General features: G+C 36.1%; 2 protein-coding genes across 3 annotated transcripts; one reads left to right on the forward strand and one right to left on the reverse strand.

Moving 5' to 3' along the window:
• Positions 1 to 18451: 18451 nt before the first annotated feature.
• Vim (vimentin) lies at positions 18452 to 25974 on the reverse strand. The gene is made up of 9 exons (XM_027928438.2): positions 25283 to 25974; positions 24555 to 24615; positions 22030 to 22125; positions 21782 to 21943; positions 21241 to 21366; positions 20668 to 20888; positions 20186 to 20229; positions 19702 to 19787; positions 18452 to 18816 (listed from the first exon to the last, which is right to left on the reverse strand). Exons 1-9 carry the CDS (start codon positions 25843 to 25845, stop codon positions 18775 to 18777), a joined length of 1401 nt encoding a protein of 466 aa, XP_027784239.1. The 5' UTR covers positions 25846 to 25974; the 3' UTR covers positions 18452 to 18774.
• Positions 25975 to 47064: 21090 nt separating this feature from the next.
• Trdmt1 (tRNA aspartic acid methyltransferase 1) lies at positions 47065 to 89249 on the forward strand. Of its 2 annotated transcripts, none has more exons than XM_027928656.2 (11): positions 47065 to 47166; positions 68630 to 68739; positions 72593 to 72669; positions 75391 to 75462; positions 76076 to 76141; positions 76949 to 77018; positions 78097 to 78180; positions 79458 to 79801; positions 81962 to 82019; positions 83646 to 83775; positions 88976 to 89249. In XM_027928656.2, the coding sequence occupies exons 1-11, from the start codon at positions 47103 to 47105 to the stop codon at positions 89074 to 89076; spliced, it is 1176 nt and encodes a 391-aa protein (XP_027784457.2). In that variant the 5' UTR covers positions 47065 to 47102; the 3' UTR covers positions 89077 to 89249. The 2 variants fall into 2 exon arrangements, with proteins under 2 accessions (XP_027784457.2, XP_071455964.1); XM_071599863.1 differs by lacking the exon at positions 88976 to 89249 and adding an exon at positions 85345 to 85716 and having other exon boundaries at positions 83646 to 83776.
• The last annotated feature ends 12574 nt before the right edge of the window (positions 89250 to 101823 follow it).

The raw sequence follows: 101823 nt of genomic DNA on the forward strand, positions 1-101823 counted from the left end.
CAGAACACTAAAGAAGGAAATTGAAGACAACCTTAGAAGATGGAAAGATCTTCCATGCTCCTGGATAGGCAAAATTAATATTGTCAAAATGACCATACTACCCAAAGCACTATAGAGATTCAGTATAATTCCAATTAAAATCCCAATGTCATTCCTTATATATAGAAAAAGCAATCATGAAATTCCTTTGGAAAAATAAGAGACCCAGTACAGCCAAAGCAATCCTTAGCAAGAAGATTGAAGCAGGAAGCATCACGATACCAGACCTTAAACTATACTACAGAGCTAGAGTAACAAAAACAGCATAGTATTGGCACCAAAATAGACATGTAGACCAATGGTACAGAATAGAAGACACAGTGACAAATCCACATAAATACAGTTATCTCATACTAGACAAAGGTGCCAAAAACACACGTTGGAAAAAAGATAGCCTCTTCAACAAATGGTGCTGGGAGAACTGGAAATCCATATGCAGCAAATGAAACTAAATTCCTATCTCTCACATGCACAAAAAATCAACCCAAAGTAGATCAAAGATCTAGGAATTAAACCAGAGACCTTACACTTAATAGAAGAAAAAGTAGGCCCAAATCTTCATCATGTTGGATTAGGCCCCGACTTCTTTAACAAGACTCCTAAAGCACAAGAAATAAAATCAAGAATCAATAAGTGGGATGGATTCAAACTAAAAAGCTTCTCAGCGAAAGAAAAAATGAGGTGAACAGAGAGCCTACATTTTGGGAGCAAATTTTCTCCACACACATGTTAGATAGAGCACTAATCTCCAGGATATATAAAGAACTAAAAAAAACTTAACACCAAAAAAACAAACAACCCAATCAATAAATGGACTAAGGATCTGAACAGACACTTCTCAGAAGAAGATATACAATTGATCAACAAATACATGAAAAAAATGTTCAACATCTCTATTCGAGAAATGCAAATCAAAACTACTCTAAGATTTAATCTCACTCCAGTCAGAATGGCAGTTATCAAGAATATAAACAACGCTAAGTGTTGGTGAGGATGTGGGAGGAAAGCCACACTCATACATTGCTGGTGGGACTACAAATTGGTGCAAACAATCTGGAAAGAAGTATGGGGATTCCTTAGAAAACTTGGAATGGATCCACCATTTGACCCAAAGGACTTAGAAACAGCATACTACAGTAACATAGCCACATCAATGTTCATAGCAGCACAATTCACTATAGCCAAACTGTGGAACCAACCTAGATGCCCTTCAATAGATGAATAGATAAAGAAACTGTGGTACATATTAACAATGGAATATTACCCAGCAATAAAAGAGAATAAAATTATGACATTTGCAGGTAAATGGATAGAGTTAGAGAATATCATGCTAAGCAAAGTAAGCCAATCCCCCCAAAAACAAAGGCTGAATGTTTTTTTTTTTCTGATAAGTGGATACTAATCCATAATGGGGATCGGGGGGATGGAATGAGTTGAGGAAATTTGGATGGGGCAAAAGGGAGGAGGGAGGGGGCATGGTGGTAGGAAAGATGGTGAAATGAGGCAGACATCATTACCCTAGGTACATGTATGATTGCATGAATGGTGTGACCCTACTTTGGGTACAACCAGAGAAATAAAAATCTGTGCTCCATTTGTGTGTAATGAATCAAAGAGCATTATGCGGTCATGTATAACTGATTAGAACAAATAGATAAATTAAAACATTAAAAAAAAAGAAGATTGGCAGTAGCTTTAGCAAGGAAGGAAATGTAAAAGGGCTGCTCATCTCTAGCTTGGTTGGCTAGGGTCTTAATGGCAAACTGCAGAATCCAACTCTGGCTGTCTTGCACATGCAGGGACTCTAGTGGAATGCTATGGGAATCAGGGGACCAGGCTGAAAATAGTCAAGGAGCACGGGAAAGCAGGCCAGTAGGAGTCCTACACTGTGGTATAGTCCACATATCATCAGAGATGAGGCCATGAACACGATCCTACAGCCATCCCCTTCCTTTCCTAACACTCCCTAAAGATTTCAAGTCCAGGAAGAGCCCCCATCCTTGACTGCATCATGGTAGAGAGGCAAGATCTAGTTACTTGGGCTTCTGTGGAAAGACTTCCACACCACAGGAGATTCTCCTAAAGGGAAGGTTAGTTTGTATGTTAGGCAGTGCCTTCGAGAGCATATGTCCCCAACTTTCAAGGAAAAGCTTATCTAAAATAGGTAAAATTAAAAATAAATAAATAAATAAAACAGGGGATAGAACATGTTCTCTCCTCTTTTTTTTTTTTTTGGCACTGGGGATTGAACCCAAGGGTACTCAACCATTGAGCCATATCCCCATCCTTTTTTATACTTTATTTAGAGACAGAGTCTCACTAAGTTGCTTAGGGCCTCACTAAGTTGCTGAGGCTGGCTTTGAACTCACAATCCTCCTGCCTCAGCCTCCAGAGCCGCTGGGATTACAGGCATGCACCACTGCATCCAGTTAGAACATGTTCTTATATATTTTTTTTATTAGTTGCTCAAAACATTACAATGACCTTGACATATCATACATTTGACTCTCATATTTTATCTTATCTGTCTTCCTCTGGCAATAACCACCATCCAATTAAAGGGGAAGAAAACAGAATCTTGACTATGATCTAGTTCAAACAAAGTCTTTCTTTTACAGATACAGCAAGGTTCTGGATAATCATGGGTTGCCCAACACTCCAACAGAAATAGCACCATGACTTGAACCCATGTCTTCTAAGCCCATAAGCAACGTGTTCTCCAGTGGGTTGCACTGCTCCTGCCTGTTATTCACTGCCTGGTAGCCATGTTAGTGGTAAAAACAGGGAGCATTGGTGCTCGCTCATTTAAATAGAGCTTTCTGTCCACATGGTTCTGTCCTAAGTTCTGGAGGAGTAAGGAGACCCCAACTTATTATTTGCCAACTCCACAGTCTTAAATTGCTTAATCTCTCTGAACTTTTGTTTCTTTACCTATTTTTTTCTTTCCCTGTTACAAGCTTGAAATAGACTTATCTTTCCTACCTCATGTCGTTGTTTTACAAAATAATTATAATAATACCTAAGGCACACCTTTTGCAAAACAGAAAAAAAAATCCATGTATAAAAATACTTTTAAAATACCCTTTAACCACTCACAATAATTAAAACCTGACTCACACACTTAACCCATATCCAATAGATAGTGCTGCAATTCTTCTGTCTTCATTTTGTAGGTTGCTACACTGAGGATATTAATTGATTCACTGGAAAAGTGGGTATTTAGGAAGAGAGTCAGAAGAATGAAGATCTCCAGGCCCCAAGTTCCCTGAGTCAGAAAATACTATTGATATTAACATCCCTATTTGATATTAACAGCAGCTTATATTGTGGGCTGATTTTGTATCAGGAGCCAGAGTCTTCTAATTCTTACACTACCCAAAGAAGTTTAATTTCCCTGTTGTGCAGATGGACCCTGAAGCCCAGATATATTGTATATCTTTGCCCCCAGCCATCCCGCTGGTGAGAGAACTGGGATTTAAACTACAGCTTACTTCCTCCAACCTCATTTTCTGATGTTCCCTTGAACATTCTAACCACCCCCTTCTCCAAAGCTGTAGTGCTATATTTAAAAATAAAGGAAATTACAGCTGGGTTATGGTTGTTTAAAAACCGAGATAATACTATCATTTATTGAGCAGTGTGTGTGCTAACACCTTACTGGTATTATCTCTTTTAACTTGCACAATATACTCAGCAATCTAAAGCCTAGAAAAATTAAGGAAGTTGCATGTGATCATGCAGATAGTGACTTGCAAAACCAGGATGCAAACCCACTTGTGACTCTGAAGCTCATAACCTGCATTGCTAGCCAGCCAGATTCTGCAAAGTCTGAAGTTGGAACAAATTAATTGCTGAGTTTTAATTGACCAAACTCCTCTTACAGAAGCATTTCTGATTCTAAACGTCTGAACCTAGACGTCTCAACCCTCTCATGATAAGTGGAATCCATCCATTGGAAAGGGAGGGGAATTGAGTTTTCAGATTTGCTACATCTAGCAGATTCATCTCTCCTACCACTTTCTTATGCATTCTTTATCCATGCTTTGATGTGACTGAAGTTTTCAGAGTCATTTAACCTCATTAAAAAAATTCCTCACTGGAGATCATATTAAACAAAATAAGGGAGACTCAAAAGGATAAGAATCCTGTGTTTTTCCTCATATGTAGAATCTAGGAAAGAAAAAGAAAAAAGATGTAACAGGTACACTATTAAGGAAACATAAGGAGACCAGGAAGAGGGGAGGAAAGGGTGAGGGAAGGTAAATGGAGTGGGATAGATATGATCAAAGTATTATTTGCGTGTGTAAATATGACACAATAAAACCCATTATTCTATATAATTAAAATGCACTAATGAAATTTTTATTTTTTAGATATTTCATTTTTAAATTTTTTTATGATTGAAATTTTTCCTCCATCCCAGAGAAAAACAATTGATAGTGGTCATCTCAATGCTCCTGGCCACAGTGGGGAATTGGGCCCCTCAGATTTTTGCCACTTGGATTGTCCAAGACCAGCCACAGCAGTATGAATTTAGCCTAAAATTGTGGGATCTCAGGCTCTGCCCCTGACTGGCTGAATCAGAACCTCCACTGTAGCAAGATTCCCTGGTGAGTCGAGTGCAAATTGAAGTTGGACAAGCATTCTCCAAATCCCAGTTGGGTCAGGCAAGAAGCAAATGGTCCCAGAATATTTCTACTCTTTAGATGTAAAAACCCCATTACTGAGTATTCAATGTGAACAAGCATTTCATGTTAATTTTGTCTTCTGGATAACTATCTTTAATCCTCTTTTTCAGTTGAGAGGACTGAGCCTCAGAGAGATTAAGCAGTGTTGTAATGACAATACAAAATACAATAAATGGAGGTTCCTGAATTTGGACACAGGTCCATCTTCTGACTAAGCTCTCATGATAAATGGAATCCATCCCAATGTTCTTGCTGATTTTTAAAGCATTATTTTTGACAAGGTATGTTTTATGATTTAGATATGAGGTGTCCCCCAAAACTCATGTGTGAGAAAATATAAGAAGGTTTAGAGGTGAAATGATTGAGTTATGAGAGATTTAACCTAATCAGTGCATTAATCCTCTGGTAGGGATTAATTGGGTGGTAACTGTATGTAGGTAGGGTGTGACTGAAGTAGATGGGTCATTGGGATGTGCCTGTCAGGTACATATTTGTCCTTGGTGAAAGAAGTCTCTCTCTGCTTCCTGGTGCCATGTTGTCAGCTGCTTTCTTCTGCCACACCCTCATAACATGATGTCTTGCCTCACCTTGGATTTAGAGCAAAGGAGTTGGCCACCTGTGGCCTGAGACCTCTAAAACTGTGGGCCTCAAATAAACTTACTCTCCTCTAAAATTGTTCTTGTCAGGTCTTTTGGTCACAGTGGCAAAAATATGACTAAGCCAGTGTGTTCTGGGGTCATAAAAAGAACAGAATTTTGCTGATTTTCTGGACTGAATTTCTCTGACTATACATTTCAGGTAAAGGATTTAATCAATAATCCTCCATCTACCTGGTGAATTTAAGAACTGTAATAAATAATGCAGAAATCAGTAGATAATCTTAAGGGTTATATAAATAATCATAATTGTGATTATTATTAATAATATATTAACTTATTATATTAATTATATTACATTAATATAATTAAGTATATCAATAATATGGCCACTAATAATATCATAATTATTAATAATATTATTATTATGTAATAATCACAATTATTATTATTATTTTACTTAGAATAGGTCTTCAGGAACACTGATGAATATCCATTGGGTTTTAATCCTTCCAATTCCTTGAAGCTAAATATGCCTTTGGAAAAGCCCTGTGACTTCTGGACCCACCAGTAGATGGCAGTGTTTCTTTGGACACCACAGCAGTTGCACAGTTTTTTCCTACCCCATCTTCATCACAAGAGCTCTTGGGTCTGAAGAGGAAGTGGCCTGGGCTTTCTTCTACATTCTCTCTTAGTTGAAACAATCTTCTCAGGTGAATAGCTTCAAAGGTGTTAGTGACCTCCCAAAGCAATTTTTTTTTTTGGAGGTGGGATGGAGATAGAACCCAAACCTGTGTATGGTAAGCATATGCTCTATCACTGAGTTATATCCCCAGCCCCCAAAGCAGTTTTTCCTCTTCTTTTTTTTTTCCTCTCCCTACTCTTTCTCCCCACCCCCACACTCACTTTTTTTATTAATGCATATTCATGACACAGAATAATGGATTTCACCGTGGCATATTCATTCATGCGCATAACATGCTTTGATCATATCCACCCTCCCCCATCATTCTTCTTCCACCCACTTTTTCTTCTCTAATAGTCTCCCTTCTACTTTCATGTTATCTTCCCCCCCCCCATAGTCTATGTATGAAAGAAAATACAATATGTGTCTTTCTGAGGAACGCTTTACACTGTTGGTGGGAAGGTAAATTAGTATAGCTGCTATGGAAACTAATGTGGAGGGTCCTCAGGAACTACCATGTGATTCAGCTGTACTACTCCTCGGTACATATGAGAAGGAATTAAAATCAGCCCACTATAGCCATAACTGTTTATTCATGTTTATTGAGAAACAATTAACATTGGTTTAATTATGGAATCAGCCTCAGTGCCTGTCAGTGGAGGAATGGATAAAGCAAGTGTGGTATACATACACAATGGAGTATTATTCAGTCATAAAGAAGAACAAAATTATGCCATTTGCAGGAAGATGGATGGAAACTAGAGATTATCACATCAAATGAAATAAACCACTCTCACATCTTTATTGAAAAGATGATTTTCTTTTATGAATATATTTCTGTGCAGATGTTGGAGAAAAAAGATATGTGAGAACAATAAAGCCAGCTTTTGTCAGGACCCCTGGCTGATAAATAGATAGACCCCACCTTTCAGTGATTTAGCAATCCTATGATGCTAAATGCCAAGCTACAAGAATTATCCTTTGAAAAGAGAAGGTCAGCAATCAGCAGGACAAACAGCATGCTTTGAGGAACATCAGAGGTAGCTGAGTATGATTGTAACTTTCTACCAAGGCTTTATTTATTTTTCAAATAATATTTTGTATGCAAATATTTTCTGGGCCCTGTTTCAGAGCTTCATTAAATAAATAAGAAAACTGAATAAGCAATCAGGTTAACTGAAGACTAGAATTTAAGTTGGAATGCATTTGATGTTAGATTCTGGTGTTTGATTTGTGGCTTTGACACACTCCTGCTAGCACTGGATGTGCTAATAATAATTAGACTCTTCCCAGCTGAGTGCCTTCTTGTATTCTTTTCAGAATGATTCTGCTACTTGAAAAAAAAAAAAGAAAAGAAAAGAAACTTTGCTTTAGATTAACCACAAGAAATCATTTGACAAGTATTTGAAGAGACTTACTTACAGGTATCTGAAGAAACTTGCTTTCCTGACAAGGGAGGTTATTAGTAGCTTCTAGTGAGGGAAAAAATCCTGAGAGGGATTAAATAAAAGAAACACTTTCTGAATCATTAGATGCTAGACAGGTTAAAATACCAGAAAAATACACTGTAGCACTCAATTTGGCACTAGGTAATGACTTAATGGTTCTCTAGATTTCTAATATTCTATGTGGAACATTTAAACCCTATGGAGGCCTGGTTAGCAAACAGTTTTACTTCACTTTGCAAAAAGAGGAAGCAATCAGTTTTGGGTTGGAAAATTCAGAAGTGCTTTAGGATTATTCACAATGCCTGTTTTATAATTTGGCAATTATGTAGATTGATGCTAAGAGTCATTATGTTCAAGAAGTTTGAAAATTGAGTAGTTTTAGTGTTTCTGAGAACCTAATGTATTTATAAGCTAGATTTTTTTTAGTTTAGTATTTTATATTGGTTAAGAGCACATATTTTGGAACTGGATTTACAGCTTTACAATTTACTAGCTGGGCGACCTTTTCAATATTCCTTAACTTCTATCAACCTCAGCTTTCTCAGCTGTAAAATAAGGTTTTTTGTGGTGGTTTTTTGTTTTTGTTTTTGTTTTTTTTTTTTCTGGTGGTGGTGGTGGTAAAATGGGGATTTTAATGCTTGGTTTACAGGATGATTGTGAGATATCCATCGTGTAACTGGGAAAACATCTTTTTTCTCTCCCCACATTTCCCACCCCAAGGGCTGGTTTTAGATATGTAGAGGGAAGTTGGCCTTCCTAGATGTGATTTATTTATTCAGCCATCATCTATAATGTACATACTGTATACCAGGCAGTATTTGATGAATGCTGAAGATACACCAATGAACAGACAAAGAAGGCTCCTGAGCTCATGTGACTTCCATTCTAAAAGGGGCCCCAGAAAGTCATCAAGTAAGCAAACAAGTAAGTATATAATGATGGAGAGAAATGCGTGTGTTGGAGGAAAACAAATAAGTGTTTAGGAGAAAAATAAGGTAGATGAAGGGGGGAAAAAAGTGAAAAAGATCAAGGGAAGTCAATTTGAAGAAGTGATATTAAAAGAAAATGATAATTTCAGAACTTTAGCGAGGCCTTTGGTAATTAGAGAAGGCCCTGAGAAGATGAACGGATACACAGGATTCCTGTTCTCAAATGCAGACAGAGCCGAAGAACAGTCTGAAAAATGAGAGGATGAAAAAGGAACAATGTCCTATCTGACAATGTCATATTTTTTCCCTCAATGGCAGATTGGAGGAATATTAACAGATCATGCTTCATTTAAGTAAATATTCTTCTTCAATAAGCATCATTGTTTCTAGTGACAAACAGGTGACTGTGGATGTTCTTTAGAGAGGGCACTGTAGAACACAGCCAACTGACTGTCACTTCAGTATGTCCCTCTGCATTTGCTCAGAACCACTGTTACCTCTGGGCTGTTTGCACCAGTGATGGATCATGGTGGGTTTACTAGACTAGGACCATTTGCCTCAGGCACAATTCCTCTAAAGAACAACTTTAGCTCAAACCACCTCCCTGCACTGCATTGTTCTGGTCAATGATTTTCTTAGAGAAGCACTGTAAGAAGAGCCTCTAATCCATTCTTCCCCCTACCCTTCACAGATGGCAAACTTGCACTGGGTTCTAAAGGCTCTCCCTGGCTATAGTTTCCCTAGCCCCCTTTATCTGCCCTAAACATTGCATCTAATAAGCGTTTTGTCCATCTAACTTTTGTCCATCTACTTCTTAGAAGATCCAAACAGACACAGTTGGGACCAGGAGTGGTCAGAGAAAACAGCTAGTAAGATGAGTTCCATAGGCCAAGGCTGATGGTAGGCAAGGCAGACACAGAGCTGTGCCGCAGTCTGGCTGGGCACAAAATCACGAGCCACTCAAGCAGGAACAAAGTTTATTTTTTGAAACTGCCGCCAATGTCCGGTACCGCCCGGAAGATTTTTTCCACCCACGTGGTGGAACCGCCGAGAGCTCCTCCCCCGGAACTCCCTCCTACTGTACTTCCCCAACCAATGGGAACTCTCCAGGAGTCCCGTAGCCGGCCTAGGTGAACAGCAGGAGTCCAATATCCATATGAATGCAAATCTTAACATAATCATATCATCTCAATGGCTAGCTGGCTTCACCTTTCGACCAAAAATGCCATGCATCATATACTTGGCTCTTAGCAGAGCTGGGCTTGCTTATAAGTGTGAAGATGAGGCCATGTGGCATCCCTTAGCTATCAGATGCCAGAGAGCCACCATGACGATAAAGACTGGCAAGGATGAAAGGGCCTTCTAGGGGCTTGACTCACAGGACATTGTGGAGATGGGTCATAGAACCTGGCTTCTTTCAGGGAAAAATACAGAATTAATCAACAACGGGCCTTCCTAACTTCAACAACCAGTGGAAAGAAAGAATGGAGGAGCAGGAGGCAGGAGGCAGTCATCCAGTAAAAAAGTTTTGATCCCTTGCTCGGTTTTCTTAAGTCAACTTTCAGATCTAGACACATTGACTGAAGAGATATCTGGTCGCTTAAGAGAAAGAACCCTGCAAATGATGCAATAGTAACTTCTGTAACATGTCCCAAGTCCTTCAAAGGGACAGGGGCCTGCAGCCATTTATTGGAGTAACTGCACACTGGGGAATGAGGGCATGCTTAGACCGTTTGAGGACTTTTAGACACATGGTCACAACTGACAATGGTATCAGAGATCCAAAGGAGCACCAAACTCTGTGTTAAATTGGAGGATTATGGGGACCAGGAAATAGTCTGGAAAAAAGTCTAGTTCACAGTGGGCCCACTCATCCTTTTAATAGTCCCCGAGTGTACTGTTGAAAGTTTAGGTGCCTCCACATTGAGACAGACATTGGCCTATGAGGTAAGAGTTACCATAGTAGGAAAGACCAAACAGAAGTCTGTGAATCTTTCTCCCTTCATCCTTCATCCAGGACAATAAATCACGATATCACATCCCAGGGAGATAGCAAAAATAAACGCCACCTCTAAAAAAAAAAAAACAAAAAACAAAAGAATGTGGGTATGGGGGGTTCTATCATATCTATTTAATCCATGAGTCTCTGAGCCTTGCAGAAACTGGCTAGATCTAGCAAACATGAGTAGAGATTACTGCACATTCAGCCAAGTAGTAGCCCCAATTTCAGCTGCTGTGCCGGACATGGCAGTATTGTTAGAGCAGACTCATAGTGCCTCAGGTAAAGGATACGCTCCATTACTTTAGCAAATGTGGTTTGTATTTTTATTTGACTCTATTTGTCTCAGAGCAATCTGTATTCCCATAAAATAGACAGAAACATTAGTTTACAGTTTTGCTTCAGCCTTCTGTTCACTCTCCATTCTCAGTTATGATGTAATCCAAAGAGATCTAGACATCCCACTGAGCATCCCATTGATCCACTCCATCAAGGCCACTATGCTGATTGAGCAGGACAGGGAAGTGAAGTTTAGTGTCCACTGGTAACAAACATGTGCTCCAGAGGGTCAGATAAAGGTCCTGGGAAGAGTCAGGGACCTGCCCCTTCAATAAAGGATTAGAGACCCAGTAGTCAGGGGTATGCCTGAATACTCCCTCTAAAGTGAAAAAGAATGCTGTAGCTGCATTTCTTTTCTTCAGAGAACAGGACACCACTGGCTACATCCCTTTGGGCTATGGGAGCAACATATTCCACACATAAGTCTCCCTCCCCAGTTCACATCTGTGGTCCTCTGGTCAGAGGTGCCATACAACCAACTGAAAGAGAAATAACTTTAGCTTGGTTTACAGATAGGTTGGCTCAATTTGTGGGTCTAAGTTGAAAATTCCTGTGGCCCCATTGCTAATGATCTTAAAAGATGGTGGAGATGGTTGGGAAGATATCCCAGTGACAGGAAGCATGAATAAACCTGGCATTGAGGGAGAAGTAGCCCCAAAGAAACTATATAGAGATGCCAGGGATGAGAGCAACAGAATGTCTGGCTAGTCAAGGACCTAGAAATAAATGCACTGGGCTATTGGACATAAAGAGGGCTGGGAAGGAGGCATGTGGATAGACACATGAGAGATGCATAAAATAGGAAGACTTTTCACATGTTAATGCCCACCAGAAAGCATCCCACCACAGAAGAGGCGCTGAACAACCAAGTGCTCAAAATGATGCAGCTATTGGACATTAGCCAGCCATCATTATGGACCACCCTGGAACTACAATAGGCATGTAAAAGGAGCGGTCATAGGAGCGGTCATAGTAGCAGACTAGAGACTATTCATGGGCCCAACAACATAGCTCATTTCCCAAAGGAAATTAGTCTAGTACCACTGACTGATTAGGAAATTCCAGAGTCATGTTATAGTTTGGGTGGGGGTGGGGTGGGGTCCTCTTCACTTTATACATGACCGGAGACCCAAAATGCTCTATATCTTCTGACTGAATGTGGTTCATCACCTTCTCCAGCTGTAGTCCAAAGACAGTAGTCAGAACACAAGTTACAACACATTTTTAGTCCACCCAGAAAAAAACAAATTTTGAAATGTGATTGTGTGGCTGATAGGCTCGAATTTCATGAACTCAAGCTTTGTTTGCAAAGGTCTATTAAAAAGCAGGTCCATAACCAGATTATATGTATGCAGAACTGCTTTGGAATAAGTCATGTTGTAGTTTGCCTAATCATTTTTGTTGCTGACTTTAGCCAAATCTATAAAATCTCATCCACGTGAGATTGTAAAGAGAATTTTATGGTCAAGCCAAGAAATGCCATTACCCCTGGTTCTGAAAGCCAAGCATAGGCCTGAGCATGTCGAATTCTTGAATAGAACAGACGGGAACTGCGTGAATGACATATTCTGCTTCCACTTTGCTCTGTCAGTTTGAAGAAGAAGAAAAAAGAAAACCAAACTCAAACAGTAACTCATGGGCTTGAAAGGTGACAACACACAACCGGCAGAAAGATTTGCTGATGCTCCTGGCAATTGGAACAAAAACTGCCTGTTTCTGTCAGATCCCACAGGGAGAAACATTTTGAAATGAAATTTGCCTGGAGCAGATTGTATTGTTTCATAGGCAGTTCATCCTATCTACCACCTGGGGACAGCTTCAACCCATCCGTTTCTTTTCTCTCACAGTAAACCAACTTATGATCGATGAATCACAGAGGGAAAGAGAATTTATTTGGAGGTGGTGGGGAGAATGTTCAATTATCTGACTATATGCCCAACCCTGCACGTGTTCCATGACATAACTGCAGCTTATAGTACCTGTATTTAATTGGAATTGTGTTGTGCACAGGTTAAAGAGTCAATGAACAGGAAAAGAAAGACTTTAAAAATTGTCAAACATAAGGCTGGCTTCCTAAAGTTAACTTTAGACTATATATACTTATATAATGTTATATTGTTTGTTCATAGTGAACAACTATATATAAAATTTGTGTATTTAAAAATTTTTAGAAAGTGAGAAAGGGACATTAAAACTACCCAGTCATTATTGCTTTTCTCCAAGGAGGCACATACTGCTTCAAGTTTAAGATGGAAGTGGCCAGAAAGAGAACATTGGGTCCATAGTACAGAAAGCCATTGGAAAAAACCTAGTATATAATGATGCCACTTCCAAGTTAAAAAGCCCATAGTAAAATAATTTTTTTCAATTAATACTTATTAGAACAATCCTTACTCATAAATAAAAATTTCATGCATGTGCTGATTTTGGCATACTCTGTTATCTTTCTGTTTATTCTGTACCAATCTACATCACTATATTTTACAGTAAGATACCACTGTATATCAGGACATTTTCCTACCTCGATGTTCTACTTCTTGTCTTATCAAGGAGTGTCTCATCTTCTCTTGGCCCTTTGCTTTTTCTTCATACATAGCTTCTCTGTAAATAGTTTTGAATTTTTGAAATAATCAGTGTTATCATTTACAATTTATGGCCTGTTAATCTTCCCTATTTATTTTCTAGTCTTTTAATTCTTTACTTTTTCCTGTAGTATAACATTGAGTAGGAGTGGGGATAGCAAGTTTCCTCGTTCCAGTTGTTTCTATGATTACACTTGATTTCTTAAAGTTACCTGTCATCAAGTTTAAAAAGGTCTTTGTATTTTTATATACAACTAGATGTTGAATTTTATAGAATTTTTTCTGTACCTATCAGATTGATCATAGGGTCTTCTCTTTAATCTATTAAAATGTTAAATTCTGTTCATCGCTTTGAATATTTAAAAATGTTGCATTTCTGAGCTATGTCAAATTTATCTATGATTTTGGTATATTTATAATACACACAGACATTTAAAAACCGTATTGCTAGCTTTGTGTAGAGGCAAGGAAAATACATCAGTAACATCCTGTGCTTCAGGGGGCATAATTAACTGACAGCGCCCCCCTGCTGTCTCTCTGGATTTGCTACAGCTTTGGGTCAAGACATATTTCCTCTGGACTGTACATGGTGAAAATGGTAGTGACCCATTCCTTCTGGGCCTTGCGACTCCTCTAATGTGAGACTGACTTGAGGATCCCTCATTGGCTTGGTTGAAACATTTTCTGCACTGCAGTCTGAAGCTACTCCAGTTGCTCCATCTTTCCCTGTATCCTTTCTCGGTGTCAGGCCTGCATCACAGCCTGAAGGCTTGCCTATCTACTGATATTCCTTCCAATTTATCCTTCTAAACAAATCACTTCTGCATCTGGTCCCAACTTATGTTTTTTCAAAGAACCTGGGTCAACACAATTTGGTTGGCTGATGTGTCTTGAGGATAATTGTATCTGTCTCCATGAATAAAGTTGACATATGGTGTTTATCAGCTTTGATGTCTTTGTCTAGTTTTGGAATTAAGGTTATGCTAATGTTTGTGTCCCTTCAAAAGTTCACATTGAAACATGAAGTATTGGGACAGATGGTGTGGCTGTTAGGAGGCGACTGAGTCATGAGAGCTCTATTCTTATGAAAGAGATTAAGTGCCCTTATGAAAGGGCTTGCCAGGAATTCATCCCTTTCCACCCCTTCTACCCTTCCATCATTTGAGGACACAGTATTCATCTCCTCCATAGGATGCTATGAAAATGCAGCACCTTGGAAGCCGAGACCAGGCCCTCACCAGATACCAAACCTGTTGCATCCTTGATCTTGGACTCTCAGACTCCAAGAACTGTAAGAAAAAAATGTATATTCTTGGTAAATTAACCATTCTCAGGTATTTTCTTGTAGTATCACCAATGACTAAGTCAACTATCTTCATATAATGAATTAGAAGATGTTCCCTCATTTTTATGATCTGAAAGTGTTTATGATTTGAATTTTGCAAATTAAATGTTTGGCAGAACTCAACTGTTAGACCATCTGTTGTTGTTTTTGTTTTTTTCAAAAAAGACTATCAGGTTTTCTATATCTCCCTGCAAGCCCCTGGATCTCAGACTTCCTGATCTCTAGAACTATAAGAAACTAAACTCCTGTTGTTTAAACCACCCTATGAGCTCTATTTTGTTATGGAAGCATGAGCAGAACAATTCAGACCCTTCATTTAGTCGAGGTTGTGGTCGGGCAGGTTGGAGAGATAGCATTCTCTTGGACATACTGTTTGCTTTTCTTGCTTCCTTTAGGAAGCCCATGAGGGCTTAGTCTGTTTGAGCTGCTCTAACAAAATGCCTATATTTGGTGTATTAGGAGTAACAGAAACCTACTTCTCATGATTCAGGAGGTTGCGAAGTCTATGACCATGGTACCAACAAATTCCACCTCTGGTGAGGGCCCAAGTCCTAGTCCATACATGGTGCTTCCATGTCGTGTCCTGCTGGTGGAAGGACCAGATAAACTTTGCCAGGCCTCTTTGATAAGGCATTGATTTCACTGGTGAGAGCTCTGCCCTCTTGACCTCGTCACCTCAAAGGCCCCACCTCTGAATACCATCCATTGGGACTTTGGTTCCACCATATGCATTTTGGGAGGACACAAGCATTCAGACCATAGCTGGAATAGAAGCTGGTGTCCCTCCCCTTCTTCCTCTGCTCTTTACTCCCTTAATCTCATAGTCTTAGAAAAGAGATTTTGTTTTCTGAGTGGCTTTGTTAAAAGTCTGGTTGTGGAAAGGTAGATTACTAATGTATATTTCAGGGTAAAATCAGACATTTGTTTCATTCACCAGCAGTCTCTTCCATTTGTCATGGCTGTGAGAAAACTGAGCTGGACCTCATAGTCACATCATTTCCAGGATTTAACAGTCCCCTGGGTAACTTTCTATAGAAATATCCTTTATGTCTTAATTTCCTTTTCTCCACCCTCTACATTTTTCTGTTATCTCCTTTAATCTTGGAATAATGTTATATACAAAAGAACCCAGCACTAATCTCTGCTTCACCCTAGGTGGTGAGAACATGGTTTCTTTTTATGAGTTTTTCAAAGTGGAAGATAAGGAAAATGCTAACAGTATAATTAAAGACAAAAATAAAAGAAGACTTAATGAGATTTTAATTCCTATGACATGGGCTCCTGTGAGGCTTTTCATTAAGGTCTAATTTCTGACAGTCACAGATAAGAGAGGCCAGCTCATGTTTTCCATTTCTGGGATGTAATTTTTGAAAGAGCTATAAGGGATTTTGAAGGATGGGGACCCTAGTAGTCTCGAAGGGTATGGGCCAAACTCCTTGTCATGAATTCTCTCTTCCCTTAAAACAAAACAAAAATTGTGACTGACTTCTTAATTCCTTTTAAATACTAAAGGGTCATTTATGTGAAGAAAACCAACATGAATCTGAGGCTTCCTGGGATGATATTCATATAAACCAAACAAAGTGAGAAAGGAAATAGGGTCAGGATGCTGAGGGGAGAATGTGGTGAGCATGGCTAAAGGACTGAGAACAAAACCAAAAATCAAATATAAAAGGTTTCTTGATCCATTTTGTTCCATTATCTCAGATGTAGTACACTTATAAAAATTCACATATAGTATATGATATAATTATATAAAATGAGAATTTAATTATTAAATATAATGATATTAATATAATAAGCATATTAATTATATAATTAATCATATATATAAGCTCTTGATTATGACTTCCAACTTATTTTAATGCACCTGTGTCAACTGCACTAAAATATTTGCAGAATTGAGAACTTGGGACTTAACAGGTTAAGGGCCTAAATATCTGCCAGTTTACTCTGGTGAAGCAGATTATACCATGGCAGTTGTTGGAATAGGGGTCAAGCACAGTCAAGAAATCCCAAGATGAATAGAATAGCCTTCCTACTAGATTATTCTAAGGATAGGATGACAGGGGTAACCTATTGTCTGAACTGGTACATTTGTGAGTCTGAAAGGGCAGTTCTAATAATTGTGCTGACACAACAGGTGTGAACTATGACTACCCCAGGCAAGTCGGGATGTAAAGTCACCCTAGCTAGGAGTTACTTCAGTGGCCAATCAATTCTTTACTTCTGCTGTGCCTGTTGTCACAAAATGGTAAAAATCACAGCTAACATAGCTGCCTATAGGCAAGACTTCCCGTGAACTATTACTATTCCCCCTCAGCAACTTCAGACAGGGATACAGCAAGCACAGAAAAAATTACGACATATGTCTACTGTATTATTTCTGGAGGAGAGGGGATAATAATAATAAAGATACAGGAAATGGTGGTTTAGAGAAGTCCAGGAATGTACCCAAAGGAGTTTCACTCCAAAACACACACTGTCAACCATTTTAACAACTCTCTTGCCTCTGGGTAATACCTTCCTTCTTCTACTTATCTAAATTCTATGCACTTTCCTAAGGTCTGCCCCATGGAAGGTCTATAGGAAGTTTTATATGACTATACTACTTATTCTCATTGCTCCCGGTTTTAAAACCTCATTACACTTACAGTTAGCACAGTTTGGCCATGTGATGCACATGTAATAATCTCATCTCCCCAGTTAAAAGGCAGGGATTTTCATTTTGTGTCTGATACCATTCTCCAAACACAAAGGTCATTAAAAATATCTATTCTATTAACTCTGCAGGTGCCAACCTGAATGACAGATCAGCTGGTTAAAAGGGCAGGCCTGAGGGAAGGATTCTATTTTAAAACTTTAAATCTGTAGATGTAAATACAAGTTTACATGTTATTTATAGTCGTACAACCACATACACCAAAGCACACCACTTTTCATAATTTGAAACTTGGTAAATTTGCCCCATTTCTCTACATCCTGCAAGTGGAAAATGCATTTCTTGTAACTTTGGTCATTGCTTAATGATTCCAATCCCATAGTGGAATTTGTACTAATCTTGTGCTGCACATACAGAAAAAGAAGTTTGCATTTTTTAACTTTATGAAGTCTCTGGACTTGAAATTACACATGAACATGGATCCAGCTGAACTCACTTTATAAAGAGGTCTATTATTTTGCACATATCATTTTCTTACACAGATTCCCAACTACTTATAGCTGGGTATTACTCTGATAAACTCATCAGAAATTGAAAACATCATTAAGTTGAAAATACATTTAATAAACTTAACCTACAAACAAGCTCAGCAACACAGTGTAGTGAAATGTCTCTTGTTTTGTATGGTGGACTAGGAGCTGTGGCTCACTGCATATAAGAGTACTCTACCATGTATCACTAGCCTAGTAAAAGACCAGCAAGTACAAGTTCTACTGAATGCATAGGGATATTAGATCATTATGAAGTAATGGTTCTACATTGAACCATTCTAAATGGGGGTTTATCTGTATAGTATCTAATTGTAAATTTTTTCTTTGGTGTACAGGATTGAACCCAGGGCCTCATGCATGTTAAGTATGTATCCTACCAATGAACACTGCCAGCCTAAATTTAAAAGATAATAGTAACAACTGAAAAGAAGAGAACTCTATCTAAAATAATCAAATTAAAAATTATACTTCAAACATAAAGAAGTAGAATTTACTAACTTAATACCTAAATATTATTTTAGTGGCAAATTAATAAATAGAATCAAAGAGAGAATTGTTCTAATATTATACAGTAAATAACACAGTAGAAAAGTTTTTCTAAAGATTTATTGAAGCAGAAACAAGTTGGTCAGATATTTGCTGGAAAAAAGCAGTTTTAATGGTATTCAAAAATACTTTTTAAAAAGTATTCTAGCACAAGACTTCTTTGTAAACTAGATTATGTTGTAAACTTTTTTTCTAAATCTTTTAGGAGTGTCGGTTGTTAAGATCTAGAGCTTATTCCTATTCCAAATCTATCTTGCGCTCCTGAAAAAACTGCAGAAAGGCACTTGAAAGCTGTTTCTTTAAGATATGGATTTCTTTTTTTATTCTTGCTGGTAATATACTGCTGCACTGAGTGTGTACAGCTTTTATTCAAGGTCATCATGATGCTGAGAAGTTTCGTTGATAACCTGTTAAAAATAAATAAAACTCAAATCAAATATAATACTACATGCAAAAGTTTAAATTATCCCATAAATCACAGCAAAGAAAAATCTTACTAAACATATATAATTTATTGTGCCATTTGGAAGGTCACACTGATTCTACATGGTAAGAATTGCAGCCTAGGGGACCGATACATGTACAAAATGCCTGTCATCTATAGGCAAAGTAACTATCCATGGAATTTATGACATACAAAAAGAAAACTTTTCAAAAACCTGTGTTTTTGAAGGATGCCATAAAAACTCTATGCAGCAAAGCTTAAAAGCAATAAGGGCATATTAAAATGAATGGCAAGTACATTTTAAATTTATGTGTAAGGGAAGATTTCATGATTACACTAAAGCACAACCATTTATTTCCTGGTACAGAGAGGTCACAAGAAACCAACTGATCTGTAGGCATATTCTTATATTAAATGAAGAGGTTTAGAAGTGTTTAGGCAACAGTCAGTAAGACAGGGCCATATGTCCAAGATCAAAACAATCCTGATATTGAGGTAATCTGGTGAAGTAGTGTAGGAAGTAACTTAAGGAAGTTTTACTTCCATTTCAAATTAAGTACCACAACAGTTTTCTAATTCTGGAATGAAGGAAGAGAATTACTATACAATCTCATCCTGGAGCCAAATAATTACTAGGCCATGTGTATTGCTGGAATAAGCAGTTTATTCTTGTAGCAGGCATGAAAGGAAGAAATGGGAACTTCTCAAATCAGCTAGCTATTTCTGATATATAGGTTTATTGACTTGAAAGGGGATTGATACCCATCTGAAATTACTCCATTTTATTTATTTTCTTTTAATTTGTTATTGTTTGTTTTAATTATTTTTCTATTTTAAAGATACCAACCTGTCCATCTCTAGTTTCAACCGTCTTAATCAGAAGTGTCCTTTTTGAGTGGGTGTCAACCAGAGGGAGCGAATCCAGATTAGTTTCTAAATAAATAATATAAAAAATGAACAAAAATAAAACTTTTAAAAAATGTAATCCATTTTACCCAAAGAATTGATTTTTTTTGCAATTATTTGAAAAAAAGTGCTATTCCAAAATAATTCTAAGACATATTATCTGTTTGAAAACCAAGTACCTAATACCTCCTTGCCCTCATGAATGAGTTGACACATTAGAGTGTACTCCATTAGGAAGGAGCAAAATTAAGTTTACATTTAACTTGAAGCATAACATTCAAGAGAGTACTTGGATTCGAAAATTATGCATGTTTTCTGTCTGACATTTTGGTATTTTTCAGGTATCATAAAAAATGAGGGCTTTACCATAAACAGAATGGTTATAACCTGTTGAAAGTTTTCACAAAAGGAAATAAAATGCTTACCCCTCAGGTTCAGGGAGGAAAAGTTGGGAAGAGGCAGAGAAATCCTTTAAAAAGATAAAAGAAAAACAGTAAAACTGTTGTAAAATAACTCGGATAACAAGGAATAAATTTTCATAATCCTCATTTTCATCCAATAAAAATTACTCTTGTAATTCACATTAGAAATGTATCTCTTAACTATTTAACTGTGGTTGGTCTCATTAGTACATTTAAATTTTTATTCCAAGCATGTCCTCAAAGAGACATAAGCTAGAGACATTACAGAGGGGAAATAGTGTGGACTTTGACAAATTATGGGTTCTAATTCCAGTTCTGCTATTATTAGCTCTGTCTGTGGCAGGTTACTCTCTCTGAACTTGAAGTTCCTCATCTATAAGGAGTGGAAAGGATTACCTTGAAGAAATGTTCAAAAGATAAAAAGAGGGGCAGAGTGCCTTGGAACTCCAGCTACTAATTCACACATAAGAGTCTGTGTTCTCTACCTGCTCTCCTCGCCTTCCAGCAGCTTCCTGTAGGTGGCAATCTCAATGTCAAGAGCCATCTTAACATTGAGCAGGTCTTGGTATTCACGAAGGTGACGAGCCATTTCTTCCTTCATGTTCTGAATCTCATCCTGCAGGCGGCCAATAGTGTCTTGGTAGTTAGCAGCTTCCACGGCAAAGTTCTCTTCCATTTCACGCATCTGGCGTTCCAGGGACTCATTCTGCAGGAGGTGAGAAGGGCTTCCGATGTTACTTCCTGGAAACACCTAGCTATTCCCAGAACCAATTATAGACAGTATACAATGGTCCATTAGTGGCAAAGGGTGCCCACTCTAATTTTGGATGGAGAATGTGAGCAGCAAGTTCCTCTTACTACAAACAACCACAGATATAAGCTAAAACCTCCAAAAACTCCATCTAGTGCTTTGTGCGTCTATCTAGAGAACTCATTTTCTTTGGACAAATATATAAATTTTCTTCACTTGAAATTTTGTTCAGGTGTCACTATTAGCTTGGTCAACAAAATGTATCCAAGCTCATGATTTCCTCCTTTTACCATGGTGTGGTACTCACAGTTCCTTTAAGTGCATCCACTTCACAGGTGAGAGACTGCACCTGTCTCCGGTACTCATTTGACTCCTGCTTTGCCTGGCGCAGAGCATCATTGTTCCGGTTAGCAGCCTCAGAGAGGTCAGCAAACTGTTGGGAAGAAATCAGAAAATGGATATTGTCCACATTCTAGTCTTTTCACTCTTAGGGAAATAAATAATAATTCTGACCCAGTGTTTTCTGAACTATGTCTAGCTTATGTTTTGAAGTTAGAGAAAGAACATTAGAATGCTGACTTTAGTTTTCAAACAGAATTCATTCTATTGAACTCATTTAAATATGGTGGTGTTGGGGATTTCTCTGAAGTACTGTGAAAGATTAGTGAAAACAGAGTCTGCTATTCTAAAGGAGGCACAGTGCATGGTGGGGAGGCTGTAGCAAAAGATTTAAGTTAAAGCCAGCTTTTGAGCCAAGCTAAAAAAATTAGTTAGAAATTACAGACAGGTGTAGGGTTTTCAAAATTAAACGCTTTTCTTTTGTTCTTCCACACTGACTCACTGCATACCTTGGACTTGTACCATTCTTCTGCTTCCTGAAGGTTCTTGGCCGCCACACTCTCATACTGCTGACGTACATCACGCAGGGCAGCCGTGAGGTCAGGCTTGGAGACATCCACATCGATCTGGACATGCTGTTCCTGAATCTGAGCCTGCAGCTCCTGGATTTCCTGAGGGAAAGGACCGACAGAAGGTCAGTCAGGTTGACAGGGAGCAGCTTTCCCCTCATTCATTCACTGACAGCTATTTCACTGACCTCATCATGTAGTTTCTTCAAAAAGGCAATCTCTTCTTGCAAGGATTCCACTTTTCGTTCAAGGTCAAGACGTGCCAGAGATGCATTGTCCACATCCTATTTTGAAGAGAGAAAAGACAGGATATAGAGGATGCAAATGTCTATGCTTTATCTCATTTATTCATTTTTAAGTTAACCACATGAACCTAGTCTCCTTATTATAGAAAAGACGTTGACAGATTTTACGACCCTTGAGTAAGTTTATAAATCACATTGTGCTACACTACGCTATGTTCTCTTTTCCTATTTATAAATTTGAACTGGGACTCAATTGTTTGTACTCAAAGTAACTAACAGACAGCCTAAAAATAAATAAATGTATACTAACATGGTAAGGCATGCTCAATTATTCTTGAATCCACATTTTTATCAGTAGTGTTTTATTATTTTTTAAATCTAGAAAATCAATGCTGCAGAGTTTTTACGATTTAATTCCATGGAATAACATGATGATCAGGGTGAGCAAATTACATTTCATAATTTCATGTAACATGAGTACATGTAAAACAGAAATTTGTGCTTCAAAAGTTTAAGCATATATCTAAGTTCATTTTTTCTCTCTCTCCCTTTCTCTCTTTCTTTTTGTGCAAATCTTCTGATATTTATCCTTGGGATCCAGAGCAACTATTTCATTATCTGGCATCCAGGTTACAAGGCTAGATTTATATCAAGTAGCAATTCAATCCTCCAATTCAGGATATGCACAGGCAAAGGTGCAGCCAGGCAAATAAGGAAAAGAACTATATTTGTTTTGTATTTTCTAATGAATTTTTCTCCTGAAACTTCCCTGACTCATCCTATATGGGTGTATCTATCTTCTTCACTTGTCACCATGTCAATTCGGTTACTTAGCCAGTTTCATAATGACTTGCCAAAATTTTGCACAGAACAAAACTACAGAGAGACTTCATGCTGATCTTGTTCTTCTTTGTTTTCACTATTTATGAAGTCTACATTCCAAAGCAGAATGTGTGATCTTGCAAATAAGATTTTATTTCCCCTTCAGGGAATGTTTAATATCCCTAATCTTGTAATAACTGTATTTGGATTATAGTTTATAGCCTTATAGTATTAAAATATTGAGACACTTATCATCTTCATGGAAAATTTTTTAAAAATGGAGTAGGAAAAATTCATTTGGACTTCCTAAAAGAGATATAAAAGATACTTTCCTAACCTCTTTTTAGGTCTTCAAAGTGACATTCTATTTCATGGAAGAGAATGAAGCATTATTTAATCCCAAAACAGGGAATCTTTCATATTGTATTGTTTTATATTAACTCATAACTCTACAGAAAACATTATAGGGACAATGGTCATAAATGCTCCAGGACTAAAATAAGCCACATATAGCTGTGTTTCACTTGGTTTGGCAAATGTGTTTCAGATTAAAAATGTTATCCTAGACTATTTATCTGAAAGAGTTTTGCAGCAAATCCCATTAAGTGTTCCCAAGAACAAAACTATGCTGGGAATCTCCCTGGTTTCGGATTCCAATTTTAACTCCATCTAATTTTGGAGCAAAAATAAAAAGCTTTTCATAAAATTCCATTATTCATCCTTGGGCTTATTTTTGTTCATGGAGAGAATACAAAAGAATATAAGGACCCAATAAATAAAAGCTTCTCAAAATGTGAGAAGTGACTGTAGCTTTAAGAACTTCACATATCACATAGTTTACCAGTCTGGGCCAGATATTAGATAACGGATGTTAGCAAATACTTGTGTCCAATTAAAACTATGCTTGCATCATTACATATTCAATAAGAATGTAGCCTGTTGCAAAGCTGCTCTGGGAACACAAAGACTCCTATTATTTCTGTCCAGAGCCACCACATTTGCTAGAATGTGTATCTACATTCCATAGTGAAGCCCATAGAAACCATTAATACCCTTCAGCCACAGGGACAGATGGCTTCTTTTCACCCTTATTAGATCACAAAATAGTTGTGCATAGTGATACTTCCATCTAACTTTAATGCCACAATAGGACTTGGAGAGAAGAAAAGAAACTTATTGGCTTAATTCCAGTTAAACTAAGTTTCTTATCCTCCAATAATTTTTACATTTTAAACTGCAGGGCTTTAAAGTGTGTGTGTGTGTGTGTGTGTGTGTGTGTGTGTGTGTGTGTGTGTTTGGTGATCTTGTAAAAGTGAGCCAACTTAGCTTAAGTAAACCACAAACTAAATCAAACTGTATGTGTTTGAAACCAGAATGCCACTGTGTTACAAAAATGAAAGGGAAAAAATATTTCTTTGCCAATAAAAATCTTGAAACAAAGCAAAAAGATAAAAATCCTTTCTTTATGTCCTAAGGAACGGCTTTTGTTCACAAAAGTTGCCATCTTTGGTCTTTCCACCACTAGGAGACTTTACATAAAGAAGTGAAGTTTTGCACTTTTTGGATTTTAGTGAAGTAACTTAGAATTGCCTGTGGTTTTGTTGGGTGGGGCCCGGTGGCTGCAAGTGGGACGAGAGTCTACAAACCTGTCTGAAAGATTGCAGGGTGCTCTCGGCTTCCTCTCTCTGAAGCATCTCCTCCTGCAATCTGAAACAGTTGCACATTAACCAAACGGGAACTGGGAAACCGCCAGGGGCGGGGCGGCCACACCCAAACACCACGTCGCAGTGCCTTGAGACAAGAGCTGCTGCGCCATCTCCACCCTCACCAGAGACAGAAGCTTTTAGAACTCCTGCCCTCTGCAGGTTTTAGCCGGACCTGGGGGTACCACGCTAAGACAAAACGCTCTCTGCAAAAACTTCCAAGACAAACCCCCGCTCCCAAGGCCCCTGAAAAGCCTCTTCCATCCCTTTGTCTCTCTTCCTTCAGAACTATCCTCTCCTCCCTCCTTCCTTCTGGCAACTGGCAACCCGCCAGGAGAACCAGGAAACTTTCTGAAAGTTTGGGGGAATCTCTCTCATCTGTCCAATGGCCTTCAACAACTGATAAAGTGGTAGTTTGGTAGTTTGAAGAAATCTGTAACAAGAACCTGAGCGTTCTTGGGCAATGAGTGGGGGGAGAAGGGAAATGCTAACTGCGGGGTCTAGGTTCAGGGCGGGGCTGCGCCACTGCAACCACAGCCTCACTCCCCCACGTTCGCCTGAGAGCCCAGCCCCGGCCTTTTCCCCAAGGGCGTGGCAGCCACTCTCCGGGGTCCTGTTCCCCTCTCCCTCCTTCCCCGTGCCCCGCGTGGGCGCCGTGGGCGCCGTCTTACTTCTCTCGGAGCCGCATGATGTCCTCAGCCAGATTGTCGCGCTCCACTTCGACGCGGGCCTTGTCGTTGGTGAGCTGGTCCACCTGCCGGCGCAGCTCCCGCATCTCCTCCTCATAGAGGTCCCCAAGACGCGACTTGCCCTGACCCTTGAGCTGTTCGAGCTCGGCCAGCAGGATCTTGTTCTGCTGCTCCAGGAAACGCACCTTGTCGATATAGTTGGCGAAGCGGTCATTTAGCTCCTGCAGCTCTACTTTCTCGTTGGTGCGGGTATTCTTGAACTCGGTGTTGATGGCATCGGCCAGTGAGAAGTCCACCGAGTCCTGCAGCAGCCGCACCCCGGGCACGCTGCTCCGCAGGCGCACGGCCGAGGAGCGCGAGACATAGGCACCGCCTGGGGACGAGGCATAGAGGCTTCGGCTGGTGCTGGGGCGCAACGCGCTACCCAGGCTATAGGAGCGGGTGGACGTGGTCACGTAGCTCCGACTGGAGCTCGGCCGGCTCCCTGTGCCCGGGCCGCCGAACATCCTGCGGTAGGAGGACGAGGACACAGACCTGGAGGACATGGTCACGGAGGGAAGCGGTGGTTTGGGCGGCTGCGGCGGTGCGGACAGTCTCTGGGAAAAGAGGCTAGCGAGAGCGCGGTGGGTGTGGGCGGTGGGAGCGCTGCTGCGTCTCTAGCACGGGGACCCGGAGCAAGAGTGGCAGAGGACGGGACCCCGCCAAGGGCGCCGTTTTTATAACCCTGCTAGGAAAGAGGGTCCCCTCCCACTGCCATCCTAGCCGCGGAGCGCGCCAGCCAATGGGGACCCGGCGAGAAACCGGGAGGGTGGGCGGAAGGTTGGGGCGGGGGCTCCCTCGAGCTTTCTTCCTTGGCCGGCCGCCCTGTTCTGGGCACAGTCCCGTTACTTCTTGAGCTGGCCTGGGACTCTCAGGGGCTTTCCTGATGATGTCCAGAACTCTGCTTACCCACTGGGTGCTGAAAAACGCGGGGTGGCGTGGCGGGTGTGGGGAGCGCCGGAAAGTGGACCCAAGGGGTCCCAGGCTTCCAGCCAAGGGGGCGTGGGAGGAGACGAGTTGGTGGGAGGGGCGCCGCAGCTGGGCTGCGGTCTGCTGGGAGTGGGTGGGTGTGGAGACCCGCGGGCAAAGGAGCAGGAAGAGGGGGAGGAAAGGATCCGACAGATCGGGAGGCGCGGAGAAAGAAACAAAGAGAACCGGAGATTGGGGTGCGGGGTGGAGACGCACACAGCCCAGGACGCGGGGCTCAAGTCCCGCGCAGCTTCGCGCTCCACCAGCTTCGAAAGGGGACTACTCCACCCGTGCTTCTTTTCCTTGTCTTGTCTTGGGGAATCCTGTTAGGGACCTGAAGGGCCAGCTTCAGACGGCCAGACCTTCGAGGCTGCGGCCGAGGAAAGCCTAGGGGAGGGGGTGAGGTCGCTGAGTCACCGGCCGTGACTCACGGCTCCCTGCTGCACCGTGGAGATTGAAGGCTCCTAGCGGTTCAGGGTAAACCGTTAGACGAGATTGACTCAAGTCTCTCCTGGGCCCGCGCGCGATGTTTGTTCTAAGTTTCACCAACTTAGATCTGGGCCGCCGCTTTGATGTGTGCGGTCCAGCGGTAGGGAGACAAGAGCGCCCCTAAGTTCTTAAGAACTCGCTAAACCTGGCTTTGTTCCAGTGCGCGGAATTCTCGTTAGTAAGAAACTTTTGCAGAACCTGGAGAGCGGCCAAACGCGAGTCTCTGAGATCACAAATGCACTCCGGGAGTCTTTTCATGCAAAGTTCCCTCCCCCGTCCCTCTGGTCTCCTCTGTCTCTCTGTCTCTATCTCTCAAAGTCTCTCTCAGTGTTTGTCTCCCTCCCTCCCCCCTCCCTCTTCCTCCTCCCCGCCGTGAAACCACACCCAACTTTGAGCACGATCTGCAAGTTCTGGGCGAAAGAGGAAATGGCATCTGTAGTTTCAAAATCAAATTCAAAGATCACTGGTTTTCTGCTAGTGGAAATCATTAAAGGTATAATCTGAACAATTGCACAATTACTTAGGTATTGTTTAAGAACTTCCCAATTTGATGAGTTCGAATGAAAAGCCGTTGTATAACTCAAAGGATGGAATGTTTGGAGGAAATAAATCAGTTTCAGGACAGCGATGTACAGTGTAGGATTCTGGTGCAAGGTCGCAGTCCTGTCTTCCACAGGAATCCATGCAATTGGTCTTGGAGTGATAGAGTTAAAACTGTCCACGGAGCAAAAAGTATGGGGTCCAGGACATTGGCCTTAACCTTTCTAGGGATGTCATTCAACTTAAGGGCTATTGTTTCAGTATTAGTAACAAGCTAGACTAAGTGGTTAGCAGCTCTGGCCCCAGGGGATCTGAAGGGAGGACAGGGGAATGACCTGCTTGTGATTAAGCAGTAGTTGAAAAATGACAGGTTTTTTTTTTTTTTTTTTTTTTTAAGCGTTTAGATTTACGGGCTACTGCAAAACCATTGTAAAAGTAATTCTGTGGTAGATAAAGAAGTCTTTCCCTATGCTTATGGGGGGGGGGCAGGGAGACACAAAGTATTGGAGATTACCTGACATTAAAAAAAAAAAATAGTTTAGAGCCAAAGGAAGGATTTATGCTTGCTTCCTTTGTACAGACCTCTTTTAGGCAATATTTTGTTTACCTCATTTCAGTTAGTCTTGGCAAATAGTGCTGCCAGGGTTGAGCTGCAGGACCCTCTGGGGCCCAGCTCTCCTGCTGTGGCTTTCTTTATTCTCTCATTCACTGGGGAGGCTGCGGGTCCTTCCCAAAGAGCATTCCTGGGGCTAGCCTATGCTTCACATTACCGTCTTGCTTACTGAGAGCCCTTTATTCAAGCCACTGCTCAGCAAATGTCACCATTGTGAGTTTGCCTACAGCCCTTAGGTTGAGAAAAGCGATTTCCCTATGGGGAAAGGGAGGGTGGACCTTCCTCCTGCATGAAATGTTGATCCCAGAGCAATACAGTGGCACTGTCAGGGGACACTTGTTGACTGACTCTCTATGGAAAATGAGGGCAAGGGCAAAGGTTCTGGTGTGGCATGGCAGTGTGCCCTGTCAGCACCCACACAAAATTCCTCAGAAAATTACTTCTCCCAGGATGGGTTCTGGCCCTTCTCATCATCTGAGGGGCATCTCTTCTTTCTAACGTGTGGCCATGCTGTAATCTTAGAGGTGTGGGATCTGCTTGATGCCTATAAAACATACAAAAGTGTGTGTGTGTGTGTGTGTGTGTGTGTACATTTACACATGTGTAGTATCCATTATGTGCTTCCTGTTGGAAATTGCTGTAGTTTGGGGAAGACTGTATAGATAAATGAAAGCTACAAAAGCACTTCCTCATGCATGAAAAATACATAAGACTTTGAAAATAATTTAGCTCATTCTGAGAAATAACATACAATGTGAGCCCAGTGCTTCACCCAATGGATAACAGTGATGGGGGTGGGGGGAAATCGTTTGTCTGAATGAACACCTTCAAGTGTGAAAACACATCTTGCTGGCTATGCTACCTATGTGCTTAGTTTCCTCTTGGAAGTAAACAGGTACACAAACATAGCTATCTCAGTTTTCATATTTATTTTCTGATTGCTGTGAAAACCTATCTCAGAAGTATTTTTAAAAGCCAGATTCCGTGTGATGCAAGTTGTATATAAATAAGGACATGGTCATGTGATCTGTAGGCCAGTGTAAACACTACCATGTCTAAAGTACTAACAGTAATTTTGGAATTTGCAAGCTGTGGTGATGTCAGTTGAATTGGGAGACTTGAACTGACAAACCAGCCAACCGTGTGGATAGGAGCTTAGTGGCCTCTGGAGGCTTTGGAAACTGGCTAGCAGGAGGCCACATGAAGAGGACAGCCACTAGTAGGTCTTTCTGAATGGAATGTTTAGAAATGAGAAGGTGGACTGAATGAGAGTGTGGAAATATCATGTAATACTCTGTAAATATACATGTATAATTTTATGTATCAGAAATCATATTGAAAAATGAGAGGTTGAAAACTGGCAAATCTCAGAGTAATGGCAATAAAGGTAACAAATAATACGAGTGCTTTAATTTTGTACCTACTGGATGATGGGCATTGTGCATACATTTAACTTAATGCCCTCACAGTATCCTTCAAGACAGACTTGATTTTCCTGTGGTTGTGTAGTTAATTGCACAGGTAAGCAGTGAATTTGAACTGAAGCCCTTTTGATTCCAATTGTACTTGTTATTTTTTTTTTTTTTGCCTTGATGATGAAACTTTGCTTACTATCAACCAATTCAATTCATAAATAGCATTTAGGTACCTACTGTGTTCCAGCAACTAAGAAAAAAGATAGGATAATTAACATCTTGCTGGGAAGGAACAGATTCCTAGAGGAAACTGGCAGATATACAGAATATCATGTTTTATGTTATTGAAATGATGTAAAAGTGATAATAGATAAGAGTGGAGAGTCATTTTCACCTGCACTCTAAACCCATACTTTTCATTTAAAAGTTTGACATTTTCATCCAGATTCTGTTCTGCCTCTTCCCAACCAAAACTGGACTTGGCTCATTTCACACTCTAAAACCTCACAACCATGCAGCTTCTCCCTCCAGCTTCTCTATTTGGGGCCACAGAGCAAAGTAACAAGATTGGAAACTTTGATTATTGCCACTTCCTTATCCTTGGATCACTTAGACCCAGCGTGTATCATGTCCCAGGCGCTACCTGTCCCCACCATGTGCTATGTTGCCGTTGCTCACATCCAACTTATTTCATACCTCATTCTCAAATTGCTGCAATTGGCTTCCTCTTCCTCCAGCTTTTCCTTTCTTCTACAATTCATCTGTCTTCAAGCTATAGCCTCTTTTTCTTAAAGACTTCATTCTTAAGACTCCCTAATGATCCAAAGAGAATTGTTCATCCTTTCACTAGGATGTAAGCTCCGTGAGACAGGGATTTCTCTCTATTGTTCACCATTCTATTTTCAGTGGCTAGAGCACTGAAACATATGAATTAATGAAACATATGAATTAATTCAAGAGTAGTTCATAAAAAAGGAAAGGAGAGTGGGGCTAATATTTACTGGTGCTTATGTTTAAGCATTGGGCTAGTCATTTTAGATACGATTGCATTTAATCTTTATGGAGTATTATGATTCATAACTTTTATTAATCTATTCAGAATAGATTATTGATTATTTATCCAGTTTCAGGCATTCTTCCAGATACTTGGGAAGATAAACAAGACAGGCATGGTTCAGGTCCTCTTGAACATAAATTTGAGTCTGCATGAGGGTATACAAAGTACAGAGAGACAGTACTCAAGTAAAGGAACAAACTTAAAAACGCAAGTTGTAATAAAGACCATGAAAAAACCAGAAATTTCCATGTGAAGAGGTTGAAGTTCTTAACAAACATGTGGCCTTTGAAAAACCATGCAAAGTGTGCCCATGAATCCTCATTCTCCACCCTTCCCCAGGAGGCAAAAACTTCAATGAAGACTTGAGCTCTGTTCCATGAATATGACACATTGACCCTACTTTCATATCTTTCCTCATATTTCATTCAGCAGGTAGGACCTGCTTGTTTGAAGTTTTGTTTCTGCAATTTCAGTTACCCAGGGCCAACTGTGGTCCAAAAATATAACACAGTGTAATAAGAATTTGAGAGGGAAAGAGTCCATATTCATGTAACTTTTGCTACAGTGTATTGTTATAATTATTCCATTTTATTATAGTCATTGTTGTTAATCTCTTACTGGGCCTAATTTATAAATTAAACTTTATTGTATGTGAGTATAGGCACCTGAAATCCAGTGTATACCTTTGGTGACTATTGGAACATATCCCCCACAGATTGAAGGAGACTACTGTATTTATTTTCTGTACTGCTTGCAGTGCTTCTTAGTATATTTAGATAAGTCAGAAACTTTTCATGACTCTAGGTCAGGATTAAGAATCACATAAAGAGCTAGAGAACTAAAGTGGAAATACAAATAAAGTGCTCAGGGTTTTAGAAGAAATTATCATATCCATTTGGGGGGCGATCAGATATGTACTGAGAAAAGATGAGGGATGGGTATGATTTTTATAGGTTATCATGGTCCTGAGAAGGTGTCCTAAACTGCTCAAACAAATCAGTAAAAATTGCATAAAAGGAGAGTGCTGGGAACATTTAGTGAATAGGAAGAATCCTAAGGTTGCTGGATTGTGGAGCAGTTGTAGGGGAGAAAGGGAGCTGAGACATAACATTGGACCATGCGTTGGAGGACTAAATGCCAGGGAGAGGAGTTGATAATTAATGTGGTGGGCAGTGGAAATTCAGTGCAATTTTTGACTAGGAGAAAGACACACTTGTAGCTGTATTTCAGGAGGGTTGCTCTGGCATGTTGTGGAGGAAGAATTGGGGAGGCTGATTGAGAGTTGTTCGTGGTAGATCAAGGGACTGGTAAAAGGAATCTGAAGTGGAGATGATTCTTAGAGATTGAGGTTGGGGGAAGACAAGCAAAGTCAACTGGGTTCTGAGGTTTCTGGACTGAGTAACAAGAGAATAACTACATTCTAGACAGAAATATTTAGGTGAAAAATTAATTTGAGGTGAAAGGTGATTAGTTCAGATCTCCTGACCTGAAGGTGTCTTCCCTTCTCTCATCTATATAAAGTAAAATCTCAAAAGCTGAAGTATAACTGGATCATGTGGTTTTACATTCTATAGCATTTCTAACCTGTTAACTTAAGGGAATAGTTAATGGTCTTTTATTGTTCTTTAGCTGCTTTGGGTGTATTGATTTGTTTTCCACAGCTATAATAAAATAAGGATTTTTTTGTATTCTCTAAAACAGCTAATATTAGACAAAGAAGTGAAGGTACATTTTCAGAATTGGTTCAGTTGATTAAAAACAGAAATAAAGAAAAAAGGTGGGGGAAGGAGGTAAACAATCTCCAGCCTGGTTATAAAAACAAGACATTATTTGAAAGAGCCCTAAAAAATATTGCCACAGTACAGTTATTGAGCGAGACAACTACAAGAAAACTAGCAGGTATTTACCCAGTGGATTTTAATGTTCCTTTCACCACTTTTTTTCTTTTCTTTTTCTTTTTTTTTTTTTTTAGAATCAAGGGAAAGGTCATGTTACTGCTAGAAAATTTGCCTAGTGTATTATTATCCTGGGAATTTACTCTGCCTATTCTGAGGCTATCATGTAGTTCCCAAGTGGTATGCATTTTATTCTGGAAATATTTATGTAAAGATTTAAATTATAATAAGATCCTTATTTAATATCACAGTTTTCTTTTAAAGAACTGAAAAAAAATTTAAATAATTTCTGATTTGTCTTTATGGTAACCTGTGGACTTGCAGAAAGAACATCAATTATCTATGTAGGCATAAGCTGTTTTCTGTATTTTGGGGAAAAAGCAAAGAACTCTATCCCCCTTATGTCAAAACTGACTAATGAATTAACCACTTTTTCAACAAATGGACAACTAGGAGATGCTTTAATTCTGGCATATCTCGTTCATTGAGCCAATGAAGTGATTGTTTTCAGAATATTAAACATGACACTTACTTGTGAATATGTTTGATAAGCTTGATGTTTAAAATATACCCTACCAAGCTTTGGTTTCTGGGTACAGTGACAAAGATCAATCTGATTTGTAGAGGTTAAAAATTCCAATCAAACGACAAATAATAGAAAAAAAAATAAACACTATAAAACAAATATCCCTAAGTGAAATAATGTCGCAAATGTAAAAAAATATAAAATGACATAATGTTAAAACTATGCAAGGCAAGAAAGTTTTAAAAAATTCATTAAAATTACAGCAGGATATTAGTAAAGAAAGACCATTCTGAGTTAACCCTAGCAGAATAAAGGGATCAGAGGCCCTGTCCATAATTCTACTACAATGGTTTCTAAAATACAGAGCAAAGTTTTGTATTTCTAATTAACTAAGTACTAATAAGGCTCTCTCATGTGACTCATGTGGATATGTGGAATAAGGACCAAAAACTTACAGAAATTTGAGCTTAATATAGATTAAGTACATGCTATTCATAAAAGAAATTACAAAAATTTTTCTGATACCATATTATAATTTACTCATGCATTCTTTCTGGAACTTTAGAAAGTTAGACACGTGAGACAGTGCAGAGATGTTTGTATGTCTGGATCAATGTTATTCTTTTACTCACTTTGGGCTGGCTTTCAAAGCCTTTGATTAATGAACTCTAAACAGTGATAACCAGAATGGAACTCTAACAGTAATCATGATGATTGCTTATGGAGATTAGGACCTGCCATGCAACCAATACTTTGCACATGTTAACTTTTTTAATCTTTACAGCTGTCTATGAGATGTCTGAAGAAGCTTACTCAAGCTTACCCAGTCAGAATATGGCAGATCTGGGACCTGAACCCAGGGCTTCTAACTCCAGGCTCCCACTCTAAATTTCACTGCACCTCACCTACCATGGTAAATTTGCACTCCTGTTGGTGATGCTCCAAGTCTCTTTCCCATTTATACCCTGGTGTCTGTCTCTGGATTTTTCTTTGTTCCTGTTCTGATGCAGCAATAGGATTCATTTTGATTCAGAGAATATGGTGCCTGCGATGAATCATCATGAATTTTTGTGGACGTTTTGGGGGGTTTTCTGTGGAGATCTCATTTTTTAATTCTTGACTCAACCTGCCAGAATGAATTAATATTTATGGTATTCAACTCCCACATAACTAAATGAATAAAATGCTTAGCCACATTTGCCAGTGGAAAAGAAAGAAACTGACTACTTTTTTGGAACACATTAATTTCATAAGTAAGAACGACTCCCCATACTCACTCTTCATTAGTGTGAGTTTTAAGGAGATATGTTGATATTTAATTCCAGGATGCTAATACTGTACAATCTAATAGTGGAAGAGTCGTGTGAAAAGAGAGGGTGTTCAGGGAATTACAAGGACAACCAAGATCTTTCAAGGCCACACCAAAGCAGCATTACTGATAATACATATGAGCTTCCTACCCAGTTTTTAAAAATTTTTGTGCAATTCTAATCTCATTGCTTTTGACTAATTTGATTTTTCTAAGTAATGCTTATCAACACCAGTTTTGTTTTTAAATAGAGCATGTTTATAGTACTTTACATGTGAAGGCAACAGCAGCACATATCACAGTTACATCGTGGGTGTAAGGGGAAAAGCACATATATAAATGTTAAAAAGCCTGGTTAAATGGTAACCAGTTACATTGTTACCTTGTAGATGAGATGATTCTGAAAAGAATCAGCAACGCCACTCAGTTGATGTATTTTGAGTTATTTAATTTTCCAGGCTCTCTGCTAGGTGCTAAGAACATAAAAATGAATAAAACCCCTTTCTTGCTCTTAGAGGGTGCCTCATCTACTTCTCTCTTCTCTGCTAAATAATTTTGTCTCTACGTCTTGCATAATGGTGTGGTCACATTAAGATGTAGATGAATAAGCTTCGTAATATCTCCCAAAGTCAAAGGGTTTGGGGGCAATAACACTTTTCTCTGAAATCCACAGAAATAGAGTTTACTGTTTTGTTCTCCTTGATGAAATATAGCATAATACCTGGTTGCTGGGTTACTACATAAAACACAGGCCCCCGGACTGCCGCTGGGAGCAGTTAGCAATTAAATAAGGAAATGACTAGTGGGTTTGAAACCCAACACACTGCCCATGTATTTCTTTGCATGGTAAGGCATCTATGTTACTTAGGCAACTTTTGTCACTAAGGAAGTAGTTTTGGTGACTCATCTTCATACAGAATGACTTATTTCAAAATCTGAGTGTTCAGTAACTTTATCATTATGTTCTGTTTTCTCTTCTTTGGACTAAGCTAGAAAACCTACATTTGGATGGAATAAGTTTACTACTTGAAAGCATATTATTTATTGACCAGCTCATAATTTGAAATGTACTGGACTCCTGGTGATCAGAGTTAAAGGTCAGTAGTTCCTGCAATATATTGATATGTTAACGGTAGAACTAACAGTTTCTTTTTTAGGCAGAAATGTTGTATCTCATAACAACGCTTCTTGTCAATTATTTTGTATTGAATGTAATAGTGCCATTTAAAATACTAGTCACACTTTTGGTAATTAAAGTGGAATATATTTTATACTATTACATAAAAATCCTTATCCCCCCCACCAAATAAATGAGCAATGGAATTAAAATTTCCTCTGAGAGTTATCTAGAAATTATAGCTACAAAAATGAAGAAACCTTAAGGAAATTCCTTTGTCGTCTTCTCCCTTCAGATTTTCAGACTATCAACTTGTGGTTCCAAAAGCATTTGCTGATTGACAGTTGATATTTTTTTCTGCACTAACAAAGAGTAGAAAAAGCAGTCAAGAAGTCATAGAAAAAGTCAGTCACATAAAGAATTACAGGTAAATAATATATTTGGAGAATTGCATGGAAGAACTTACTATTGACAGATTAAGCAAACCAGAAACTGAGAGTATGCGTTGGATTTTGGGATTATTCTCAAAATTTCCTGGCTTGGGCTCCAGGTCTTGCTGGAATCTCAGTGGTGCCAGCTCTCAGTGTGGTCAGGGGGACTCACCTGAATCGCCATTAGATCTTTTGTCCTGATTCCAGAAATCATGCCACAAATCTTGAAATTTAGACAGTGTTACATCAGCTGTTTCCATTGTGTTTTCAATTTACTCCTTTTCTGTTTTTATTTTTGTTTCTGGAAGAGTTTGAAAAAGTCAATGAGTAATGGTAAACCTGAGGCCAAGGCTCTGAGTACCATGTGTACAATGGATGCTTGGAACTTGTCATCCGAACCATTTCTCGAATTATGGTACCCTGATCGGCATCATCTGGGAATTTGTTAGGAATTCCAATACTGGGTCCTCACCCTAAACCAACTGAATCAGAAACTCCAGGATCAGGTGAGGTCTAGCCACCTGTGTTTTAACAAGAGGTGATTAAGAGACCCACTGTGCTAGGGGGAATCCTGAGTATATTGGCCATGCAGAGTATAAACAGTGCTGTGGTTGGAGAATGGGGGAAATTGATGAGATGATAGAAAAGAACACTTAGGCATTTTTTAATTCAAAAAAGAAAAAAAAATGTCTTAAAAGCCTGGAATTTAATTTACAGTACTAAGTGCTTGCACGAATCTTTGCTTTCTTAGAGAGGGGCAATCCAGATGACTAGGATATTATGAAATATATTGGCTTCATTCTGAAATTGTAGAAGAATCTCTTTTGTGAGTAAATGCATACTTTTCCTTTTTAGGACATAAATTCAACTCAGATTTATAAAATCCTATAGGATTCTTGTATTCTGTTGACTTGGCTGACTCATTTGTCTCTTGAGACCCATTTCAGACATCTGAAAACCATATGTGTTGCCACTCTCCATGGATTATCTCATCTGTGTGAAGGAAGTAAGAGAATTTTGAAGCATTTTGATTACTGAGAAATGCAGAGCATAAGGATCAAAAGTGATTAACATAAACACTGATGATAAAGAAGTAGATTTGATACAAAAATTGTGTAGATTTGATACAAAAATTAGTTGTTTATTTTAATTTCTCTTTGATAGATGTGCCTTTTGGTGCTGACTCAGTCATATACGAGCTGTTTGATTTTAGACAAATCACAATTTAAAAAAATTTTTTTTAGTTGTAGCAGTACCTTTGTTTTTTTATATGTGGTACTGAGGATGGAACCTACTGCCTCACACATGCAAGGCAAGCACTCTACCACTGAGCCACAACCCCCACCCCAACAAATCACAATTTTTAAGAGCTTTTTCACTTTCTTCATCTAAAGCATCATGTTGATAATGCCTACTTACAGGATTATTGTGAAAATAACATTAGGTTAGTATGAAAATGCAGCTTTTAAAAATCGAACATACCATTTTTAAGTATTGTTGTTATGATTGTTGTTATTTTGTGTCTAGGTTGGGAAAATTTCATGATTGTTGACATGATGACATCACCTGGGAGTGTAGAATAAGTATGCACATCAGCAGATTTTAAGGTTACAAAAAAATAGTTATGTTTATTTGTCTTCTAATGCTCCACTGAAGGAATGTTTCCATTTTCTCATGAAATGGGGGAAATCCACACGTTTTTATTAAAGAAAGCAAGTCTGATATTTTGTATCCTTTGAATTGAAAGACTATATTTCATTCTTTCAGGGAAAATGGGGGGACTACTGGGTTAAATTTTCAGCAAAAATAGCAGACACATGATAGGAGTACAGATCATAATAAATAAAACTATAATGTGTTTTTAAAAAGTGTCAAAAAACAATATGAATGGAAAGACTGGATATTTGGAGAAAAGTTCAGTCTTAAAACCTCATTTTACATCCTACATGAAAATAAATTTTAAAAATAAGAACATGTAGGCAAATTTGGCTCATTTAAAAAATAAATGACAAAAATTAAATTATGATTATTCATAAGAAACACATTATTACTTCATCACAAAAGGATGTATATCACAAGTAATTGACAAAAGAAAAAAATTCAGGTGACAATAATTAACCGTCAATACTAATCAGTAATGGTAAATAAAAAATAATACACTGTTTTTGGCTCACTGCTCATGACAGTGCAGAGGGTGAGCATTCTCTGGCACTGCTGATGGGATTTTGGGCTCTGGTCTTTCTGGAAACCAGTTTCAAGAACTCAGGTTATAATTATAAGTCTTTACCTAGGAACCCCACTTGTAGACTCTATCTGAAGAACATATTAGCAGCTTTGAATGTTAAATTTGTGTCATTTGTTTTACCCCTCACCATCAGCATGTATTCTCTTTAAAATTCAGAAAAAATAAAAATAAATTTAAAAGTCACAGGTCTCTTTGGTATGTCTAATGAAAAACAGAACTGATAATGTTAAAATACTAGATGAGAGGACTCATATTTATATAGGATGGATCTGCAATAATGTTCTGATTAAAAGATAATTAGTGGTAAATAGGTCTGGTAAAAGACAATTAGTGCAAATATTAAAGGGAAAAACATGAAAATTCAGCCATGGGTATCTAATGTAGTTCTAATTTTCTTTGTTTATGTATTTCTTCATTTTCTAAATTATGTGTTCTTGGTAAACATTTTCTTATTAGAAAAATTGAGAAACAATGGTCAGAAGATTCTTACAATTGGATTGGGCTCCCAATATTCTGAGCTTTACTGATTATTATTACTTTACTGCTTATCAGGACCCTCTCACTTCTGGTAATATTTTAAAAATTGTTTTCCAAATAGTAATGTCTTGCCCTAGAAGGGACAAATGATATGATTCAACTGCGATGTTAAGTTTTGGATTTTAAAACTATAAACTACAAGGATTTATACAATATGGTCTTTGTTGCATCTTTTTCCACCCTACTTTAGAATGTAGTCCTAAAATGAAAGGAATAAAAGAGAATGTGATATGTGGATTCCTGACATTCTTTCCTAACCGGAATCATTTTTAAAACTCCTAATGTGGAATTCTTCCTTCAAGTATTTGCCAACTCTTTTTTCTTTTTTTTTATTTGATAACTTGTAGGTTTTTTAAAAATAAAGCTGGTGCTATCTTTTTATTTTCCTTTTTTATACATGTGATTATGTGATTTGCAAATATATGTTAATTTATAAACATGAAGTTTTTCTTTTTTTCTTCATTAAAAAAACTGAATATCCAAAAAGAAAAGCTGATAGGTCTAAAACTGATTAATAAACATTTTAATTATTTATAATTCTTTGAAACTTAAAAGCCTAGATTGTCTTATTAGTGATACCACCCTACTAGTAAAATGTACTTTTGCCATCAATTGAAATATAGCCTATTTTAGCCACTCAGTATTTTTTTGAGAGACTAAACATAGAACAAGTTCCTTTGGGGAATTTAGATATTTTAGCTTAGCAATAGTTACCCTACATGGAAATGAAACACTCATGGTCTGTCTGCAGGAAAAAGTTTAGCTCTGTAAAATAAGGGTTGATAGATTCTGCATTCCAAGTATGAAGTGAGAGTTTGGGGAATCGGTGTGCTTGTATTAGACTCTAAAACTGACTTTGAAAGCTGATAAGTTACCTTAACAATTTAGAATAAGTATAGGGTTTTTTTCTTATGTAGACAGAATAGATTGATTGTAGTTCCAGGGAACTATTATTACATTTTAGTTATTTTAATCATGATTGGATCATATGCAGATGATTCTAAGTGATACTCTCATGCAACTAATCTAGTCCTAAATAAACAGGGCTAGAAAAAATCTTGTATGTATGTCCTTTATTTTTGTATTGTAGTTTATCATTCTAATGATGTAGCAATTAAAAACAGAATCAGACTATGAAGAAGAATAAGGAGTTCATGGAGTTTGAATATTTATTTCCTTTTCTTAATATTGATAGTTCTGGATTGTATGTTTTGGTTCCCTCCAGCAGTTCTGAGTGGGTGAATTACTAGACAAAAGTAGCAAAGTAACAACAGCTCTCCTATTGTCCCAGCATGGGCTATGTTTGCCCACATGGAAGAATGAAAGCTGTGATAGAAATCGATGAAGAAATAAATCTTGTTGTGTAATATGCAAACTGATCTCATGTTAATATACTCCTTTTGAAAGCATACTAGACTTTCCTCTATTAGAAAAGAATGGGTTGTATCTTATGTTTTGACAAAGTTGTTCAGAAAATTGGAAGAAAAAATTATTTAGTGTTTTAGGCATATTATTGATCATATCTATGTATTTATCATCCATATCTATGAATTACATATGTATAAAATTGAGTACAAGCAGCTACCTTTTTAGCAAATATTATCTATTCGTAGGAGAACTGAGTATTTGAAGCAAGAAGCAAGATTCATATTAACCCATCTGATTCTAAAGGCCATGTTCATTGCTGTATTAGGCTGTCTTTGCTAGAGTGATTGGCAGAAGAGCTATCACACATGCTGCTAATTAGTCTGTGGGATTGTTCCTCTTTTACTATGCAATGTTAACCTTTTTTTGTCTGACCTCTATAACATGCATTGCTTTGTTGGCGTTGGTTTGCTTAATAGATCTCAAAAGTTGCCCTCAGTTCTCAGGTCAGCCTGTTATCAGGAAGCAATGTGATCTCCATCCTAGAGCTACTTTAGATTCCTGGCTTTGCTTCTGTGTCAAGGGGCCCAGCAGGCCTGGGTCCACTGAGCCTACTCAGCATGTTTTGTATTATGTTATGGCAAAGCCAGCAATTGACAGACCTCTAGAGGGAACTGAGCTGACTTCTTCCACCTAGCTGTGACACCAGACAAAATATTAAAACTTTCTGGATCTCCAGGTCTTCATCTTTAAAACAGATTACATGAAATCAGTGATTTATGATATAGGTCTTTTGGGGAGAAAGCCATAGGGATTGATGGGGAATAGGAGGTAATCTAGCATTATTCTGGGCCCACTACCATCCATGCTTAAACAACAAAGCAGTTAGTATTTGTGTGCATGGGACCTTGCACTTGTTCTATGTCTCCATCTTTCTTGGCTCTGATTCTAGATGAGGTTGTGTTTGAACAAAAGTTTTGGGAAAAAAAGAGTTGGGAAAACACTGGACCAAATAGTTCTTAAGGTTCCTTGTGAAAGCAGTTTTAAATAAAGACCCTCACTATATTTTTTAAAAATATTTTTTAGTTGTAGATGGATAAAATTCCTTTAATTAATTAATTAATTAATTTTTACAGGGTGCTGAGGATTGAACCCAGTGTCTCACATGTGCTAGGCAGGCTCTCAACCACTGAGCTGCAACCCCAGCCCCAAAAGACCCCCACTATCTTTAATTTGAGTAAAATATAATCTTTAAGATTGCTGCAAAACAGTTTTGAATGAGAAATTTAAAAAATAATCTCAAAGAGCAAAATCATGGCAAGATATCAGGCAGGCTGCATGGTATTTATGTGTTTCAGTAGAAATTAAAATAAAAGTTCCTCTTGTTTCTGTTAAAAGCATTCTTTTTCTTCTGGGGTAAGTATGAGATAACATTAGTCCCAGTTGGAGGTCACTAGAATATTCTTTTTCAATAGAAAAGTACTACTCCTTGAAGAAACCAGAAAGTTTACTTTCCATCTGTTCTCTTTCTCTTGAAAGTTTATCATGCCGCTGACAGAACACATCTGCTCTTTCCTGTTTCTTTCCTGTTGTGACAGTCGATCAAAAAGGTAACTAGATGCTAGAGAAAGGGAAGGAGTTTTGATGCAAAATTTGCTTTATTTGAGTTCCTTTTACTCCTATTTTGGGGTTCTTATTTTAAATCAGTGTTCAAAATGAATTATTAAGCTGTTTGTAGACATTTTGGCACAGTTTCTTTATGGAAGTCCTAGACATAAAGGTGGTAACTTGAAGACCATCATTCTAGAGTGGTTTTGCCCAGGAGAACATTCTGTGATATGGAAATACTCTCTGTGTTAAGTAACAGGGTAGCCAGTAGCCACTTGTGACTGTTGAGCACTTGAATCTACCCAGTATGACTGCTGAACTAAATTTTTTGTTAATTAAATTAAGTCATCAGATTTGGGTAGTGGCTCTTCTATTGTAAAGGTTAGCTCTAGAGAATCAATGAAAATTTTGATCAACAATCGGTGAAATTAGTAAAAAGTCCTATGCTTAGGAAATAAAAGACATCCCCCACTTTTAAAATACTATTGACAATTTATGGTTTGAAATAGATTTAATTTTTTTAAAAAATTTTGATTGAATATTTCTTCAGTGCCTGGCACATAAAACAGTTAACAAATGACTATGCTTTTAGTAGTATCCTCCACCTCCACGCTAGGTCAGCTTAATTTCAATTAGGAGGTGTCTCTTACTACCTATGGAACAGTCTGTCTTAGACTTCCTGTGTTTTCACACTCAGCATCTTCTCAGCAAGGTCTGTGGATTCCAGTTTCCAGTTTTACTCCACCCTGGCCCAAGCCCAGGCTACTCCTGAACACCCACAACAAGGCCCACCCTTTCCTAGAGCCCTTAGACTGTCGCTAACTGGACCATTTTATAGACTGACGATTTGATCTTGTTCAGGGCCCAATGTTCAGTTTTGGCTCCTAAAATGAGCATCACCGAACTGGAGTATAACTAACATAAAAGATTGGATTCATGTCACATCAGAGTTGAAGGGACATTAGTCCTCCTTTATCCTTGGGAGATATGCTCCAAGACTCCCAGTGGATGCCTAAAATCATGGGTAGTACTGAACTCAAAATATAATGTGGGGGCTGGGGATGTGGCTCAAGTGGTAACGCGCTCGCCTGGCATGCGCGGGGCACTGGGTTCGATCCTCAGCACCACATAAAAATAAAATAAAGACGTTGTGGCCACCAAAAACTAAAAAATAAATATTAAAAAATTCCCTCTCTCTTTCTAAAAAATATAATGTGTTTTTTTATATATACACACCTGTGATAAAGTTAAAAGTTAAGAACAGATAAAGATTAATAACAATAATAACAAAATAGAACAATCATAATGATATGCTATAATAAAATTGTCAGCATCACTATTTTTGTGCTTTGGGGCTGCAGTGAAGTAAAATAAAGGTTACTGAACACAAGCCTGGCAATATTTTAACAGTCTATCTGATAATCAAGATGTCAATGGCAGGTAGCATGTCAAACATGGATATACCAGACAAAGGACTGATTGATGTCCAGGGCAGGATGGAATGGGACTGCACAAGATTTCATGTTGTTACTCAGAATAATACATAATTTAAAACACTGTTTTTGGAGAATTCCATTTAATATTTTTGGACCCCAGCTAACTGGAGGTAACTGAAACTGCAGAAAGTAAAACAGCAGATAAGGAGGGGCTACTGTATATAGAAACTATTCAATAAGCATACAGCTATTTATATTCTGGTATGCACCAGGCAAAGTGCTTTAGATCCTCATTTAATCTTTTCAGCAATCTCATGCCCTATTTATTTGTGTATTTTAGAGTTATGTTTAGGCTCAGAGAGGCTAAGTGACTTAACCCAAGTCACCCAGGTAAGAAGTAGAGACCTGTGATTCATATCTACATTCTGGCTCTTGAGCTTGTGCATTTAGTTATAACATAATGCATTATAAAATAGAGTTTTAAAAGTCAGTACAGAGTGCAAGACTAAAAGGAATTGAGTTTATTGATTATAAAGAACAGTTTTCTAACAACTCAAGGTCTTCACCATAAAATTGCTCACTCTGGGTAGTACCCTCATTAGCTACTTGAATGCCTGTGTTTTTAATGCTCACATATCAGTAACATGGTAGAAAGAGTTCTTAAATACATGGGAGCTCATGAATGGCACATGCGTGCTAGGGACCTTTTCAATTCTAATTTCTTCTGATTATAATTTGTCTCTCAAGGATATTTATTATCAATTTATTCCATATGATGAGCTTTCATTTTCCATGAAATTCATAAAGATGATTCTTTTTTTCTATGTAAAACCAGAATGGAATTTATTACCTTAACTGGCAGAAGGAGGGTACTCTCTCTCACTGTAGGTGAACTTGTAGAGGAATCCAATTCATATTTCACTGAGGAATAAAAAATGACCTGGGATCATGGAAACCCTAAGGTGATTGCCAAAAGTATTTTAAACAGATCTATTTAATTTTGTTAAGATAATAATGACAGGCAGGAGAGGAAGAAGGAAATGACACTGGATTCCAAGTTGCAGGATGTGTCCTTCTATAACTGAGAGTGCTGCTATTATTTCAATATTCATCTTGATATTACGAAGTGCTCTTGGTGAGTTCTGATATGCTTGCTTTATATGTGCCTTCATTTTCTATGGATTCACTAACATTTTTATTTCTTAAAAATGCATTTTATGTTTTAAGAGAAAATACACTGAATATGCTAAAATCTAATTTTGATAGTTGTATTTTCGAAAATGTGTTGACTTTCTCTTATTAGAAATAAGCACTATTGGAAATGCTGTAAGGATAACTTTATGGGAAACAAGGGGGTTAGATAGTTTTTTTTCTCCCCTATGAACATTCTGGATTCAGTTTGGGAAAAAAAATAAGTCAATATATGTTCTCTTCCCCCCCCCCCCCCCCCCCCCCCGCTCTATTTGTTCATCTTATCTTTCTTCTCAGCTGCTCCCCATTGTGCCAACCCTCCTGGTTCTCTTCCTAAATCACACAGTTTGTACCAGTAATTGGAAGAGAGTGCATGTAATCCAAGGAATCCTAACTTGTACAGATACTTTCATGGAGATAGTTATAAATGATGATTATGCAGAAAGCTTTTTCTTGAAAAATTTATCACATATGAAGAACTTTAGAGAGAATATATCACAAAAAGAGATGATGTGGCTCATCGGAGCTGTAAACAGGTTTAGAAGGAATTGAAAGAATTTAGTATAGGAACAGGGAGGAACCTGTGTTTTCAGCAAAGGAGGGAGATTGAGAAAACTGAATGAGTTAAGGTGTCTAGCCTGGGAATCTAAAAGGAAGGCTCCACTTGAAGTGTAGGTGTTAAAGAAGGTTAGGAGATTTCTAGGTAAGGTAACGAATATCAGCAAGGAAAGAGGCAGAGAAGTGACAGGTGTGTCTAGGGAATGCTGATCAACTTAGTTTACAACAGAGTTCAAGAAAGGGAGAAATCAAAGGAAGAAAAGTAAGTTCCAGGCTACATTGCAAAGACCCTCAAGTATCAGATTTAATACTTAAATACTAGCCTGTGCAGGTGAAGCCAGATTTAAAGTTAGGTAGTCAGTGTAGTTAGATAAATCGGGTCTAATATCGAGTGAAATCTAAAATGGAGACCATGCGGAGAATGACTCCGGGAAAACACAGGACAACTCATGGAAGTCCCGAAAAGGCCCTAGGCCAAAGTCCACCTCAAAGAAATGTTAATGAACAGCCCCCAGCAAAAAGGTGCTGACTCAGAAGTCCTTCCTGACCAGATTACTTCTTTGGCCCACCTGTGTCCCACCCCTCGGTCCTTCCCACCTACATTCCATCACTGAAAGAACTATAAAAAGGGAAGACAACATCCCTTCCACGGATTCCACCTCTTGGGTCCCCTTCTTCCTCCAGGAGAAGTCTTTTCTGCTGTCCTTTAATAAACTTCTAATTTCTACTCTGACCTTGCCTTGGCGTGCTTCTTTGGTGTTATTCTTCAACATTGGGGAAGCAAGGACTCGTCACCGGTCAACAGCGGTATCACAGGGATGGTGGTTTAGCCCCCTTTCTTTTAGGAGGTTGGTATTTTTCATCAGCTGTGCCACATATGTATGTACTGTTCCCTCCTACAAGGGAAGGCTCTCCATTGTATGTTTTGATTTATAATGCAATGCTGAACAAATTCTAGGTTTATTTAATATACTGGTTGTTGACTATATATAAATCTCTGGCACTATCAAGCCCCCTTTATACTTTATGTGCTGATAATTGTTTATGGTGTTAATATCATATAATAAATATCATAACAGTTTGTTTCATGCATTATATGTATGTTGTATATATATTTGTGTATATATGTATAGTTTTTTGAATTTTTTAAAAACTATATTTGTTTAAGGCAGATAAAAAATCTTTCTAGATATTTAATTTGAACAGACACTTATCATGGGGCCAAAAAAAGAACTTATTTTTTCAAATACTAAACCTACCATGGAATCTTGGATCTGCAATACGCTCAGCACTCATCTTTTCCTTCCTTCCCCTTTATTTCACAGATGAGACAAAACCACTTATCTCAAACTCACATCAGTTACTGGCAATGCCAAGGCTAAAATTCAGTTTTCTGGTATCTTTCTACCATACAAACTCTTCTTATCTGAAATAAGTGACCAATAAAACCAAAACATTTAAAGGCTAACATACATTTGCAATTTAAAAAGTTAATTTCATAGATCACATCAAAATGGATGAGTCAGTTCTATAATTCATATATAGTAGTAATATTTTTGTTAATATTATATTAGCAGGCATGCAAAGTTTCTAACAAATCATTTTCTCTACAAGTAGTACCTCTAAATTTATCTTAACAAAGGTTAACCTGTGGCAGTTTGGAGAACAAACAGAAGGACATTCTCTTCACCATGAGAATGTTTCCTCTTCCTCTTTCCTGGCTACTTATCTTAGTTTATAATAGAACCTCTACCCCTTGATCACAAGGACCATCCTGGAGAGTCAAGGCCCTAGTTCCTGGAAGCTCATAGTGCAGAGAACTATTAAGAACAATGTATCCTATATGGGCTTATTTCCCAAGCTGAAATAGAATTAACGCTATTAATGACGACAATAAACATCTTTGGAGTTATCGTCACACATTCAGTGTTCTGCTTCTCATTCTGGAAGCTTCTCTAGACAAGAGGCTGGTCTGATTTATCTGCATCATCCCAGCAGGCAGTTGCAGCCACACCACTGAGTAGGTGGTACTGCTCAAAATTAGTAGAAGGAATGTTTGGACACTTCAGACTTCCAAGGGGCAGAAAAATAGCCCGCCTGAAAAACAATTTGTTCTGGATTCACTCTGAAGGCAAGGCAGTTTTTCACTCCTCTACTGAGCTCCGGGTTTCTTTCCCACTCAAGGCCACGGAAAACAATCAGTGAAGACTGAGCGTCAGTCAGGCTCCGGAATGGCTGCTATTCGCTTGGAAGCCTTATAGTTTTCCGTGCTTTGTTTCCCCCTCCTGACCTCTGCCAAGTCCCCAGGCCCCGCTCTGCCCAGTAAAGTTCTGAGCCCAGCGACAGCGTCGGGGGAACCGAAAAACCGCGGAACCAGAGGCAGAAGGAGCGGTGGGGGCGGCGGGAGCAGGAGTGGAAGGACCGGCAGGCCTAGCTCCCACGCGGCGGCGGTGGCTGGGGGAATGGAGCCCTTGCGGGTCCTTGAGCTGTACAGTGGCATTGGTGGCATGCACCACGCACTGAGAGGTGAGAAAGGCCGAATGCTTTCTGGAATGAATCTAGGACGCTTGTTGGTGCCTCGGCGCCGAGGGGGGACAGAGCGGCGAGGCGCTAGGGGCGGAGACGGAGTTGAGGCGGCGCTTGGTTGCCCAGGAAACCGGCGGCTGCGACGCCCCGGCCCGCCCCTCCAGGCGGAGACTCCCTTTTCCAGGGCCCCACGTTGGTAGCTAGGGCAGGCCCTGAGCCCCCAGGGACCCAAGTTTGTGAGGTCGCTTTCGCTAGGCTGTTAAGTCGAATTAAAATGGAGCCGACCAAGGTCGGGGGAGGGGCGAGCCCTTTCCCTGGTGCCTGCCCCACTTCTACACGTGCTGTCGCCTTGCATGGTCTTTTATCTTGGGGGGAAGTCCAAGTGGGAGGGGCGGGGTCGAGCAGGATGCTAGCTAGGATTCAAGGTAAAAGTTGGCGCATACTAACTAGGACTGTGGGGAAACCCAGAGGGGAAACCTGGTGAGTCTGTGGAATCTTCTCCAGCCCTACATTTAGATGCCAGAGATCTGAGTTCAAAGTAGAGTTCAAATTTTGTTGCACTGGGTTCATTTCTTAAATGTTTTGGAACCCGTTTCCTGGTTTTTAAAAGTGTGAAACTGTTCTTTCAGAGAGGAATTGTGAGGATTAAAGATAAAATGTGTCAAGTGCTTATTAGCGTAGGGTACCTTGTAGCCTCTCAAACTATTGTCATTCTACTTACCTCTTTCCTTTTGAGTCGTTTAATTTCTTTGGTGCTAGGTTTACTTTTGATAATATTCACTTAAAATTGATTGAGTGCCTATTTTGTGGTAAGTACTGTAGGGTGGACACTGGGATATGGAGTGACAAACTTCGAACCTGCATGTTTGTTTATTTTTTGCGGTGCTGGGAATTGAACCCAAGGCCTCTTGCAATGCATGTTTATTCTTACCTTACTAAGACAACCACAAAACTGAAGCTTCCCTGTTTCCCTTTGCAGTATCAAGAGTAATGAGACGCTTTAACTGACAGTGTTTAATGGATGGAGTATATAGATTTTCTGAGCAGATATTGAGTTTTAGTACTTTATTTTTATTTATTTATTTTTATGTGATGCTGAAGATGAAACCCAGTGCCTCACACATGTAGGCAAGCGCTCTACTACTGAAACACAACCTCAGCCCAGATATGAGTTTTGAGTCTAGACTCACCTCAGAGTTTCTCACTCCATCTTCTTTTCATCTGCCATATCTGAATTAATCCGGGGCCTTTTCAGAGAGGCCTACTCTGTGACCCTGTGATTCAAAGTAGTCTTCCTGCCCTCCCTACCTCTTTGCTCTCCAGGACTTTGTTTTGAGGTTTACATATGAAGGATATCTACTCAATCCTATTGATGCAAATGTTTTCCTAGCATTTGTTTGTCTTCCAATGTGCACTTATTTAATGTACCAAAGTTTTAAATTTATCTGTAATAAAATACATTGCTCCCTTCCAAGTGATTTATAAATAATAATGAAAACTATAGCAATGGCAGCTAACTTTAACTTTTATTAATGATTTCTAAATGTCACAACCTGGTCTAAGTATGTAATAATGCTAGTTAGTGGTAAAACCAGTATTCTAACCTATGTCTCTCAGACCTTTATAACATGCTGTGTTGACATTGTTCTGGTGTGATCCACTATCTTTGTTCTATACTTTGAATAATAGTAAAAAGCAGCAAAATGGGAATAATATTGAGCAACAGTTTGGGCTGATTTGTAGGTAATGTTTTTAATGGATTTTTTTTTATTGTGGTAAAGTATATATAGTGCAAAATATATTATTATAAATATTTTTAAAATGTACAATTAAGTTGTATTAAGTGACTCAAATGTTGTGCAACCATTACCAATTATCAGTTTCCAAAACTTTTTCATGGTCCCAAACAGAAGCTGAAAGATATTCCATTGTAGGTATATACAATTTTGTTTATCCATTCAATCAGATTGATGGAAAGTTGAGTTGTTTCAACCCGTTAACTGTGTGAATAATGCTGCTTGGAATATTGGTGTATAAGTATCCTTTTGAATCCTTTGACTCTCAGTTCTTTTGGGTTATAACCTAAGAATGGAATTGCTAAATCATATCTTCTTTTTAGTTCTTTGAGGAACCACCAGATTTTTCCACAGCAGCTGCATAATTTTACATTTCCAACAACAATTCATGAGGGTTCCATTTTATCCTGACATCTATTTGTTTTACATTCTTTTAAATACTAGCCATAATAATGCATATGCATTGATATTTCATTATGATTTTGATTTGTATTTTCTTAATAACTAAAAATGTTAGGATTCTTTCATGTGCTTATTGGAAATTTGCATATCCTCCTTTGGGAAATATATACTAAAGTCTTTGGCCCATGTTGTATTTTTTTTTAGTTGTATGTAGAAGTTCTTTATATATTTTAGATATTAATCCCTTGTCAAATATATAATTCACATTTTCTTATATTACTGAATCTTAATAGAGTATGTTTAATTTCTTTAACAACACTGATTTTCTTCTAACCCAGTGAACATTTTAATAACAGTAAAAATTTCATCCTTATTAGTGTATGCAAAATGCTGTTATATTGTTGTAGTCACTATATAGTGCTTTGTATTTTCTAAATTTCATTTTACTTTATTATATATCTGCATGCCCATGTATTTACATGTCCACATGTGCTATTCCTCTCTGTTCTTGTGTAGCCTGTTACACAGTACTGTACTGTGACAGGTTCTCCTTATATGACTATCAAGTTTATTATTGAATAGATAATCATTCTGACATTATTTTGATAAAACTATAGTCATCATCATTATTTTATATCATACACAGTTCTTAGTAGCAAACCATAGAAGTCACTGTCTGTTTAACATAAGCAGAAACATAATTAAAGGACACTGGGAAGCTCACAGAATTTACAGGACACACACGTTACAAACAGGTTAGATCATCAGGAGCACTGCTCAAACCACACTCTGGGGATTGCCCTAGTAAAGCTCTATACTTACATCGCACTTTGCATCAGCAATTCTGGAGACTGGATGCCATAAATGCCAATGAACTTTTGTCCTTAAAAGTGGATATTTCTACCATCTTCTTCACCAAAAAGATGGATTTTCTCATTTACTTCCTCACATTGCTACTTTCAAAGGGAGGTCTTACAGGATTGCAAGTGGTTTGTGGGTACTAGATCCCTCTGCCACACAAAGCTGGGAATGTGAATTCTGTCTTCTGTTTTGAGAAGCAAGGACCCATATGGGGAAAAATTTTCAAAAATAGGCATAGATTCTAGAGTGCAACAAGCATAACTTATCTACTACATTCTTATATACATAATACTCATTTATAGGGATACTTAGTATGCTCTTAGATCTTTCCTTCCTCCCTCCCTCCCTCCTCCCTTCCTTCCTTCTATAGAAGAATGAACCCAGGGGTGCTTAACCACTGAACCACATCCCCAGCCCTTTTAAATATTTTATGTAGAGACAGTGTCTCACTTAAGTTGCTCAGGGCTTCACTAAGTTGCTGAGGCCGACTTTGAACTTGCTATTCTCCTGCCTCAGCCTCCCAAGCTGCTGGGATTACAGGCATTAGCCACCATGCCTGGCCACTCTTAGATATTATACCCGTATAATCTATGAAATTTTGGTTAGTGAGCTGGGTGTGGTGGTGCATTCCTGTAATGCAGAGACTCAGGAGGCTGAGGCAGGATGATCAAAAGTTTAATGCTAGCCTTGACAACTTAGTGAAATCCTGTCTCAAAATATAAAACAAAAGGAGCTGGAGATGTAGCTCAGTGATAAAGCAACCCTGGGTTCAATCCTCAGTATGGGGGAAAAAAAGTGAAAAAATCTTGATTAATGAGAATCATTTGTTTGAAAATATCTCTTTATAGAACAGTGTAAGAAATAGTATCATGGAATATATATCAGTGGAGAATGCAAGGATACCTATAAATATATGCAAATAAGATTCTATAGTTTTCTCATTTTAAAATTAGTGGCAGGAGAAGAGTAAGATACAGTTTAAGGTGGCTAATAAAGGCAAGCACTAGCTGGACAGTTATATAGTCAAACACTGGAAACACTCTTAAAACACAAAGAAGTTCAGCTCCCTCAAATAATTTCTGAAGATTTTCCATGGTATTGGTTTTGAGTTTTAGTCATGTAATATCATCTTTAGCAAGAATTGCTCAGCCTTTATATGGTATGATAAAGTGCTAAGCCTCTCACTTGCCATTCATTAGTTGCTAAACTTCCAAATCTCTTTTTTCTTTGTTTCTTAATGCCTTATATACTGGAGATTCCCATCACCCACTCTGTGATTAGGTATATTTATAAGTGATTCAGGCAAGTGCATTGTCGTGAAGTGTTTTTCTGTGTAGATCTGTGTGTCACCTAATGATATTATTGAAACATAGTTTGTTAAGGAGTTTGAATTGCTTGATTTTAAATTATATTTGCCTTTGGGATTGTAAATTTTTTCTTTTTATGTCTATTTTCCCATTGTTGCTGTTATATTATTTGTCAGATTTAAAGCGAAGCAAAATATAACTGGTCCATTTAAAAATATTTATCATTTGTAGTTCATAAATATAGTTACTCCCTCAGTGCTGACAAATAGATAACAACATTTAATTTATTTTAGGGCCTATCTAGTGTTAAGTTTTTTAGGGGTCTCAATAATTAGTGCCCCTCTTCTTGGTTATGAATAAGTTGAGAAATAAGACTAAGGCAAATAGGAAATTAAACTCATGTCATTTTTATTACTAATAAATGTTGAATTAGAAGATGTAGCTTAGTAACCAAATGGGTCATCTAATATCGAACTAATAGTTAAGCAGCACTAGGCACAACTGAAAGGTCCAATCAGATCCCATGTTTCCTGTGGATATCTTATTCCCAAGAGGGAATGGGTGGAACTGAGTCAAATATGCCAAATTCTCATATTAGCCAATTAGAGAAGTCACTCCCTTCATGGAAGAGAGGTAGTAAACAATAGGATGAGGAAGGAGTTTAAAATGAATGAAAACCTTTTACTTGTGTAGAAGAACTCTACCTCCACATTTTACTTTATCTTTGCCAAATGCTTCTAGGAATCCTTCAGGTGTTAGGGATTTCTATTTAACAAATTCTACCATTCTTTTTAGTATCTGGTACTTAAACGATCTCTGACAATCATTTATAGTGCCAAATAATTGAAAACAATTTTGTACAGTATTTATGTAAGATACTTTGTGACAGAGGTAATTTAGTAAGTCTGCCAGTTTAAGAGCACAGTTCTGTAGTCAGAAGACTTTGATACCTGTAGGTCCGCACTTATTAGCTATTACACATAGTGCAGTTTCTTCTAAAAAATGGGAGCATGATAATATGTATCTCAAGGGGGAGTTATGTGATTATAAATTAATGTTTTAAAAAAGCCCTGGAATAGTGCTTAGAATGTAGTAAGGACTCAATATGTTAAAGTTATAGAAAGTTGATATGTATTATTTAAAATTGCCTCTAGAAGAAACTATTTAATATTTGAAGTTGTTGAAGACTGTTCAGGCTAAATTTTAGTTACATAGGAATAGATTGGTCAGGGAAAGAATTATTTATAACCATAAATGATGATAAAAAATGAATGTGAACAGGTAAAAGAGACAGCAGTGAGGAGAGCAGACTGTTTTGTTTTACCCTCTTGATTCTCTAAAAAGCTTACTTTTCTGCTATGTGAAAGTTCTCACCTATGTCTACTTCCTGTTTATTTCCCTGGCCTCCCTTCCAGAGCTTTCTGAATTACTCCATATGTTTCTCTGAGTGATAAAAAATCTTGCCATTATTTAGGAATCAGAATGATCTGCCACATGGTAATTGTGTGACTCCTGGGACATTCTTTAACCTTTCTCAGCCTAAGTACCTTATCTGTGAGATGGATATGTGCTGTAGGAGTTAAATAAAATGTAACATTTTATTACAAATAAATTACAAGCAAATGTTAGTTCTTTTCTATTTTCTACATTGTTTTGTGACTGGCTTCATTGTTAGGTTTCCTCATTGTTAAAATTAGGATAATAATCCTAACTTTATATGGTGTAGTGAAGCAAGATGTGCTTAAAGTTCTGTACACATTAGTTCCTGATATATAATATGTAGTAATACATAGTGATGTCACTTAGAAAATTGACCATTTTCATATGCTTATGATTTGTATGTAATTGTAACTTGTTCATGTTGCTATTAATTTAATCTTTCTTATTGCTTTTTTAAGAGCTCTTTCTATATCTAGGACATCCATTGAATGTCCCTCTTTTAACTTATTTTACTTATCTGTGCATTATTTCTCCTTCACTCTTGTTATAATTTTCCATGTACGCTTTTTAAGGTTGATTGGGAGTTTTCCAGATACTCAAGAGGGGAAGGGTATGTCACACTGTCCAGACTCATAGAGACATGAATAAGCACACATGGTCTGTGTGGCAATGTGTAAATACTGAGATGCTGTCACACTGTATGTGTGTAACATATGTTCTAAGTAAGAAATGTTAAGAAAGAAGGCAAAGTTTAAAAGGTACCAAATTATGTAATGCAGTTTACAACCTTATAAAGGTGCTTACATTTTTATCCTGTAGTCCAGTTAGTTAGTGAAGGATAGTGAACTTATCATAGTTATTGTCTAATGCTGTGAGGGGTTGGAGGCCTGGCAGTAGTCCCTCAGAATGTTCTGCCTGCCCCTGGTATCTGGACCTAAATGAAGTGAAGGTGTGGGGTCTAGCTGCTCCAGCTGCCTTCTGGAGGGAATACATAACATAACTTGAACAGACAGGAAGTGCGATGGGAGGTTAGGGATGAAGGGTGATGTCATGCAATAGGTGACTTGACAGTGAGAGACTGAATCAGATAGACTCCAGCAAATAGGTCCCTCTCCTTTCTTTCCCCTGCAGTGTTCTTGCTCAAATACATATGGAAATATGGAAACTGCTATTTTAGATTCAACAATGTCTCTGTATAGGACTTTACATTACCTCCTCCCAATAGCTGTGGGATGTGATGGTCCCATACAGCCTGCCCTGTCAGGTCCTTCATGCTATAGTATGGCGATGTCCTTGTGAAACTGTGACCAGTTTAGTATTGGAGTGCCTTCTCTGTCATGTGGCGAAGATGAAAATGGAGAGAAACAATATTATTATAAACATAGTTTGAAGATAGAGCCTATAGAATTTGCTGATTTGAATGAAAAAGGAAAACAAGGATGATTCCAAGGCTTAGATGAGACAACTAGAAGAATGGACATGCCTGTTATTGGGACGAGGACAAATACATTGTGAGGAAGTTTTAAAGGTAGGACAGAGACCAGAATTCAATTTTTGGATGCGTTTAGAGAAAAAAGAGAGTGTGGGAATAACAGTGAATCTTGCCTAATGGAAAAACTACAAAAAGCTTCAAAGTTAGCCCAATTTGTGAGCAGAATCAAAACACTTATTAGTTAATGCGTATGATCCTGGCACCTCCTCTCAACTCCATCAATGCCCTGTTGTTTATCAGATATTTCCTGAGACATGTACTAAGGAACACTATTTTCTAGATGCTAATGAGTCTTCCCCACTCCTTCTACCATGTAAAATAAAAAAGGATTGGGGGGGGGGTCCTTGCTCAATTACACATGGAAAGTGCTGTTTAAAATCAGAAAGTGTTATTACTTTAGGGTTTCTCAATACCTCTGTGACATTTGATGTGTCCGGAAAATGTCTCAAGGAAAAATGTGAAGAGTTTATAAACGTATTTGACCGTTAAGGCACACTGATTACAAGCTCTCAGAAGACTGCTGCATAGGACACCAGCTAGGAAATGGCAACTAATGTAAACTTTTTAATCCTTGCTTCATTTGATTTGCAGTATAGTCCCCTTTGTTTAAAATGCTCCCCTTCCTTTACTTTCATAGTACAATGTTCTTAGGTCCTCTACCTCACTCTCTAACCTTTCCAGCTCAGTGTCCGTCCTCAAGGTCTCTTCTACCTATACGTGAAATGCCACTGTCTTCACTGCTCCATCTTGTAGGTCCTCTTCTCTATAGTCTGTCTCTGACTCTATGTATAAACAAGTATTTATCTCCTGCCTTACTTCTCCTCTGTCCAAAATGCACTAGTCGGAGCCTACTGGATATTTCCACGGGTCTCACGGACAGTTCAAACTCTAACCCCAAAGCAAAACCCATAATTTCTCCTCACCTCTCCCATCATGACCTTTAACTATAGCATCAAATAAATCACACAAGACAGAAATGCATATTTAACATCCAAATAACTCAATGTTTTACAGATTTTTTAGTTCCTGTGTGTCCTCTAAATTGAAGAATTTTGTATAGATGGTTGTAAAATTTTAATACTTATTATAGATTTTTCTATTACATGATAGGACACTTAAAATAGTCTCAATAAGTCTTGATTCATAAAGACAAATTTAAAGTTTATTAATAATTTTCAGAGGGATAACTTACAAATGATAAGTGTTAGATATCATTATATTTAAGTCTTTTGAAAATGACAAAGCAGTATAATAGATGCTTGTGGAGATCACAAATAGCTAATGGTTATTTGTGGTTGGCATAAAATTTCCAGTAACAACATCATACATAAACTCAAAAAGGACTTGATCTCAAGTAACTTTTACTGAAGAGAAATTGATGTACCCTTGAACTATACTATGTCAGATAACTTAAAAAGTGACTGTATTGATGATAAAAGACCCTGATTTCAAAGATGTATATGAGAAAGTAGAATCAAATTCTTTCTTAAATTTTGAGAAGACACTATTTCTAAGTGAACATACTGATTGTTATTTAAAATGTTTGCTTAGCAAAATTTTAATTATGTTACATGAAGCCATTTGACTATTTCTGCTATATCCTTACAATTTTTATGTAATAAAAATGGCCATACATCTAACTTCGGATATTCTCAAGGGGGCAATGGACAATTGATTTCTGTTTGGACACATACTTTGTGTGTGTGTGTGTGTATGTAATATGTATGTGTTTGAACACAGAAAAAGGCCTGAAGGGATGTATATTGTACTGTTATTCATACAAAATCTATATATCTTCTACCCTGCCTTCCTATGTCCTTTCCTGTTTTCTTTTTCTCTTTAGTACTCACTACTGTCTTTATACTGTATATTATACTTCTTTATCTTTCTAACTAACTGCTTTCTCTTCTAAAATGTGAGCTCCATACATGTGGGGTTATATTGTTTGTTTGGTTCTACTTGTTAATTGCATTATCTTTGGTGCCTATAATAGTGCCTGTCACATAGTGGATACTGAGTAAATATTTGTTGAATGAGTAAGTGACAGTGTGGGAACATTGTAAAGGTTCCTGATGATGTTGCCAATATTTTAAAAGGACATACCAGTTTATATTCAGTAGTGTCTGTGCATAACCATAAGATGTCTATATAGAACTTTAAACTATGTAATTTACTAGGTGAAAATGTTACCTTGATTTCTTATTATTCGTGAAGTTGAAATTTTAAAAGTTTCACTATTTGCATTTATTGTTTGACAACTATATCAATAATGCCTTTGTTGAAAAGTCTGAACATACTGAAAACATTTATTTATTTAGTACATAATTATGGAATGGCTTTGTGTTTCAGTTATTGTATTGTGCATCAGGGATGCAGCATCTTTGTTTTTCCTCCAGAAATTATGTTCTATGGGGAAGTAATTATGTTACACAAAAAGGGAATACATGTTTTTTAAAAATCACCCATGACACCAATGCAGTGATAAAAAATGGTGAGGGTTTTGATTGTATTTTTAAAATTTTTATTCTAATGGTTTCATGAACTTTAAAAATAAATTAAAGCTTTTCTTTTTTTTAACTTTATTTAACTTTATTTTTCCTTTTCATTAAATGTTTGTAAACTTATAATTTTTTACTATTGTAAATAAAAAGCATAATTTATTCTATATATTTAATCTTCTCTTCCCATCTCTAATTATTGTACTAAGTAATAATTTCCTATTGCTGCTGTAACTACCTCAAACTTAGTAGCTTTAAAGCAATACAAATTTATTACCTTACAATTCTGGAGATCAGAAGTCTTAAAATCAGGGTGTTGGGCAGAACTATGCTCCTTCTGGAGGTTTGAGGACAGACTTTATTTCCTTAGCTTTTCTAGCTTCTAGAGGCTACCTTCATCGCTTGACTTGTGACCCCTTTTCCTATCGTCAAAGCCAGAAGTGTAGCATCTTCAATTCCTTCTCTCAGACTTCTGCATCCCTCATTGCTTCCCCTTCTCTGATTCTGACCTACCTCTGTCTTGATTGCATTGGACCCATCTGCATAATCAATCCTGGATAGTCTCCTCATCTCAAGATGCTTATCTTAAACACATCTGCAAAGTCCCTATTGCCATATAAGGTAACATGTTTTATAGGCTTCAGTGATTAGTATGTGGACATTTTGGGGGGACCATTACTTTGCTTACCATACTGGAAGATGTGTGCTGATAATTCAAAGTAATTTTAAAGGCCTTAGAGACATACTGCCAAATATTCACTGAAATATTTAACCTTAATTGATGCTCACATCTGCAGTGAGAATTTGTATCACCTGTGGTCATTTCGTGCATCTTTAAAATGTTTTTGCACTTTTGATGATAGCAATAACAAATATTTATCAAGTATTATCATTAGACACTAATTCAAACATTTTATAGGTATTAATTCATTTAACCCTCAGAAAATCCAGAGCCTTATGCTTTATTATTCATCTCTTACAAATGAAGATGCTGAACCCTTGGAGTCTAAACAACTTGACTAAGTCACAGAACTGGAAATGATATAGCTAGAATGGAAATACAGAGAAAAATATATCCATATCCTAAATCTTCCTCAGAGTTTATGAATACTCATGCACAAAATAAATAGCTCCATATAAGGATATGTCAAAGAAAACCTTCATTTAAATAAAATAGGAATACCTAATGATACTATGTGGCTTAGTGGAAACAGACTCATGGAATTATACAGTTAGGAGGAGACTTGGAAGCGGGAAATGAGGAAGGAAGACTTTAAAGTACACTGGTCTTGTAACCTAGCATAGAATTCGAAGACTTAGCTCCTTTCCCCCCCCCCCCCCCCCAAGGGCTACTTGTAGCAGGCATTACACCCATAGTAAATAAGTAAGTCAATAATTGTGAAAATTATAAGCTCTCAAGAGGCAATATCTATAAAGCAAAGAGGGCAAAGTTAAAGAGAATTTTCTTAGGTTAATTTTGTGGCTCTCTATGAGTAATAACTATGTTTTTCAACAAATAATTTTTTAAAATTTGCAGTTAACTAGATACAGAGTAGTTAACAATGCTTATGTCACTTCTCATTTTTTGTTGAGTTTTCTCCGAATATATCAGACATTTGTCATTTTATAAATTATAAGAAAGCATCAGTAGAGAACATTGTAAACATTTTATAGTGATGGAACATTTATGAATGATCATTCACTCAGCAGATTTATGTAAAACACATTCACAATCTTTGTTGTTCAAATCTGTACTTGGCTGGATCACGTGTGTTTGTATTACTTAACTATTTAAATAGCTTCCATCCTTTGAATTCTATAAATATATAAATAGGTAGCTTTCAACATCACATTTTTGGCCAGATGCTAACAACATGCTGATCTTTAAGAGACTACTACAAAGTAGCTTAATCCTTATCTTTTCTTTTGATTGTTGTAGAGTTGGTGAGATAAAATAATGTAGCGAGTTATAATTATTTACTGGTGTGCATGTGTGTGCATGTCTTTATGTGCATTGCCCGATTGTCATGTTTTTAGAATGTATACACACCTTTCTTGTCTGTTTTGATACTTATTTTGATACTTTCGTTATTTCTCAGGGTCATAACCAAGAGGAGTATTGAATTCTTTTGTTCCAAGATAAAAATAGTTCTTTGTATTGTAAAAATAGTATATCTTTGTTATTTTTAAAAAATCAAATAATCTGAAAGAGTTGAAAGGAAAAAATAAAAAATTTACTGCTTCCTCCACATTTTATCACTGACAGCCTCTGTTAGCATTTTGCTGTTTTTTTCACTAACTTAATGTACATACATCATATACACACATACTTTACAAAACCTGGATCATTACCCACAGGATATTCTGTAACTTGCTTTATATTAGTGAATTGTATGGGTCTCATTATTTTGTGTCAGTAAATATTTTTTAACATGTCTATTCCCATATACATACAGATGTAGTCTTGTATTTTTACATACTTGTCCAGATGTTTCATTAGTGTGCATTTTCAGATGTGCAATAGCCAGGTTTAAAAACTATAAGACTGTATACCTGAAAATATTATGTGCTCCTTAAAAGACATTCATGATACTGTTTATGTTGCTGCATTTAGTATCTGTGTATAGTAATAGGTGGTTGAGTAGACCCATAGTGAAGTTTCTGCTGCAGAGATTGAAAATTCCTGCCTCTCTTACCTCAATTTAAGACACTTGGGGAGCATTGATCAAGAGAAGTACTTCTATTTTGCAGATATATGGTTAATTACTTATTCATAAGCTCTTTCATTTATATTGCTCTGGTTGCCAAGCTGGAATTCAAATGTATTTTCACATAGAAGTAAATGATATATCAGTGTGTTTTCACTTGAATGCTATTAGAACTGTTGGTTGTTTTGTTTGTTTGTTTGTTTTTTAGGTTATAAAACTCAGGCCAAACTGGTTTATTTAATAGTTGTAAATATGTACTTATTTAATGACCAAGTCCAGTGTAGGCTTGGTTTAGTGTAGAGCTTGAGCAGAAGCTCAAATCATGTAGTTAGGAATCAGTTTATCTATCTCAATTTTGTTCCACTGGATTGAGTACTTTTAAAAAAAAATTGGAGGGGGGGTTGTTGATTGGCCTTATTTTATTCATTTATTTATATGTGGTGCTGAGAATCGATCCCAGTGCCTCACACATGTGAGGCAAGTGCTGTACCATTGAGCCACAACCCCAGCCCTGGACTGAGTACTTTTTACTTTCACTTACTGCATCAATATGGCTGTAGTTGCCCCTGAACCTATATCCTTCCAGAGCTAGGAAGAAAGATTGAGCACTCTTGCTAGTTGCACAAGAAAAAGCTGGGTGTTCCTTCTTATTGTGTCTGTTTGGCTTGTTTTGAATTGTATGACCATTCTGAGATCTGTCTGGATACTTGGCTTAGGAACTTGATCTCTGCTCTCCTGTGAGCTATTGTGTGGGGAGTTTGAGGCCATCTGAATCACTTTTGACAGTGAATGAGATAAGATCCCTAAAAGAAAACCTAGGACTATTGGTAGAAAAAAAAGGGGTCTGGATGCTGGTATTGCATATAATTATCCACTTATCTTGTATCTCAGTAGAGTGCCCAGTGCATGATAGCTGCTCTGATGAATTTTTACTGACTGCCTGACAATAAATAAATAACACTGTTGGTGCTATATTTAAGATGTTGTAAGTTAAATGGAATTTTGTAGTTCAGCCTGGGAACTTTATTGTAGATACTTCCTAGGTGAAAATTTGACCAAAATATTAAACCATCTACTTTAAAGTGAACTTTGAGATAGACATTAACACATAAATACAGGCTTCCTTAATACTTTTCAAGCCAGTGATACTCTCAGGAGCGGGATAACAGTGTAGCCAGCAGTAATCAGGAGCTCATTTTTATGCATATGTTCAGCTAAGACACATTTATTGAGGGCCTGTTGTGTGCCAGTTATGGCAGCATCTTGGTGTTGAGTACCTAGATGCATGACATGGCCTGGGCTCTGTCAGATGTATATGGTGTCTATTGAGAAGATGCATCCTGGGGAAAATGTGAACTACAGAATGTGAAGAACACATTCCAGATTCTGTTTTGCACTGGTGGCATTAGTGAAGGGCCCCTGGAAGACTTCATGCTTGCTCTGAGGGACAAATAAGAATGACCTAGAACAGAAGAGGTAGTGCCAGGGGTTGAGCAGTGTGGAACAGGTCTTTAAACTATATACATAGGCACCAGGATTGAGAAGTAATGCCCCCACAGAGTACTGTATGTAGTTTGGTATTGTCTGGGGCAGTGTATGTTTGTGGAGTGTGTGAACTGGAAGAGCATGGGTTCAATGGACAATGTCAAGAAAGTAGGCTGGTCATGTACAGATCATGCCAAGGAGTTTGGATTTTATCAGGAAGACAGTAGTGAATTACCAAAAGACTGTTAAGCAGTGGAAGGATTTGATCACAATGAAGCAAGAACCCTGGAAAGAACCAATACATATTTACTGATGTGAGTTCAGAAAAAAGAGCAATTGATACTATAATTTTAAAATTTGATATTAAGTGTTATACATATTGATATGTGTAGTTTAAAAATAAATATAACCATTTAAAGTCTTTGAACCTTGACAGTATCCTTTCATGAAGTTTCTAAAGTGTGAAAGAATTCTTGTACTTTAGGGATAAACAATATTGTTTTACTTTTAAAACTCCTAGAACTCTATAAATTTAACCCCTGCCTATCAATCCCTGTAGGTTCTAAAAAAAAAAAAAAAAATGCTTTGCACACAGTAGTCGGCATTTGTTGAATTAAATTGACCCAGTCTAAAAAGAAAGTGGATCTGAAGTTCTTTTCTTATTACACACATATACCACATCTAAACAACTGAAGCATCTATTGGGATTAAATTTGAATGTCAGAATAGGAAACTTCCAAAATAATGACTTAAAAAATAAAGTAGAAATTTATTTCTTTCTCACATAAAATATGCCTAGATGTGGTAATCAGGGGCTGTTGTTGTGATGCCATTATATCACGTAGGGCATTAGCTCCTTCCAGTTTTCTGCTTCACCAGCACTACAGAATGGGCCTCATCTGCATGGTTGCAAGGTGACTAGAGCTACAGCCATATGTCTGTTTTCTAAACATACAGTAGAAAGTTCAGAAAGCACTCTTCCTTTTTAGAAGACCTCCCAAATTGTGATATATATATATATAATTTTTTTTTTTCCACCAGGTGACCAGCACACTGGTTTCATTAAAGAGGTTCGTGGCATAAAAGTTAACTAGTGAGATCAAAATGAAACACACAGACTCAATTACCTTTTTCTATGACCAGGTTCAAGTCGGCTCTCACCTCTCTGGCTCACACCTCGAACCACCCGGTAGGGCAGCAAGGCTTACTCAGGGCTAGCAGGAGAGAGAGAGAGAGAGAGAGAGAGAGAGAGAGAGAGAGAGAGAGAGCGAGAGCGCCAGGAAGTGGCCTTTTATCGGGGAACAAGAAATTCAGGGGAAAATTCCATCCAATGAAGGTCGAGGGGGGCAGCATTCCAAGGTCAGGGTCAGTGATTGGCCTCAGGGTCAGTGGTCAGTCACACCCCCACACAGACAGGCTCTCGCACCTGGAGAGGGTGGGGAAAGCTCTGACACAGTTTAGCCAGAGCACCTCACACCCAATTCGGGAGGTGCCCAATCACGTGCGAGACTGCGATATATATGTGTGTGTGTGTTATTAGTCTGAACTTAGTCACATGGCCACATCTAGTTACAGAGAGAGTGGCATGGTGTCCTTTTATCTGGTACATTGCCACAGTGAATAAATTTGTTGTTGGTTATTGAAGAGAAGGGGTACTAATGTTGGTATATGCAAACAGTTTTTGCAGAGATAATGTGGTAGAAATCATATTTTTGAGTCATTAATACAAAAGTAAAATTTAGAGAGACTGAGCACTATGGAAAAATTGGGAAGTTTTAAAATTCTGTAATAGGAAGAAGATGATGCCTGCTATCTACTTTCCACAGTATTTTTAAAAAATATTCAGTGTACTTAGTACTGAGTTTGGCATATAGATGAATATTGCTTAGGTAGTTTGAAGGGACAAGAGAGACAAGGCCATGGAAGGCTGATGCCATCAAAAAGTATGACAGTAGTATTTCACCTGTGGTATAACTTTGTGGAGTGGTATCAGTTTGTCTTCTAATAGACGATTATAATTAGAAGGAAAAATTTAAGCCTTTATGCAGTTACTATATTTTAATAACTATAAATTAGTTTTTATCTGCTTTGTCAGGTAATATGGAAACAAACTTTATATTCTCATAATGTAATTATTATAGATTTACTATTTTTATCTCCTCATAGTTTTTAAAATGTATTTTTTAGAAAAAGCGAATTGTTAGGGGCTGGGGTTGTGGCTCAGCGGTAGAGTGCTCGCCTAGCACGTGTGAGGCCTTGGTTTCAATTCTCAGCACCACATAAAAATTAATTAATAAAAAATAGGTATTGTGTCCAACCACAACAAAAAACAAAATATTAAAAAATAAAAAAACAAATTGTTAGACAAACAACCATAAAGTAGCATTTCTCTTGCATTAGTTTTCCAGCTTCTAACCAGTGAATTAGAGAGAGGAGACCAAAATCTGTGTCAAAAAATGGCAAATAGTGAAAGACCTATCCTTTTCTCCAAATGCTCTTAGAGTGTTAAAGATGGGAAGTATCTTTTGAATTTGTTTGGATTATCTTTTTTCATATTAGACAAAACAAGTAATAAATATCCTGGAAGGAAGCAATTCTGTCCCGTATCCCTCTATTTCTCTCTTTCATCCCAAGGTTTGATAGCAAGGTCTGGAAAGTTTTTCCCTTCATCAATGCTCATCTCTTGGGATTTCATTTTAGTTTTCACTTAATTTTTTTATAGTAGAGGATAAGCCATATAGTTGTTGTCATTTGTGAAGATATCTCCTTCTTATGTTACTCTGAATCTTTAAAACTTCTTCTTAAATTAATTCCTCAGATGAATTGTAATAGCTCAAAATTTTCTCACAGGCCAAATTTCTTTGCTTTAGCAATCACAAAATAACAATCATTATTAGTATTTTTCTATTTAATTTATAATATTTAGGATAAAAGGTAGGCAGTGAACAGAAATTTTAATAATTACTAAGCATCTCCTATTGCTAGTATTTTATAGACTTTATTTCATTTACTTTTTTATGGCTTATGGAAACTGTTTTTATGTGCATTTCATTGATGAAGAAACTGCAACTTAGAGAGGATAAGTAAATTTTCCAAGACTGCATGACTGGTGAATGTCAGATCCAGAATTTGAACTTGAATTTTTCTGACTCCCTGCTTTTGCACTATAGAGTGCTGATTTGTACAGGACTTTAATTGTGGTGAACCTACTAGCCATATGTAGCAATTAAGTTAATTAAGATGAAATTAAATTAGACAATCAGTTCCTCAGTTACATGGGTCACATGAAAATGCTTCATCTCTGTCCACATGTGGGTAGCAACTACCATGCTGGTCAGGGCAGATGCAGAACATTTCCATCATCATAGAAAGTTCTACTGGATAGAGCTGTTCTACTAGAGTTTTGAGTTAATTCTAATTTGAATACCTATATTTAGAAACACATCTTTTTAGAAACCTGTATGCCCCTTGAAATTGAGACTTCTACATACTCAGGATAGAAGGTATAGCAGTGTCATGCAGTGTTCTGTGGTCTCTGACAAAAGTGTCTTATTGAATTGTCTTTATTCTTTGTATTTTTCCAAGGAAGCTTCAGGTTGGGGGTAGGGGTTTGGGAGGATGAGTGAAAAGAAAGGGGACTTTCTTAGACACTTATTGGAAACGTGTCTTAATTTCCTTTCTCAGGATCCTCTTCAAAATTCATTGCCTCCTTTTGCCTGAATTTCACCATATTATCTGATATAATATCTTTATTTTTCATTCCATGTAAAATCCCTCAGTGTGCTTCTTTTTTTTCACATTATTTAGTATCTTCTTTCCTGTACCATTTCTCCAGCTCTGTGCTATCTTTTGTTGAAATATAATGTTTCCATTTTCGTAAGATGCAGTACCAAGGACATTATCAGTTAACAGATCTCAAACATTTCCTATCTGTATTCTGGCTGATGGTTTCTTTTATTTAGTCTGATGTTAGTAATTAAAACATGTCTTGACCTCAAATAATTGTTTTTTGGTTGACTATTAGCTAAACTTCTAAGGAGGTTTTCTAAGGAAATTAAATAGATCTTTGAAAAATGTATTAAAGTATTTTTATTTTATTCATAAATATAATTATTAGTGATTTTGAAATGCAAACCCCTTTTTAAGAACTGAGAAATATACTTTGCTAACAGTGATAAAAATATGACAATGATTTTAAAGTCAGAATTCTTACAGGTCTATTTGTACTTAGTGCTTTTATTCCAAAGTAAGCTGTCACTTTGGATGACAATAAATAGACATTTGATATATTCAACTGATCTCTCATTTCACAACTAGATGTCAGTGTCAACATACCTGATTAATTATGTTAGATGTGATCATAATGGGGTAATCTAAGTATTTACTCAACCTATACAAGATATAGATCAGAAAATAAATGATAAAAAAGGAAAATAATTTTTAAAGACTACTTATTTCAAAGTGGAATGATTAATTCTGCATTTATATTTTAAAATTTCTCCCACATGAACAATTAAAATTTTTCATCTAGTTGATTAGGAAAGCCAGGTAGAGTATGAATTTGTGTCTTTTTACTCTGCCAACCAGAAGTTCTTCCCTGCAGCTTTCCCAGAAATGGCAATCAGTAAGAAGGAAAATTATTGTTCTTTACATGTAAATTTGCCTTTTAAAATTCAGTCCTCCTAAATGGAAGTATGGTATCTTTATCCTTTCCTTATAGATCCAATCTGACAATCTTTTTAAAATAATGTGTCTTGTGTTTCTGTAATTAGGATGGCCTACCTTTTCTTTTTAACCTATGCCTTCTGTTGATAAATATGAAATCCAGAATAATAACTGAAATGTCATGAGTAAAATCCGGGCAAAGTAATAGATCACAGTACTGTATATCCCTCCTTCTACTGTATTACCAAAAAATCCTAGTGGGTCTCTTTTCCTAGTTCTCTTTCTCCTTTGAGAATAACTACTCTTGAGTCATTTAAGTGAGAGAACTCACATAGACAATAGTGTATAGGATAATATCAACTTTGATATTTTAAAATACATTTCAAAATCACAGATTTTCAGAGACTGTAGATTTAAACTGCATGCTAGAAAATATGAGAATAACTTATTTTTCGAGCACAGTTTAAATTTTTACAAAATGATAAACTTTCTTTCTGTTTCCCACTGTTTTTATAAGTTTAATTTTTGTCTTAGAAACACACCCATACTCCAAAACAGTTCTGTTCTGAAGGGCAAGTTGAATTAATGTCAGTGATGTCTGAGTACTATAGGATGAGCATCTCTAATCCAAAATCCACAGTGCTCCAAAATCCAAAACTTTTTAACTACCAACATATCACCACAAGTGGAAAATCCCACACCTGACCTTATGTGATTGTACAGTCAAAATGCAGATGCACTAAACGTTCTGTATGAAATTTGTGTATGAGGTGTATATGAAACATAAGTGAAACATTTGTGTTTAGACTTGCTTATTATCCCCAAGCTGTTTTATTAAGCACATGCAAATATTCTGAAATCCAGAACATTTTTGGTTCCACACATGTAGAATAAGGAATACTTAACCTTATATTCATTTTTTTCTAATGGAAATGACTTTTTAGCTTATGCAGTAGATTCTAATTTTATAACAGTCTAAAATCTGTGCATCAATTCACTGAAAAAGTATACTTGCTTATTGGCTTTAAAAATCCATTCTTTCCTGAGAAAGAATTTTTAGCTCATCAGTTTTTGGAACTCCATATGAAACATTCATTTGGCAGTTGCTTTTTGTCAGGTTTTATGACCTCCAGGCACATAATACAAGAACATAAAATTGATTATTGAGTATGGTATAGATTCAGCACAACACTCTGGATTTTCAGTCTCTGAAAAGATGAAAGTCATGTTAACCAACTCTAGGCAATCACTGTTTGTTGCATATATTGTGGAAATGCAAGCAGACTACATCATAATGAATCTTAGTTAGCAAAACAATAAAAAACTACAATAAGTTCACTTAATTCTGTGCTCTCTTACAGTGATTAGTAACTTATTTCTTGACCTGAATTACAACAATTTTGTGATTTTACAAATTAATTCTTGGATACTAATATGTTTTTGTTCAGAAGTCTTATTTATGTTTTAAGATCTCTCTGATGCCTTTAAAAAAGATAGAATGTATAACACTAACTTGAACTAAGGTAGAAAACTAGTTATTGAATTTAAATTCAATTGGAGGCAGCTGCCTATGGTATAAACTAGACCTCAAAGTTTCCAGTGACCTATAAATAAGGCACAGAGACCTATAAATAAGGCACAGAGACTTTTCAGCAGGATACCTAGCTGAATTTTATACCTACCTAAGTGACTTAAGCCTAGAAGGTGCTTGGTAAATACTTATTTGGAGACATTTATGCCCCACCCCACCTGTTTTTCTCTATGGCCTCATCTCTTTTAGGCCTCAGTGTGAGGTAGCTCCTTAGACCTTAATTTTTTTCCACTTTTTAATGTTTGGGCTAAACTAAGCTAACCATTTATCAGAAAATGGTTATTAAAGAAATAACTATTTGGATCTGTTATTATAATAATGTTATGTTCTCTGTGATGATTTTGTTGTCTCAAGTACTTTTATTTTTAAAACTCTTCACATTTTGTCCTGTTTTGGGACAGGATCTGCACATAATTGGGTTTATACATATTTTAGGGCTAAGGATCATAATTTCAAAATATAGCAGCAGCTACAATTACACAGTTCAAATTTTGACTGTCATTAAAGAATATGTTAAAATTCTCTGTATCCGAAATCATTTTGAAAATGCTTTTCTTCAGCAGAAGACAGATGGACAGTGAAAACATGCCTTTTAATTGCGTCCCTTGTTCTTATATTCTGTCCTGGTCTTTCATGAGTTTTTGTCTGTGAATCTTTTACATTTGGACACCAATTAATTGTTCACTTGTAAAAACTTCTCAGAACTTCAAGCAGGTAAATTTTGTAGTATGTAAATTATATTCCAAGCTATTAGAAACACCTAAAAGCATTTTCAGTAGTATTATGAAGCAGCTTTGTTTTAATGTGAAAAGGTGAAGAACACATGGTAATTTATTTATATAAAGTTCCAAATATTGTGACTTTTAGAATATTCTATACTTTTCTTTTTTGATCTGTTTTAACATAGGAAGACTTCCTATTTGACTCATAATCATATATCTTAATGACAGAGAAAGTAAATATGAGGTAATGACTAAAATTTGAATCTTATTTTTAGCATTGGAATGCTGTTACAGAGATGAATCAGAGTACATACTCAAATATTCTACTTCATGCCTGGTTCCTCCTTTCCTAGTTTTCCATTGAGGTCTGAAATCTGGCTAACTAATTGAGTAAGTAAGGAAATATACTATACTAAATTCGGCTGTTTTGACTTTTCTCTGATGAGCAAATGAGATTAAGATCTTTTCTTTTAAGATATTCCATTTATCGTTACAGAAAGTTGTATACCTGCACAAGTGGTGGCTGCCGTTGATGTAAATACAGTTGCTAATGAAGTATACAAGTATAATTTTCCTCACACACAGTTACTGGCAAAGACAATTGAAGTGAGTTATTATTCTTATTTCATTATGTTTATAGCAAGGAAAACATGCTTAAAAATACTGTCAAATATTGGTTTCTGGTAGCTTAATTGGAAGGTAAGTCATCTAAATTTAAAAGAAATTACGAGAAAGAAATTACTATATTATATTCTGTCAGATGATAAATCACAAAATTTCATGCAAACCACTGTGTATCTTATGTGTAATCAACAAGGAAACAAATGGCAAGTGAGAAAAATATACCCCATAATGTTTGGTCAAGAGAGGAGACATGAAAACCCCAAGTCACTAGGCTGAAAGCTCCATTGAAACCTGTGTATTCATCCTGCTCACCCTGAAGGTGAGAGTGTGGATAAGGGACAGAGGCCTGCTCTAAGGTTAAATGGTCCAGCGGCTTTTTACCAACAACACTATGGCAGCAAGTACCTGAATGGAAGCTGCCACTGCTTCTCCCCATCTTTTAGCAAATTCCTGCATTCAAGTGGCCTCTAATAAAAAAAAATGAATAATAATTGGAAAGGAACCAATTTGAGGCTATACTTAGTAATTTTTAAAGGAAATAAGATATGTAAACAAACAAGCAGAATATGCAATAGGAAAATGATGGCAAGAAGCAGAAGAAAATTTCAAACAAGTCTCCATGATCTTCAATCACTAAATAAAACCTATCTTAAGATATCAGATAAATATATGCAAAGAGCAATGATAAGGTTTGAAAAGTATAAAAGGTCTGGAAAGAAAGAGGAGCAAAATAAAACCATTATAGAAATGAAAGTCTTGCCAGAGTAGCAAAAAGCAAAGTAGACCATACTCTAAATAGACTCTTAAAGAATGGAGCTTGAGAAAAATAAAGCAAAATAAAATGAAGACAGATCAGAATGTTGAAAAGTAAATGATACCTACTGAAGACAAAAATGATCCATGATAAATATAATCAGTGCTTCTGATGAAGATAGTAAATTAAATGGAACAAAAATATTTTATAGAAGCAGATGAAAAATTTATAAAATAAAACATCCAAGAATTCACAGATTTATTACTTACTCTAGCTAAGCAAGAGCTGAATCAAAATAGATAATCCAAGCATGAAGCCACCACATTAGAAAGAAATGATGATTAGAAAAAGGATAAGAATGTTGTAAAGCTTTGCAGTGTCGTGATGATAATGTCTGTAATTGGAGTGAGAAGGGGCACTAAGACTCAACAAATATGTTTATAGCAGATAAATGAAGCTATCAATATTTTAAGACATTATTTAATGTTTTTGTCAGGAACTCAGCAGAGCTGAGAAAGAGAAAGCTGAGCCTTTGCCTCCTTAACATTATGGTGTGAGTGAGACTCCAAAACTAGAGAAAATGCCTATTCCCTGTATTCCCTGTGTCCCTGTGGGTCAGTGTAAATGTCAGGCCATCTCAATGATGAGAAGCCCCTGCATTAAGGGGAGAGTGAGTGAGGAGTGTGAGGAGTGGAAAAGTGCTGAGCCCTGAATTTGGGGAGAACTGTCTTCAAGGTTTCCTTTTCCTTTCCCTTTCCCTGGAAGGAGTTCTTTGGTAGGGCATTTCTACCCAAGGTCTCAATCAAAGAGAATTAGAAATGGAAGTTCTGGAATTAGGAATGCAAGGTGTGAAGAGCATGATAGTTCAGGAGGGCTCTGAACTATCAGAGATCAGAACTGTGACTCCTTTGAGAAACTGCCATGCAATATTGACTGTGCCAGCTCTGGGGTGAGGAAAGCAGGTCTTCCCTGGGAGGCTGCCTAGGAAAGCCTTTGTAATTAATTGCCTATGGTTAGGCCTGAAAGAGCACACATAGGTTTTTACCCAAGGATAGAATGCCTCAGTCTAAATTATAACTGGTGATAAAACTAAAATCAATAAGTTGTCTAGACAGCAAGTGGGAAATTACTAGTCAATCGTGTCCAAAGTTTATTTAAGCAGAAGCCTCGTCTGCTGTGTTCATTGTTGTATTCCTAGACCTAGCACAATGCCTGGCATATAATAGGTACTAGAAATATTGATGAACTAATTTATGAACATTGCTTTTTATTAGACCTTTATAATTATACTTAATATTTTGGTTAAGTTTGACAAAATAAAACATGCAAGGAATTTGATTTCAATTCCCTTTCTTCTCACTTTCCCGCCCCTCCTCCCTCCCTTTATTCTTTCTCCTCTCCTATATTGATCTTCCTTTCATTCATTTATTTATTTATTTTTGATTAGTATTTTCTACACATAATAAAGTGAAATTCTTTTTGGTATGTTTATATGTGTATGTAACATTATATTGTTAAATTCATTCCATATTTCTTCCCCTTTCCCTTCTTTCCAACTCTCACCCTCCCCCTTGCTCTCCTCCTCCTACTCTGTTGATCGACCCTATATCTTTGTGATATGAACAAATATTGTATCTAAAAAATGAACAAAGACATAACAGAAAAATGATAATAAAAGATAAAAGGTGTTTCAAAATTAGTATTAGATAAGATGGATTTCAAGGCCAAAAACATTTTAGAGTCTTAGAAAGTTACTTTATAATTATATTTGGTACAATCCTCAAGAAAGGTTTAATTGTTGTGAGTATATGTGGGTAAAATAGCATCAGAGTTGGTAGGGCAGGACATGATAACAAATACTCCTCAATAAATTTTTATTGAATCAGTATGATATGCTGCAAAATAAGAAAACCATTGTCTTATGAATATTAACTTAGTCCTAAATAAAATATGAACAAAAAGATCAGAAGCTCATTAAAGGAATAATATAACATGACCAAAGGGGATTATGTTTTGGGAATGTGGTAGGTTAAAATTAGGAATTCTATTAATATTATTCAGCATAGTAATAATTGGAAAGAAAAAAACTATCAGAAAACATTTGACAGAATTCATTTTCTTTTTCTAAATGTTTTAAATTTCTCCTAATAAAATTAGGGGAAAAAATGAGTACTGCCTCAAGATACATGTCACTTATTGCCTTCTATATGTGTTATTGACCTTGAATACAATGGAGACAGCTGACAATTCCCAAGTTAACTCTTCAAAGAACTCAGTGTAAAGATTATCCTGCTTCATCCATGTACTTGAACTTCTCAGAAGTGAGTTATAATTAGGAAGGTTATGGTTCTGGGCTGATCTCTTTAAATTTATAAAGATGTATATGAAGAGTATTTAATGAGAGTTGGCGAACACTTGACTTGTGCTTCTTTATCTTCTGATATATAAAAAATGAGCAAATTTAGGATCATTCTAATTACTCTTATCTATAATCTTTTGAAATGTTTTGACTGCACACAGCTGCAAAACAATGAAATAATTGTAGATTCTGAAAATGAGCCCATTTTATATATGGTGGTATATTAACAGAGGCTTCCATGTTAGGGATGGACACTGATCAGTGTATCTTTCACATTAGCTAATTAAAAACTATTACTGATAGATAGGTACCTAAAAACTTCTTAGATTCTATGCTAGTGATCATCATTAATTGTAAAATAAAGTTCTCCATGTTTAACTCAGAAAACAAATCAGTGTTATACATGAGACATCACAGAGGAAACAGGTACTTAAGATGAAGTAAATTTTTTTTCCACCTCTGTCTTGGATGTCTCAGGACCTTGTGAGAGGTCACCTAATTTCTCACAGCTTTAGTTTACTACCTTACTTCCTCATAAGATTGCTTTGGGAAGTTAGTTTTACTGGAGTTGATTTGAAAAGTATTATGTTATATAAACGGTTATGATTTTTGATATATTTAGTCAGAATTGGTTAGCATTTTTCATTCTTCCTCATTCTGTGTTTTTCTGATTTTTTTTTTTGTTTGGTTTTTTTTTTTTTTGCTAAATGTGCATTCCTTAGGGCATTACACTGGAAGAGTTTGACAAATTATCTTTCAATATGATTTTAATGAGCCCACCATGTCAGCCATTCACAAGGTATGTATAATGCATAGTAGTCTGTATAATTTCTCTGTTCCGGAAGACCGTCAGCTGTATTTCATAGCTTTGAAATTTTTTATAAATAATTTATTTCATCTATTCATATTTATAATTCAGCATTAATCATAAAGTAAATGACTATTACAGTCAGATGATCAAAATGCTTTTATCAACAGTAGATATGCATGACTGCTTTATATCTGCCTAACCTGCAACATTTATTTCTGGCCCATGTTAGTGAGCATTCTGTCACTGTTACCAAAATTTTCCACAAGAACAACATGGAGTAGGAGAAGTTTATTTGGGGCTCATAGTTTCAGAGGTTCAGTTCATGGTTGGCCAACTCATTGCTTTGGGCCTGAGGTAAGGCAGAGCATCATGGCAAAAGAATGTGGCAGCTCAGAACATAGTGGCCAGGAAGCAGAGAAAGGGGAAGAGGCTGCAGGGAAGATGTACCCTTCCAAGACATATAGCCCCAGTGACACACCTCCTCCAGCCACCCCATTTGACACCCAGTTAATCTACTCAAAATAGGTTGTATTGATGAGGTGACAATTCTCATAATAATTTTATCTCTGAATGTCCCTGCACTAATACAGGAACTTTTGGGGGATACCTTATATCCAAACCATAACATGGCCCAAACAATCTTAACTTATTTAAACTATTGAGCATTCAGAATATCTTTCTAATACTGGTTAATGAAAGTGAATTATCATAATATACAGTCAAGTCATAATTACTTAATGTAAAATTCAAAAGCTAGTCTAGCATGCATTTGTGTATTTTATATTTCTTAAAATTGATATCTGCATTTAATATTGTGAATTTTTCACAGCTACATTATAATTTCATTAAGGAATTAAATAATATTTATTTGATTATATGTTTCAAGGAATTATAGTATAAATGAAATATTTTTCCCCCTTTTTTTGCATGCTGGGGATTGAATTCAGGATTTTGCATATGATAGGCAAGTGCTCTACCACCAAGTTACAACCACAGTCCTCAAATGAAATCTTGACTAATTCATCTTTGCTTAAATATTTTTAATACTAGTAATTTAAGTTATTTTAAATAGTAATAATCACCTAAGTGCATTACATAGAGCATATCATTTAATAAGCTTATGGGATAGGCATTATTGTTACATTTTATAAGTGAGAAACTGAGCTATAGAAAGGTTAAGTCACTTTCCTACAACAACAAAATTAGTGAATATCAGAGTCGGGATTTATTAATCGTTTTATACATTCCTGTTTTAATATGTTTACTTTTTAAGTGGAAGAACATCCAGTAAATATTCGGACTCAAATGAATATTCTTATATTTTAGTAGCTCACTAGGAAACTAATTCCCCAAGGATTTATTGTGTACCTAAATGCCATACATTGTTTTTGATGCTGGAGTTCCTGTCCTTAGGGAGCTTATAGTTTAATGTGAATTACTGGCAAATAATCATCTTATAATGTGATGTAAATCATATACTAAAAAAATATTGGAAGCCCTGAGAGAGTAAGCCTAGAGCATAAAATGGCTCATTGTGTACTAGGTAACATTTTTGTATACTAGACATTATTACAGAGGTGATGTCTGAGCTGTATCTGAAAGACAATGAGGAGTTTACCTGAGAAGGCAGAAGATATTCCATATAAAGGTGGTTCTAGGTATATATGAATTAGGTAGGATATACAGAACAGAATGCAGCCCCAGCACAATGAAGCATTCGTGTATTACTGCAGTGGGCCCCCAGTATCTTTCCTGCTACCCCACATACCATGACTGCATTAGCTCAGCTCTGGCTGCTGAGGGCAGCAGTAACTGATTCTGTAGTTATCATTTGGAACACAGAGGAAAGGGACAGAATGTGAAGAAACAAACATTTCTGAGAAATCTGTTCAAATCCACTCTAATCCCTTTGCAAATCTTCAGTCCACTGATGGTTTTGGCCCTCCTCTCAGGAATGAACAAACTAAGTGATGTCAAGTAACTTATCTAATACTAAGAGGCTAATAAGTAGCAAGGTTTTAAACCCTGATCCTCTATTCCTAATTTGCAGGCCCAATCCAAGTCTTCCTTTCTACTTGACCCTTGATCATATTTTGAATTTTATGAAGTGTAATTGCTAGCCCAGATAATGCCTGTTGATATAACCCGTCCTGACCCTAGTTGGTTTAACCATGTTGCAACTCCTGCTTATAGAATAGTTTTCAGCTTAAGTCTGTATTTACATTGGACAAGATTGTCTAGTCATCTTATTATTTAATCTGCTTAAATGATGATTATCACTGTGCCATCAACTCCAAGTTACCACCCTACCCAAACAGCTTATCTGAATTCTTATTGTCTCCTTTGGAACTGAGCAAGATGTCACCAGCAATTGTATATGTGTATTTTTCCTAAACAAAGTGATTTTAAGAGAATAATTGGTTTTATTACTCATTGACTTATTATTATTATTCTTTGCTTTGTGTGAATTACTTTGACATATTGCTTTGTAAAAATAAATTTTAGATTTGTTTATTAGATCTATAAGGCTTTTTTCTTTTTAATTAAATTAAATGAATAAATGCATTTTGTTTATGATAGCAACAGAAATGATCATTTTTTGTCTGTGAGAGGACCAGCTTTAATTCTCAGTTTTGACCTTTTAGAAGTGATTTGATATCTTTATATAAAATTCTTCATAATTTTTTTTTGTTTTCTTTGTTCCTTTAGAATTGGCTTACAGGGTGATATGATTGATCCAAGGACAAATAGCTTCTTATACATTCTAGATATTCTCCCAAGGTAAAAACTTACATTCTTGTCCAAATTTATCTTATACTGAAGACTATGGGTCTAGAAGAATGTGGGTTTCATTTCGTAGAAATTAGTAGTTTATAAATATTCCCTTTAGATACTATGCATACCATTTATTGTCTTATGCCATGACTAATAGAATAACTACAAATGTTTTATGATTTCACACTTGCCATGACAGTGAGTGACAGGGAGTTATAACTTAACTAGCTAATTCTATTGCCTCTGTTCATAATGGTAATGCAAATGATGCTTTTGTTAGTGAATACTGTTGCCCGTGGCCTAGAAATTTGTGTTAACCCTAGACATTCTCATGCCATGTGAGTGGCAGTCCTTTGAATTGTATAATGCAAAGGCTTTGCACAAACCCATATTTTGAGATGAGCTTCAGTGGAAATTAACATTTAAAGTGTAAACTTTATCAAGCATGCCATGTTTATGGAGAAAAACAAAAAAAAATTGAGTTGTTTCCATCATATACATTTTTATAAAAAGTTCAGAAAATTATTTAACCTTATAGTTCCCACAAATAATGATTTTCTTTACTTTTTAATTCTTAGTAGTTAAATATTTAATATTCCATTTGTTTTCTTTTTTTTAGATTACAAAAATTACCAAAGTATATTCTTTTAGAAAATGTTAAAGGTTTTGAAGTATCTTCTACCAGGTAAAAAATGTATTCGTCTTTTCTACATCTTGGTGTATTTTATAGTAGGAACTATTGTGAAATAAAGAACTCAAAGATAAACACATACAATCTGGCATTTTATATGTACTAAATATTTTATTTATTAGTATTGCTTGTGACTAATAATATAAAAGGTATTACAGAGGATTTTCTAGAAGGCTGTGCTAGAGACTTACAAAGTTTTGTTCTACTGATTGTCCTCCATTTTGATATGTTTGAATTTTTCCAGAATGAGCATTGAATTTCATGGGAATGATTTTTCTCAATATTAGTCATTTATATTGGTGACTGTTGATTTTGAAACAGAAATGTTTTTTATCAAGAACTAGTCCTGTTGATGGGCATTTCCTGCTCTACAGTTAGACATTAGAAGAAGCCTTGCATCAGGATTTTGTCAGATGGTAGCCCAGGTGGGCAGAAGTCATCCGTCCGAGTCCTTGATTCACCTGCTGTCCATCATACCAGTGTTCTCATCTGATCTGCTACCAGGAAGATATAGTTTTAGTACCCATGGAAAATCCATCATCAATAGATTAGCAATTCAAACTTTTCATCAATTTAGATACATTATCTGGCATCTTTTACTTATAAGAGAATTATCTGTGTCTTTTTATTAAAATATAAATTTTCAGATACTGGAACTGAAATTAAGATAATTATCTTTCTAAACAGCTTGAGTGCAGTTACAATTTTCACTTACAATGAAGCTTTCTATACACTATTTTATATAAGAACCCCACTTGCAAGAAAAGGGTGAAAATTCTACTCTTTCTTTTCTCTTTTCAGAGACATGTTGATAAAAACAATAGAAAATTGTGGCTTTCAGTACCAAGAATTTCTGTTGTCTCCAACCTCTGTAGGTACAACAATTATAATCCATTATATAAATTATAATTTAAAGGCTTTTTACCCCAATGTAAATTTTATTCAATAAACAGAATAGCTTTATAATATTTTATGCAAATTCTGAAATTATGTCAGACAGGGATCTTGCTTTCTAAACACTGTAGTACATACATATAGATATGTATTGGAGAATATGTTTTTATTTTATTTTTCCTGCACTGGGAATTGAACCCAGGACCTTGTACATGCTAGGTAAATGTTCTATCACTGAAGCAATGTATTATTCTTTTGAAAAATAAAGGATAGCACATTTTGGAAATATATAAATGTGGCATTTACAAACTAGGTGTGTTATCTAGATAATGCCTGAAAGTAATCCAAAATAGAAAAGGAAATGAACCATATGATAATTTTCCAATTATGCTTTTTATGACATAGCATTCAGTCACAAACATTCATGGTTAAGAAATTAAGGTAACTGGTTGTAAGATAAGCTATTTGTCAAATTTTGATTTTGCAGGTATCACTGTTGTTTGACATTTTTTTGTTTTGTTTTTCATAATCTTTTCTGTATTATATAGTTCTTTGTCCAGAAATGAAAAGAAAACCCACTTAAAAAATTAGGTAAACAAGCTGTAGAGATTGGTCATATATTTAATCTCTAAATTTATTTCCTAGTTTTCCCTTTTATCTTCTAAAATAATGAATCTTCCTTTATTAATAAAGTAATAGCCAAGAATAGCTATATTTGATTTTATTTTAAGTGATTACTGAATTAGCAATAATAAGTGTAAAAAATATCTATTTCTTCTTACTTAGAAAGTATAAAATAAAAATTATTCATAGAAATAATGACTTACCAGACTCATTATTTCATTTTAGTAAAGATACAGAATAGCAGTTCAGGTTTAGAAATTACTAGAATTTAACAGGTTTCAAATTTGTTACAAAGAAGTTTTCCAGAAATCAGTAACATAGTTTGCGTTAGCAGAAGCTAGATGTATACCTGTATGAGTTGTTTTACTAGGTGCTAAAGTTAGTACAGATTTCTTTTTGTATAGTAATTAATTGCTCTGCTTTGTTTGCAGCTTCGTATTCCAAATTCAAGGCTAAGATATTTCCTTATTGCAAAGCTTCAGTCAGAGCCATTACCTTTTCAAGCCCCTGGTCAGGTATTGTTATTATGGTTCATTTGTTATAAATATATCCCAGTCTGCTAACTTATTTTCAAGAACTACTTTGTGTGGATTTATATCTGTCCTATAGAATGTGTATATACGTATAGACCATACCCTATGTCCATCTCCAAGATCTTTGTCCTCTCTGAATGTCAGTTTTATTGGTTTAAACTAAACAAAATCAAAATGAAGCACTCAATTTTCTTTTTTCATTAGGGGGAAAAAAAGTGAAAAGAAAAAAATTACCCTTGGTGTTGTTATTCCCCCATCTCTGCCTACAGTTTTTCTTCTGACCATTGACTATTTGCATTTATCGTTTTCTCTCCCCAAATGAAGATTGGTTACTTTTGATAAAATATAATATACTGTCTTAAAAATTTTTAACACAATGGTTGCATTTTCTTTAAAACTAGTACTATTTCACTTAGTTAATTAAAATAATGTATTAATTAGTACAAGCTAGAATAAAATGCTTAATTGCTGTAGATAGGACTCTAATTATGGGGCCAATTTTATGTACTTTGATTAAAAAATGGGGGTGGATAACAGTTTCAGTGGTTCAATTGGCTCTCTGTAACCATCACTATTAAGTATTAAAATGCCAAATCCTACTAATAGGGAATCAGTTTTGTTATTTCTTTTCTTTGAGACATACTACTAATATATTTCCCTTTCTATAGTGGACAGTTCCAAAAACAAAGTGTGAAGTACATTATCAAAGACTTAATCCTTGAAAATGCCTGGAGTGATTTTTCTTTTATAAAATGGGACTTTATACATGGTTATGAGTTTTGAAGAAACAGGTTTTTCTTGTGGGACTCAAGTAGAAATAACCTTTCATGGTGAAAAGCATTTTTTTAATCACTAGTTTTCTTTTAGATTATGATTGTGTTCTAGTTTTTCCTTTTAAATAAAGAATATGGAAAATATATATTTTTTGAAATGTAATGTTGCTTTCTAAACTTTTTCAAATATTATACTGTACCCATATTTAATATACTTCCTATTACTTTGTTGAATGTTTTGTTAATAAATACAGAAAACAGTAATTCCATGAAATAAATCATCTGTAGCCTGATGACACTATAGCTATATGATTAATAACTTGAAATAACTGGTACAAACACAAGATAGCCACAGTTCCTTTCTAATAACAACACCATAAACATTAAAGAGGTATTTACATAATGTTTACTGAACATTACTAATTTGTCTTTTATTTTTAATAAGTCTTTTGACAGTTTCTATTTTTTTTTTTTACTTAATGCCAGGTACTGATGGAGTTTCCCAAAACTGACTATGAGTATCCACAAAAATGTGCAGTGGATGCAGAAAATAAAATTAAAATAAAGGAAACAGAACCCAATATTTGCTTTGATAGCAGTATGGAATGTTCTGGAAAAGATGCCATTCTTTTTAAGCTTGAAACTGTAGAAGAAATTAAAAGAAAACATCAACAGGACAGTAATCTCTCTGTGCAAATGTTAAAAGATTTTCTTGAAGATGATATTGACACCAATAAGTACATTTTACCACCGAAGTCTTTGCTGCGATATGCTCTTTTATTAGATATTGTTAAGCCCACTTGCAGAAGGTCCACGTGCTTTACCAAAGGGTAAGTTTGAAAGAGACCTTATTCATGTTATATTCAAAATAACCAGGTTTTTATAGCTGTTATTTCCTTTAGTTCTTCTCAAAACAAGGAGAATTTTATAAAATGTTTCTGATAGCATTATTACTTGTATTGTTGTTATTTTTGCCCCTAATTGCCTGCTTCATGTTCCAGTAGAACACAAGTGAAAATTCCTTCTGGCAGAACATTATGTACACCACCCACAAAAGTGTTCAGAAGAGACAAAGCCATTTGTTTCATGACCTTCATAGGAGCTTAAATACTCAGGGTGTAAACATGGTTTTTGTAGCTCATCAATTTCCAGTGTTTTAGCACCTTTCTTTCTATGACACGTCAAACTTCTAAGAGTTATGTCCACTCTGTGATCATTGTATAAGAAGAAGTTATATTTTAATCTAAATAAATAAAATTGAGTCAGCTGAAGCACATTCAATTAATTTTTAATTTAAATTTTACTCAGTTTTTTGAGGGAGTAGTATATTTCCATGGTTCAAAATTCGAAAGTCACTAAATTTTTTTGTTTGTTTTTGTTTTTTTGCGGTGCTGGGAATTGAACCCAGGGTCTTTGAGCATGTGACGCAAATGCTCTACCACTGATTCAGAGCCCTGGCTCTCAAGGTACTAAGATTGTTTAAGATTCCCTTCTACTTCTATTTCTTGGCCATTCAGTATCCCTTCTTGCAAGCAAACCAATATATCAATGTACTGTGTAACCTTTCTGAGGTATTATTTGTAAGGATGTGTTTAAGTACATTATTATATGCCTTTTTTTCACTGCCCAGTATAAATTGGATATTATTTCACATCAGTGCATAAAAGTCTTTTTTATTTTCCTGGTATGGGTATATCATTATTTGTTTTACTCATTAGTTACTGACTAACATTTAGGGGGCTTCTTTTGAATGTTTAAAACATTTTTCATCAATGTTTTTAAACCTAGAAAGAACATTAGGCCTTTTCAGAAATTTTTTGCCAAAGATCCCTACCACTCAGCCTCATTTGACAGGTAGTTGTATGATTTGACAATTCAAGCATTTTCTTCTTACCTTCTCACTAGATACGTTGTATAAGACACTGTGCCCCTGGTACAATCCTGGCAAACTTATTCTAACTTTATCATACTCTGCCCTTGTACTTTTAGGGGAAAGGGTTTATTACTTTACAGTACCTTAAAAGACTTCACTCAGCTGTTGTCTATTACCAAGTCCAATAGGTTCTGTTTAGGACTCTCATAAAGTAAGACTTATCAATTCTGTGATAAAAAGCAACCTTGAAATTCTTGAGATGGTATAAAAGAAACTTTAATGTCTTTTTTATTATAGATAATATATGTAAATACAAATTTATATGCACAGTATATGTGAAAAAACAATTTCAAAAAATTATTTTTCCTTTGTGTGATTTTTTTTCAATTTATATATTAAAATTTTCTCTTTGCAAAAAATAATGTTAATATGTTGAACAGCTAGCTTGATAATGGTATTAGAGAAAGAAATAATACAAATACCTTTCATTTCTGAAGAATTTTATACTTTTTATGTTTTTTACTTGATGTTCTAATTCTTTTTATTTTTTGTAATTTTTTTCTTTTTGTTTTAGAGCTTAATGGTTATGTTCTAATTGTTATATGAAAATGATTGTAAAGACATACTGGGTTAAATGAAGGGCAAACCCAGGCTTAGAGGGACTGTATTTATATGGTATTAGAAAGCAGGGCTTGGACATCATGAAAGGATAAATGGTTCAGGCATTTAAAAAAAATGGCCACAATTTATTTTCATGTATTTAACATTTGGTGTAATGTGGCAGGATGCCAGTATTGAATTGTCTTTTAATATAAACTTCATAGTTGCTAGTGGTGAACATTATAGATGCGAGAATTAAAAAATGACAATAATACATAATTTAATGGTGTTTAAGCAACTCAAAAAACTGTTTCATGTTTGGGTTTTGAAAATTTTAAGTAGAGTTATCTTGTGATTTTTTACCTTATAATTTTTCAAAGCATATTATATCATCTGTAATGAATGTGATATCATTCCAGATATTTCAGAACCATGTAGATTACATCATTCAAGAAATAAGAAATTAAGCATTAACAAGTACATTAGGTACTGCATAATATTCATGTTAATTTTTCAGTTATGGAAGCTACATAGAAGGGACAGGATCTGTGTTACAGACTGCAGAGGATGTGCAGGTACCATGGATGTTTTAAAACTGAATTTTTTTTTTTAATTTATTTTTCAGTTTTCGGTGGACACAACATCTTTATTTTATGTGATGCTGAGGATCGAACCCAGCGCCTCCTGCATGCCAGGCAAGCACGCCACCACTTGAGCCACATCCCCAGCCCTAAAACTGAAATATTTTAAAACTTTCAATAATGTTACATCAGCTGGTGGTATAGCTCAGTAGTAGAGTGCTTGCTTAGCATGCACAAGGCCCTGGGTTCAATACCCAGCACTGAAACAAAAATATTATTATTATGCTCATCATTAGTAGTACTTGCTTGTAATCCCAGCTACTTGAGAGGCTGAGGAATGAGAATCTTGATCAAGGCCAGCCTGGGTAATGTTGTCAGACACATTTAAAAAAAAAAAAAATCTACATTTAATACTTAATTTGAGATTGTCAAAACAATTTTACATGTTCAATTGGGAATGAATACTTTACATGTTCAGCCAGGAATAAATATGTTATTCATTTATGTACATATATATTCATATAATTTCTTTGGTATAAGATAAGTCTTATTGCTGTGTATGTGCTTATGCATAAGGAAGGTTTTGTTTTTATTCTTACTTTTGTTTTTCTTATATTCTGCATTTCTTTTTTTTGCCATAAATAGTAAGTTGAAATTTAGCCTACACTAGTGAATGCTCTAAAATTTCCATAGGCATGTTAATATTGGAGTCCTCTTTTGTAGCACATACTATAAAACTTCCTTTTAAGGAAAACAAAATCTGTTTTAGCAATATACTTTTTAAATTCTTTAGTTGTAAACTCTTCATGGTGTTCTGGTTGAATATATGCCTAGTAGTAAGTTTTATATTTTTTAAATAATTTTAAGTCCATATTATCTTCTTTTATGCTGATTCAAACTCTTAACTATTAATAAAATTTACTCAGGATAAAAGTACTGTCATATGCAAATGAAAGTCTGGATTTGAGAAATCATTTAATATATTTTGCCATTTTAATAAAGTTTCTTAATTGGATCAAATTGATGGTCAACAACAAATATTTTCAATGATCTTGTTAACATTGTAAAATTGGCTTTGTTGGTTGACCTAGTTTCCTTTATATCTTTTAGTATATTTCTGTTTTGTAATATTGTCAGTGATTATTTATATTATGATTAATTTTAAGATACCAAAAATGACAGATATACTGGTAAGTATTCTGATCAATGTTAGCCTTTTCTTCTTTTTCACAGTTTAGATTGCCATTGTTGAGACAATTATCTACTTTATTACACAGACACTTTTTTGCCCATGCATTTTGCTACCATGTATTAGTTCAGACTATATGTCCACCTTCTTTTTTTCTTTTTTTAAATTTGTTCTTTTTAGTTATACATGACAGTAGAATTTATTTTGACATATCACATATATATGGAGTTTAACTTCCCATTCTTGTGATTATACATGATGTGTAGTTACACTGGTTATATATTTATGTATGAACAAAGGAAAGTTATGTCTGATTCATTCTACTTTCTTTCCCATTTATGTCCATCTTCTTAAAGCTGTCTCACTATTGGAAATCTTAACAAATATGGTTCCACACTACTTTTTCAGTTATCTTGGATGTTTTCTTACAGATTGAGAGTATCTACAGATCCCTTAGCAATTTGCCACAAGAAGAAAAGATAACAAAGTTGTCAATGCTTAAGCTGCGATATTTTACTCCTAAAGAAATAGCAAATCTCCTTGGATTTCCTCCAGAGTTTGGTATGTGGGATCATCTTTCATTTATTGAAATTCTCAAAATTCATTAGAGAATTTTTATTTATATATATATATATATATATATATATATATATATATATAAATAAATGATGAGTAAGCCCTTGCCCACACAGGTAGTTTCAAGAAACTTCCTTTCCTGATTGTGCCTTTGGGGGCATTTTCCTGTCCTCTTTACCCTTTCCCTAATAATCTGCCTCTCAGTCTATTCTCTTCCTACTCAGTTTGCTCTCTCCTTTAATTTTAGTAATGGGTCAGAGTTCATTGGCAAAAATGGACAAATCAACAATTTTTTATTCTCCCACTGATGATTGTTAAAGCATCTTCTTTTCAGCTTATCTTCTTGCTTCCGGATGTCTGTTTTTTCTTAACTTTCATATTTTTTAATTGTTTTTTTTTAAATATACATGACAGTAGAGTTTATTTTGACATATTATACATACAAAGACTATAACTTATTCTAATTAGAATCCCATTCTTGTGGTTGTACATTATATGGAGTTTCACTGCAGAGGTTTAATTTTAGTAAACCGTACACTAGGTCTTATGAAAGAATGCCTATGATTAGCTTTTTGAATGAAGAAATTAACAGGCAGTTTAGTTGAGGATTTGGGGGAATTTATTTGTATTTATTCTCCTCCACAATACATTTTCATCTGTTGTGTGTCTTTGTCCTTCCCTACAAGGGTTAATTAATGGAGAACAGGGAAGATGGAGAGGTAGTCTAGGAAAGAACTTTCCAAAGGAAAGAAAGGAACACAGATGCCAGACTTTACAAAGATTAGGAGATCTGTACCAGGGCATCTCAAGGACAAAAGTGAAGATGGGGGTATAGAGTGAGAAACCCAGATTTCTAACTCCATTGGCAGTCCAGGATCTCTGGGAATTGTTGCTGTAAAGAGATCGGATACTCTTGCTTGCTGAAAGCAGTGGTAACCCCTTTCTGATCTCATTGTGGGCCAGTGCTCTCAGATGGCATTTTTAGGCCTGGCAGTGGGTGTGTTCCAGTACCTGGCTAATGGGCAGAGAGAAACATAGACCTCCCTAACCAACTTCCAAGGTCTACAGAAGGAGGAAATGTGCTTTTGACAACTCTGAGTAGAAATTTGAATGTAGAAAAGTGAAACTGTTAAATCTAATATTATTGTAATATTAATAACACTACTATTATTGAAATAAATAATGGGTAAAATAAATCATGTTTCAGATTCTACATAATGAATTTGCAGATGATGTTTTAAACATAGACTTCTTTGTACATTGGGAGCAAACTGGCAATGTAGTGAGTTGTCTGAGCACAGCAACCAAGTTTATTTTCTACTACCTGCATTTATTTATTCATTCATTCATTCATTCAGTCAGTCAGTCATTTTTGCTGATACATTCAGTTCCAAATATCCTGGGGAGTGTTATTAAGAAAAACATACTTTCCTTGTCTTAGTTTATGTCACAAAGTGAGTGAAACAATATCACAGAACAAATGAAGACCTGAGAATTGGACTGAAGAATTCCAATTTTGAATTTGCTTTTCTAGTTACTATTTTTTTATTTTTTTGAACAATCAGATATATTTTACAGACCACTAAAGAGAGACAAGCAATTGACTATCAAATAAAAATGAATACCTACATTTTATTACAGTATTTTTTTTATTCTAGAAGTGTAGTAGTCACTCTGATAAAATTCAAACTTGGTGAGGGATACAGACAGAGCCCAGAGTCAGACTGAGTTTGAATACTAGCCTCATTTTAACCCCTCTCTTAGATTACAGTTTCCTTGTTTGTAAAACGAGGGTAATTATAGCACCTATTTCATAGGGTTCCTGGGACAGTTAAGTGAGTTAGTGTGTTTAAAATGCCTACATAATATCTGGGACAATATAAAATTTGTTTGCTTTTATTTTAAAATGGCAGTCATTTATTTACTTTTGTAGCCTTATTTCATATTTTTTCTATTTAAAAATTTTAGGTATATAAATAGATTTTTTTCAAAGTTCTTTAAAAAAAAATATATATATATATATATATAAAATATTCATGCAAAAAGTGTCTTTTAAATTGCCGAATCTTCTTTTATGTGGTATATTTGTATAGAGAAGCTTGCCCTTATGTTACCACTGAGCAGCACCATGACACACTGTCCTTCACATGTGTTTCCAACTTTATTGACTCTGAGTCCAAAAATGGTGACTGTTTGAGCTTTTTGTCCACTGGCAGTGATAGATTTGCATTGATCCTTCTGTACATTTTGTTCTGGTTCTTTGTGATTGGCAGCACACATTCCTGAGGTAGCAGACTTTGGAAGAGAGGGACTCTAACTAGATGAAAGCTACTATTTGACCTTGTTAATTTCCATTTCTTCTAAGGATTATTATTACTTTAATGTTTCTAAGTTTTTAAAAGGTCACCTTTTAATCAATTATGTAGCTTTTCCTGTAAGTTTAGACTTAACATCTGTACATAAAATACACATGGAGACACAGACACATACCCATACATACACACATACACACACAATTTTTAGGAATTTGACTTTTTTCCAGACCTTTTCCCCTCTTTGTTGTAATCTTAATATGGCAAAAGATATTCTAAAGGCTTGGGATATTCTAAAGGCTTATTTGTAGATAACACTTGTACCTCTGGCTACTTTGATCTAGTTTTTGAGATGAGTAAAAATTTGCACCCAAAACGTATGGTATGCTCTCTATTTACCTCATTTATTGTTTCTTTTGTTAAGAAGAAGCTTTTTAGTTTGAATCTATCCCATTTATTGATTCTTGATTTTAATTCTTGCATTATAGGAGTCTTATTAAAAAGAAGTCAGGGCCTAATCCAACATGATGGCGATTTTTTTCTATTAGGCGCAGTGTGTCTGGTTTAATTCCTAGGTCCTTGATCCACTTTGAGTTGACTTTTGTTCATGGTGAGAGATAGGGGTTTAATTTCATTTTGTTGCATATAGATTTCCAGTTTTCCCAGCACCATTTTTTGAAGAGGCTATCTTTTCTCCAATGTATGTTTTTGGTGCCTTTGTCTAATATAATTATGTGGGATTGTCTCTGTGTCCTCTATTCTGTGCCATTGGTCTACCAGTCTATTTTGGTGCCCATACCATGCTGTTTTTGTTACTATAGCTTTGTAGTATAGTTTAAGGTCTGGTATAGTGATGACACCTGCTTCACTCTTCTTGCTAGGGGTTGCTTTAGCTATCCTGGGTCTCTTATTTTTCCAGATGAATTTCATGACTGGTTTTTCTACTTCTTTCTTTCTTTCTTTTTTTTTTTTGGCAATTTTGGGATGTTTTTTCTATTTCTATGAGGAATGTGATTGGGGTTTTGATTGGAATTGCATTAAATCTGTATAGTGCTTTTGGTAGTATGGTCATTTTGATAATATTAATTCTGCCTATCCAAAAGGCAGATTTTTCTATGTTCTAAGGTTTTCTTTAATTTCTTTCTTTAGCATTCTTTGCCTGTGATATATTATCTTTAGGATATGAAATTTATAATCATGATCAATTGCAAATAATGGTTTTTTAATAGTAATTACTGTTTATTTTATTGCTATTAATATGTCAAGAATTAATGAAGCATCTTTAGAATAACTAACTTTACCCCTGATTCTTACAAATATAATGAAATTTTACTATTTTTAATGCTTTTTAATTATGTCCTTCATTTTATTATCTAATTTAAATTTCCTTTAATTTATTGTTATGCCAAGAATCCTGAGTGTGAATAGAAGTCCATCATGAGAAAAATCAGTATGTGTTAACAATGTATGAAAAAACAACTGATGAATTTGTAGCTAGAATATGTAAAGAAACTTACAAGTTAACAATAAAAAGAAAAGATAGTCCAGCTCAAAAATGTGCAAAGCATTTCTTTAAACAAGATAGACAAGTGGCTAATAAGCACATGAAAAAGGTGTTTAATATGTTTAATTATTAGGGAATTGTAAATCAAACCAGATCATACTCATTAGGATGGCTAAAATAAAAGATGGTACTAATATTGGCAAAGATGTGAAGAAATTGGAACTCTCATTGGCTGCTGGTGGAAATGTAATGGTGTCTCCTGCTTCAGAAAGCACAGTACTGCAGACATTAAACATAGCATTTTTGTATGACTCAAGAGCTTCACCACTAGTTATATGTACAAGAGAACTGAAAACATTTTCACACAAAAATTTATACATGAATGTTCATAATAACATTATTCACAGTAGCCCAAATGTCTTGCCAATGAATGAATGGATAAATAAAATGTGGTATATTCAGGCAATAAAATTTTCCTCATCCATAAAAAGGAGTAAGTATTGAAACACACAACGGTGTGAATGAACCTGGAAAACATTATGCCAAGCAAGAGAATGTTTTAACACAAAAGAACATATTTTATGGTTCCATTTATGTGAAGTGTTCAGAATAGAAAAATCTATAGATCGAGAAATTAAATTAGTGGTTGGGGGACATGAAGGGGAAGTAGCAAAAGACCGTTAATAGGTATGAGTTTTCTTTTTTGAAGTAATGAAAATGTCCTAGAATTAGTAGAGATGTTTAAAAAATAAACTATTCTAAAACCACTGAAATTTTACAGGTGAATTCTAAAATTCATCAGTAAAAGGGTGAATTTTATCTCTATAAAAATGTTACAAGATAAAAGAAACAACTTAGAAAAAAATGATAGCCAGTACTTTATCTAAAGTTCATTAATACATGAATTTTTATGAATTCAATTTCTGTGAACAGCTATGTGTACATATGTGCATGTATGCATCACCCATAACTTGATGCTATATAATATACTGGGATATGATAATATCTCATCATGTGGACAGTATAATAAAATTCTACATAATATTTTTGGATCCAGACTCTTCATTTATCAGTAAAACTTAACAGAGACTTTAGTGATTTACAGTTATATGTTGTTGAACAATGAGGATGCATTCTGAGAAATGTATCCTCAGGCAACTTCATAATTGTGTAAACATAATAGTGTACTTACACAAACTAAGACAATTATAGTGTCACTAGGTGATATCAATTTATGAGACTACCATCATATGTGCTTGTTGACTGAAATGGTGTTATGAAATTATCCCTGTATCTTTGTTAAAGGATGCATCCTTTTAGCTATAGAAATTGCTATTACAAATGATCAATTTTTATCTCTCTTTTTTAGGATTTCCTGAGAAGATAACAGTGAAACAGTGTTACCGTCTACTTGGAAATAGTCTCAATGTGCATGTAGTAGCTAAGCTGATCAAAATCCTTTGTAAATAACTTTGAAATAACTCTGGAAAAGGAACATGATATTCTTTCATGCCCAGATTGTAATTCTTAAATTCTATTTTGAAGTAATGTTGATTACATTTAACTAAGTTATTTTAATCTTTCTTTAAAAATTTTAGAATTCATCTCAAAATTTAGAATTTCTCACAAAAATAAATTTGTTTTCTTAAATTTATATTACTGTATTTTATAAGTTTTGCTTTATAGAGAATATATTTTCATTTGAAAGTAATATATATATCTTTATAATATGTATATTATATGTTATATATAATATGTTATTATTATCTTTACAATATTATTACTCCTAAACTTAGAATGGTGATTCTAATGCTAGCATGTTTGAAATATTGGATGTTTTACTTAATTCCCATCTTTTGGATATTTTACTTAAATCCCATTCTTTAAATGTTTCTTAATTTATTGTAAACAGATACTTATGATATTTGAAACCAAATTGTCATTAATCAACTTATACAGCAGTCTGAAGAATATAATAGAAAAATTAAATTCATGATTACTTCTTCATCAGGAGGCCTTAGCAAACTTAGGTGTTTATTATCTAATTATCTTTATCTTTCATCTCTCTCCGAAGGGCCAAACTCAGTATGGACTTCGCTTTAGTTTGCTATTATTAGAGTTTGTTTTTGCCTCCCTTCTCAGCTTGTGAGTTAAATTTGCCTGCAGTCTAAGGAATGTAATGTAGCATTAGGAATTTAGGGAGGAAATTCTACTCTGACCCCATTATATATGGTGCTAGTTCCCCCCACCTCATTTTTTTTTTTAATTGTTGTGACATGCCTCTGATTTAACTTTTATAACTTTTAACTTTGTTGTTTCTCCTTGCCAGAGACTTTTTGGAATTCAGGTTTCTCATCAGCCTGAATCTTGCATCATAAATCTTGCAGTTTTGATTTTAGTAATAAAAGCAAGTGATACAGAGAAATGAAAAGAAACAAGACCAGAAATTATATCACAAAATATTAATTCATATTTTTTATTTTTTAAGCATAATCTAAGCCAGGTGTGGTGACACACACCTGTGCTACTTGGAAGGCTGACGCAGGAGGATTGCAAGTTTGAGGCCAGCCTCCACAACTGAGGAAGAACTTTTCTCAGATAAAAAGGCGGGGGGTAATGGGGGTTGAGGTGGGGATATAGCTCAGTTGTAGAGTGCCTCTGGGTCAATCCTCAGTACAAAAACAAAAACAAAAAAATCATTCCTATATAGAGAAATTTGAACCCTTGTTCATTGCGGGTGAAAGCATAAAATAGTAGAGCTGCTGTGGAAAACCGTGTGGAGGTTCCTCAAAAAGTTAAAGATAGAATTACCATATGATCTACAAATTCTATTTCTGGGTATATACCCAGAAGAAGTGAAAGCAAGAACTTGAACAAATGCTGTGATTATAATAGCATTATTCATAGCATCCAAAAGGTGGAAGCCGCCCAGGTGTCCATCCATCAATAGATAGATGGATAAATAAAATGTATATGTATATAAATACATACAATGGACTAGTATTCATCCTTAAAAAAGAATGAGATTATGATACATGCTGTGAACAGAATGAGCCTTAAGACATTCTAGTAAGTGAAACAAACCAGTCACAAAAGGACAAATATTATAATTCCACTTATATGAGGTACCTAAAACAGTCAGATTCCCAGAGACTATAAGTAGAATGGTGGTTGTCAGGGATAGTGGGAGGGAGAATGAGGGGTTAGTGTTTAATAGATACAGTTTCGGCATGAGGGCTAATGAAGTTCTAGGAAATGGTTGGTGGTGATCGTTTCATAATAGTGCAAAGGTACTCAATGCCACTGAACTGTACACTTAAAAATAGTTGCAATGGTGAAATTTTAAATTATATGTATTTTGCTGCAATTTAAGAAAATTATATTTTATTACCATATTTTCAGAACACATAAATAGATATATTTAGGGAGGTTGTAAGCCAACACATGTATCAACAATCACTATCGACTTTTTATATTTGTGTTTAAAGATAAACTTTATTGCAAGTCTCATAAATTTTATTATACAATCTAAAATCATTTTGGCACACTTTTGTGTAGTTTTCTTCGATGAAAAATTCTTTATCAATAAAATGGTTTATAGTTTAACCATAGTTATACAGTGATTATAATTATGTAATTATAGTATCTGACATCCCATTGAGCAATATTATTTAAAATACATATTAAGTTACAGTGTGCCAACTATAAACACATGAAAGGTCTGTGGAGACATTTGCTTGTAAACTAGAAGACAGAATAAGCTTTATGAAATTTTTAAGTATGTATTGAAGTATGTATTCAAAGGCAGATGATAATTTTGCCCTTAACTCATAATTGAAAATATACACTAGCAAGCATAAATTTTACACCTTAATGAAGATATATTTACCAGTGTCATTTAATCATACACACACACACACACACACATATATACACAAACGTGTATGTGTGTATATATATATACATACACAACTAATTTGGAAAAGTCATTTCATTGAATGCTACATATTGGTAATAAATATGCATAAAATTTGCACCGGAAATTCTGTTTTCTGATATTTCTTATAATTTATTTGGTATAATAGCTTCTATTTTTCAAGAGAACTATATGTAATTAAACCCTTGCTGTTCTTCACAATGAACTGTTTCTTCATTCTCCTTTTTGCATCACTCTGGTCTTTATAAAAGCTTGTTAGGTAATTCTAAGGTATTTATTATCTTGCCTCATAATTTTAGTATTTTTTAAGGACCTAAAACCAGTGACAAAACATGGTTAAATGAATCAATACAAAAATGATTTATAGATGGTTACACAAATTAATACAAGCAAAATTATTTATATTGGAAATTGATTGTGAGGAGGAGATGGGTAATCATCTCAGAAGTCCGAGCCTGACCATCCTTAGTGTAGGCTGTAAAGTTGAATGACGGAGGGTGTAGGTCACCTTTCACTGGGGTGGGCTGTGCATTGAAAGGTAAGAAAATACCTACCACCATCAGCCACTTGCTCTGGAGTCTTTTAAAGCGGCAAAACTAGGAGTTCACATTATAAACAATGACAAGCTACCCAGTACCTTTTTTAAAAGTATGAGACTAATATATTCCTTGAAATGATCTTTTAGAGGTAAACTTATTTGGTAGAGAAGCTCTTCAGTTTCCTTGCGAGCTGCATCACTGCATGTTGAATGTAAAGGTGGATGGTGTTAGAGGCAGGGCAGCCACTTCAGTGCCTAGGTAGGGAGTAGGATTCTTTAAAAAAAAAAAAAAAATCTTCTGACTTTGGTTTAAATTTCAACCTACTTAATCCAAAATGATTAAATCAGACTTCTGAGGAGAGACAAATAAAGCTAAGGACAAATTAAACTGGTTTAATCCTAGCCATAAGAGTACAGAATAAGGTGCAACTACATTCATACAACATTAAGCATGCACTAAAGGATGCATTCTGTGGGCTGGTTACTGTATCTCGAACTAAACAGAGTGACTAAAGTCACTCTGGTTACCCTTGTTTTGATAACTTTATAATTTAGAGTCAAGAGAAGTTCTTAAATAAGTCCAGGTCAACAATGAGGAACTTATTTTAAGCCCATATATACAAAGTGGTTGAAGTTTGCTTTTCTGAGTTGGTTATGGTGTTTAAGAGAAGTATAACTTGGGCTGGGCATAGAGCTCAGTTATGGAGCACATGTTCAGCATGCTCAGGACCCTGGGTTCCATCCCCAGCAGCAACAACAACTAAGAATTTAACTTCTAATTTGGTCTTATTATTTTACTGATAATTTGAAAGCCACCAGTTAATCTCCTGACTGACTACTAGCTTTGGACTTTGAAACTGAGTGAGGGTCATATGGACTCAGCAGTTTTCTCAAAGCCTGTGGTTGAACTCAAGATTATATAATTTTTTAGATACAGCCTTTGGACCTCTCTGCTGGTTAATTTTTTTCCTCTCAATGTTTCCTGTCCAAGTGTAGCGCATACAGCTATCATGTCAACTTTTGGCACGTGTCTTTTCTGGTTCTCTTTCCTCATTTGTCACACCCAAGATGTCTACTCACACCGATATTATATTTGGGAGTATCCTTCTGCATGTTGTATGAAACAGCAGTTAAGAATCTCGCATATGTTCTCCAGTTCAGACTACACCATTCAGCCTGTCTGCACGTTTTCCCTCTTGTCATTCCGTTTCTTTGCTACTGAAATTTTTTAAAGTTTACATTAAAAATTTTTTCCCCTGTTTCTTTTTTTTGAGATCTCTGGGAACATTTTATTCTTATGGTCTTCAAAATCTTACACAACCATGATTTAAACTACATCACCATTATTTGTCTTCATTTGTGAGTTTATTTTTAAATGTATTTGCTCAAAAAAAATATAAACATATAAAAGACTCTTTCGACTTCTTGATTCCCAGGTTCTAAAATAAATTCATTTTATATTTACCATAGGTTCTGAGTCTTTTTTCAATGATGTTTAACACTTCAAGGACTCTCATGTACAACATGGTTGATTCCTAAAGCTTCCAAAAATCTATCTCCTTTTTCCTATAAATAAGACACAATATTTTCACAAATACTAAAAATTGGAAGTTAATTTTCCCATATAAATCTGTTCCTTATAGCTTTATGTTGTTTTTATTTCTCTGCTTGTACATAGGATGCTTTCATTGTTTCCTTAAGTATTTGCATTTTGTTTGCATTTCTATGTCTATTCATAACAAGGAAGATTGAAATTATGAGTGTACGTGGTTGTTTAGCCAAGTTGGCTCTATAATCAGATGAGATCACCTAGAAAGGGGAAAGAGAAAGGTGGAGGGAGGCTGGAGCTGAACTCTTAATGTTCCTGAAGATTCCGTTTTTGGATCTCTCTACCCTTCACTGTCTGAACCAGTTTCTCAGATATTTTTCCCTCTTCTTATAACTTCTACCCTTTTCCTGCTGATACTCAGATGACCTAGATCTGATAATTTTCTCAAAGTCCTATTGTAGAATCTTCATGCTGGATCATTTTCAGCTGGGATAGCTTGCAGTCACATCAAATTAAGCATGTTGAAAAATTAAACATCCTATATTCTAAAATCACTTTTCCACTCATGACTTACTAATTCTCTTTATGGTAACTCCTACTCTCCCAGTCTCCCAATTCAAACCCTGTAACCCAAGATCATCTTCGCCTGGTCTTTCCCACTCTGCATTCTGTTTATCAACAAAAGTAGGTTTCCCAAGGAAAACTTTCTCTGATAGATGGTGACTTATTTTTGGAAAAACTGATGTCACCTTTAAATCTGAAAACATACATATTTGCTGCCAAATTTGTGTGCTTAGCTAAATGTATAGACATTTACTAGATTTTAGCCTTCTGAATTTAATCTAGATGGATGTCATTTTTACTAAAATAGTGTTACTTTGCTCACTTAGCTAGTTTACTTACACAAATACAGTTAAATTGCACATATAAAAAATGACCAAAAACATACTGAAATATGATACTCCTTGTGTAGGAGATACAAGTTGAATTTGATACTTGGGAGCTGATTCTATGAATGAATGAACAATAAGCTGAGGAGTTGCTATGATCTCAGTTGGTTTTAGTGAAAAATGTTTTGTTCTAGAGCATGTAAACTTCCAAAGATTTTTAACATTTTTTCTCACTGCTGTGTTCCTAGCCATATTAGTTCTTGGCACATAGTAAGCACTCAGTTTAAATACTTGTTGAATGAATGAATATAGTAACCATACTGGAATTGGTATCAAAATTTTAATGAGGGTATCACAATGTGGAATTTAAATGGCGACTAGAAGTCACTCTCCTGAAAACTACTGAATTTGTTTACTACTACCATTTCTTCCATACTCAGAAAAATAGTCAAATTTACTCAAATCTGGGACACATTTTAAAAATAATTCTAGGGTAGACTTTTGGCTTTTAGGGAAGTGATGCAGACACATTTTTTTTTTTTTAAATACTGTATTCTAATTTCTAGTCTTGACAAGAGATCATGGACTTATCTCTAAAGTAAAATTGCAAGCTCTGGGTAAGCATAATTATGCAATAGCACTTCAGAAAAACTCTGCAAGATGGGAAGAGAAACAAACTGGCTAGGGACCATGAGATTGAGGGACCAGCATAGTTTCAAGACATTTTCCTGCTGTTCCACCCAACAAAGGAAGGTAACCACAGGCTTAGTGTTTACCAACCCATACCCTAGCCAAAAAAGGCAGACCATGGAGGCCCATTCTTAACCTAAATAGAACTGAATCTTGAAGGTAACACCAAGAGAGTCTGGCTCCATCAACCAGGACAATGTATCAGAGGAACCCCTGGCAAACACCCAGGTGCAGCACTCCACTTTCCTGCCAGACCTGAGACTTCTCTCACCTGCTAAGGAGTGAGCATCCAGAGGATGCTGGCAAGGGGTATCCCACCACAAAAACACCTCACCCAGAAAGTCTTTTCACTGTAAGCCATAGACTTCCTTCTCCCAGAAGCACCTGGTACCTGACTTGGCCTGGGAAATAGCTTCTTTTCTCTTAATGTAGCATTATCGAGGACCACTGAGAGCCTCCATAGCACCAGATAAACCAAGCAAACCAAAATAATAGGGCAAAGCCTCTAAAAACTAAACTGCCATTGGAATCACAGTCCACAAATGTAAGCCAGAACCCGCATGCTAAACAGTGACTGTCCACTAAAATAGAAGATTAAAATAGCACTTAATGAGTGTCCCTGCTAGGACAAGATATCCAAGAAACAATCACCTGTCATACCAAGAACTTGGAAAATCACAACTTGAATAAGAAAGAACAGTTAACTAATGACAATACCAAAGTGAATCAGATGTCAAAATCCTCTAACAAGGATTTTAAAGCAACCATCTTAAAAATGCTTCAACAAGCAATTACAAGTTCTTTTGGCACAGAAATAGAAAAGCAGCCTAACATAGAAATTAATGAAAATCCAATAAAATGTTGATCAATTATATTTAACAATTAACAGACGTTGTTAAGTAAATATTAATAAATATCCAACTTTTAAAAAATAATTAAATGCAATTACATACCTGAAGAATAAAATAACAACAAAACCCAGAAGGAAAAACCTCTCTGGTGACAAGTGGTCTTAGATTGTATCCTGGATATTTTGTCTATTATATTAAGTCTTCATTATCAGAAATTAATGATGTGCCTGGGCGTGGATTTTTCTGAGCTTGTTTCCTATTCACTCAGCTTCTTTAATTCACACATATCTTTTTCCAATTTAGGATCAATAGTAGAGTAAAAATGACAGAAGACAATCTGTAAACTTGAGGAAAGATCTGTCAATGCAAATAACAGAAAACAGGCTCATAAAGAAATAAAAATTAAAAGAAAAATAATCCAGAGCCTTAGGGATCTGTGAGGCAGGAATGAGAGCTACCATTCATTTATTTGGAGTATTAGAAAAGAAAAAAGCATGGAGCTGAAAGAGTATTCAAAAACAACCATAATTACTGAGAACATCCCAGGTTTGTCAAAGCTCCATAAGTAAAATAAAAAATAGCCAGAGAGAAGTGATACAGATATATAGCTAAACTCAACTCTCCTCTCCTCTCCTCCCCTCCCCATCTCCCCCTCTCCCCCCTTCTTCCCCCTCCCCTCCCCCCTCCTCTCTCTCTCCTTCCCCTCTTCCCTCACTTCCCCTCCCCTCTCCTCTCCTCCTCACTGTCTGTCTCCCCATATATATGCATTTTTTTACAATTCCTGTTAGGGGGACCAGGTAGTGATTGGAATTAGGCTTATGTGAAACTAAGAGGAGAGGGAGAGTCCTAATTTTAATCATGTATATCTTATGATTTTAATCATGTGAAATTATTAATCAGAAAATGGACTGGAATAAAATACCAATAGGTAACAGTTACATTAGATAACTAGATTTTATTTTTCTTATTGGTGTTTCTTTTAATTGAAATATTTTATAATTATATTCTTTCTTTCGAAACACTCTGTTTCAGGCCTCTAATGTTGAGTCTGATAATTGTAACTAGATTTTAAGTTACTACCTCATTTACATTCTGGTGGCATGTAATACAGTTTCCCACCCTGACCTGCTCCTTCCAGGACAGCCTGTGTCTCACCCAGCCAGTTCTTTATCCTTAGTAATACCTCTCTTAGCTGCTGACAAATAATGGGTGCCTAATAAATAATTATGCACTTAACTAACTTGACTATGAGTATGCTAAGTATTATAAAGGATATTCTAGTTCTTTCACAGCATAGGGAATTGTTTGAATGATTGAATTGGTCAACCAAAACAAGAGAAGCACATCTGATATTATTGGGAAAGTTTTTAAGGCCAGAATTGTTTATAACTCTTAGGGAATTGTTTATGCCTCTTCTAAACATAGGCTAGGAATTGTTGACAAAGCCTGATTTAGCAGTACTTTTGTAATAAGTACAGCCCAAGCCACGTAAAGAAAACACAAAAAGACAAAGGCTTTGTTTTTTTATAAAACTTCGAATAATGATACTGAAAAAGACAGAGAGGTGAGGTCACCTCATCCTTCTTCCTGCCCTTGATGACAACACCTTAAATCTTCCCACGGATCTGTGTGGCACTTCAATTAAAAATCGCCTGGGAATGATGGTCCTTTGGAAGGCGTCAGCCTTATTAAGTCAGTCCTCCCAACATAAATCACATCAGGAAGGCAAAGCCTCCCCTCCCGAGATAAAGATGCCTCTGTGCACTGCTTCCATTTGTGTCTTCCTAATTAAAAGCATAAGAGGCAGAGTTTCAAAGAATGTCAAGTGTCCCCCAGACTCTTCTCTCCTTCCTCCTCAGAGGTGACACCCTGGCTTCATTTGTTCCCTTCCTTTCATTGGACATACAATGTGTTTGTCCAAATGTTATTGCCTTCTTTACAGATCAGATCCAGTGTAAATGGTTCACAGTTGTTTACCCCTAGTACTCCTTATTTTTTTTTTAATTATTGGTTCTTTTTAGTTATAACAATAGAACTCATTTTGGCATAATTATAAAAGCATGGTATATATTTTGTTCTAATTTGGTCCCCAGTATGTCCCCTTTCCCTCTATTCCTCCCTCCTGCCGTGTCCTTCTCCAGTACTTCTGTGGCCTTGGAGTCTCAGTGCAGATACTTTCCTCTGATTATGGACTTAATGATGTCTAATCTTATGTCATTGCCTTGTTTAGAGACTATTAGGAGTCGCCAAGTGGAAAACTTATTTTGCCCATTTTGTCCATTTGGAAAGGGACATCAGGAGGATTTCATCCATGGTCCTAGCCAAGGACAGCCTCTGCTTTAAGGTTTCACGCCTTCATGGTATTCTACCTGGGGTGGAGCCAGAGGGACAGCCAAAGTCCTGTTCTGGCAGCTGTTGGAGGTCTCACTGGGTTATTTCCTCACTGACTTTGGAGCCCTTAGTCGTAGCCATTTAGGTTTCTTTTGCTACGTGCCTTGTCCTTAACAAATGCCTGTCTCACAATGATGCCAGAACCCCCAGTACATACATTATGTTTCTGCATATTATTGGGAAAGTGTTTAAGGCCAGAATTGTTTGACGTTTATGAAGTGAGGGTGTGTGTGTGTGTGTGTGTGTGTGTGTACGTGCACACACCACCAACACCACTCAGTTCCTTGTCCAAAACCTTATACCCCATTGTATTCCCTCTCTGGATATGAAATTTCTCGTTGTTTATAGGATGACCGTCTTGTCAACTCATCCATCCAAGACATCTCTGTATTTCAACGCTCTTTCCTTATTTTCATGAGTCCCAAACTTCTCATATTTGAAAAAAAAAAAAAACCTGAAAAAAGAAAATTCCTTCAAACCCTGAATAATGCATAACAATCTCCTTTCTCAGGAAAATCTCTGCCAAACCTGAATTATTCAGATGGTGATGATTAACTCACAATTCTTTTTCATTCTTCTCCAGGATAATTGTAATCACTGTAGTAATGAGCGTGGAGAACAAATGCCTGCATTATGTTCCCTGACTCAAGGCCATGTTGCATTTACAAAGATCAGCCCCTCACAGGGTTGGACTTGGTAATTTCCTAGGTGGTAGTGCTTTCCCCATGAAATGAGCAAATGAGTAGTTTTAAACTTACATGAATTTCCATAATTATTTTATGTAGTCCTTCATGGAAAATGAATAGATAATTGGAGCGTTATTGTATTGCCCTGAAATTTTGTAGAAAACCACAAAACTGGCATATGTAAATGTACCTTTTAAGCAATGTTATATCCTTGACAAAGAAAATGAGTTAAGTACCATAAAGGTTAAAAGAGATCATGATATTCACAGATGTTTCCATCAATGACTAAAACCAGATTATTTCTGAACTTTCCATTTCAAACTGACAGGAAAATGAGAAGAGACTAAAGACCCAACCAAGCTTGAGTTGAAATTATAGAATGTCACAGAAGCCAGCAGAATGGTGTGACAGTCTTGTCTACTCATCCATTCAAGGCACCTCTCCATTTCAACATTCCTTATTTTCATGAGTCCCATACTGATCTGGACCTCCACATAAATTCAATTGGCCTACCAGAAATATTCCCCCCAGGGCATTACTGCATTCAAACTATAGGAGCAGCTCCCTATCATATCAAAAAGTTTGAGCCAACAGTCTTCAATATGCCACTTACGGTCCTTCATCAATGTTCCCACATCTATCCAACCACTTTTCTCTAAGATGATTCCACTGGACTAGTGGAACTTTGTTTTTGTAGTCTGCCCATTCTGAGCTCTGGGCATCTTTCCCAGAGTAGCACACGTTGTTTTATCAACAGCATGTTGACATATATTCTGCCCCACACCGCTCTGGCTGCATTACGGCTCTGTAAATTTGTACTGTGACTTTTTTTGCAAACCAGAGAAGTTCACGAAGTTTACTTCCTTCGAACTTCCCTTATTGTTGAGGACATTGCATATTAGCAGTAAATGTTTATGAAGATTACAAAATAATGGAATTTGATTAAAGCTAATTGGAATAAAAAGAGAACCTTGAAATATAAAATAGAAGTATAGGAAATATATTAATAATGGCCATAAGGCAATTTCTAAGAATTTGGGGAGAAAAGTAGAAAACAAGGTGATTGATTAAGTCTACATACTTCATAGAAAAATCTTCAGCAAACTTTCTTAACACTTTTTTTTTCCCGTAGAAAAATTGAGTGCCCCAGGAAAAAAGTGCCTTCAAAAATTTGGGATTCCCCAGTGAATTTGCCAACCTGTCATTCATTCAACCTATGATAAACCCTACTGATTATAAATACCACCCAGGCACACGAAGTTTATCACCTATTTTTCAGTGTTTTATTCTGAAATTTAAATATACACATAGGAACCATAGGTATTTGTGGAAAGATTTCAATATGAAATAGACATGAAAAGCAAAGATACCAGGAGATAAGGAACTTAGAGAAAACAGAGCCCAATGCAAGAAACAAAAACTTCAAAACACAGCTCTAGTATTTTTAAATGCGTTAAAAAAATATGACAACTATGAAATAAGAACAAGAGTTTATGAAATTAAAAATGATAGCAAAATTTTTATAAAATCACCAGAAAATTTAAATAATAAATGCTTCTCAGAAAGTAGAACAAAAGGAGACATAGAGGTATAAAGTTATAAGACTGGAAGACAAATCTAAGAAAAATAGAAACATAGACATGCAGTGGTGGCCATTGTGTGTTTGACTCTCCTCCTGTGTGGGGGGGTCTTCATGCTCCTGGGTCACTATGATGAGCATACAAATAAGTGATGGGCAAGAGGATTTTGTAAAGTGCAGATTCTGATTCAGTAGGCCAAGGTGGAATCTGAGAGTTTGAATTTTTGGCAAGCTTCTAGGCAATGGCTGTACAGGGCCCATGGAGCACCTGGAGTAGCAAGGTTCTAGTCTAGGCTATTTCTGTATCTTTTCTACACCCATAGTAAGTAACTATACCACTGGCAGAACATGAGGCAATGAGGAGTGGTGAGTGTTCCATAGGCCTCTGCATTTCTAGATCGGAACTCTCCTTCCTTCAAAACTTTCTTTCCTAATTATTCTCTTATTCAATTAATGACATCTCTATAGTTCCAATTTCTCACGTAAGTAACCTGGATGCTAACTCCCCATCTAATACTTCTAAGGAAATATTAACTGCACAGGTATTTCTTTAGTAGACTCTACCTCCTAATTATCTTCCTCACTATCTCCTCCTGACTCACTCGTTGACTTAACCAGGGCTTTCAAAGTCACATCTTTTCAATTGTACTCCACTCTCCTAACGCTGAGTTTCCACAGGGATGCTTGCAAAATGAAAAATGACTATGTTAATCTCTTCCCTGAAAGACTGTCACAATTCTCCCTTATTAAAAAAGAAAACAAAGTCTAAGGTCATTAAAATGACATTTCAAGGTCCTCCTTGGTCCAACTTCCTTCCCATTTAAAAAATTTCATCTTCCACCTACATTAGCTTTTTTCTACAGGAAAGCTTTGTATACTCAATTTCTCTGCCTGAAACACCTGATCCTTTTCTTGAAGAACTACTCATTCATTAAGACTCGGATGGACTCTTGGTGAAGTCTGCGTTTCTCAGGCAGAACTTGTTTTCTAATAAAACTCTCTCTGGGTGTGTCCCTTATTAGTGTCTTCATTATAGTTACTTCTTTTGACCCCAAATTCCCCTCTAGTTAACTGGAATTTCATGTACATTTTTTTTAGTTCTTTTT

Source organism: Marmota flaviventris, chromosome 12 (assembly GCF_047511675.1).
Source record: "Marmota flaviventris isolate mMarFla1 chromosome 12, mMarFla1.hap1, whole genome shotgun sequence".
In the NCBI taxonomy this organism is placed as follows: domain Eukaryota; kingdom Metazoa; phylum Chordata; class Mammalia; order Rodentia; family Sciuridae; genus Marmota; species Marmota flaviventris.

Coding starts and splice junctions, on each gene's coding strand:
- Vim (XM_027928438.2), bottom strand. CDS start 25,845: ATGTCCTCCAGGTCTGTGTCCTCGTCCTCCTACCGCAGGATGTTCGGC. Junction 24,616..25,282: donor ATCATGCGGCTCCGAGAGAA/GTAAGACGGCGC, acceptor CAACTGTTTCAG/ATTGCAGGAGGAGATGCTTC. Junction 18,817..19,701: donor TTGAAACTAGAGATGGACAG/GTTGGTATCTTT, acceptor TATTTTTAACAG/GTTATCAACGAAACTTCTCA.
- Trdmt1 (XM_027928656.2), top strand. CDS start 47,103: ATGGAGCCCTTGCGGGTCCTTGAGCTGTACAGTGGCATTGGTGGCATG. Junction 68,740..72,592: donor TACTGGCAAAGACAATTGAA/GTGAGTTATTAT, acceptor TGCATTCCTTAG/GGCATTACACTGGAAGAGTT. Junction 78,181..79,457: donor CTTTTCAAGCCCCTGGTCAG/GTATTGTTATTA, acceptor ACTTAATGCCAG/GTACTGATGGAGTTTCCCAA.